At 46.2% G+C, this 144,179-nt stretch overlaps 1 protein-coding gene across 1 annotated transcript; it reads left to right on the top strand.

Moving 5' to 3' along the window:
* The first annotated feature begins 38,577 nt into the window (after positions 1-38,577).
* Positions 38,578-96,153, top strand: SLC25A37 (solute carrier family 25 member 37). The gene is made up of 5 exons (XM_084803960.1): positions 38,578-43,357; positions 43,584-43,870; positions 77,597-77,825; positions 85,914-85,970; positions 88,727-96,153. The coding sequence occupies exons 1-5, from the start codon at positions 42,967-42,969 to the stop codon at positions 89,245-89,247; spliced, it is 1,485 nt and encodes a 494-aa protein (XP_084660086.1). The 5' UTR covers positions 38,578-42,966; the 3' UTR covers positions 89,248-96,153.
* The last annotated feature ends 48,026 nt before the right edge of the window (positions 96,154-144,179 follow it).

Genomic DNA, 144,179 nt, shown 5'->3' with positions numbered 1-144,179 from the left:
AGTGTGGTGTGTGTCTTGCCTGGAGAGTGTGTGTGTGTGTGTGTGTGAGAGAGAGAGAGAGAGAGAGAGAGAGAGAGAGAGTTGCCTGGGTTTTGGTTTTTGTGGCAGGCAACGTCCACCATGGCAGCCATTTTGTGAATGGGAAGCAACCCCCTGTGGCAGCCATTTTGTGAGAGTGCTCATAATGCTCAGAATTCCTAATGTGCCCACCAACCCCAAAATGTTGGGGACCCCTGATCTGACTAAGAAGGATACTACCGGGAGGGGGTGTAGAGTGACAAATTTCACTCCACTTGGGATGAATCTTGCAGTTTATAAGCTCTCTTTACACACATGGTACCTGGCACCAGGACAGGAATTTTGCTGCTACAGGCATACCAAGGGATTGATTCTCATATCTTGAAAGTGCTGAGAGCAACACAAATGCCTACACAGAGACTCTTGTCTCAGCAGCCAAACTGCAATGGAATCTTGTCTTTTGGAACTGTCATATGTCAAAAGGTGATTTTTGATGCTGGGGGTTAATATCCATTCACTTCCCTCCCCCTGAAATAAACTGGTTCTGTTGCATCCTGGGATCTTTGTTCTTCAATCAGGATGTCAAGGAGGGGCATCGGAATAATGAAAGGAGGCTTGAAATAGTTAATCTGATGAGCTTTTTACTTTATTCTGGCGTTGCTGATTGCTGGAAAAATGGCTTGAGATGCAGTTTTTGCCTCGCGTGCTCGGAAAGGATCTTTTAATAGGTTGGGCTGAAGTTGCTTTGGAATTAGCAGTATCTGAGCTTGTTGCATTGCCTCTTAAATTCCTGCTTGGCATTGGACTTCATGCATTTGTAAATAGATATATTTATCACAAGCCCTTGCATAAATCTCCACTGTTTTCTTTGCCAAAGGACGCACGCCCAGCAAAAGCTGCCTTGAACTTCTTGCCAGTCAGGGAAAGCGGAGGAAAATAGTATTTTTACTGGCAAACAGCCCAATCCTATACTCAGGGTTAAGTTGTATTGAATTCAATGGGAACTATTCCCCAATGAGTACACTTAGGTTGCAATCTGGGGGTGAAGATGGACATAACGTCAAGACTGGCCCTACCATTAGGCAGAGCAAGGCAACCACCTCAGGCAGCAAATACTGGGGGGCAGCAACAGCAATACCCCAGTCTATTCCTCCTCAGCAGCTGTCCATTCCTCTCTGTTGGAAGACAGAGCTATGAATGTCACGCAGGCCTGCTCTAGCCCCAGAACAGGCCTGTGTGGCATACATAGCTTGCTCTCAGGGTGGAAACTGAGCCAATAGAGCCCCAGAGCAGTTCTGATTCTGAGGAGGAACAGCAATCTGTGGGACAGGAGCTCGCTCTTCTCTCACAAGCACAGCAGCTGGCAGAGATTCCTCCTGCCAGCATTCCTGGGATAGATAGTGGCCCTGGCAGTGAGAGAGCGCCAGAGGGGGGCTTGCTGGACGCTCGGCGCAGATGCAGGGAGCGATGACAGATGGAGGGCGCCAAAAGGAGGCGTTCCACTCGTTTGGCACGCAAACAACAGTCGCATCCCAAGGACCCAACGGAAAGAGGGAGGATCTCTCCATAGCCCATAAGTTCAGGGTCTTCCTGTGATTCTCCTTCAAACGGGGTCCAACTGCCTTACCTGGAGCTTAGGCTACTCAGCTATCTTTCCCCGGTGCTGTTCCTTGCTTTGGCGCTAGCTACTAGTATTCTGAAAGAGTCATAAAGTAATAAAGGAATAAAGTCTTGGAAAGAATCCTCGTCGTCTGTGTCCTGAGTTGGCTATTGGTGGGGACTGCAAGAGGCAGCTAGGGCGCTCCTGACACTTGCTGTCTCTGGTTCAGTGGAGGACAGTATCTCAGCACCAGTGTTGAAGTGAGATTCAACCGCCAGTCTAGTTGGCTTCTGTACATGGAATACAGAGCGGGCACCATTTTGTTGCACTGGGCCCTTTACCCATGGGGTAATCCTGGCTTCCTCACAGCTTTGCAATTTAGATGACATATGTACCAACAAAGTGAACACTGGTTCAGGTCTTAAGTCTTCTTCTTCCTGCCACCCTTAAGGCAGACTACAATGCCTTAATTTTTGTTGTTGTGTATGCGCTTTATTTATTTATTTAAAATATTTCTTGGCTGCCTTTCAGGGCAGAAGCCCTCCCAAGGCAGTTTACAACAATAAAATACATAAAAACAGTTAAAATATTAAAAGTGATACAAACATAAAAACAATACAAACAGCAATAAAAGCCAACAATAAAACCAGCAACAATGTTAACGGCAGTAACGGCAAAAATAGCAGTCATATCAAGAGATGGCCACAGTAAAATAATATGTTTTCATGGCCTTCTTAAAAGTCTGCAATGATGGAGTGTGGCGAACCTCCAGTGGCAGCTTGTTCCAAAGGTGTGGGGCCACTGCAGAGAAGGCCCTCTCATGTGTGATCACTGACCTGACTGCTCTCACAGGTAGGCAAAGGAGAAGGGCTTCTCTTTCTGATCTTTAAGTGCAGGCAGGGGTGCACCTGTAAATACATTATTATTGTGGAATGATTTATTGCAGACCTGAGGGTTTGTTTGTTTTTAAAGTGAAGTTTTCCACCATTTATTCATGGAGGCTGCAATCCTATACCCACTTACCTAGGAGTAAGCCCCACTGAATGCAATGAGACTTACTTCTGAGGAGATGTGTATGGGATTACAGTTCATTCATCCATTTATTATTAATATTTATTTAAAGCACAAACAATTGAAAGAGAGTTCCGCAAGTGCTGTGGGGACTGGGGTGTGTGTTTCATCACAGTCACTTGTGAGTCAGTGCTGCCTATAGTTGGCTTTCCCGGATTCAGAGGAATCACTCCAGGAAAAAGCTACAAAACAAGGTTAGGTATGTTTGAACTGAATATGATAAGACTCCTTCCAAACAGGCCCCACCACACTCTATAAATGTTATGTCTGTCTTCAATCTTAGGCTGTGTATTAAACAATTATGGCTGTATAATTGTTGTTGTTCAGTCCTTAAGTCGTGTTCAACTCTTCATGACCCCATGGACCATAGCACACCTGGCCTTCCTGTCCTCTGCTCTCTCCCGGAGTGTGCTCAAGTTCATATTCATGGCCGTATAATTATAATATAGTAATATAATATAATATAATAGTATAATATAAATATAATAATAACAAGAGCCTTGGGCAATGGGTAGCCATGGATCACATGCCCCCCCACTGAAGCCCCCACTGCGGCCCTTGATGCCCCCCATTGTTAAAAAAAACTTTAAAAAACCAAACAAAAACAAAATGGCATCTGGAACAGCTATTTTGAAGTCTTTTTGACCCTTTTAGTGCTCCCTAGCTATTTCGGAACATGAAATGGCCAAAATTAGCTTGAAAACAAACTAATTTTGACCCTTTTGAGTGTTCCACAGCTGCTTCAAACACCATTTTTAAAAGTATTAATGGCCCCAGGATCTCCTGACATTGCCCACCTTGCTGTAGAACAACTGTCTTGATTGTCCTTCCCCTCTCCTAGGATGGCACCAGCCGAGATTCATTCAGCTAGTGATATCTCGATCCTGCAAGCACCTGCCAAAAATTTGCATTCATCATCTGAGCTCTTTTATGTGTCCCACCTCCTAGAGAGGTGAAGCTAGTGGGTAGATGAGACAGGGCCTTTTGTGTAGCGGCACCCTGGTTGCAGAACTCTATGAGTGGCATGTAAGCAGCAGTACCAGCTGCTTCTGGATTATCAGGAAGTAGAAGAGGGTTTAGCTTCCTCTCCCTCCCAGCAATTCCAATGGACGCTCTTGCTTTCATGCTGCCATTAGTGGTGCGGAAGCAGCAATGCTGATCAATGGGTGGGGAAATGTGGTGGGGCAGCAGCATGGGGGGGGGGTGCTGGGGCAGGACCCGACCCATACAACCCATGTTCAGGAGCTGCATATGGCCTGCGGGTTGTGCGCTCTGGTCTAAACCCTGCCTGCCTCAGTCACATATAAAATGTGTCTGCGTGGGGCTTTTTAGAACAAAAGCAGTGCAAAGGGGAGGGGTGCTGAGTCCTCCCCATACCTGTGGCTGCTTACCTTCCCATAGCTTCTCACTTCTAATATAAGAGTTTGGATGAAGAAAAAAGCACCGAGCATCACTGACTACAGACAAATGAGCTATAGCTGAGGGGAATGGATTAGCATCCCCCTTAACTTACCTCACAGGTTTGTTGTGAAGTTAAAATGGAGAGTGGGGAGGATCATGTAAGCTACCGGGATCCTTAGAGGAAAAAAGGCAGGATATAAATGTAAATGTAATAATAAAAAAAAAATATTTTGAATGACTAACAAACACCCCTGTCTAATTGGTCAGCAGGTTGTTGTTGTTGTTGTTATTAATATTATTATTATTATATAGATAATACAAATCATTATAAAACCTGCAAATTACAAGCAACTGTCTCAGAAGAGGCATTCCCTCCTCTGTGAGAGAGAATGCCTCTTCTAAGATGACTGCTGTGACATGTTGTGCATTCTCTAAAAACAAAAGTTTGCCTTTCCCCCCTTTGGGACTATTACTTTTCTCATATGCAAATGTAAGCAAATTAACTACAACCCATTAATGAATCTGCTAAGATTTCCTTAATCAGTAGGGTGGCCAGGTCTCCCCTTTTATAGAGAACAGTGTTCTATTTAAAGGGCTGCCGGAGGACCATCCTCTATTTGAAGGTGTGCTGTATTTGAAGGGCGCTCCCGTACAATCCGGGTTTAAGGATCAAGGACCGTAACAACTGTTGTCCATCCACAGCGAGCACCTGGATAGCAGACTGAGCGGACAGGCACGCAGGTGACCTGGTTGCACTGTGCTGAGATGTACTGTATTTCTATTTAAATTATTGTAATTATTTCTAAATTTCCATCTATACATATCAATTAAAAACATGTTGAATGACTGACAGGTGCCCCTGGCTATTCAGTCAGCAGATTTTTAACCGTTGTTGTTGTTGTTGTTGTTGTTGTTATCATATGCAGATTTTATGCAACAACAGTGTCCTCTTTTTTGGTGATGCATCTCCTCTTTTTTGACTTTTCGTAACTTGACTTGACCCTATTAATTGGGTGACAACCCTAATTTGCATTGTAGCCAATTACTCAGCAGAAAGACCCAGCCACAAATTAAAACTGGCTTGCCTGTTCAGCTGGGTAACTGGCTGACTATTTAAAAATCATCATCATCATCATCATCTCAGACCATCTCCTGCTATGCTCAGGCTTCTCCCTAATCTCCATGCTCTGGCTGTATAGAATTCCAGCGAAGGATCACTTGCAGCAGTGAGAGGCAGGCTTGCTATCCACCTGGTAAAGAGCTAGGCCAATGTTTTCTGCTAGAGGAAAGAGAGAATAAAACTTTGCAGTCAGCAGCAGGGAATTCAAGCTGCCTCCCTTTGCCCTGAAGAAACTGGACGGGCATAAGTCCTTTGACCAGCGGCTGAAAGCATCTGCTAATGATCTCAAATGGTTGGCCTGTAAACAGCAAACAGAGGTGTTGTTTTAATTATTGGCATTTGCCGAATCACTGCCTGCTAAGTGGTTGAACGTGGCTTTGTTAAGGACTGTGGCGTTTTAAACCATGGTGATTGCTTAAGGTAATTACAGCCACAGTCGTATGCACACTTATTAATGAGTACATCCCATTGAACTCAGAGGACCTTATGTCCAAGTAAACTTGCATAGGGTTGTTGCTGTATGTTAACCTCTCACAGCGTTCCCCAACCCGGTGCCCTCCAAATGTGTTCGACTACAACTCCCAGCACCCCCTACCCAGCATGTGCTGGCTGGGGATACTGAGAGTTGTAGTCTGACACATCTGGATGGGAGCAGGTTGGGGAAAGCTCAACTATTGTATTCATTCCCCATCCCAAAGACAGAGCTGGATTATTGGATGATCCGGGCTGAATTTTTGAATTGCTATTGTCGGCACATACAGGCTGTTGATACACCATCCAATCTACTGTTAAGAACTCTGTTAAATGATTGAAAGCTGATTTATAGGTTTGAGGTAGGTTTTCATTTTCATTATTATTTGTATCTCAATTAGGTTTGCTGCTATGATTGTGTGCCAAACAGGGCAATTCTTGAGCTCGTTTACTGAGAAGTAAACTATACTGAGTTCAGTGGAACTTACTCTCTGGTAACACCTAGGGCCCCTACAGCAGCCTTCCCCAACACAGTGCCTGCCAGATGTTTTGGACTACCATTTTCATCAGTCCCAGCCAGCATGGCAAGGAGTTACGTATGATGGGAGTTGTAGTCCAAAACATCTGAAGGCACCTGGTTGGGGATGGTTGCTCTAGCAAATAGACATTTTCTATTACTGTTCCACTAGAACTGAAATGATGAGATAGGTACAGCACAGGGCAGGAGGAAGGGAGCAGGCTGCCGAGTTTACGGAAAAAGAAGGTTGACAGCTGATGTAGAGGGAGGGGGGGAGTCATGGCTGACAGAGAGAGTGGGTTTGCACATATTGAGAGGTCATTATGGGGGAATTTCCCTGCTGGGTTTCTTATTGCTGCCACGGCCACCATTTTGAATGTTTGAGCCACAGTGGGGGTGAGCCATAGTTTGTTGTTAGCACGAACCCAGTGAGGGTGGGTTGTTGGCGTGCTTGACAAGTCACCTGCAACCCTAAAATAGCCCATGGGTTCTGGGTGGCTTGTCAAGCACCCAAACAACCCACCCTCACCAAGGTTTCCATGTAGTGATAAGCTATGGTGTGCTTCCCCCACGACTTGAATATTCAAAATGGTGGCTGCCGGGGCAATGAAAAGCCCCACAGGGAAATTCCCACATGGTGGCTTCTTGTTACATGCGAACCCTGTCAGAAAGAAGCTAAAGAAATTCTTCATGAGACATGGAAGGAAGCAGTGAAAGAAGTTGAGAATAAGGACCTGAGAGAATAGAAGAGTGAGAGTAAAAGATTTGACAGAGAGAGAAGCAGTTACTATTAACAGAAGAAGTGTCTGTTCCTGAAAGAACCAGAGATCTGTGCTGTGTGTCAGGCCTGACTGAAGCTGAAGTAGTTACTTAGGGGTCTGTGTTTTCTGACAGGACCCCTCTAGCTAGATGTGCGGGAAAGGAAAGGCAAAACTGTAACAGACTCACTGGGCTGGTTCACATGATCAAGCAGCCCACCGTGGTTTATTTAAGCCACGGTGGGCTGCGGTGTGTCTGGACGGCCATCTTGAATATTCAAGCTGCGACCACAGCTTGTTGTGTCATCCAAACCCGGTGAGGGTGGGTTGTTGGTATGCTTAACAAACCACCCGCAACTCTAAAACAGCCCATGGGTTCTAAAACAGCCCACAAGATGAATATTCGAAAGCTACCCGACATGTGCCTGGCACACACCGCAACCCACCGTGGCTTAAAGAAACCATGATGGGCTGTGGTGATCATGTGAACTTGGTAACTGTGGTATAAATTTTACTGTTTGTTGAAACTGTATTTATTTAAATGTTGGAAGCACTTGTTTATTCTAGCATCATTATCGACTTCCCTTTCTTTATTATGTGAATTCTGTACTGAAATTATAACACAAATTTATAAATTTATAAATTTGTGTTAATCTTACCTTGTTGTTTAGATCTAGTTAGATTTCAAGGAACTTGGGGTCCCTTACAGTATCTTATGTTAGTTTTATTGTTAATTTTCACTTACTGTCAGTCACCTTAGGGAGCAGTTGTCAGGCCAAAAGATGGAATATAAATAAATACACTTAAAAAAACAAAACAAAAAAACTTCAAATCTTCTGGCATGAGGACATACATTGATCTGACTAAGCAAATTTCATTGTCTTTATATGGAACAAAAGTGACTCTAAACATCATAAGGGATGAATTAATTTACATAAAGAAACAATGCATTACCAGCCAAAAAGCCCAGGACAGTTAAACTAATTGTGGGCAAATGCAGACACAGTAATTGAGACATGTCTCGACATAGGGGTATTGAAATTGTTACACAAGAATCAAAGCAGATGTATTTCTAATATATATAGAGAGAATATATTCTACAGAATACAACAGAAGGTCATAATCTCTTACATTACTCCATTCCACAAATACATACGCACATACGCGCACACACAAATACAACCTTTTGTTGTATTTTATAGACCTGATCGTTCTTGTTTCTCTTCATCTTTATCTTGGGGACAGGCTAAGTGGCTGAGCACCTGCTTTGCATGCACAAGGTCCCAGTTTCAATCCCTGGCATCTCCAAGCAGGACTGGGAAAGACTCCTTCTGAAACCTTGGAGAGAGACCAGGATAGGGCAAAAGGTAGACTGCCGTAGATTAGCAAGGGTTTGTGGCTCCTGGTTGTGTAACAATATCAACAAACTGATTTTATCCCCACCTGAATTAGGCTGCTGAAATGAAGAAAGCTTGGGGTAACCAAGGGAGCTTCCAGACGGGGGGATCCTAGCACTACCAATCAAGAGACATTGGCCCTGTTCACGTGTAATGCTAAGCCATGATGTTTAGGGAATTTGTGCAAACCATGATGGCTTAGCGTTCCATGTGCGGAGAGAAAAATCCACTAGCCATGGTTCTGAATCAATCCCGCCTAACCACCCCCCCTGCAGCAGGGTTAAGGAGTCCCATGGTGGCTTAACATTCTGTGTGACGGGCTCCCCAGTGGTTAAAAAGGGCTCCGGGTGGTGTACAGGCAGCGATCATAGAGAAGACAGCCTAGAGCATCCCGCACTTGTGGCGACGCTCTAGCTCGTGTTTTCGGGCATGAGAGTTACTTGCAACACCACTGCTGGCAGATGGTTATGGTAACTATGGAGCGGGGGTGGTTATGGGAATTACGAGGCACCGTGTGGTTCCTGGTCATGTGATGGTTGCACATATTGTGGTTTTGCTACCCCCCCCCCCCGTAGTTACCCTAACCACCCTCTCCCCATGCGTGTCTGAACAGGGCCACTGACTGGGTTTGCACAACATGCTAACCTACACTCAGTGGTTGAGTATGGGTTGTTGAAACATGGGCTGTTTGTTGAACCATGGGTTAGAGTGTTGTCTGAACCCAGGACATTTTCCGCAGGGTGGCTTGTTAACCATGCAGTGTGACTTATTTTTCTTGAACAAGCTACCGTGAGAACCCATGGTTTGTTGTTGGATTGTTTAGGGTGGTTAACAAGCCACACCGCATGGTTAACAAGCCACCCTGCAGAAAATGTCCTGGGTTCAGACAACACGCTAACCATGGTTCAACAAACAACCCACAGTTCAACAACAACTCACACTCAACCACTGAGTGTGGGTTAGCATGTTGTGTGAACAGCCCCACTGTACAGCATTTCCATCTTTTCCTCCTTTTCCTCTTATCTTTGTGGAAAGAAAAAAGACAGAAGCAGCAGTGAGAAAACACAGGAGGGTTACAAGTGAAAGTTAAGGTTGGCATCTGAAGTCAGTGGGTAAACTTCATGGTGAGTCCTACTTAGAGTAGACCTGTTGAAATGAATGGAGCAGAAGTTATTCATGACTAACTTAAGTCCCATTTGTTTCAATGGATCTACTCTAAGTAGGACTTACCATGGATTTTGCCCTTTGTGTTTGAGACATAGCAACTGTACAATAAAAGGCTTCTCTGAAAACAGGAATGGGGTACGAAAAGACTGAGAGCTCAGTTCAGTTTGGGTACTAAAATTCTGAGGCTCAGAATATACTCAGAGCTATACACCCCAATATTTCATTGTATGTTCTTTGCATCTGACTTTGATGGTGGATCTTGGAGTTCTAATAAAAATCAAAGTGGATCTGACAACTCTGATGTCTGCCCAACTCTGCCGTAGATAATAGTGAAGTAGTGGTCTGGCTTAGTTTAAGGCAACTTCCCCACATTCCTTCCTTTCCCCGGTTTTATCCTATAACGCTTGGGATCAGCTTGCCAGAACTGTAGACATTACTCACATTTTGTCACTTGTCTGGTAGAATTGTGATAAGAATAATCTTCAGGAAGCTCAGGGAAGTTTTTGTAAACTGGAATTGTCCCCCCACCCCAATTAGGCCTATGATATTCTCATGTTACTTACGTAAGAATGGGTGGGCTTGCACAATGAAAGTCTCATCTGAAATCACCGTCTGTTCCTGATCTTAAGGTGGCTATTCCCGAACAAAGGAACATGGAAGGGAGAAACCAGTATGAAACTGCTTAATTAACACTGACCAAGAAATTCAATTCAATCACTTGTGGCTTGAATAAAGATCACAGGTTTTGATCATACTATAGGTAGTATCAATGCCAGGATGTTTTATCATCACTTTTGTGAATTTATTTATTTAAAACATTTCTTTCCTGCCCTATATTGTTAAGATCTCAGGGCGGTGTACAGATCAAATAAATTTAAACAGTATAAAAAAATAAATAATTTAAACACCTAAAAACATATTAAACTATTAAACAAACTAAAACAATTAAAATCTAAAACAATAAAACAGTTAAAACAATGTGCTAGGGAATGCATTTAGACCTCAAAGACTTTGGTAAAAAGCCATGTTTTTACTTGGCACTGATCGAGACCAATGTCCGCGCCAATCGGGCCTCCAAGGGGAGGGCATTCCACAACCGGGGTGCCACAGCAGAGAACGCCCTCTCCCATATCCCATTATAGTGTATGTCTTGTACTGGTGGGACACAGAGGAGGGCCCCTCCAACAAACAACAGTTCTTGGGCAGGCATATATAGGGAATTGTCACTGTAATTATTTTACATAAGCTTTGATGTAATTATCAGTGTCTATATGTCTGGCATTTCATTCCCCACTGACTTCACCTCTGTGTGTGTGTGTGTGTGTGTGTGTGCATCACAAGACTCTCTTGTTTTAACTGCCACAGACTTACATGGTTACTGTTCTGGAATTCCATGACACATGCATCCAATGCTAGAGCAAACGTTGCTCCTTCCCGAGTCACTGTGATTTGCTAGTAGGAAATCTGTTTTGGAGATCAGGCGAATGATTACGGTTCTTTAGCAGCAGAGGGAGAAATGTAGTCCTCACCCACTTACCTAGGTAATATGAGATGTCTGTTTCCTAGGAATGAATTGACACAGTGCTCTCTTTCTCAGCAAAAACCGCACACATATTGCTTTGAGTCCCCCCTCTTTATCTGGTATTCCCCATGCACTGAGAAATTCTGGGTAGACTTCACAGGTTCAGTTTTCTTTGGAGGCAAGAGCACTGGGCACTTTATGGTGTCTTTGTTCTAATCTGTTTGATTACAGGCATCTGGGTAGGGCAAGGTTAAGGTTGCCAAGTAATTGCCCAGACGGTGCCAAAACCTTTGAAGTGTTCCAAGGGGTTAAGACAGGATGCAGCCAGCCATCCTGTTTCTCCTCCAGCCACCTTGTCTTCTCCAGTTCTTAGCAGGCGGAAGGAGGATGAATGGGTGGGAAGAGGAGTCAGAGAATGGGGCAGTAGGTCCACTGGCTCCACTGTCTTGGAATATATTTTTTCATGGTTGAGTATGAACCAACCTAATTCGCGCTTCCTGAACTAACACACAAATCGGAACACAATTATCCTTTGGCTTTCACACTTCGCTGAACATTATGATACTGTTCTCTGATCCAAAAACATGCATACAAAAATGTGTGCTTTAGGGAAGAATGCGTACAAAAATGTGCATGTTAGGAGGAAATGCGTACAAAGGTGTTTGCCAAAAATGCCTCTGTTAGGGAAAATCGCATTTAGAAATGCATACAAATTTTGGTGCAGACTTAAAAAAAGAAGAGGCAAACAGATGTGGAAACAGGAGGGATCACAGTTGTGCTTGAAAAATGTGAGCGTTATAGAAAGTGAAACAGGCAGATTGGTCCATTCCTATTTAAAGATATACCGACCAAAGGGCTGTTGTAAAGCAAAATAAAAGCACTTTCAGCTTTTAAAAGCATGCTATTTTTCCTTGCTGCTGCCACACCACCCAATTTCAGTGGCACGGTGGCAGCAGGGGTGTGGCATCTGGTGTGAGTTTGGGGCACTGGAGATCCCTGACCCCTCATCTAGTCCAACCCCCTGCTGAATGCAGGCTCTGCAATGCAGGAAGCAATTAGAGCAACCCGGACAGTTGGCCATCCAGCCTCTGCTTAAATACCTCCAGCAAAGGAGAACCTCCCACCTCCCAAGGCACTCTGTTCTATTGCCAAACAGCCCGGCACCACATGTACAATGGGAGCATGCCCTTTATCTTTCAGAGGCGAGCCCTGGTTCATATGAGCTCCTGCCTGAACAGTTTTGGCCGCCCTATTTTGTACATTCGTCCTTTGCTAGGATGCTATTTGTTTGCATAGTAAGTTTTGTCTGACCACACTTGAGGCTGAAGACAACAGCAAGCTTTAAACTGCAAGACCTTTACTTAATTTTAATAGGCATCTTCTTGTTACAATTAAAACAGGCAAATTAAGAGGCAAAAGTGAAAACCAGAACCAGTACCCCAACAACATACATGCATAAAACCATTTTGTGGCTTTTCAGCCAGTTATTTCCCCCTCCATACAGTGGGTTTGAACTAATAGCCGTAGCTTATTCCAGTACTTTTAGAAATGTGGTAACCAGTCCAGCAGCAGTGTTCAGCTCAAACCTCCCTCTGTAGAACAGATCTTGGAACCTGAATTCTGCAGATCAACAGAATGGCTTGGCCTCTTTATCGTCAAACAGTCCTGGACTCTTTCTGTTCCTATTGCAGGGAAGATCTTGCAGCCTGGACTATCGCCAATGGCCAAGTGTCAGGAGCAGAGACTGCCACACACACATAGTGCAACTGATCCCTAATTATACAGTATGATGATGTGGATTTTTAATTGCAATTATGTCACGATGAGCCAGTCTTGGCTGAAAAGTGGGTCATAAATCCGGTATACCAATAATGAACTCTTTCTTCAAAAGGCAATCCTTATATAATCAAAACAGTGCCATCCATGAAAAACAGGGAGGTATCACCAGGCTGGAAGGAACCACACGCTCTGTAAAGGAAGTAGAAAAATATCTTTAGGAAAAAACAAGTCCTAATGTGGGACCCCCTCTCCCAAAGTAGTCCAATGAAGACTGAACGTGCTGAGTAGGCACAGAATGATGACTGGGTGTTTGGGTGGGGCTGGAAAACTCCTGGGGAGAAATGGAATGGAGTATCCTGGAAAAGGCCATGGCTGACTGGGACCCTGTTGCAGCATCCTTCCTAGGGGAAATGGCAGCTTTGGGGTTTGGGGTTTGGGTGATTCTGATCAGGACCATAGTGCAGGGGGAAGCTGAACTTCCCTTCCCACATGCGGTGGCCTTGATCCTAATTGGGCCCCTCCGTGCCTGCTATTTCTTTTCTTTTAAAGAAATGTGAAATGTGATCACACATTTCTTGCAATGTCTAGCATGTGCCAACCACTGCAACAGGAGAGCTGTCATTTCCTCATTTGGTGTGGAATCTTCAGCTGCCACCAGAGGATCTAGTAGAGCATTCATTCATTCCATTTATATCTGCCTTTTTTCCTCTTGCAAGGAACCCAAGGTGGCTTACATTATCCTCCTCCTCTCCATTTTATCCTCACAACACCAACCCTGTGAGGTAGGTTGGACTGAGAGTCTGTGACTGGCCCAAAGTCACCCAGTGAGCTTCCATGGCTGAGTGGGGACTAGAACCCAAATCTCCCAGCTCGCAGTCCAACACTCTCACCACTATACAACACTGGCTGTTTTCCCCAGCAATGTCTTTGTAAAGGGCCCAGAGTGAACTACCTTTTATTTGCTGTTCTGCTTTCAGTGCACTCCAGCCCCAGTTCTAAGATCCCAATGAAGTCTCAGTCATGTGGTGTGGGTGGCTCTCAAAAGAGTTGAAGGCCTATGGTCTTTATTACTAGTGCAAATCCTATGTTGCTATGGGGGCTAGTAGTTTGAGAATGATTAGATAAAAATATGTTTGCCCGTTTCCCTTGTAACTGGAACAACTTTACCATTTCTTGCAGTTTGAGGTCAAAAACATGTGATGTAAGATTTTTCTGTCTTTTCCCTCTGGTGTCCTTTTAGCTCTTTTTCCTCAGCTTCAATTCCTCCTCCTCCTCCTCTATCACCAACTGACTTTTCTTCAGCCCCTTTCCCAACATTCTGTGCCTGTCCTTTCATTGGCCCAGCACTCTAAGACCTCCCAGAAGTAAGCATTATTACACGTGCATACACAAACTGTGTCACATGTTAAATTACATGCAGAGTGTGGGGCATATGCATTAACCTCTCCTTTGCCTCATCCCTCTCCCTTCTCAAGCTCCCCAAAGCTTGTGCTTTCAACTTTTTCAAGGTTTCAAAATTTTCTGCACATCTATACTGCTCAAGCTTCAGTTTTTAAAAAAAGATGAGCAAAATTGGTCTGGCAGATCTCTAGTTCTAAGCCTTACACTACCGTGTCCTTATATAAAATGTTCAGTACACACACACAAAATGGCTCCTGCTGCAAGCTCTCCTCCCTGAGCTCCAACACTCCCTCCTCAGCTATAAGAAATAGGTCATCTGTTGGAGTGGTATAACTAGTCTTCAAAGGACAGTATCACTATATACTACAGTCCCCCAGGCTGTAACTTCTTCTTCCATCTGGTTCCTTTGCTGCTTTTTTAACTTTGAAAATTACCATCGTCCCAGATTATAGAGCTGTAGTAACCATGTGACCAAGCCTAGCAAGTGCCTTGTATGCCAATCAGTTTTGTACCACAAGTTAGGCTGATCCCACCATAACACTTACCATGGTGGGTATATCATAGAATCATAGAATAGTATGGTTGGAAGGGGCCTACAAGACCATTGAGTCCAACTTCCTGCTCAGCGCAGGAATCCAAGATATATGTGTCTTGACTGGGGTATTTGTGAAAATGTCTTCTAAAAATCTGTCTGGGGCTCAGAACAGAAAACATAATGCACAGCCACAGAGCTAGAGCCAGTTGCAGAAAGATGCAGGCAGAATGAAGAAGTTCCTCCAGCCTTCTGAAGCAGTGGGTTCTTCATGCAGTGATAGTGTGAATGTGGGAGTGGGAGTGCTCAATGTCGACAATGTAGATGATCCAGTTTCCATTCATGTAGCTCAGCTCAGCACCCTGGGCAACTGCCAAGCTCACCCACCCCTAAGGCTGGCCCTGATGAATAACTAGACTCCACCAAGTAACCCCTCCTCTTTTGTGCTTGAAATGATGGCACGTTTTGAAAATGCATTTTGGGACACACGGCGGCTCCTCTGAGTCAAGAAGCCGATGATCAAGAGAGAGAAAAGGTGGCATTCTGAATGGGCGAGTTCCTATCTGTTCAAAACACATCTGCAGCTTCTCCTGTCTCCTCCCAAGTATCTGCTCACAGCATGGAGCGACTGGAATGAGCAGATACACATTTCACGGCTGAAGGCAGGCAGCGTGGTTCAGGCTAGATTTTGGGTGGTATTCATCATCAGTGCCACCCCTGGGTTTTGGAGGGCCCTTGGCCAAGACATCTTCAGTGGGCCCCGGTCTGTGTGTAAGTCTACCTTCCTACCTGCACTGTCACCAGCTCCTTCTCCTCGTCATTGCTACCACTTGCCTGCTTACCAAGCAGAGAGCCAATGAGCAAATAGGCAGTAGCATCTACTGCTCCTCTTTCTCAACACTACCATTGCTGGGCTAGAGCAAGAGGAGGGCGAACAGGCAGGTTGCCATGGTGAAGAAGAGGAGCAGGTCCAGGGGGCAACTTGTCAGTAGGTGCGCTGCTGACATGCAGGCCCTCAGCAGGTGATCCTTGCTGATCCTTGACGTTGGCTCTGCTCATACTTTCCTTCATTTAACTCCTGCTCATTTGTAAAAGGGTTGCCAGCGCATCTGTCCCTTTGATATCAGTTTAATCTTCAGCATGTGCTCATGTTTTAGGGTGGCCCAATTTTAAAAAGGGCAGGACTGCTGCATCTTTAACAGTTGTTCTTTCCTGTTAGCATTATTCCCCTGCAGCCACTAGGTAAAACTACCCAATTTGGCTTCCATTGATTTTTTTTATATATATGTATAGACCTAGTATGCCTTCTGAAATGATCTCCAGCTTTGTCAATTTAAAAACTGTCTGGTTTTTCTCTACATCTTCTTCTACCTACCAAAGAACCTGTGTGTTTTGCCTAAAGATGGAGACAGTTCTGAGTAACTGCTGGATTTTATATTTTCAAAAATGCGGGAGCAACCATGGTTTGTTTCTTCTTCCCAACATCTCTTGGGGAGCGTCCCAGGTGTAAGTTGAAACCGTCTCTTTACTTGGTAGAGCCTAATTTGTGTATCTGCGGCCACCTCCCATTTTCCATCTTAACCAAATTTAGACTCCAGGGCTTGAACATCAGTCACTTCCCCCACCCACACCCTTCACTTTGTTTACCATTTTGCCTGATGGTTTTCTGGAGAACTCGAAAGCTTGCACAATGTTTTGTGACCTTTGAGTTGGTGGGAGCACTGCACGTGGGTATGGGAAGGGGTTTTAAACTTTCCAAGCTGCTTTCCTTTCTAAATTCACCCCCACCCCAGCGTGGTACTAAAGAAAGGGGCAAAACCTCCATTGGTGCCAATGGAGTTTTCTTTTACTCACTGTGTGTGTGTGAGGGGCAAATTTGGAGTTGGGAAAGCAGCTGGGAAGATTTAATCCCCTCCCAGCGTTATGTGTGGCGGTCCCTATCCAAATTATGGGCTCTTGTGCTCACACTAAAGTGTTTTTTTTTTTTAAGTTAGGATCAGTGAAATGCTATGCATTTAATGTAGTGTGTGGTTAGCCCTGAGTGTTCCTACTCCTTTTTGGAGTACAATTCAGGGGGTTAAGCTGTTTATTGAATCAGCAAATATGAATGCAGCTTCCCTACATCTGCCAGCTTTGGGGAGACCTTTAGGCTGAAATAGCTTGCAATGCATTACACAACATGAACTGGACAACGTGTTCCCCCGTGTTGGATCATTCAGTATAAGGCCAATAATCAAATGAAATAACTTAAATTTATTGTTGTCTGATGTATTTACCTATTTATTGTTTATTACAAATAAAAACATTATAATAGAAATAATGAAAGTATTGAAAATACAATCGGGGGTGGGGTTACAAGGAGGATATGCAATTCATCAAGGCTACATCGCTCTTCTTTCCACCTCCCTGCTTTTTCTGTGCCTGACAACATTCACCACCGAATCACTGAGTTTTCAAAGCTGCAGCTTCCCCTGTGTTACCTGAGGCCCTCTAAACCAGAAAGACGAGTTGCAGAAGAGACTGGGTCAAGGAAGAAATACAAAAGGTGGTGTAATTCCTCTGCTAAGCACAGCCAGCCTCTCCCTGCCCTACCAAAGCTCCACACTTACAGGAGAGAGCTAAATCACTGACCTTCTGCATTCATTCCAAATTTATGTCCTCTTGGAACTCCGGGGATGAAACCTACAGGAAGTTCATAAAGTTGGTGCGCGGATATAAAATGGCCAGGGGATCTGATGCGGTAGCACATCACAGGGGCCTCAGTGTGTGAATGGTTTGTTTGGCAGGCTAGTTGTGGTTGGGAAATGGTCAATCCAGAACAGAGGCAAGCCCAGAAGTGTTTCTTGAACAGGGCCGGCCCTCCCATTAGGCAGAAAGAGGCAGTTGGCTTAGGCGGCACATGCTGGGGGGGAAGGTGCTGGAGGACAGCATTGTGGGTCAAGCAACCTGCCCTGTGCCCCCTAAGCTAGCATGCTGCCTCTAGGTGCAGTAGATTTTATTACAAACAAACAAACAAATAATGCAGTCCCATTGCCAGTGTTGAAGGAAGAGTCAACATTGTCATCTTTTCGGTGCCAGGTCAAAACTGCCCTCTTCTTTCAGGCATTTGGCAGCATATAAGGAGTCTCTTTGTCTCTTTGGGCTCCTTCACACGGAGCTTTTATCCTGCGATTGAGATTGCTCCTTCACGGAAGTTTGCAGGTGCTTTACGTGATGCCCTCCCCCTGCCGTGATGCTCCAGGGTGTCTCTTGCACTAAATGCCCTTTGTTCCGTTTTTAAATAGATTGCAGATAATGAGCTATCAAATTACCCCTTTGTGTTCCACTTCAGTTTCCTCTGGGGAAAGAGTTAAAGTGGCAAGAAGAGGAGCAAGATCAATGATAGATAATGGAAGATTCAGATGGGGGGGGGAGCAGGGGGGAAGGGAAGGGGAGGGGGGAAAGGAAGCACGTGTAAAGGGAGTCAGTTGTGATCTTGCATTTAAAACAAAAGCAGAAAGCCCCATTTTAAACGCAGGATTTTAGGCTGGCATAGAGATGCCCTTTGACAATCTTCTTTTATTGTTTTAAATTGGTTTAGATATATGTTGTTGTATGTGCTATTTGTTCTGTGTCGTTACATGAATGGTTTTATACTTTACATAATGTATTTTAATGGTTTTTAAATTTTTGTGAACTGCCCTCAGAGCTTCAGGTATGGGGCGGTATAGAAATATAAGAAATGAAATGAAACTGCAACTCCAGTCAGAGTTTGTACATGGAATGGGAGGAGGCACCATCTTGTTCTTTGCCTCAGGCAGCAAAATGTCTTGGGCTGGCCCTGTTCCTGAACATCAGTGGAACCCTTGATCCAGTCCAGTGACCGCTTCTCCTGTCCAGTGACTGACTCAAGTTTAACTTCAATCAGTTCATTCTGCTTGTGCCCATCCAAAGGTCTTCCACATTCCAGACGCTTGAGAAACTGGTTGTTTCTCAATGACTAGGGATGTCAAAGAAATCCAAAATGGAATGAGATGAGTTCAGATTTCTTGTGATTTGGTCCGTGGATTCTGTGTCGGTATCTGCAGGTCAGGCGGAATCTGTGAACATGTGGGTTTGTTTTTTAAACTACAAAATGTATGTAAATAAACTTGTAGACAAAACCACAAGTAAGAGTTTCACAAAGCTCAGAAATTAGAAGACCAATAAAGGACCATTAGAAATTAGAAGACCAATAAAGTCATAAACTTGAGAAGTAACCAGAATTTAGTAAAATGACATTCTTTGCACAGCCCCTGTCAGAGAAAATGTGGCAGCAGCACGCATAAAAAGTGGCAAAAAGTAGTGCCAAGAAAAATATGCAAAATATTATGAAAAACCCGTATATTGTTACGTAAATTCCGTACTTCTGTAATTTGCCACAGAATTTGCGTTCTTTGGTACGGGTTTGTTCACGTAATTTTGACAGCGGGGAAAACACACGCTTGCATGATTTTGTGAATGACAAAGCGGAAAACTATGTACTATCCATGGAACTCACACAGAACGGATTAAATAACATCCCTATCAACAACTTCCACAGTCCACATGCGTGAGAAACAGACATTTGAGAAGCACTTCTCCGAGTGGCAAGAGGAGCAACCCTTAGCTGGGTTTGGTTACTTTGGAAGCAGGTCACTCACTGGAAGCTCATTGGCGTTTTGTAATATTTGTGTTTATTTACAAATGTACATACTATGCAAAGGTGGAAACACAGTTTGGGGGATTTTTCCCCTATATATTTTTGGTACTTCTGCAAACCTTGGAGTTCTCCTGAGTCTGCTAATACGTCTCTCTTGGGATTGGGTAGTGCTTTTTTGGCTACAGAAGGATCAGGTCTCAGAGAATGTGTTTGCTACTGGTGTACTGCATTTGAGATTTTTAACAGGATATGCCGCAAATCCTGCATAGAGCAGTTTTTCACAATCCTCCTTCTGAAGGGACTCCTTCATTCTGTAGACGGAGCTTGTGTTGGTTTCTTCTTATTAACAGATACCTAAGAAGCTGTACCCAATCCTATGGGTTGTGCTCCTGACAGAGGGCTGGAGATTGGAGCTCTCCACCAAGTCCTATGCCTTGCTGGCATTGGCAAGAGCCAGGCAGGGCAAGAGGAAGTCAGAAGCAATTTTGCTTCCGTTCTCCTGTTTAAAATGCAAAAAGATTTACCTTTCGGTGGGTGGAGAGAGGACTGTGGAGCCTATAGGATGTGACTTATTGAGGCCTCCCCTCCAGCATGCCCCCTTTCCCCACTCTCCAACTTCTCTTCTGAGGTCACAGTTGTGACCTCATAACAGAAGCATTCCATGGGAAGGGAAGGGGCAGGGAAGATCCACAGCATCCTATGATGCCCAGTCACTGTCCAGGAGCCATAGGATTGCTCTCTTAATTTACCTGATAATGATATAATGACCCCTAAAGACTGATTCTTTTACAGCGAGGTGAACCGCATTTAAACAGGAATGAGTCAGATATTTTCCTCCGGTTCTGTTTTCACTAGAACTTTGCTTGTCTGGTTTTGTACTCCAAACCTTTGGGCTTACACTGAGTCAGTGTGGGCTGTAGGTTTTCGAGGGCTCTTGGGCAAGACACCCTCAATGGGTCCCCTCCTCCCTCAGTGCGTCTACCTTCTGTAAATATCACCTGCTGTTCTTGCTCCTCCTCCTCTTCCTCATCATTGCTACCATTTGCTTACTGGATAGGCAGAGAGAGAGAGAGCGCACGCGTGCTAGTGAGCAGTAGGTAGCAGCATCTCCTCCTCCTCCTCCTCCTTATTACCGGGCAGAGCGAGAGGCAGGCGAACAAGTGGATTGCAATGATGAAGAGGAGGAACAACTCCAAGGGGCTGTTGTCAGTGGGCCCCTGCTGGGGTGTAGGCCCTTGGCAGGTGCCCAACCATACCTACCCTTGATGCCAGCCCTGCACTGAGTCAGACCATTGGTCCAGCTAACTCAGTATTGTCTACGCTGACTGCAGCAGCTCTCCAGGGTTTCAGACAGAGGTCTTTCCCAGCCCTGGGTGGAGATGTTACGGATCACACCTGGGTCCTACTGCATGCAATACCTGTGGTCTACTACTGAGCTACAGCCCTTCCCCTGTGATTAGGAATACAGGAAGCTGACTCGCACTGGAGTCAGGCCATTGGTCCATCTAACTAGCCTTCCCCAGCCTGTTTTGGTCCCCATCACCCCTGACCTTTGGTCATGCTGCCTGGGGCTGATAGGATTTGTAATCCAAACATCTGGAGGGTTTCAGGTTGAGAAAGGCTGCTCCTGACTGGCAGCAGCTCTCTAGGGTTTCAGACTGGCATCTTTCCCAGCCCTCTCTGGCAGGGCCAGCCCAGTCAAGAGGCGGGGTGAAGCGGCAAATTGCACGCTCCCCTTGCACCCGCCAGGGGGGCCTGCTGCTGCTACCAGTGGGTGCTCTGGAAAGCCCTGCCAGCAACTCTCCTGCTGTGACAAATGCCAACAGAGTGGTCTGCAGGGCCCAGAGAACAGCCAGCTGGGCTCTGGGGTAGCCACCACCTGTCCGCTGTTTTGCTCTGAGGGGATCCTCAGAGAAAAACAGAGGATAGGTAGCTGCTCTCAGCCAGTCCTCTGGCTCATGTTGAGAGCCCTCTCAGTGTGAAGCCGAGGGTGGGAGGGTTCTCTGGAGAGCTGCGTTGGCCAGAAAAAGCAGCCGACATGGCTCTTCAGAGAGCCAGCCAAGCCGAAATGCCTGGCTCTGAGGGGGTTCTTCCTCAGAGCCAGGCATTGCCTGGTTGGAGAGGTGTCCCAGGAAATCGCCAGACATAACAAGGGATGGGTGTCTGCTTTGAAGGAGAGGTGTCCTGGAGATTGCCTGCAGCAGAGGCCTGCGCTGACAACAGGGTAGGGGGGTGCATGTGTGGGGGACATGACAGGATGGGGGGCATGCGTGCCCCACATCGGCAGGATGGTGGTGATGGTGGGAGAACTTGTAACAGCGCTACTACCTGGAGATGCTAAAGACTGAACCTGGATCCTTCTGCTTGCAAAGAACGTGCTCCACTGCTGAATGATGGCCCCTCTCAAAACCACTGCCAGCACCCATTGCAGCCTCCTTCCCAGGGCAAAGAGCAGCTTTGGATGGGGTGATTTTGATCAGGACCACAGTGTGTGTGTGGGGGAGCTGAACTTCCCTTCCCACATGCGGAGGCCTTGATCATAGTTGGGCCCCTCCGTGCCTGCTCTTTCTTTTCTTTTAAAGAAATGTGAAATGTGATCCCACATTTCTTGCGTTATCTAGTGTGGCCTGACCACTGGAACAGCAGCACTGTCATTTCCTCATTTGGTGTGGAATCTTCAGCTGCCACCAGAAGATCTAACATAGCTGGTGAGAAAGTGTTCAAGGAACAGTCTGGAAGGTTCTGGAATCTGGGGGAACAATCTTCAGTCTTTCTCTGAAGCAGCAGTAGCTGGCCTACAGGTGGTGGATCATGCCCCAAACCAGGTGAGGCACCTTCTTTTTCTTTCTTTGGTTTAGGGATTGCAAAGTTTGCACAGTGGTGTAGTTTGGTAATTTTTTACTCTGGACTTAATGGTCTTATCTTTCCCTCTCCCATTCTTTTAGATCAGGAGTCTGCAACGTGGTGCCCAAGGGCGCCATATAACACCTACGGGGACCTCCAACAGTTCCCACAAAGCTCTTCACTCCCTGCCCCCTTCAAAAATATTTTTTTTAAATAAAAACCTTGGCAAATATTAGGGTAGTCTTTCTCTCCCTTTCTAGCCTCTAGCCTTGCTCTTTCTCTCCCCTCTCCCTCTTTACCTTGCTGTTTCCTCCTCCCTCCCAGCCTCTAAGCGTTGCTATTTCTCTTCCCACCTTTTTATCTTGCTCTTTCTCTCCCCTCTACCCCTTTCCTTGTTATTTCTCTCCCTTCCCCATCCTTCTTTCTCTCCCTTTCTAGCCTCAAGCCTTGCTCTTTATCTTCCCTCTATCTCTTTATCTTGCTGTTTCCTCCTCCCTCCCAGCCTCTAGCTTGGCTGTCTCTCTCCCCACCTCTTTATCTTGCTCTTTCTCTCCCCTCCCAGCCTTGCTCTTTCTCCTCTACCCCTTTGCATTGCTGTTTCCTCCTCCCTCCCAGCATCTAGCCTCACTATTTCTCCCCCCCGCCCCAATACAACTCTCTAGTTCACTTTTGACTAGCCAGGCCCCTATGGCAGCCATTATGTGACTAGCCACATCCTCCACGGGAACCATTTTGTGGTGGTCCCCATAGGAGTTTCTCAAACTGCAAAATGTGCCCACGGGTCCAAAAAAGTTGGGGACCCCTGTTTTAGATGGTAATGTGTATTACTTCACTTACTTCAAAATGTGGTAAGCCAGCTCTACTGTGTTTAGCGGCCCTCCTGATCAATCTGCTGAGTGGGGGTCTTTGACTTCTTCCCCAAAGTCCTTCCCTGATGGCACCACTGATATCTGTTTAAAAGAAAGAGAAAACCAGGGATGGTGTGTGTGTGTGTGTGAAAAACACACATAGAGAGGGACAGAGCTGGATCATGGCCATGATGGGCAGTGCCAGCTCCAGGTTTTTGTGGCCCTTTGGGCAAGACACCCTTAATAGGGCCCCTCCCTCAGGGAGTCTACTTTCTCACCACCATTGTCACTAGCTGCCATGCCCCTGCTGGAGTAATCCTCTTCAGAAGAGGGGCTAGAGCTCCTAGAAAAAAAGAGCATCAGAGGACCAGGAGGAACCTGGGCCTTTGGGGGAAAGGGCCATGGGCCCATCCCTGCAAGAGGCTGAGGGACCACCTAGCTCCCAAGAGCATCGGTGCTTCAAGAGGCAGACCAGAACAGCCCCTGTGAGGAGTGCGGTTTGCAAAAGAAGGCTTCTCATGAGTAAAAGGCTGGTGAGGAGGGCCCTCTTCACAAGGACGACTTCTTCCAGTAGCCTCTGAGGTGCTGCAGCTGAGTTCTGGGTGGGGCTCTGGAAGCTCTAGCTTATAAGCTCTCAGTTGGGGTCTCCTGGTTGCTGGAACGATACCTTATTTTCATTTCTCAGTACTTTAAAATCTTGTTTCTTCTGGCTTCTTGTGTTGCTGACTCTGGGCTCCTGATATGACTCCTGCTTTTGGGCTGCCTCTTTTTTCTTGGACTGGTAATACTGTGCTTTGAACTTTTGCTTGCTTATGGAATTTGCTCAGTGGAATTGCCCCTAGTTTGCTACAGGGTTGAGCCGAACTCAGCCATAGCAGGACACGAGCTGCTCTTGCTCTTGCCCCTCTTTCTCAACATTGCTACCACTTCCTTGCTTGACAGGCAGAGAGAGCCAGTGAAGAAGCAGGTGACCCGTTGCCTGGGTCAGGGTGAGAGGGAGGTTGAACAAGCAGGTTGCAGTGGTGAGTGGGAGGAGCAACTCCAAGGGGTCCTTGTCACTGGGCCCCTGCTGGGGCTTGGACTCTCGGCAAGAGTCCAACCATGCCTACCTTTGGTGCTGGCCCTGGTCTAGTGGGCCTCCTACCCTGCCCCCAACTCTGAAAGTTGCACATACCGAGAGTGGCAAAGGAAACAATGTTATGTACAACAGTGCAGAAAAAAACACATGCTACATATCTTAGCGGAACATCATATTCTGCGCTTTCCTGGAAGCAAATGTCTCTAAGGGTGCAATCCTATGCATGCTTAAACAGAAAAATGTCCTACAACTTGCAGCATTCCCCAGCCAGTCAAGCTGGCTGGGGAATGCTGGGAGCTGTAGGACTTTTTTCTGTCTAAACATGCATAGGATTGTGCCCTAAATAACCTTAGTTGTGTGAATGGGTCTTCTTGAGTACCAAGGGGCTGTGCTGCTAGCTCTGCACGACCCCCACCCCATTCACTCACTCACTCACTCATCTGGCCGGTCACCCAGCCACTCTGGGCAATGTACAAAGTGTATAATAAAACAGTTTAAAACAATAAAATTCTGCAGTAAAAACACCATATTTCTAAAAATACCCTAACTCACCCTAAATGCCTGCCTGAACAACCACGTTTTTAATGTGCTGCAGAAGCTCATTAAAGAGGGGGCATGACAGAGTTCCCTAGGGAGGGAGTGTCAGGGTGGACACTGAGCCCATAGAATCCCAGAGTAGTTCTGATTCTGAGGAAGAGCAGTCGCTCCTGGGAGAGGAGTGCGCTCCTTTTTCCCAGGGCCAACAGCTGACGGAGATTCCTCCCACCAGCATTCCTAGCTTAGATAGCAGTCCTGGGAGTGACAGAGCGCGGGAAGCAGACTTGATGGATGCGTGACGCTGACGCAGAGAGTGGCGCCAAATGGAGGGCGCAGAAAGGAGGCGTAGTGCCCGGTTGGCGCGCAAATGACGGCTGCGCCCAGAGGATCCAAGGGAAAAGGGGAGGGACTCTCCCTAGCCCTTGAGTTCAGGGGTCTGCCAGTAATTCCCTTTCAAACGGGGACCAACTGTTCCAACTTAGGGCATAGCTACTCTGCTGCTCATATCTAGTTGCTAACGGTAGAGTTGTCAAGTTGTAAAAGAGGAATAAAGCTTTGAAAAGAATCCCTTTGTCTGTTTCTGGAATTGGCTACTGGATTAGACTGAGAGAGGCCTCCAAGGAGCCCTTGACAGGGAGTTCCACAGAGTGGGGGCCACCACAGAGAAGGCCCAATGTCATGTTGCCTCTCTGGTCCTGTTCCCGATATCCATATATTGAGTGTGGACAGCTGCATAGGAGAAGCCTGCATGAGTAAAGGGGTGGCAGGGGTCGGGGGGAGTTTCTTGAGCAGCAATAGGGATGGGGGCTCTAGTTAGCAGGCAAGGGGTGAAATGGTTTTCTGAACATAGCTATCCCTGTTCAAGAAGGTTATCCACTGTGTCGGTGGAACTAGGTATTGCACAATTATTGTCACTTAACAGGGTTTGTGCTAGTATACAAGGGAAAGTTCCCCTCCCCAACACCAACACATTATTGTAGTCTGTCAGCGCTCTGCTTCAAAAACCTGCAAAACCTGTTTGATCGGAAGTGATAAAAGAATGTGTGTGCACCATAGAAAACAACACCTCTCACAGGCCAGTTTGAATTCTCTTAAAACCACTGTCTATTTCCAGGCTTCTACTGTAAATTATTTCTAAACACACACACACACACACTTTAAAAAATGGTTCCTGTATATTACAGGCGGGGTTTAAAGACGGACCTCAGGTTTGAAGCTGCTAAGTAAGAATTAATTTGTAGTGCCTTCCGTGCTCCCTTTGCCCCACAGGGGGTTATTATGGGATATCTATTCCCAGTGAGAAGGTGGTGCATATGACAAATAACAACAGCAGGTGATAATGTAGTAGGAACATGAAAAGTAGAAACAAAATGAATGGAATCTGCAACAGAATAATAAAATAGTAGGGTTGTAAGGGGCCTACAAGGCCACTGAGTCCAACCCCTGCTGAATGTTGCAGTGTGGTGGAGTGTTCATGTTCACTAGTCAGGTCAGTCAGCCGTGCCTCCCTCCAGGGTATGTCATTCCATTTCTTGTCTTTGTTGGGTTATTTTGTTTTGGGGTGGTGTTTTTTTGTTTTTGTTTTGCCTCAGTCTATTTTTCCTAAATGTTTTTTGTACACTGAGTTTCCTAGAGTTTGCTGGTGCCTCCCTCTTGAGCATGAGTGGTGCCATTTTGGCTACGTAAGCAATGGCCCTCCCACCTGAACATCAGAAATAGAGGGAAAGGACAGGCCTTTTTGTGTTAAAGAACTAGGTGAAGAATACAGGTGGCGAACTGTGTCTGGGCTGTACCAATTCAGGTAGTAATTCACATAACTGAATACAACTCTATTGAAAAACATTAAAATCCCGACAGACACAGAAAGCATTGATGTGAGGGGAAAGAGTTTAGCATAGCCTTCTCCCTGACATGCTAGTTCTATGAACGGGTATTTTTTTCACATGGAAACATTCAATCATTTAGGCCTGCCCCTGCAGTCTGAAATGGTACTGCCCAGACCTGGGCAAAAACTACAGCGAACATCCTAGTGTTCACTGCACTTACTACTACAGTGGACACTAGGTTGTAGTTACAACTGAACAGGGCTTGTGTGAAGGCATAGTTGGGCACTTGCCAAGGGCCAGCATCCCAGCAGGGGCCCACTGACAAGAGCCCCCTGGAGTGGCTGCTCCTCTTCACCATGGCAACCTGCTTGTTCATTTCCATTTTGCTCTGGCCCAGACAATGGTGGCAGTGAGAAGGAGGAGCAGTTGATGGCGCTGTCTGCTTGCCCACTGGCTCTCTACCTGTCAAGCAAACAGTGGTAGCCATGATGAGGAAAGGGGAGCAAGGGGCGCTGGTGGACAATGGCAGTGAGAGGACAGATGCACTGAGGGAAGGGGCCTCTTGAGGGTGCCTTGGCCAAGGGCCCTCAAAAACATGGATGTTCACTGTAGTTTTTGCCTGGGTCTGGGCAGTACCATTTGTCAGGAATGCCCCTGTTGTTTTCTGAGCCCTCCAATAGCCAGAATCAACAGTCAGACAAAAGGGCTGCTTTCCAAAGCTTTATTTCCATTCAACCTAATGAGGCTTACAGATGCTAATTGCCTGAGACTCAGAGGAAATACAAAGGAACAGCCTACCAGGGGTTTCTAAGAGTTAAGATGTCAGTTGGTCTCCGTTTGGAGAAAAGCACGGCAACTCTCTGAACTTAAGGAGTAGGAGGGAAAATTCTCCCCCTTTCCTATGGGGCCTCGGGCGCAGCTGCTGACGTCGAGCCAACCAGCCTGAGTGCCTCAGCTCGGTTCCCGCGACCTCTCGCTTGTGCCTGTGCCTCGTGTCTAAAAGCTCAAGTTGTCCCTCCCTTTCCATGCCAGGGTCAGTATCGCTCCCAGGAATGTGAGCGGGGGGGGGGCCTCCCCCTCCAGCTGTGCCTCTGAAACCTGAGAGGGTTCCTCTCCCACGGATTGTATCTTCTCCTCAGACTCAGAGCTACTTTGGGACTCTATGGGCTCAGATCTAACCCTGACACCATTTCAGACTGCAGGTGCAGGCCTAAATGATTGAATGTTTCCATGTGAAGTGGACAGAGATGTAGACTCAGTTGCAGTTGCTTGTTGAAGTGAAAAGTAGCGTGAACGCTCCAGTTACATGTCATTATCTCTGGGGAGGTGGCTGCTGCCATTGCGTCGTTGATCGGGAATTACGAAAATGGCCTCCCACAGCTCCCATCTGGGGAGTGTGCATTTTGCCAAGAACGGGACCCTACTGGATCTGCTAGATAAAGAGGGCCGGCCTCTCTTCTCTGAAAAGTTTCCTCCCACTTGGGTGCTTCAAACCAGCTGCGCCTTTGTTATCAGACCCATATGCATAGCCTACGCTGAGAGCTGGAGAAAGCCCAGCCCACACATCTTCCTGCCCTTAGCTTAGAAAGCCAGTTCAGATAAGCTCAGCTCAGTGTTCCTAATCAGTTGAGAAGTAACAAACGGACATTTTGGGATTGCCAAAAAAGAGTGCCCCACTCCACTAGCAGGCTGAACGAAGCCAGAGAGAGCCATAGGAGTATCCATTGAGTTCAGTGAGAGACTTACTCCATGGTAAATGGGTTTAGGGTCGCAGCTTAAGACACAGGTGGGCAGATGGTAGGTCAGGTGGCCACTTGTGAATCACCCCCAAAAGAGGACCCCTATTTGCATAAATGTTACATATGCTAATTTATATGTATAGATGCGAATTTAGAAATAATTATTGTAAATTAAGTAGAACAGCAGTACATCTCAACATTGTGTGGAAGCCTGTGACCAGTCTGCTGTCCAGGCCCCTGCTTTCCCTTCTAAGGGTTATTTTTCTGTATTGGACCGACTTGGACCGGACAACTCTTCAGACAGAGGACACCTTCAGATAAAGGACAGTCCTCTGGCAGCCCTTCAAATAGAAGACTGTCTACTGTAAAAGAGGACACTCGGCCATCCTAAGATCTGGACAGGCCCGGCATCAAGGGTAGGTATGGTCGGGCATCTGCTGAGGGCCCACGGACAAGAGCCCCCTGGAGTTGCTCCACCTCTTCACCATTGCAACCTACTTGTTCACCTGCCTCTAGCTCTGGCCCAGACAGTGATGGTGGTGGGAAGGAGGAGCAGGAGGTGCTACTGTCTACTCGCTCACTGGCTCTCTGCCTGTCAAGCAAACAAGTGGTAGCAATGATGAGAAAGAGGATGAGGAGCAAGAGCAGCTGGTGACAATGGCGGTGAGAAGGTCAACTCATGGAGAAAGAGGGGGACATTGAATCTGTCTTGCCCAAGGGCCCTCAAAAACATACAGCTGGCACAGGATCTGGATCTATTGGTGTAGATCTGGTGATTTGCAGTAGATCAGCAAGGGTTTCTCACTACGAGTTGTTTAACAATAGCAGCAACAAAACAACTTCGACCTGCCTTAAATTATACTGCTGAAATGAGGAAAGCTTTGGGGTAACCAGAAGTGGGTGGGGTGGGGGTTGTCTGGAAGGACTGGGAGCTCCATTCAGTTGTGCTTCCTTCTCCCTTTCCTCCCTCCCTGCCCAATAGGCTGCCATTGGGGGACTGATCACTCTTGCCATAGGTCTGAACTGATGTTAGGGTGGCCATGTGTTCTCCTTTACAGAGGACCATCCTCCATTTGAAGGTGCCCTTTATTTGAAGGGCTATCCGGTCTCAGTCCAGTTTAAAGATAAAGAACCATCAGAACTGTTGCCCATCAACAGCAGCTAGACAACAGAGTGAATAGGCAAGCACACAGGTCATTTGGTCACAGTCTTCCATGCTATGGTGAGATGGACTGTATTTCTATTTAAATTGTAATTGTTTCTAAATGTTTATCTTTTCATGCAATTCAGCATATGCAAACTTTATGCAAATCACTCTTCTTTGGTGATGCATTTCCGCTTTTTTGGTGATTTGTTAAGTGGCTACCCTATTTTCCGAGGGTTTTTGGAATTAGGCTGAGGCCTGTATGCAGCTTGAGGCCTGCAGGTTGCACACCCCTGATATAAACAAATGAAACTGCTTTATTCTGGGTCAAACTATTGGTCCATCTAGGCCAGTATTGTCAGTCAAGGCTGGTACCAACTTTTCAAGGTCTCATGTTAACTGGGGCCTTTCCTGGCTCTGCTTAGAAAATGCCTTGTTCATGTGGAGACACAGGCCAAGTACACGGCTTCTTTGAGCAGCTGTGAAGGCCTCAGCACTCTGGCAGAGCCCACCACCTGCACTGAGGGAAAATTTATGCCAGTGTCGGCAGACGCGGCCTGTGCTGGGCAGCTTCGAGCCACTGTTTTAAATTTCCCACAGTGTCTGCAATATAATGTTGCTCTAGGGGATTGTGGGAAATTAGTGGGTTCTCCAAGCCACCTGGCTTTGACTACAGCACTGCTCCCACCAGACAGGCGCAGTGTAGGCTCTAGGATTTTGAGGGCCCTTGGGCAAGACACCCTCAATGGGCCCCCTCCCTCGGGGAGGACACCTTCTCAACGCCATTGTCACCAGCTGCTGTTGCTGCTCCCCTTCCTCTTACCAGCGCTTGCTTGCTTGCCAGGCAGAGAGCCAGTGAACAAGTAGACAGTGGCATCTACTGATCCTCCTTCTCACCACCACTGTTGCCTGGGCCAGGGCAAGAGGCAGATGAACAAGCAGGTTGCAATGGTGAGTAGGAGAAGCAAGACCGGGGGACTCTTGTCAGTGGGCCCCTGCTGGGGTGCGGGTCCTCAGCAGGTGCCCAACCATGCCTACCTTTGACACCAGCCCTGGGTAGGAGCGCCATCCCTCAAAGCTGGAGCTCATCCTGGCAGGAGATGTTAGAGATTGAACTTGGGGGGCCTTCTATGTGCAAAGCATGTGCTCTCCCACAGAGCTATGGGCTCTTTCCCAACCAGTTTAAGGCTGTAGTGGAGATAGCACCCTTTCTTATCAGTTTCCTTCTGCTTGCTGCTGATGGGTTTCATTGGGTGGGGTACAGTTATTGCCTAGTGAGAGAGACCAAAAAATAAAGTCCTAACCCATTCATTTTCTTAGGGACTTCATTATATTCAATAACTTTGCACCATCAACAAGTTTGATCAATTTGATTAGATTCTCCCAGGTCTTTAATGAATCTGTTGAACAGTCATAGCATAAACTGGCTTCTTTGGGCAGTGATGCAAGCTCAATATGGGCTTCTAGCTTCTTGGAATAGTATAGTCTGTGCAACCAAAAAGAAAAGGATGAATTTCTGTGAGTGTCCACAGACGCTGAAGTTCTATGACAACTAGAGGTAAAACTACATGTTAAACTTGGAGATCCATGATCGAACTTCTGACTTAGCTGTCGTAGAAAACGTCTGTAAGGCACCAGGTTGGGAGGAGGCTGCTATAGGGCAATTTAAAACCTACCCTAAATTTGGCTGCTGAAAGCAAGAAAGCTTGTTATCAGGAGTGGACTTTTGTGTGAAAGGACTGGGAGCTCAGTTCAGCTTTGGTGATGAAAACAAATCCCTAGGCTCAGAATATGTTCAGAGGCACTCTGTTCTTTCATTCTAGGTGTATGTCTTTTACACCTGGCCCTGGGTGGTGGATTTTGGGGTTCTAGTAAAAAAAACAAAAACAAAACCCAAGTAGATTTGACAACCCTGGAGTCCTTCCATTCCTGAGCTATAGCATATGTTCTGAAGGCTCTGGTTGTTTCCTGATAGGGTACCCTCCCCCAACCTCTAGATGTTGGGGAGATATGATAACGGTCTTCAAGTACTTGAAAGGTTGTCACAGAGAGGAAGGCCAGGATCTCTTCTCGATCATCCCAGAGTGCAGGACACGGAATAATGGGCTCAAGTTACAGGAAGCCAAATTCCGGCTGAACATCAGGAAAAACGTCCTGACTGTTAGAGCAATACAACAATGAAACCAATTACCTAGGGAGGTGGTGGGCTCTCCCACACTGCAGGCATTCAAGACGAGGCTGGACGGGGATTCTCTGACTTGGATTCCTGGATTGAGCAGGAGGTTGGACTCGATGTCCTTGTAGGCCCGTTCCAGCCCTACTATTCTATGATTCTATGTTTTGGACTTCAACTTCCATGAGCCCCAGGCAGCATGGCCAATGGTTGGGAATGCTGGGAGTCGTAGTCCAAAACATCTGGAGGACATCAGGTTGGGGAAAGGTGCTATAGTGCAATTTAAAATCAATTTATTTATCCTGTGCCTCGCCTCTAATAAATACATTTTTCAAAAGTGCCCAAGGCCACGTACAATATAAATATTTTAGCAGAGGGAGGATCCAATAAGTGCTTTTGGGCAACCTGTGCCACCACATTCCACAGGGCAATCGCAACAGTAACACATGTACTGTTTGAGAAATTACCACGTTTTCCCAAGCGTGCAAGCTTGGCTCAGGTCCAGCTCTAGTTACACTTCATTGGGGGTAGCTAACTAACCCAGGAAATGTACATCACTGTTGGCTTCAGACTGGCCCATTCAGTTCTGTGGGGACTGAAGGAGCATCACAGTACACAAAACACGTTTGCAAGCACATCCACATCAGTGGACAGAAATGGTAACGTACACATAAAAGAGACATAAAAATGATGTACAGTAAAATGTGCATGTATGTACATGGTTGATATATAACTAAGAGTCTTCTTTTTTCTTTTTTATAAACAAAACAAAACACAACAACAACATAAACACACAATACACATACACTAAAATATCTTTTAAGATTGTAAGATATCTACCTTTGGCTCCTCTTACACAACAAATGCTTATTATTATTATTCTCTAGTTCTTATCTTAGTTGTATATCACACATTGAGTTCACAGACATTATCTCATTTCTCTCCTAATTTTAAAAACAACAACAAAAAGAGAACGATCTCAAAGTTCCAAATCCCCATACATAGATATTTTTCTGTATTTCTTGTACAAATTCTATAAAAGGTTTCCAATCTAACATAAATTTAGTTGTTGATCCTTCTTTAATTATAATAGTAAGTTTTGCCATCTCTGCCGGCTCTATCATTTTCATGATCCACTCGCTCACAGTTGGTATTATAACAAAGAGTCTTATAGCAAGTTGAGGATGTGAAGACCTGGGTAAAAAGAACAAAAACACCCCAGAAAAATTGGGTGGGGCGGGGGGAGAAACAGGGAAAAACCCTGGTATTCTTCCATTTTTTGTCTAGTGTTGGAAAATTTGAGAAAGCCTTCGTCCCCCCAATTTTCCATCTCTCTCCCCTTGTCCTTTTTTAAAAAAAAAATCCCACCTCTACTTAGAGTCTAACAAATCTATTATGGCATAAGTGTTCGTGGACTAGAGTCCACTTCATCAGATGCATGGAATTTCATCCTCAGTTGACAGGTATATATCCAAATAAGTGTGGGTTATGGGGGTATGTGGGAATGTAAATAGCCTGCAGGTTTCCCGCCCTTGGTATATAGGTTGAGCAATGCTAATTTTATGTACGAGCTTTATATACGGCTCATCATTCATAGTAATCCCAGGGCGGCTTACGAGGAGTACCTACTGAACTTAATAAAAGTGTCTGATGCAAACAAGGAGCTGAACATCCTCAGGACTCTTAGTTGCACACAATGAAGCATAATTAGAGTGGAAGCTGGGCCATTCTTTTGTGCCTGGGAAACTCGAATACTATACCCATTGCTATTGCTATTGCCCTATGGAATGTGGTTCCACAGGTGCCATTAAGTACCTTTTGAATATTCCCCCTCTGCTGCTCTCCAGTGCAACTATCCTCTCCCCCCCGTTCCTGCACTGCTTTATGAATTCCCTTTATTTTACATTGCTAACTCCTTGGTTGTCCATCCCTCTGTTATGCAACAGCAGTACTGGACAGCATGATCTCTAACCAGTGGGACCCGCCACAACAAGTTGCAGTGTAGAGTGTAGCTTTTCAGAACTCTAGCCACTCCGTTCTGTTCCCCCTTCTGGTTCTGCAGTTCTCTGCCCTCAAGTCCCCTGTCCCTGCAATAGTTAGTCTGTATTTTGTGGCCACTGAACATGCTGAATCCTCACTGGATTGTTTTTGTGAACGCCTCTCCTTAGGTTTCCTCCCCTAAGATTGTTTGTACTTTTGCAAACCATCAGGTTCTTCCAAGATAGCCGATGCCTCCCTTTTGTATGGGGGTGGTGTGGGTGGTGTGGGTGGTGGGTGGGTAGTGGTGGTGGTGCTGTTTCGGCTACAAAAGGACCAGCGCTGGGACCAGACTTGAGATCACTGTTGGTATATGTGTGTGTGCATGTGTGTGATATATGCTATATCAAAGAACAGGAAAGCACCCTCGCCCCTTGTCCACTGCTGCATTACTTTATTTTATTTATTTATTGCATTTATATCCCGCCTTTTTTCCTATTGCAAGGAACCCAAGGCAGCTTACATTATCCTCCTCCTCTCCATTTTATCCTCACAACGACAATCCTGTGAGGTAGGTTGGGCTGAAAGTCTGTGACTGGCTCAAAGTCACCCAGTGAGCTTCCGTGGCCGAGTGGGGACTAGAACCCGGATCTTCTGGTTCCCAGTCCAACACTCTCACCACTACACCACACTTGCTAATTAGGGTGCAATGCTATGCAGGCTGGGGAATGCCGGGAGCTGTAGGACATTTTTGTCTAAGCATGTATAGCATTGCACCCTTAATGGATCATTTTTATTTCATTCTTTGGAGTCTGGATCCAGGGCTGGCGTCAAGGGTGGGCATAGCTGGGCACTTGCCCAAGGCCCACACTCCAGCAGGGGCCCACTCCTCCTGCTGTTCGCCATTGCCACCTGCTTGTTCACCTGCCTCTTGCTCTGGCCCAGACAACAGCAGGGGTGAGAAGGAGGAGCGGTAGATGCCACGGCCTACTTGCCCACTGGTTCTCTGCCTGTCAGGCAAGCAAATGGAAACAATGATGAGAAAGAGGATGAGGAGCAAGAGCAGCTGGTGACAATGGTGGTGAAAAGGCAGACTCATGGAGAGGGGGGCACCGCATCTGTCTTGCCCAAGGGCCCTTAAAACCCGGAGCTGGCACTGTCTGGATCAAACTGAACATGACATGAAATGGTTTGTTGGGCGATATATGCTTTTGAAAAAATTAGATAGCAGCCATAGGGGTGGGGATTTAGGATCAAAACCATAGGATGCAGCGGGGAGGTTAACTCTTTCACCCTAAGTTGCAAAGCTCCCCCGACACCGGCTAGTTGGCATTCATGGCATTTTCACTCCTGGGCCAAATAGCCTCGATGGAGGTAGATTTTAGCTGGGAGCACAGCAGGAGTGGGGGAGGGTTAAGCTCTTTCCTTCCACCTCCTTTGGTGCCCCCACCATGACAGATATGGCAGGTCGCAACTCAGAAGAAGACCTTCTTGGCGGTGGCACCCTGATTGTAGACTATGTCCTTTTTGTGCAGGTGAAGACTTTTTATTCTCCCAGGCATTTTAACTATGTGCTTTATCTCCAGTGTTGGGTTTAATGCTTCTCGTTTACTTGCTGTGTTGATTTTCATTGTTGTTGCTGTTTTTCATTGTGTCTGTTTGATTATTGTATCTTATATCTTCATTGTCAGCCCCTCTGTGAATGTTTTAGCAGGACAGGACAAGGCAGGACTTTGGGGCAGGTGTCTAGGGCACCATTAAGCAGAATGGTCAGGAGGGTCCCCAGATGCAGTAGGACTGGCGTACCACATTTTGAAGTTAAGTGAGTTAATGCACATTACCATCTAAAGAGGCCCTCTCAAAAATTGCATAAGCACTACAGGGCCGTGTTTCCACAACAACGGAAGAAGCAGCTAATGGAGCACTTTTTTTTTTTTAAGGAATCAGCTTTGCTGCAAGCAGGCCTCCACAAGTAGGTTCTCCGGGGCAGTAAAAATTGCTTCACAGAACATATTACCTGGTGGGGATGGGGGTTGGAGTAAATGTCATCTGATGGGCAGAGGCTGCTCAACCAATAAGAGAGGCTTCCCCCCTCTCCCCCCACTTTCTCTTTTCCCCTGAAAGTCCAGATGCACCTGCATTTCAGGAGCAAGCCTCATTGAGCACAATGCGAGTCACTTCCGAGTAGACACACATATGTTTGTGCTGGGAAAGGGGCAGGGGAGAACACAAAGAGGGAAACCAGCCCTCATTTTAACCCACAGCATCTCTATAAGTAAGGGTGGTAGTAGTTTCTTCCTAAGGCAATAAACCAAACAAAGGAGAATCAGAGCCTTGAGAATGCGCTGTGCCATGTCAGTTGAGGGGGATCTCTGTAAATTCTGTAGGCATTTGGAGGGCAAGTCTCATTCAGCACAATGAGAGGAAACATCCCTTGACTGGGGTCACGGTGAAAGGCAGACCCCTGGGCAGGGCTAGCATACCCAAGGTCAATGCGGGGGTTGAGGCACACAGCAACTAAACCGGGGAGAACCCGACTTGAGGAAAAGAATCGGGACTTTAAGCAGTCTCAGGAAATCTGGTTTTTCCCTGATAAGCCCCGGGGTGGCTGCTGGATGGCCATGACGTCATGTATCCCTAACACCCTCAACACGCAGCTGGCTTGGAATAAATTGCTGGTGAAATACCCCCGTTTTTTTTAAGGCTGTGTGTTGTGCAAATAAATAAATAAATAAATAAGTAAGTAAGTAAGTAAGTAAGCAAGCAAGCAAGCAAGCAAGCAAGCCTGCTGGAAAGAAACCAGCCTGTGGTCTATGAAAAGCATTATCAGATTTCAGGCATCTGAGAGGACTATTTTGAAACCTCCCGCTGGACAAGAGCCATGGAGTTGTGGACTTTATGTAATATCTGTCTTGATAATTCAGCAAGTCATGCTGAATTTCCTCTATGATCCCAGGCAAGGCGGAGCACGGGATGAATGCTAAGAATGCCCCTTCCCTGTGCTCTGTGGCTGGTTAAAATCCAGCACACACAGAGAGAGAGAGAGAGAGAGAACAAGAGTGCACCATGGTGAAAAGCCCTAAAATAGAAGCAAGCAGGAAAAGATTCTCTCAAGCCCTTTCTCTTAATCCTAATTGGAATTTGCTTGCAAAAAATATAATGCATATACTGATAAATTATGATCCCCCTTGCAGCATTCCCAATAATGGATGATGTTGTTGGGTTAAGAAGTTTAAGGTGCAATTCTATGCATGTTTAGACAAAAAGCAGTCCTAGCTGGCTGGGGAATGCTGGAAGTTGTAGGACTCTTTTTTCTGTCTGAACATGCATAGAATTCTGCCCTGAGGGCAGGCAGGCCTTGAAGGTGAAAAATGTACTACATTTGAGAGGATGCTACCTGTTATTTTAAAATTTACTATATGAATTATATCAAAGTTGATTCTTCACAATAGCACCTTCTGAAAATGGTTGAAATTCAAAACGTTGATTTTGAACCCTGAAGTTTTGTTGAAGTTTGCATCTGTGTTTCATCTGTAGAAAATTCATTTACAGTGCTACAGAATCTTGCAGAAAAGGGCAACAAAAGTGATCAAGGGCTCGGACCACCTTCCCTTTGAGGAAAGGCTAAACTTTTGGCCCTTTTTAGTTTAGGGGGAAAGAAGACTATCGTATGCAAGTCTTCTCAGAAGGAAGTCCCATTGTGTTCAATGGGGCTTACTCCCAAGAAAGTATGGATTGCAGCCTTTAGGGCAGCATGGGGAACCCGTGATCTTCCAGATATTGCTGGACAAACCCCTCTATCATTCCTCACCATTGGCCATGCTGGCTTAGGCTGATGGGAGTTAGAGTCCAAGCACATCTGGTGGGCCGCCAGTTTGACAACCCTGCTTTACGGGGATATCATAGGTTTATGAAATTATGCATGGCACGAAGAAAGTGGATCAAGAGTTTTTTTCCTTCCTCTGTCTCTCATTGTACTAGAGCTCCATGTGAGGATGGTGGGGGAATCTAATAAAATTGATTGGCAGTTAATTGAGTCCAGACAGGAGAGTGAACATTTTCACACATAATTAAGATTAATCATTAATAATTAACATTCAACATAATTAACATTATAAATATGTTAACATAATGATGTTATAATTTATATAGTATAAATAATATAAGGATATTATAATATAACAATTATAATATATAATTTATAAGCATTAACATAATTAAAATTTTCACACAATTAATTGAGAGTAGTTTTTCTTCCTCTGTTTCTCATTGCACTAGAGCTCGGGGGCGGGGGGAATCTAATAAAATTGATTGTCAGTCGATTCAGGCTAGACAAGAGAGAACATTTTCACACACAGCACAATTAATTAATGGAATTCCCTACCACAGTAGTTCTAAGGGGGAATGAGATAAATTGATACCTCCAGTGGGCTCTCCCACACTGGAGGCATTCAAGATGAAGCTGGACAGCCATCTATCAGGGATGCTTTGACTTAGATTCCTGCACTGAGCAGGGGGTTGGACTCGATGGTCTTATAAGCCCCTTTCAACCCTACTATTCTATGATTCTATGAGTGAGGATAGGGTATCCACGTTCTTAGCTATGGTGGCTGTATGGCAGCTAACACCAGTTCCAGAACTTTGAGGGCCCTTGGGTAAGACACACTCAGGGGGCCCCGTCCCTCAGTGAGGGTACAATCCTATGCATGTTTAGACAGAGAAAAGGCCTACAACTCCCAGCATGGCTGGCTGGGGCATGCTCGGAGTTGTAGGCTTTTTCTCTGTCTAAACATGCATAGGATTGCGCCCTGAGTCGACTTTTTCACGGCCATTGTCACCAGCTGCTCTCCTTCTCATCCTTGCTTCCACTTGCTTGCTTCACAGGTAAAGAGTCAGTGAGCAGTGAGAGGCAGGTGAACAAACGGGTTGCAATTGTGAACAGGAGGAACAATTCCAGGGGGCTCTTGTCAGTGGGCCCGTGGCAGGCTGTGGATCATTCCTTCCACAAAGTTATTGATTTATTTACAACATTTATATACTGCTCCACGTCTAAACAAGATACTGGAGTGGGTGAACATTAAAAAAGAATAGAACACCATATTAAACGTTTGTTATTTTAAAAAACAGAATACCAGTAAAAACCATGACTGGTCAGTCAAGGAAGGCTTCCTGAAAATAATGTTTCCAGGAGGTACAGAAAACAACGCAATGTTGGCTCCTGCCTCACCTCCAGCGGCGTGGAGTTCCATAGGAAGGGGGCCACCACACTGAAGGTTCTTCTCTGTGTAGACTCCAATTGGGCCATAGGTCCATGTGGAACCACCAGGAGCATGCCCTCTGATGACCCCAGTGACGGGGCAGGTTGGTAAGGGAGAAGGCGCTCTCTCAGGTATCCTGGTCCCGAGTTGTTTAGGGCTTTATACACTAGTACTAAAACCTTAAAACTTGGCCTGGTAGTGAATAGGCAGCCAGTGCAGTTCCCTCAGCAAAGGAGTTGCATGCTGAAAAGGAGCAGCTCTTGATAACAGCTGAGCTGCTGCATTCTGCACTAGCTCCAGCTTCTGGAGCAGCCTTAAGGGCAGCCCCACATAGAGTGCATTGCAGCAATCCAGTATTACTGCCTACCCCCGCTCGCTCACATAGGATTAAGGAGCAGGTCTTCCAGGGCAAATGGTCCTTCTTTGGTTTCCAGCAGCTCTTCTTTTACAAAGAAATTGCCCGTAGTCTTTGTTTTCATAAATAATTACTTAAATTGAAGAAACATTTATGTATGTATTGAATAATTAAGATATGTAATGCTGCTTTCCCAAAGTTTCAAAGTATTTTTAAAGGATAAAATGCAGTTAACTGCCCCCTCCTCATACTCACCCACACTTATAACAATATCAGACACAAAAGCAGCCACAAAAACAGGACTACAGTCGAAAGCTTTACAAAAAAGGCAGGTCTTACAATCCTTTGAATAGACTGCAAAGAGAAAACCAGCAGCTTGAATTAGGCCTAGAAGGTAACTGGCACCCAATGTAACTGACGCAGAATGGATTAACTATGTGTCCATTTTTGAGCACCAGTTAGAAGGCACAAAACGGTTTTCTGCACATCAAGAAGCTTCTGAGTCATCTTCAGGGGCAGCCCCATGTAAAGCACAGTGCAGAAGTCAAGCCCAACCCTTTCAGCAGTATGGATCAAGGTAACAAGATCTGACCTGGCTGAGGGGAGGGGTGGTGGAAGCCTCATTAGCCAAAAATACAAGGAGGCATTTTGAGAAACAACTCTGACCTGCTTCTTAAAAAGCAGTAGTTGGTCCAGGAGTACCCCCCACCCTCAGGTTCTTCACCTGGTTGGACAGTGTTACAGGCAGACTACTCCTCTCTAGTCATGCCACACACTCTAGTTCCTGTTCTGTGCTTTAACTGGAAAGAGTTAAAGTGTGGAGAAAACAGGTGCATGTACTGTTTAAAGAGATGTGTGTGACCTCTTGCTGAATGGCATACATTGTTCGTCAGAAGTCTTCTCTATTCCCATCGGGTCTCTGTTTCCACCACAGAGGGGATAATTCCTTCCTGACTTAAGGGTTGGTGTATATATACATACTGATCCCTTAACAAAATGCCTTCACACAACGTAAAATTTATTTATGGGATTTGCTGTCACAAGGTGTGGCAACAGCGATGGATGGCTATTGTCTTAATGAGCCGTTTGTGAGCTTCCAGGCAATGGTTCACTTACGTAATTGTAGACTCTGGACTTAAATGGTCTTTTGCCTTCCCTTGCCTTTAAATGGTAGTGTGCATTGCTTCACTTACTTCAAATGGTCTTACACCCTCCTCCCGTTTTGTGTAAGAACATAAGAAGAGCCACAGTGAATCAGATCAAAGGCCAATCTAGTCCAGCATTGTATTTGTACTGTGGCCAACCAGATGCCCCAATAGGAAGCCTACAAGTAGGACATGAGTAAAATAGCACTGTCCTGGTTGTGCTCAACAACTGGCTTAGAGAAGCATACTGACTCTGATACTGGAGGCGGCCTATACCCATCAGGGCTAGTAGCCTTTGATAGCCTTATTCTCCTCCATGAATTTGTCCAATCGCCTTTTAACACCATCCAAATTGGTGCCCATCATTATGTCTTGTGATAGCGAATTCCATACTTTATGTGCGGTGTGAAGAAGTCCTTCCTTTTAGCTGTCCTGAATCTCCCACCAATCATGGGATGACCCCACTGGATTCTAGTATTATGAGACAGGGCAGGAGGGAAAAGAAGGTCTTCCTAACCATTTTCTCCACATCATGCATAATCTTGTAAACCTGTGTCATGTTCCTGCTTTTTTTCCTAAGCTAACCAGTCCCAGATATTGTAACCTTTCCCAAGATGAGTTTCTCCAGTTCCTTTGGTTGCCTCTTTTCTGCTCTGTCTCCAAAGCTACAACATATCATTTTTGAGATGCGGTGGCCAGAACGGTGCAAAGTATTCTAATTGTGGTTGCATCAAACATTTGCAGAAGGGCAGTATGATATTGGCAGTTTTATTTTCAGTTACTTTTCTAATTATGTCCAACATAGAATTTGCTTTTTTCACAGCAGCCCCACACTGGGTTGACATTTTCATTGAGTTTTCCGTCACATCCCCAAGATCTCTTTCTTGGTCAGTCACCGCTAGCTTAGAACCCATCACTGTATATCTCAAGTTGGGATTTTTTGCCCCAATGTGCATCACTTTTCATTTGCTTACATTGGATCACATTTGCTAATTTTAATACCCATTCTCTCAGTTTGGAGAACGGGCATTAAAATGGCAAATGTGGGTCAATCTTAGGCCTGACATGGTGCCCTCCAGAAGTTTTGGACCACAACTCCCAGCATTCCTGATCATTGGCCATGCTGGCTGGGGCTGATGGGAGTTGAAATCCAAAACATCTAGAGGGCACCAAGTTGGGAAAGGCTGTCCTCAGGGTCTTTTTTTTAGGTCAGGCCTAAGATCCACCTGGAGTTCTTTGCAAGAATCCCAGCAACTAGCAGATAGTCTGATTGAGAGTGGTGTGGTGTGGTGAAACCACTGCTCGCAGGGATGCAGCACCAGCAGGTTTTTTAATTTTATTAGCAGCAGGGATGCTAAAGTCATCTACCACCCCCCTCGGACTTTGTTCCCCCTGAGTTTAGCTGCAATCCCTTACTGTAGCTGAGGGTGGGGGTCATGAATTTTCCCAGCAACCTTATATTGTTCCCTGTTGTAATGCAAAGTATTTTGGGCATGGCTTGGTCTTGAATGAGCAATTGAGACCAAATAGCTTTATAAAAGACCTGCTCCTGGGAGAGATGAAAACTGCTGGAACTGGCTTGTTGATATGGATCCACATAGCCCCCTGCAATTTTTGGACTGTCCTTGGAGATGTGGCTATGGGGATTGTCATGCTGAGCACCTGCATGTCTGAATTTTACCACTACACCACTGCCGATGGCCATGTTCTCCCTTCCCCTGATTCCTGCATGCACAGTAGATCATGTCTAGAGAAATCTAGTGATGGGCATGCATGTATAAAGAAGGCTTATGCAGTCTTTCCCCAGGTAGCCATGGCATTCTCCACCTGTGCTGCGTGCCCATCTGTGACTCTGCAGGCCAGGCATGACGGGCAGGGCTTTTTTCAGTGGTGGCACCGAGATGACGGAACTCTCTGCCACTGGATTTTTGCTGTTTTTAGCCGATGACTGGAGACCTCCTCCTTCCAGTCAGGTTTTTAAGCAGAGGTGAGCAACTTGCAGCCCACCAGATGCTGAGCTTGAACTTCCATCATCCCTGACCAGTGGCCATACTGCATGGGGCTGATGAGAATGGAGTCCAGCACCACTGAGTAAGGGGAGTGCAGGTCGCCCTGTTTGCAAGTATAGTAGCTGCTGGTTTTGAGTGCGATGTTACCTTCTGTGTGCGATCTTGTCTTTGTGCCTTTACTGCTTTCATGTCTTGATTTGTCCTTTCCTTTCCTCTTATTTCTTCTTATATTATTATTACAGCGGCGGCTGGTGCTCACTGGGGCTGGTGGGGCAGAGGGCAGGGCGGATACTCAGTATTCATTGTCAGAGGAAGGAAGGAGACGATCCCACGTGGCAACTGGCAGCCGCACGCCGTGCATTGGAGCGAATGCCCTTGGTTGCGGGAGGGCTTCTCTTCCACAAGCGGGTGGGGGGGAGAGGCCGAGGGTCACCACCCCATACGCCCCCAGTGCAGAGCCACCTCCGCGTTTTCACGGCGCATTTCTTGACTCGCATCTCGCTGTACGCCGCTCTGAGTAGCCTTCGTAAAAAAGAAGGAGAAAGGGGTGTGCGCGCGCGCGGGCAGAAATAACAAAGGCAACCAAACCGAGCGAATTCGCAGCACGCCCCTGCCCGCGATGGCAACTTCTCCCAATGGAGTCATCGGGGGGCACGTTCCTTCTCTTGCCCACGCCGTGCCAAATGCAGCCTTCACGCGCCCCGTTCCCGCAGCGTTGTTTCCATCCTGCGGAAGTCTGCCGGCGATGGTCTTCCGACGAGCCTGGAGCCGTCTTCCGCAAGCAAGCCCGCGGCCGCGTTTGGCGAGCGGCGCTCCTGCCCCGAGTGCCTCCTGTGCGCGCCCCGGCGCGCGCGCTCTCTCGCTGGCTGGCTGCGGCTGCTTCTCCTTTTCCCCCGCGGCTGCCTGGCGAGCGAGCGAGCGGGAGGGAAGCGCCGAGCCTCGCCGCGCCGCGCCCGCCTCGTGGGCGAGGGCGCGGCGCCGCGCTTCCCCTGGGATTTGCCGACGGCCCTGTAAGTCAGCGCGGCGTCTCCCCGCGATTTGCGGCGAGCGGCCGCCAGCGGGCCGCGGCGCGGGGCGGCTCTTGCCAATCGCCGGCCGGGCGCCGCGCCCCGCAGCCGCGCCATTGGCCGGCCCCGGCTCGACGGGGGGCGTGCCGGGGGGGGCGGAGGGGGTGTTACTTTAAGAAGTGAACTTTCTCCCCCCCCTTCTCCTCCCCCTCTTTCTCCCCTGCCGCAGCCGCCGCCGCTGTCCTTGTCGGCGCGCGGATGGAGCTGAGCTGCGGCGTCGGGGGAAGAAGTAGCAGCAGCAGGCAGGCGGCGGCGGCGGCGGGTGCTGCTGCTGCAGCGGGCGGCCCCGCATCGTCAGCCGCTCCCGGGCTCCTGATGGACGGCGAGAGTCCCGGCACCCGCGAGGAGGACTACGAGAGCCTGCCCACCAGCGCCTCCCTTTGCACCCACATGACCGCCGGGGCGGTGGCCGGCATCCTGGAGCATACAGTCATGTACCCCGTGGACTCCGTCAAGGTGAGGAAGGAGAGGGTCCGGGGGCGCGCGAGGGGGGGGGGGCTGGCTGGCGTTGGGGGGCGGGGAGCGACCCGGCCCGTCGCAAAGCAGCCCCAGCGCGCGATCGGGGTGGCTCGCCGTCTCTGCCCCGTGGCGACGTGAATTCTGCCCCCCCCCCCGCTCGACTCTCCGGGGAGCATTGCGCGAAGGGACCCCCCCTTTTGTGTGTGTGTGTGTGTGGGGGGTGCGAATCACTTTGTCAGGAGTCAGGCTGTTGCCCTCGCCTGAGCGTAACCAGCTACACGTGTCGTCTGAAATACAACCGGCAGAACATGCCCTCTCTCCAAGAACACGCACAAGCCCATGGTTTCGTGAATCGAGGGAAACGTTGCTCGTGGTTTCCCTTCCGTAGGAGCGCAAGAACTCCCGGATTGCAAACCCCCCCAGGCGTCGTAGCCTTGACTGAGGTGCTGGGCTCGCTTGGGCGATTGCAAAACCCCGAGGGTAGCTTTCCTTTCCGAGGTGTGACAACTTTGAAGTAATGCCTGACCCTCCCCTGTTAAGAGAGGACATGATCTGTTTGCGTATTTGTTTATAACATTTCTGTCCTGCCTAATAGCTGAAGTTGGCTGGGTGGTTCCTTTGCCAGCCTCCTGTTGCCATCTCTTGTCTTTATTATCACTACCCCCCCAACACGATTGCCTCCATATTTATATGTGCTTTATTCATTCACAATCAGTTCTATTTATTTATTTATTTATTGCATTTCTATCCCACCTTTTTTCCTCTTGCAAGGAACCCAAGGCAGCTTACATTATCCTCCTCCTCTCCATTTTATCCTCACAACAACAACCCTGTCAGGTAGGCTGGGCTGAGAGTCTGAGTGGCCCAAAGTCACCCAGTGAGCTTCCATGACCGAGTGGGGACCATAACCCAGATCTCCCAGCCCAACACTCTCACCACTACACCACGCTGGCTCTTCTATTTGTATTCATTTTTTATTTTTTGCAAAAGGGGCATGCTTTGATATAGTGGCTTGAAACAGTGCTGCTATTGCTGATTGTGGGGTGGGGTTTGAGACTCAGGACGCAATCCTATATATGTTTAGACATAAAAAAGATCTACAACTCCCACCATTCCCCAGCTAGCATAGGTATCCTGGCTGGGGAATGCTGGGAGTTGTAGGACTCTTTTCTGTCTAAACATATATAGGATTGCGTTCTTAGTGACTGGCCTCACAATGAATCCTTGGCAGTGGAGGCAGCTTTCAGCCTACGTATTCCAGCACCCAGCTCAATTCATTGGGTGCTTTGATCCCCTTGAATGATGTTGCTCTCATGATTGGGATAGCAAAAATAAAAGTGTGTGACAGCCTCCCGAACCTGTTGCCCACCAGGTGTATTGGACTTTAGCTCCCATCAGCCCTAGCCAGCATGGCCAGGAATGCTGGGAGTTGTAGTCTGAAACATCTGGAGGGCATCCTGTTGGGGAAGCCTGGAATATGGTCTTCCGTTTCTTCTCCTTCCCTATAATAGGTGCCCTTGTCCTATATTCCGGTAGTTGGCAATGACTGTACATTCTTTCTATTTCAGCCAACGTGGCACCCTCCAGATGTGTTGGACTACAACTTCCACCATTCTCGATTGGCATGCTAGCTGGGGCTGATGGGAGTTGTAGTCCATCACGTTGGGTTGGGGAGGGGTTGTAAATTGAGGTCAGGGCTGGGCAACATGGTGCCTTCCAGATATTTTGGACGACAGCTGCCATCAGGTCCAGCCAGCATGGCCAATGTTCAAGGATGATGGGAGCTGTAGTCCAAAACGTCTGGAGGTCCCTGGGTTGCCTGTCCCTAATCTAGTTGTAGCAAAGAACAATAAGCACTACATTGTCATTTCAAGCAGTGGCATTTGTTACCATACTGAGTTTCTCTCTTCCTAGGAGTATTCCAAACAGGCTGTTGTATCCATCCAATACTAGACCTTGTCCCTTATTATTGCTGAAGAGGTAGCCTTCACTCCCCATCCATATTATTGCACAAAGGTGTGTTGTCCCATTTCTTCACATACATGCTTACTTATGTTTTAATATGACGTTTGGTGCAATCCTGAGTATGTTTACTCAGAATCAAGTCCTGCTATGTTCAGTGGGTCTTATTTCCAGGTCAATATGCATAGGATTACAACCTAAAACACCCCCCCAAACTTGTTCACATTCATGCAGCATCTAATGAGAGCCAATACAGTTAAAAACTCACAAAGTAATAAGAAAATACCAAGCAGGGGGAGAGAGAGAGAGAGAGAGAGAGAGATGCACAGAGCAAATGATCACATTGGATAAATCTCCGTATTGCTCGAGTTTGGTGTTGCTTCCCGGTATCAAATGAATCGGACTCCATGTTGCAGAAAAATCGCTTTGGATTTAGTCTCGCTTGCACATATATTTGCATGTTCTAACTTCACCAATATTTAGCGTGAGAAGCTGCTTGCTTTCTGCGACTTAGCTTGATTGCAAAAGCTGTCGGGCAGCAGGGTTACGTCAAGTCTGGTTACGTCATAGGTGTGTTTGGTGCTACAACTTTCGTTATAAGAAATGTGGCAATCAGCTCCCTGCTTTCATTGGGAGGTACGCTCTGCTATGCAGCAGGAATGCACATGCTACTTAGGACATGTGCAGGAGCTCGCGAGAGGGAAGAAAGCAATGGAGGGCAGGTGTTCCTTCCCCCTCAATGGTTGTCCCTAGTGGCTGGGACCCCAGTTTTGTTAGCTTTGAACCTGACTTTCAAGGGTCCTTTCATAGTGCTGCTGAACTTCGAAGTAGTCATGTGTACCTCCCCTTGCACTGTCATCTTCTGCAGCAGTATGAATACCGTATACTGTCAGCATTTCCCAACTTCCTGCCCTCCAGAGGTATTGAACTACAACTCCCAGCATGCCCCAGCCAGGTTGGGGAAGGCTGATACATGCGCTCAGGGATTATGGGAGTTGTAGTCCACAGTGTCTGGAGGGCACTGATCCTGGTCAAGGGGATGTGGCCCTAGGAATTTGTTTGATCCTGCTCCCAACTGAGAGGGAGGTGGTATTTCTGGGGTGGTGGCGTAAGTCTGGGCTGTGGGCAGAGCCGGGAAAAATAAGGGGAAGCCTTCAGTGGTGATGCTGTGCCAGTGGGGCAGGTGGCATAATGAACGTGCGACCTTGGTGGTTCAGAGGTCAAAGTCTATCTTGCGTTGTCCCACTGCAGTTTCCCCTGTTACAAGCACGAGGCTGTTTGCCTCTTCAAGTGTCAAGTTAATAACCAAGCTTGCGCAACCAGGTAATGAACCTGTTGGACCCCTTGGCAGGGTGAATTAAACATGTTAAAACCCTCCTGTGGTGAGAGAGACCTTGGCGAAGAAGCAGTAATGCTGGTTAAGTGGATGTCGAACCTGTGTCTGTGCAATCCTTCGAGGGCGACAGGATTCACTGGGCACAGGGGAGCCCCAAAAGGAGGAGCCTGTTGAAAATTGGGGGCGGAGGTGTAAGTAGGAAAGAGGCTCTTTTACATGTCCTCTGGGGTAATAAAGAGTCCCTGTGAGCATGTGCGGAATGCCTTTCCGTTAACATTGAACAAATGCAGCCTTGAGTGAATTAGCAGAGCGCAGATAGCAAGGTTCCCGTAGAGACCTGAGCATCATGCTTTGGAAAAATGAGCTCTGTATCCACTTCTGCTAGTGTTCTTGGAGCAGTCAGGAGTTTGAAACTTGTGGTTTATGGTGGTTCCCTCTCCTGAACCACCACTAAAACTTGTGGCAAAATTCTGTATGTGTTCTTTCTCTCTCTCAGACACACGCCACTGAATGGGATCAACAAGTGTACTTGTTTCTTCTTAGCTTGAGCAGTGTAAGTTTTAAATATCTAAATACAATTCATTAAAATACTTCCAACAGTGAATCCTTTTGAGTGATGGAGAACTTTACCAAACATGCAGGATCTGGGTGACTTGTCTCCCCCCGCCCCCCAAAAGCCAGAGTTTCAGGTTCAGACATCGGGATAAACAACTCAGAGATGGAAGTAATCGAGCAGCGGTGACTAGCAGGCTGGCTCATTCATAACAATGGAGGTGTGGGTTGTCGTTGTGTGCAAACCAGGCCAGCATAGGCACCATGTGAATTTCATTGTGTGGAGTCTATTCCACAGGCTGAGGTCTGCAAGCAAACGGGCAGGTCTCTGTCTCCAAGGAGCTTACACCTCTAGTTTTTATTGTCTAGTGGAAGGAGAAAACAGGGAGATACTATCTTTTTCCATGTTGTACCATTTCAAGCTGTAGGTTGGAGGTTTGAATGATCCTTTTGGATTTGGGGGGTGGGAGGAGAAGGCCTTACTGCCTACGTATAAAAAGTATCATGTTGGAGAAACAAGCTGAATTCGTCTCTTGGCATGCTAGTTTCCCATGTGTGGGAAGTTTTTCTTAGATGGTGGAGGGAAATGTTCAGTATGCATCTCTTTTCTCCTCCCCCCCTCCCCGCCCCCTGAGTAGTAGAGCCCAGGAAAATCATGATTACTCTTATCTGCTATATGTTGGAGTTGTCAGCATTGGCACTGTGAACTGGGGCTCAGACTATCGTGCTGTCATCACTGATAACCTCCATAAGAGAGGGGGCGGTTCTGTTAAAATGAAATGGTGTTAAGGCTGCTTGTTTTTGTTTTTCCTTTGTTTTCACTGCAACTTTTCCTCTTTGGGCCAGCGTGTTCCTTTATGCCTCTGTTTCCTCACGTGTCAAATGAGTGCATTTTGATGTTAGGATGTGGGCAAGAGTTGAGAATCTTGAATCTTTACCAGGGCTGTGTCATGCGATGCATTTCTTGCATGGGTATCACTTCTAAGCAGTATTTTAAATCACATGCAGAGTTGCAGAGTTCTCCCACATTTTATCCTCACAGACACCCTGTGAGGTAGGTTAGGCTGAGAGAGGGAGAGTGATTGGCCCATAGTTCACCCAGTGAGCTTTGGGGGCTGAGTGAGGGTTCCCCCCCCCCATTTTTTTTTTTAGTTTTTAAAATATACATAGATGAATACATATGAAATGCATATATATGAAAATACAACTTACAATGCTGCAATGGACTGAAGACCTTACAATGCTTTCAGTATTTGAATGGGTGGCATATAGATGCTACCTTCAAACATATTTATTTAGATATATGGTCTGCTTTTGTTGAAGCCTATGTATAATTTCTAGAGAGTGAGGATTTGGACTGGAGTCTCCTTGCTCCTATGCTAGGGATGGTTCATGCAGCGCCTCTTTTATCAGATAATTGTAATCTTTATATAAATACTTTGCTTATGTGAAATGGCTGTTTCAGCCAAAGCGCAATTTTTATTGTGCAAATGCAGTGCCTGTCAATGGAAGGCAAACTATGGTAATCTGACCAAGATATGGTTTGGTAACTACTTTGTGGATTGGCTGATTGGCCTGATCTTAAACAGGGTGCTGTTCTCTGTTTTTTTTACTAGAACCCTGCAGCCAGACATAGAATAGTAACTTTGGGGATTATGTATGCTTAGAAATAAGGAACACGATAGCTTTTTGCACATGCCCAACCCAGGAATTTTGTTTTCAGCGCCAGAACTGGGCCCAAGCTCCTTTGATGCAAAAACCCACTCCGAGTTTTTTTCTAACCTTTTTCATTTCAGCACTCGAATTGAGAAGACTTTAAAAACAAGTATGTTTTTGTTGTTGCTGTTGTTTTCTTTTAAATCTTTTTATTTGGAACACAGTGGTAACAACAGACGAATAAGAAAAGTAAAAAAGAGAAAAATTTGTATCATGAAACATATCAATACATAATAATCATTAACATCTTGATAGAGGAAAAAAAAAAACAAGGAGGGGGAAAAAAGGATTTCCATTTCAAATATATATGTTAATATAAGCTGTCCATATATCTAAATAAGCGTCCATATGACTTTGATGGTTGTAGGAGATATGCTGAAATGTAGCAGGAGCAGTATGATCTTTAGTCTATTGAGTGATAGGTTGTGGATGTTTTTCCTTACAAGTTTGGAGCATAAATCCCTTTGCAACTATAACGGCTATCAGTATCTATCTACTTTTGCTGTCCATCTATTAATCCCCACATCACAGGGATGTAATTTAAAAGTGCAGGTACATTCATTATTGTCACAGTTTTTTCAAGAGCAAAATATATACGAGCAACGACTTCCAACCAAAAAGAAGCCACTACGGGACGTGCCCACATTGTATGCCTCGTGAGTCATTGTTCTTATTATGTCACCAGCATCTATAATGTTTTTGTTGTTGCCATTAAATGATTTGGTGTCACTGTCCTTTGCAGATCTACTGGGAATGGACAAACCCGTTGATTTCAGTTTCTCATTCTTCCTCTCTTAGGTTGGGTTTGTCTCGAACATTGAGAATTATTATTTTTTGTTAAAAGTTTGTGTTCATCAGCATTTTTGTGCACGTTTCTTTGGCTGCACCCACTTTTGTACGAATGTTTTGCCTGATATACATATTTTTTGCAAGCCGTTTTCCTAATATATTGCACATCTGAACATTATTTTCACAAACGCGCGCATTTTTTTATTGAAGAACTCCATTGCAAAAGTGCAGATTTCAAAGGACAACTGAGTTTTGGTTGACATAGTGGTTCGAAAGTACGGAAATTAGGTAGGTTTGCATTAAAATGTGAACTGAATGAATTGCTCCCTCATCCCTCCCCAGAGATCTTACCAGTAGATCCCAATCTACCTCTAGCCCATCCCTTGCATAAAAAGATAATTAACCTGTTTGGCATGTGGCTTCAGTCAGGTCATTGGTGTGGGAGGCATTAACTTGCCAGAGACCTGTGACTCGGATGGGCATTGTGCTGGTGGTGCCCTAACATTGCAGGCGTAGCACCTGAGAGCCTGGTCTAAAAGATGTGCTAGGTACATAGAATGCTGTCCCAGTAGGTTTTCTTGCTTGTTTGGCCGTCCTCTTTAAATGAGACTTGGTGTTTCCTTTGCCTGATGAAAGTAGAGCTGTGCGCAAATGGTCTCTTGAAATTCTCCACCTCGTCAGCAGAGAAATATAGAAGACACTTTCACTGTGTTTCTTCAGGCGGAGAAATTCTCAACAGTTTCTCACAGGGAAGGCTCCCCTTTGGCAGGGCTTATAACACAGCTTTTTTTCTTTGTTTGGTAAGGGTTTTTCGTGTTGCAACAGCATCAACTGTGTTGGCAGGCTGGCCCCCATTTTGCATCACCACAATGCAGGTGTGTGTGTGTGTGGGGGGCAGTGTTGTGTCTAGCTCCAGGTATGAGGTGGAGTCAGTGCTCTGCAAAAACCTGTCTTCCAATTTCCTGAAAGCTTTCTTCCCCCATGAAAGGGGCTTCCGTTGTTCTGCCTCCTTCTCAGGGTGTTCTATAATTTATTTTTGTGGTGTTTTTGAGTGTACTGAATCACAGCTAGCCTCCCGCGCTACCTGCACTTCCTGATCTGAAAAAGGCCCATGGGAGGAATTACCTCATGGTGCCTTAAACTGGGCTTTAATTGAAGTGAAGGAAGCTGAGGAGGCTGCGGGAGAGATGATTCTACAACGAAAAACAGGACACCTGTGCTCACGCCTCGGCCATCCCCTAAGTAAGGTAAGCCCAAGAAACCCAAACCCAACCCATGAGAATTTCTCCGAAATACTGTTGAATTTCTTCTCAAAGGCCATTTCTCTTCTATCAAGCTGGATGAGAATGGTCGAAAAAAACACGGGAGAAATGTTTGGCACAATGCTAGCTTAAAAGGTGGATGAGACCATTGAAAGACTGCAGGGTGAAATGCACTGGATCTTCCTCTAATACAGGACACATGCATGGCCTTCTGTTAAGTGGGGAAGATGTTCTTCTGTTCCTTTTCCTGCTCTCCTTCCAGTAAGATTTGCTTCATGCTGACTCGTGAAGGGGAGGAGCCAACCCCGGCCTTCTCTGGCTATGCTGCTTTAATCTAGCATATAGTTACAGAATGTCTTGGCGTGCTTTCCCAGAGTGCCTTGCCAGAGCTTGGCAAAATTATGTCTCCACAGAGTTGCTTCATGTTGTTTGCTAGCATTTCCTGCAGTTTTGGGTGAAAACAGGCATGCTTATCTTGCATAATGCGAAGGAAGCCCGTGGTCTGGATAAAGTCCATTCTGTTGGTTCCCCCCAAAGAATTTTGGGAAACTGAAATGTCATTTTCATGCTGTAGGGGACAGTGACTTTTGCACTGTTTTCCTAGGAACGAAGTACCAAGCTTGGTACAGAATAGGGAGGATGGATGAACTTTGTTCAGTGTGCAAGTTGATACGACCTTGCCAGATTTGCACATCCTGAATGTGCAAATTGGCACATTCGAACCAGAAAGTTGACTGAAGAAGGGAGAAATGGACAACCCGGTGGTATGGAGAATGGAATAGTGTCCTGGTGGACAGCGTGGCTTGAACACTAATCAGGAGCACTCCACACTGCAAGGTATTGTCCCAGGTCCCACTTTTTTCCACAGGCTGGTGGTGAGTTCCCATCAGACCTTCATGAACTGTGCATGCATTCTAGAACCTTCTACAGCATCTGCTGTGGTGCACAGGTGTTTTGTGGCAGATATGTGTGAAACAGTAGGATCAACAGTCTTTGAATTGCTCTGTGTTGCAAAAGCATGCTGTTTTCTTTTAAAAATAAATAAATATTGTGCATTTGGAAGCTAGGAACCTGTTCACTTTAGCCTCTGTAATCCTTCTGTGATTGGATAAATAGATTATTGTAAGCCTGGGGCATATTGTTAAGACACTGTTTGGAGTGTGTTGAATCTCTTGGAACTTCCCTGGTGTATTTAAGAGGGTTTTCCCCTGGCTTGGGAAATCTGGGAGGAATAGCGAGAAACTGAAAGCAGTGTGTCTGTTTTCTCTGCCGTCTTCCCCTCCCCTACTTTGAATTAAATAACTTCACAACTGTAAGGGAAAAAATCCTAAATTGCATCAGAGCCTTGCCTTGGCAGTGAGAATGGTAACTGTGCTTTAAAGTAACTGCAGCCAAGCAAGACCATTCATTCATTCATTCATTCATTCATTCCAGGCAACAGCTGACATGGAAGCTTGTCTTGTTGCATAATCAGTGTAACTCGAGGAGGATTGAAAGTCCACCATCCCGAAAGCTGATCTGGGGTTGTATGCAAAAACAAATCTGTCTGTTTTTGTTCTGTGTCAGTTTCGCATGTATTCAGTCATAAGCCCATGCAGTTCTGTTTCGGCATCATTTTGCAATTAAAAAAAAAAAAACCTGCATGAAAAATGGCATGTACCTTCATACATAATGGTGCCTAAAAATCACATTTTTTTTGTATGCAGTCTTCCTTACCATATGGATTTTTGTATGTCATTTGTGAGCTGAGAGCTGCACCACAGAATTCGGAGGAGTGCAAAATTGAAGAATAACGTGTGTTCCGATCCCTATACTAGTCCAGAAAGTGCGAATTAGCTTGGTTTGCTTAAACATGTGGACCAGACAAAATTTTCCAGCATTCTTGCCTGCAGATAGAAATTATGAAATTCCCCCATCCAAATTTCACCTAGATGTGAGGGTTTCAACTTGGCTGATTTTTGCTGCACCTTTCAGTTTACTCTTTCTTCCCCCTTGCAAGTTACTGATGAGCAGAAATGTGACCCCCCCGCATGCAGATTATGTAAGAACATAAACAGAGCCCTGCTGGATCAGACCAGGGGTCCATCTAGTCCAGCATTCTGTTCACACTGTGGCCAACCAGCCATCGACCAGGAACCCACTGATGTCTACAAACATGCATTGGTAGAGAAAAAAATACTGCATCATAAAATCTAAGCTGATTCCCTGGCTTCTGTATTTGAACTTTTATTTTCTCTCTTCTCCCTCCTCCCTTCCTTTTTATCTAGAGTGTCAGGAACTCCTGGGCAAGGCTGGGATTTGTGGCATGCAGGGAGTATTTTTGGGGGGTGACCTGGAGAATCGGTTTGCTGCAGTTTTGGTTTGGGACAGAACTTGCTCCCAAGTCAGCCTGACGAGTAATACTGGATATATATTTGGCCTTTCCCTGCACTGTGTGGCATAATGCACTCGGTTTGCAGATCAGTTCAGCCCTTGATGACTCCAAAGACCTCTTTTGCTTGTGTGCTTCTCCAAACAGAGGCGAGGTGGTTCTCAACCAGAGAGAGGGCCTCTTTGGCTGTGGCACCCCAGTTATGAAATATCCTTCCTAGTGAGGCCCACCTGGTACCAACATTATTTTTTTTTTAAGTGCCAGGCATAAACTTTTTATTCGTCCAGGCCCTTAACATTCTATCAGTGATACGTTCTTAGTACTGTTTTAACTGTTTTTATCTGCCACTTTTGTCTTGATTTGTTTTACATTGTACTGTTTTTATGTTGTCACAAATCAACCTTGCATTTAACCACTCTCCTGGTAGCCAGAGGCATTCCTCCACTGCTAGTCCACTTGGATTCTGTGCTGGCTCTGGAGTAGAGATGTCGGAGAAATCCGCAGTGGAACCAAATGAGTTTGGATTTTCATGAATCTGACCCACAGATTCTGCAGGGGACGGGCTTTTCCCCTGTCAGGCGGATTCCAAAGACTTGTGGACTGGTTTTCTAACTTTCCCGAATTTTGTGCAAATTTAGTTGTAGAAAAATACGCAAAAAGCCCGGCCAAAATGTGCATTTCCCCCATTGTCTGAGGCATAAAAATGTGCATTTGGGGGGAATTTGCACATTTTTGCACATGTGAAAATATGCACTTGTGCATTTGTGCAAATTCAGAAAAAAATCCAATTCCAGTGCTAGGGGGACTGTGGAATGTAAAGCACCTGACAATCTTTGAAATACAGACAGAACGGATTTTACACAATCTGCACTTCCCTATGTTGGAGGAAGGGAAGTCCACCCTCAGCTCCATCCCTCTTCCGGACAGACTGCTTGGCAGAAGGAAATGCATTTTACTAGCCTGTGGGAAATGTGTTTTATTTGCCCTACTCCACAGCCAGTATAGAAATCTGGGCTACTACCAGCCCGTCAGCGGTTTCTAACTATTGTGGGCTCATATACAAGGCTGTCATAAACCACCCTGGAATTCAGATGGTCAGGGCTTACAAAACATTTTATTTCTTTAAGGGCGCAATCCTGTGGGGATAGTTGGCCGCCTCCGAACTCGGAGGCTGCCGACTATCCAATGCAGGGTGGGTGGAGCGCAGAGGGGATCCTCTCCTCCGTGCTCCACCCACCTGCATTTGCAGTTAGATGGCCGATTTGGGCTGTCTAGCCAGAGCGTGTTGGAGATGGGGGGGGGGGAATGCTAGATGGCGCATAGGAAGCGTCATAACGGCGCTTCCGCACTCCCTGCCCCCAGGAATGCCCCCTTTTCAGCCACTCTCTGCTGCTCTTCCGGGGTGGTGGGGAGTTGGGTTTCTGGGAACTGAAATATTCTATGGCTGTCTACATGCTGTCTAGTAGCCATAGGATTGCGCTCTAAAATACATACCAGTGGATTGAACGGAAAGGAAGAATGGTGGCTGGCTAGTTCGGCCTACTTGGGCTTCCTGGTGTGACTTTTTACCCTGCAAACTGAGCTGTGGCTAGAGCGCAAGTGGCCTAACGGACCTCACTGTACCACCACGGACCTTGGCTGTGTTGATGCTGTGCTGCTTTTTGCAGAAGAAGGGAGAATATCATAATTTAAACTTTGATTGATAGAGCGTTAACTGATAGACGTGGCATTTCACGGAGTAAAAGCAAGTGTCCAAGCAAGTGTCCCTGCCCTGTGGAGCTTGAAATCTAGATTTCAACAGCTGGCGAAGAGGGGCGCAAATTGTGTTCATCTTGCTCAGAATGGAGGACTTTCAGTTTCTGTTCCAAGAGCTCATTGGAGCCAAATGTTTCCTGAATGGGGCTACCTTAAACTGTGCAGTTTAAGAGACGGTTGCGTTTTCAGGCCCAATCACTCCTTCCCCTGCCCTTTCAAAATTCTGTGTAACTTTGCTTCCCTGCCGGGAAGACTTACGCTGCAGCACGGCTGAGTGTAATGTGCTGACTAACCTTTACCGGTAGGCCTCTTAACCCTGACTGTGCGCAATTGCCATGGCTGCTTGCTTGGAAAGGGGAAAGCGGAAGATTAGTGACAGTCAGCATGAGCTTTGCCAAGGTAAACTCCAGCTGGAATTGCCTGGAGTCTGCTTTCAGTTTGGTTTTCCTTCTTGTGGAGTGGCGGCTCTGAAGAGGATCGCTCCAAAGCTTTTGCTGTTCTGCGCTTCGCTTCTGAGAAGCTTTGTTCTGATCCAGCTCGATCGCTTTTGCAGTGGCCGCAGTTCCCACTGGGCTTGTTTATATAATGCAGCCTTCCCCAACCTGGTGCTGCCCTGTTTTGGACTACAACTCTCAGCATCCTCCAGCCAGCCAGGTTGAGGAAAGCTGATAATGTGTGTGTGTTTTTTTTTAATCTATTGTGACAGCAGATAGATTTGCACTTTAAATTTTTGTAAACCACCCAGAGAATTTTGGCTATGGGGTGGTATAGAAATGTAATTAATAATAATAATAATAATAAAAAATAAATGTTGAGAATTTCTGCGGTCTGGAAAACATATAATAGATGATCTTCCATTTTAGGATTTTTCCGGGGGCGGGGGGAGGTGGCCCTTGAGCAAGGTGCATCATATGCTGTGTGTTTCCCTTTCCCCCAAAGCAGCGGACAGTGATATGGGGCAGTGAGATGCCTATGTCCCAATATTGTCGCACTCTAAATTTCGTTGCACCTTGTGCAAGGGGGCAAACATGACACCAGGTTGCTGTTCTTAAAGGCAGCCCTGGGCTTATCGTAACACGTAATTCTTCCTTTGGAATACCTACCGAAGGGAAGGAAACCTTTGGATTGGTGCTTTACAGATTAAGCCCAGCAACTCTGGATTGCTGCACCATAACGTTTGTGTAGCAAAAATGCTCAAGTGCATGATTTAACATGTGTTTCTGTCCCCCCCTGCAAGATATTCTTCAACGACAATGTCTTGAGGTTTTTTTTTTTTTTAAGGCTTTCTGTCAAACCAATGAACGTCTTATGATCCTGGTGGTGAGAAAAAGGGTTTCATAAGGACAGTGCATGATATATTGCCAATGTTGCTTGAGTACTTCCTTGCTTCTAACTGAATATACTGAAAATTGCTTGGCCTCTAGTTGCTACGACTAGGCCTCTTGTTTGTTTGTTTATTTATTTAATTTATTTATGTCATTTCTATACCACACAGTGGCCGAAGCTCTCTGGGTTTAAAGCCTTGTTCCCCCCCAACTCCCTGCATAAAATCTCTCTTTCTCTGCTAGGCTGGGATGGGGTCAGGCTGTTGTATGGTGGTGTGTTATAGCACTAAAACTAATTAAGGGTAGAGTCCTGTGCATGTTTAGACAGAAAAATGTCCAACAACTCCCAGCATTCCTCAACCAGCATGCTTGCTGGGCCTGATAGGAGTTGAAGTCCAGTACAACTAGAGTGCTCCAGGTTAGGGTAGGCAGCCCTACAGAGTGATCTAACTTTGCATACAAGTTTATTTTACTTGTATTTAGTAAATAACAAAAGTAAAGAAAAAGTACCCCTTGTTAGTGGGGTGGTGAATCCACTCTAGGTTTCAGTCAGAAACAGTCAGAACTCTAAAGGAGTACGACGCACCAGCCGCCACTGCCCCTTATTCTTTTTTCTTTGTCCCAATATACCATAAGTATGCACTCTATGCGGGGCTGCCCTTAAGGCTGCTCCGGAAGCTGGAGGTAGTGCAGAATGCAGCAGCTCAGCTGTTATCAGGAGCTGCCCCTTTTCAGCATGCACCTCCTTTGCTGAGGGAACTGCACTGGCTGCCTATTCACTACCGGGCCAGGTTTAAGGTTTTGATACTGGTGTACAATGCCCTAAACAACTTGAGACCAGGACACCTGAGAGAGCGCCTTCTGCCTTACCACCTACTCGATCACTGAGGTCATCAGAGGGCATGCTCCTGGTGGTTCCACATGGACCAATGGCCCGACTGGAGTCCACCCAGAGAAGAGCCTTCAGTGTGGTGGCCCCCTCCCTGTGGAACTCCCTGCCTCTGGAGGTGAGGCAGGCACCAACACTGGGTTGTTTTCGGTGCCTCCTGAAAAAAGTTCTTTTCCAGGAAGACTTCCTTGGTTAACCAACCTCGGTTTTATTGGCACTTCGTTTTTTAAATAATAATTTTAATATCATGTTTCATTCTTTTGTTCATTTTATCTCTTGTTGTTCACTGCTCCAGAGTCTGTTTAGATCTGGAGCGGTATACCAATGTTGTAAGTAAATAAGTATTTGACCAGAAATATATGAGGGGGGGAAATTAAAGCACGCTTTATGCAATGTAAACATTCTACTATGTAGAAGTTTTTTATTGGAATACTTGTAAAATAAATAAAGACAATAGCATGTACTTCCCTTGCACTGTTTAAATGTAAGGGAAAAAATCACAAATGTATTGATACACTAATACATTTTAGCAACCCAGTGAACTGTTCTTGATATGCTGACAACCACTCACCTGTGTCAACAGAGTTCAACTCTGTTCCTCTGAGGTTGTTGTAGCACCTTCAGTTTCACTGACACTACCTATTAGTTCTATTTCACACTGAGATGTAAATGACATAGATGTATTCTTTTGCATATTTGCTAAGGATAATCACCTGAAAAACATTAATTACAAACTTTGAAATTGCCAAGCTTGCTTAATATTGTATTTCCAACTGGCATCCATTCATTGTTACTCATGAAATGGAAAATTTTCTACTCCCCCCCCCTCCCCCGGTACAAAGGAAGAAAAACCTCCATTGATACAGGGTGTGTGTGTGTGTGTGTGTGTGTGTGTAATTTAGGGAGGGGGAAAGCAGCAGGGTGGGAAAGTTTCACACACTCTGCCTGAGTCTGGTGGCCCTGATCTGGATTGGGGCCATGCTGCTTGCACTGAAGTAAAAAAAACAAGCAGGGATCAGCTACCCACTACACATTTAACATAGCACATAGTTTAGCCCTGGGAGTCTGAAGATAGGGTACATTGCTTCAGCTTGCAGCATTATCCACTGGCTTAACTTCAGGAATGGAACATCTCCTTGTATTTCTAGGTGCCAAGATATATAGCGGTCTGCATCGAAGATTTTGGGTGCCAGCCCCACAAAGGGCTCATTAAATGTTTAAAATGTGCAGTCAACTTGAAAACTTGGATTCTGTTTACTTTTTGCTAGCCATGGCTTGTCTTGGCTGCTTTGAACCTTTTAATAGTTGGCTGCAGGGAGAAATCTGGTAGGTGTGGCTACTCCTTCCAAGGTGGCGCAGTGATGGGAGCAGTCATGCCTGCTGAACAGCTTCCTGCTGTAGCAAAGTTTTAAAGATGCAGCAGCACTGTGAATATCTGAAGGACCGTCCCATAGAAGAGGACAAGCTGACTAGCTTCTGCTGCCCTAGGGGGTGGTGGGAGAAGATCTAGGGCTTCTTCACATGGAGCTTTTATTCTGCTATTGAGATTGGTTACTCACGGACATTTGCAGGCCCTTTAGATGACATTGTGAACCTCCAGGGTGTCTCCCGTGCTAAATGACCTTTATTCCATTTTTAAAGAGATCGGAAATAATGAGCTATCAAATTCCTGCGCTTGAGTTCCCTCTGTGGAAAAGGAAAAGCCGCAGTAAGAGGAGCTAGACCACAGCACTGTCTAGAGGCTGTATAATGGAACATATGGAAGACTCAGATAAGGGGGAAAAGGAGGGGGGCAGTGGGGGAAGGAAGCATGTGTGAAGGGAGTCTGTCGTGATCCTGCATTTAAAACTGAAGCAGAAAGCCCCGTTTTAAATGCAGGATTTTAGGGTGGTGTAGACATATTCCTAATGAGTGTTAGGGCAGGGTTGATTTCAGTTGAATGTTACGAGAACAGTAACAGTAACAGCAGTTTGACAGTGAAACCAAATACCTAGAGTGGGGGGTCCCAAACCTTTTTGGACCTGTGAGTGCATTTGGGAATTTGGGAAGCTGCTGTGAGCACCACCACAAAATGTCTAATCAGTGGATCACCACTTTGGCATCTACCTCTCTCGTCTATGGATCTTAAACGACGTCATATTTTGCAAAAACATTTGCTTCATGTCTGTTGGACATCTCAACTCCTCTTTAATAAGGGATTGTCTTAATTTGGCTAGTTGCTGGTGGTACAATACAGTGAAATCTTCTTTGTATGTTTTGGCAATGTACAGTAGCTGCTTCTTTTGGGGAAAAGATTATTATATGGATAAATTTTGTACTGGAACAGTCTTATACTTGTATATTCGTATACACGCTCTTAAATTATGTACCTGCTTCATGGAAATGAACAAATGGTCAGTATAAATGGATTCTCCATGCCCCTTTGACAGCGAAAGACTGGTATGCAACATTGGGAGGATAAACACTCACCACCTATAATGCAATCAACTGAGGACCTTACAACATTTTCAGTATTTGAACGGGAGGCATATAGATGCCACCTTCAAGGATAGTTGGTTCGCTTTTGTTGGAGCTTATGTATAATTGCTAGAAAGTTGTATGCATGTCATATGTATTCATTGCTATGGATATATACAAATCCATGCCACGTTGAGGACATCTGGCCTGGAGTGTTGCTTGGCCCCACTGGTGGCCCTTCTAACAGAAAGTAGACAGCCATCTGTTGGGGATGTTCCAACTCTAGATTTCCTTCACTGATCAGGTGGCCAAACCAGGTGACCTACACAGCCCCTGTCAGCTCTGGTTCTCACTGGTATAAAAGTGGGGCCTCCAAAGGTTTTGGAGTTTTTTATACTGTAGTTTCAAGTTTTTAAATTTTATACTGCTGTACTTTGTGGTTTTAATTTTTGTGAACCGCCCAGAGAGCTTTGGCTATTGGGTGGTATAGAAATGTAATAAATAAAGTGGTGCCTATAGGCACCAATGTGGCCACAGGCACTTCTCTTGGGGTACACCATGCTCCCCGCCCCTTCTGGTTTTTATTTTATTTCTTAAGATTTTTAAAAATTTCCACCAACAAAAAATTAACTGGGAGGTTCGCTTGCTACAAAGCAAAGTGGTGCCCCCCAGCACTATCTTTCTTTGGTTTCAAAAGAGCAGTTTTGTGTTTTGGAGCTCAGACCCCATCTCTGTGTTCTACTTAGGTTCTTGGGCAAGTTCCTTTTTTTTAGTCTCACCAGTTGGCCTTCTCGAAAATGCGTGTTTGTGACCAGCCATGCCCACGGTGGCAGCCATTTTATGAATGGGCAAGCTGCCCAGTGGCAGCCATTTTGTGAGAGTGCCCATGATATACTCTCAAAATTCCAAATGTGCTCACCAACCCAAAATGGTTGGGGGCCTCCTGGTATAATCAGTGTGGTAACTAGGCTGCTAGTAATCAGCATTTGAGACAAGGCAGTTTTTCACTGAGGGGTGGATTTGCTTGTTGGCAGGATCTTTTTGTTGATTGCAAAGGGAAGCAGAATCTTCTTGGTGAATTCCCCCCTTTAAAGCAACAAACACAGAAAAGCCACTAGCTGTCTAGCATTAGCACTAATCCTGGCTCCCTCAGAAAATAGTCCTAAATGGCTTTTGCCACAGTGTGGTATGTATGCTTGATTGCATTTCTCGTGCTCTTCCTGGACATTCTAAACAAGCACATGGGAGAGCATAAATGCAAATTTAGAACATCACTCCTTATTATCAGCCTTGTAAATAAGCCCACAAAACTTGCTAGCCTGCAGATTTTTTTTTTAATCAGCCTGTTGGGGGCTGAAGGAGGAGGGAAGCAAAGCTGTATTTCTTTGGTGTGTGCAGACAGTTGGGTCTTCTTTCCCCTAGCAACTTGCTTGGTTTCTATCCTGGTCCAGAGGAGGGAGAGAGTGATCCATTCTTCATCTGTCAGCCTACTAGGGGTGTACGAAACCCCGCTTACCTGGCTCCGCCGGGTTCCGCTGGGGGGGGGAGGTGCTCCATCCCTCCCCCCGGAATCCTCACCGGGGGGGGGAGGCGATCCTGTCCTCCCCCCTTGAATCCTCGAAAGCCGGCTGTGCTCCGTGGCAGCTCTGCGGAGCAGCCGGCCAGGCCTAGGCCAGGGCCGTCCGCAACCGGATTTCCGGCCATGGAGGGCTCTGGGTAAGGGGGAGGAAAAAAAATGCGTACACAAATGGCGGTGGCTATGGCCACCGCCATTTGCATTCCTTATTTTTCTTCGTCTTAGTTAAATATTTACGTAGACTAAGACGAAGAAAAATAAGGAACGCCCATTTGCGTACGCCTTTTTATTATTTTTTACCCAGACGTTTTAGGCTACGTAAAAACTTATGTAGGCTATCATGTCTGGGTAATAAACAACAACACACATACGCAAATGGCAGCGGCTACGGCCGCTGCCATTTGTGTTCCTTATTTTTCTTCATCTTTTTTTTTTTTTACAGAGACGTGATGGGCTACGTAAAAACTTAAGTAGCCTATCATGTATCTGTTAAAAGAAAAAAGAGAAGACTGCAAATTGCGGCGGTGGCAGCCGGTCGGAAGACCAGCTGCTGGAGCTGCCGCCGCCCGGAACATTCGCCCCAGTTAAGTCTCGTCCCGGGGGGGATCCGTGGGGTGGCAGGGGGGTGGCAGGCCATTCCGCCACGGACTTCGGGGGCCGAATGCACTGGCATTCGGCCTCACCGAGATCCGTGGCGGAATTCTCTGAGATCCCTACAGCCTACCCACTTGCCTGTATGGAATTCCTGGTTGCCAGTGGTGCTTAAATACAAGCCTAATTTAGGATGGCTGAAGCTGAGCCTGTGCATTGCCCTATGCTGGAAGTTTTGCATACTTGGACACCCTAGCGGTGGAAAACAGCATGTTCCTGTCCCTGCACAGGGAGCTTCATGGGTTTCTTTAGCTTCATTCTAAATAAAATAATAAGAAATCTTTTATTTAGTTTTTATTGACAGAGCAAGATCTTCATGTTTTGCCTTGGCTTTTGAGACATTAAACTCTGTTTTGTTTTCCAATGCAGCTTTGTGGTAGGTGCAAAATCTCAAAATGCAAGGTCTTGAAACAGTCCACAGGCAGACAGGTGGAATCTAGAGACTGTTTAAAATGGCATTGGCTTGTAGGTAGGGCTGACTTAAATATCTTTGAGTGGCATCCCTGCATAGACAGGACACACCAGAGCCAGCTCTCATGACTAACCTTGGTTCTTTATGCTTTGCTTATGCAATGTGAATTGTTGATTTTTATTGCTGTTATGTAACCTCTGGGTTGCCCTTAAAGGCAGACCAGCATTTTCTGATCAGAAGGATTTTGGGGGGAGGTGTCAAATGTCTGATGCTAAGTTCTGCAGCTCTCCTGGTAAATCTGAAATGTAGCGTACAAATCTCTTCATAACACAAAGAGCTCTTAGCTGCTCAAACGTATAGCGATGTCGCTTCTAATCTAAACAGAGACATAAAATGGCAAAGCTGCTGTACATAAATATACCACAGCTGTCACTTAGTATGTGTCCAGAGCTGGAGTAGGCAACCTGCTGCCCTCCAGGCATTTTGGACTACAGCTCACATAATCCATGACCATTGGCCATGCCAGCTTGGGTTGATGGGAGCTGCACTCCAAAATATCTGCAAGGCACTAGGTTTCCCACCACTGGTCCAGAAGGTGAGTTCCTACATAGTGGATTTGCAGTTGAAGTGTAGGAAGCCATGGACTGGATGCCTTGGAGGGATATAAAGAAGGTACCTTTAATGGGGCCAGCACGATACAGTGTCAGATGACACTAGAATGTTGGAGTAGGACCAGGGAGACGCAGGTTCAAGCCCAACCTTGGGCCAGTCACTACCTCTACTGACATGGTAGTTGTAAGGATAAAATAAAGTGTGTGGGGTGAGTGTGTGTGTGTGTGTGTGTGTGTGGCAGTGCTGGGTCTAGATTTTTGAAGGCCTTTGGGCAAGGCACCCTCAGTGGGCCCCCTTCTTTCTGTGAGTCAACCTTCTCACCACCAGTGTCACCAGCTGCTCTTGCCCCTCATCCTCTTGCTCATCTTTGCTTCCACTCGCTTGCTTGACAGGCAGAGAGCCAGTGAGCAAGCAGGCAATGGCATCTACTCCTCCGCCTTCTCACCGCCTGCATTGCCCGGGCCAGAGCGAAAGAGGCAGGAAAACAAGTAAGTTGCAAAGGTGAAGAGGAGGAGCGGCTCCAGGGGGCTCTTGTGGGCTCCCAGCAGGTGCCCAACCATGCCTACCCTTGATGCTGGCCCTGGGTTGAGGGTATCATGCACTGAGCTTCTTGGAAGAGGAATAAGATCGTGATGATCTTATATTTGTCATCATGTCTTTTTTGTGCTCAACTGTACGGTAGTTACTGTGCCAAAGCGGAGTAGTTCTTGTGCTTCAGCAGATTTGTGCAAATCACCCTGAAAGTTAAAATCAAGGTGATTTGGGCAAATCTCCCAGGAGATGGAAAAAAAATCTAGAAAAAAAAACATGTTTACTCTGCTAACGAACACAAATGCTCTTTAGGCTTTTGAGGTTGTGTTGCAAAGGCTGATGGGATATGTGCCCGGAGCGGGCAGTAAGACTAAGGTGGAAACAAGCCAGGGTAAGCTGCAGAGCACATGATCGTCTGTCAGGAGTAACGTGGGTTAGCAAGTGAACAACCAGCCCACATAGATGATTTTTAACGCGGCTTACCGTGATGTGCAGACCAGCCTGTGGTACAGATGCGGTTCCGAGCTGCAGAGTATGACTTGCTCATAGCAGTCATGTGAGTGTGTGGCTGAGAATCCGTTTCCCAAGCCTAAGGCTGCTCTCTAGCAAAAGTTCTTTTTTAAACTTGAGGCCTCTTAATGTATATTTGCTTGTTTTTTGTTCACAAACCGGATCCTCTGCATACAGAGGTACAGTACAGGCTGGTGGCTCCTGCATCAGTAGGGTGGTGAATCCGCTCCGGGTTTCAGTCAGAACCAGTCAGAATCACCTTGGAAAGCTCCTTTACAGCTCTGACTGGTTCTGACTGAAACCCGAAGCGGATTCCCCGCCCCACTGACATCGGAGCCACCAGCCTCACCTGCAGAGGTAGGCACTTGCATTCTATTTCTGTTCTTCAGGGAGAGTGCCTGCCCTTCTGTAGCCCCAATGGCAACATACGGAGCAGGTACACAGAGATTTACAGAAGCGCAAAAAACATATAGCAAACCCCTGCCGCCCCCGCCCCCCCTCCGCCGCCTGCCCAGCAGGCTCAGAAGCCATAGAATGCTGTCAGACCCGGCTGGGGGGTGGGGGGGAGGAATGGACTGGACTGGACTTTCCTGGAAGAGGGCATGTCTGTCTGGCTGGAACCCTGAACAGGAGCACTCCACACCCAGTGGTCTAGTGGAGCCTGGGTTTGCAGAGTCGAAGCGCTGGGATGTTTTGATGAGCAGGGACAATGATGTCGTCTGCCACCCTCCGGTTTCCCTGTTCCCTCTGAGTTTAGCTGCAGTGCTCACAGTAGCGGGGAGAAGGGGGATGGATTTTCCCAGCAGTGGTATATAATTGTGAGTTGCCCCTGCTGTAATGCAAAGTATTTTGGGGTGGCTTGGTCTTGAATGGGCAGTTAAGACCCATTAGCTTTGATAAAAGACCTGCTCCTGGTGGAGATGAAAATGGCTGGGCCGTGTTTGTTGATATGGATCGACACTGCTGCCTGCAATTTTTGGCCTCTGCTTGGCTGTGGGGATTGTTGTGATGAGCGCCTGCACCTCAGGATTTACCCCTACACCGCTGTGCAAACCACAACACATAACTTGTAATAAATGGGAACAAAATGTTGGGCTACGTAGATGAAGGGACCCCAACCTTTTTGGACCCATGGGCACATTTGGGAATTTGCAGAGCTGCTGTGGGCACTACTACAAAATGGCTGCTATGGAGGATGTGGCTAGTCACGTAATGGCTGCTGTGGGGGCCTGGCTAGTCAGAAGAGGTGGGGGAGAGAAATAGTGAGGCTAGAGCCTGGGAGGAAGGGGGAAATAGCTCAGGCAAAGGGGTAGAAGGATGAGAAAGAGCGAGGCTAGAAGCTAAGAGGAGGATAAACAATGAGGAAAAGAGGTGTGGGAGAGAGAGAGAGCGAGTCCAAGGGCTAGGAAGGGAGAGAAAGAAGAATGCTAGGAAAGGGAGAGAAATAGCAAGGAAAGGGGATGGGGGGAGAGAAATAGCAAGGCTATGTATAATTGCTAGAAAGTCGTATTTTCATATATAGGCGTTTCGTATGTATTCATTGCTATGGATATTTATAAATCCATGTATGTGTATTAAAAAAGGGGATCTTAAAAAAAAAAAAAGGTTGTGGGTGCCAGTGGGGGCCACATTGGGGACCCCATCACAGGCACCATTGGAGGGGTTGCGGGCGCCGTGTTGGAGACCCCTGAGATAGACTTTAGTCTGGTTTATCAAGGCAGTTGTATTGGTGATAAGAGAGAGGGAAGTTTCATACCAAAGAAGACAGCCTGTCTGTCCTCACTCTTGATGCTGTTAGCTTAAACTTTTAAATCCGTCTTGCAGACAGGATAATTTTTCCTAACAGCATAAACAAGCTGAAGGACTCACTTTACGCAAACCTCCTTGTGACTAAACTGGGCGTGGTGCTCAGATATTTCAGAAACGTCCCCATTCCATTTCCCCCTTTGCATTTATCCCTGTAATCCAACTGTCCCTGCTAACTGAGCTGCCTTTGTGTTCCTAGCTTACTCACGGATTGTCTTTGTTTTGAGTAAAATAAAAAATAATAAGGCACAACACCCGAGACTCCTGAAAATAATCCACTTGAACTTGATTCTCCAATTTGGGGGAAAAAAGCAAACAAAACCGAACCACCTTACATAATGCATTTTTTTTTTTTTTTGCATGTGTCTGATCACGATAACCTAGAAATTGTATTTTTGCTGCCTCTTATCTAAAGCTGCAGTCCCCAGATGGACATTTTGGAACTTTTCACAAGATGAGTGGACAGCATGTGACCCCTGCAAAATGGGCATTCCCTGGTGATCTTTTTACTTTTTTAAAAGAAGCTTGTACTTCTTCTTTCATCTGGTCCCTTGGCAAAGTGACCTCTGATGGGCTCCTTTCTAGACACTATTAAAGGTGATGATCTCCGGGTTCGCACAACATGCTGTCCCACCCTCAGTGATTGAGTGTGGGTTATTTGTTGAACCGTGGGTTGTTTGTTGTACCATGGGTTAGCGTGTTGTCTGAGCCCAGGACATTTTCCGCAGGATGGCTTGTTAACCATGCAGTGTGGCTTATTTTAAAATAAAATTTTTAATAATGTATAAATAAAATAATTAAAATAAAATAAAAATTTTAATTATATTTTTATTTTTAAAGAAGCATGTACTTTTTGTTTCATCTGGGCCCTTGGCAAAATAACCTCTGATGGGCTCTTTTCTAGACACTGTTACAGGTAATGATCTCTGGGTTCGCACAACACACTAACCCACACTCAGTGGTTGAGTGTCAGTTGTTCGTTGAACCATGGGTTGTTTGCTGAACCGTGGGTTAATGTGTTGTCTGAACCCAGGACACTTTCCACAGGGTGGCTTGTTAACCATGCAGTGTGATTTATTTTTCTCAGGCAAGCCACCTTGAGAACCCATAGTTTGTTGTTGAGTTGTTCAGGGTGGTTAACAAGCCACACTGCATGGTTAACAAGCCACCCTGTGGAAAATGTCCCGGGTCCAGACAACACACTAATCCACGGTTCAACAAACAACCCATGGTTGAATGACCCACACTCAACCACTGGAACGGTCCCAGTGCCTCCTCTGGCTGTCACGCAGAGGGAACTGATCATCGGCCTGAGTGCTGGCGGCCATGAGCAGCAGCAGGCAACTGAGTAGCGGCAGCTGCTCCTAGATGCCATTGCCGCTTCCCTGCCTACGTGGCTGCGCCATTGGTGGCAGTGGAAGGAACTGCAATGGCTGCCACCACCTGCTCTCTGTTGTGCAGCAGATGGGGCAAGAGGAGGGGCTGGGTGGGGGGTTGGAAGGGACCCAGTCTGCCAAGTTGGGCTGAGCAGGCATGTGGCGATGGAGCCACCTCTCACCCATCTGGGTCTGGAGCTGGCAACGAGGCCTCAGCAGCTGCCTGACAATGACAACCGATGATGTCATGTCTCCAGAACCCTGGCTCTGGAGAAGAACCCGGGTCTGGAGAAGCACGATGGAGCATCCTGACAACCAAAATGAGCAAGATAGTGTTGTGTATATGTGTGTGCGTGCATGTGTACATATGTGTATATTAAGTGTGTGTGTGTGTGTTTATATGCTAATTGTGGACTAATTTTAAGATCTGCGTATCTGCTTCTTAAAACTACTTGGGGTTATCTGCTGTGGGGTCTGTTAACGACAGCTGGGTTTGCTTGGAGTTGGGTGTGGGCAGCCCTAGCCCTGGGGGCCAAGTCTGGCCCCCTGGGGACCCCAGATGGCCTCACCCCTTTTTCTTGTACAGATCCCCTGTTACCTGATCATTGGGTGGTTTTTCCAGCTTTTCATGCTTTTCCCCCCATTCTGAAAGGTCGAAATGGCTCTCCTAAAGCTTCATTACAGACAGTAAGAGCTTTAAGCTGAAATATGTGGATATTTCACCCTTGCCCCTTTTGTCTTCCCGCCTCCCCCCGGGAGGGGTGGGGAACGCAGCCCTGGAGAGCTGCTTTGCAATTGAATGCAACCCTCTGGCAGAATGAGGTTCCCCACTCCTGCTTTAAGAATTAGGCTGCTTCAGGAAATCCCTTCTGGATAAGAGCCAGTTGATTTTTAATGTGAGATATTGCAAAGGGTTTTGGTCAAGCATGTTCTAATGGAAGATGGAGTTTTGTTGTACTTTAGGTTTTGGAGTCCTTGTTCTCCTCTTTCTGGATTGCTTGTGGGAGGGAATGCTAGTGTCCATTTTCTTCCTGTTTCCTTTAAACGTGGTGTTGAAAGACTTTCCCTCAGCCACCCCTGCTCTGGCATTCATCTAGACGTTTGTAAGCTTTGCTTCAGCCTTCCTCAACCTGGTGCCTCCAGATCTTTTGGACTACAGCTCCCGGGATTCCTGACTATCTGCCATGTCGGCTGGGGCTGATGGGAGTTGAAGTCCAAGATATCTGAAGGGGCACCAGGTTGGGAAAAGCTGCTTTCCCTTGCCATGTCTTGTAATTTACATCCCCCGGTGCCTACTTCACCCCAGGGACAGGGTACAAGTAAGTATTGCAGACAGAGGGGTATTCCTGGTTTTTTTTTTTAAGTCTATATAGAAGAGGAAAAAGTTCATACTGGTCATCAACAAGTTGGTTGGGACCCATACATGCGTTATGACCTGTAGAAAGCTGGGTTGAACCAGTGGCATCATTTTCTTTCCTCTTTTTAATTTTTTTTCTTCTTTTAGTTCTTCTTTTTTTCTGTTGTGAGAAAACAGCTGCTAGCTGGCTGCTGTTGGAAAAACGATAATGGGCTGCACCAGTCTTCCCCAGCCTTGTGCCCTGCAGATGTGTTGGACTACAACTCCCAGCATCCCCCAGCCAGCATGGACTCAGTCTGATCAAGCCAGGCAATTGGCTGGATTGTCTCCTTCCATATATACCTGCCTGGACACTAAGATTGTCGTCAGAGGCCCTTCTCTGCATGCCCCTGTCAAATAAGTTGAGGAGGGTGATTACTAAGAGAGGGCCTTTTTAGTGGTGGCTCCCTGGTTGTGGAACAGCCTCCCCAGATAAGCTTGTCTGGCACCTACATTGTGGTCTTTTTGTGCCAGGTGAAAATCCTTTTATTCTTCCAAGCTTTTTAGTCCTTCAGTTTTAAAAATTGTGTTAATGCGTTCTAAGATCTTTTCCCCTACTGCTCGCTTTTATCTTTGTTTTACTTTGGTTTTATTCTGTTTTAAAGTTATGGTTGTAATATTACGTTTGACTGTGTCACTGCATTTTATGGTTTTAAGGGTTTTTTGGGGAACCACCCTGAGAGGTATGGCTAATAGGTAGTATAGAAGTGCAATAAATAGAGAAAATAGGTATATATTTTTAGGAGAGACTGAGAGAAAAAAAAAATTCATTCCTTACATTTCTGTACCACCCAATAGCCAAAGCTTTGGGGCAGTATAACCCAAACTTTTTAACATACAAAAATTTAAAATAGTTTGAAATGGTTAAAAACAATAAACAATAAAACTACCAGGACTACCAGATTGGGGGTGGGAGATGTGGAGAGGACATGTACAAGTAGATCCCAGGTTGCCAGAAGAGGTTAAAGGTACTGGTTGTTTTAAAAAGTTGAAGACTACTTGGTGTAGAAACTGGGAGGTCTTGGGTTCAAATCTTAGCTCGAAGATGACGTTGCTGAGTTTGAGCAATTTGTCAACCTCTCTTTATTCCCATATCAGTGGGGAATGGAGAAGAGCTGAAACCTTCTAAGCAGGGGAGTTGAGAGGGGCAAGCAATATACAGACTGTAAAGAACTTTGTACATTAAACATTGTACGTTAGTACTGTACTTAAACAATAAAAGCGCACCAGTTAATACTTAACATTGGTCTCCTCGGGAGCACAGGAGCCTCACCCCCAGTTCTTACTGTCAGTTCTTACTGAGCATTTTCTATACATGGCCTCTGTGTGTTCAAACTGCCCCCCCAAAAAAAAACTTAAGTAAGGGAGTGTGGTCATTTCTATTCAGCTTGTGGCCCTCCAGATGTCTTGGCTTGCAACTCCCATGCTCCCTCAGCATTGGCTATGCTGGCTAGGACTGATGGAAGTTGTAGGCCAGAACATCTGGAGGGCCATGGGTTACCCTCCTCTGCTTTACAGATATGGTTTCAAAACAACACCCATACACTGTTTTCGAATTGTTTTTGATGGCACCAGCTAATCGCAAGATGGGGTGGGGGTTTTTTTGGCATCTGGCAAATTGGTGTTTATCCGCCATAATTCCTCTGCTGCGTTTTCTGGGGATTTGCAGCAAATGAGGCAATCTTTTGGGATTAGATGTGTGTGCCTTTTCATCTTTTAAAATAGGTGGTTATGTTGGAAGTGGGATTTGCTGTTCTCGAGTTGGTTAGCGGCCCTGGATTTGCACCTTGCTGTTCTCACTTAGCGAAGCATTAAGAGTGCCGGGGGGGGGGGGGCGGTGGAGGAGAGTTCCCCTTGCTTGGGCAGGGCTCTGAGATCGCATGGTGAGATACCCTGCTCCGAAGTCAATTTGCCCTATAAACTGGAATGTCACTCTTGAAAGGAGAGGCGTAAGTCGCTTCATTTGGGCTTGAGTCAACTTGCTGGGCCCGTACTTGGATTTCATGGCAGGTTAAACAGCCCAAGCATGAACCAGTAGAAGCAATCTGGATGGCTGTTAGGCATCGGCCTAAGGAAGTATCATCTGCTGATTGGAGCAGAAAGTGGAGGTTTGGGGAACTTGGTTACTCAAGGGTGACGGCGAGGTGCCTGGGCTGTACCGTGTGACCCCAGAAAAGCCACTGGATCTTTATTAGTGCTCATAAGAGTCAAGAGTGGACATTTCCAAAGTAGTGCATTTTAAGACATGTATAATGCAAAGGGAAGCAGAAGTTAATGAGAGTTTGTGCAGAATTATAGGCCTCTGCATTATGCAGGTCGACCTTAGGCTGTTGGGGCATGTCCTGTCTCACTGACAAGGCAGAGTTTTCCAGTTTGAATTTGGATCCCAGAGAGTACTAGTCCCCAAGATATTCCACACAACTCCCTTCACCCGATGGCTGTGCTGGCTGGGGATGCTAGGAGTGGGAGTCTGAAACACACTTGGAGGGCACCAGGTTTGGGAAGGCCGTTTGACACAGTAGTCATAACCATGGACATAGAGATTTAAAAACAATCTCAAGCACATATCCATTGGTAGCATTTTGAATCCTCGAAGTTGGAGGGGAGTTCGTTAGGTCATCTAGTCCAGCCCCCTGCTCCCCTGCAGGAGATCTGAGGCATTCCTGATAGATGGTTGTTCTGCCTCTGTTTGAAGAACCCCTGCAAGGGAGAGCCAGTCTCTTCCCCCCTCCCGAATAATTGATTCTGTTGTCAAACTGTTCTTACCATTAAAAAGTTTTCCCTAATGTTCAACTGAAATCTACCCTCCTGTAACTTCAGCCCCTGAGATGTAGTCCTACCCTTTGGGGAAGCCAAGAGCAAGCCTTTCTCCCCTCTTCTATGTGCAGCCCTTCAGGTATTTATTTGAAGAGTGCTACGCCCATCTCCAGGCTAAACCTACCCAGGTCCTTCCACCTTTCCCCATAGGGAACGTACCCAGATCCTTCCACCTTTCCCCACTTAGTTTCCATATCTCTAACCATCTTTCTTGTTTTCCTCCCAACCCATTCTAATTTGCCTGCAACGTAAGCTTTCCTTCAGCCTTTCCCAACCTGGTGCCCTCCAGATGTTTTGGATCACAATTCTCAGCATTGCTGAACACTGGCCATATTGGCTATTGCCGATGAGAGTTGAAAACCAAAACATCTGGGCCACACCACGTTATAGGGAAGGCTGATCTAAGTCACTGACAAAAAAATGTTGAAGAGTACTAGGCCTGGGACAGAGCTCTTGCAGGATCCCACTGAAAACCTCCCTCCTGTTAGAGGAGGAGGAGCCATTGATGAGCACGCTTCGAGAACACTTTTCCGAGAAGTCATGAATCCATCTGACATAATTATCATCATCTAATCTGCATTTCACTAGTTTGCATTCCCCGAACATAACTTTTTCTTTTTGCACTCGCTTCATGTTTTACAGCCAATCTTGGTGGCAATGAGGAATCATAGAAGAGTAGGGTTGGAACGGGCCTGTAAGACCATCGAGTCCAACCCCCTGCTTAGTGCAGGAATCTTAAGTCAAAGCATCCTTGGCAGACGGCGGGACTAGAAGTTTAAATTATTGTGTTTACAATTGTCAGCATCTTGAGGCGTGTGTAAGTGGGTGCTAAATAGATGCCTCCCACTAACGGTCCTCTTTTGCTATCAGCTAAAGCAGGGGTGTTGAACCTGTTTCAACCCAAGGACTTGAGTTCAGTTTTGGAAAAGCTTTCGGGAGCAGCATGGGCTTTCTTTAGTTGGTCACTTAGCCCTGGGACTCCGTCTCCTCTCGCTTCTATGGGACATTGTTCTTCAGACACCCTCTCTGTTTGACAGAAATTCAAAAGTGGGCCCAGATGGCTCGTTCAGGTTAAAGGTGGCTCTGAATATGTTGATGGCTATTGCTATGTCATACTAAGTGCAGTTCTACCCTTGCTTAAAGTGGGCACTCATTGCTGAGACATGCCAGAGAGGCATGCACAGTTCTCCTTTGTGGCTTCTGTTGTGAATTCTGTTGTGGCTGTTCACAACAGTTCACAATTCACAGTTCACAACAGTTCTGTTGTGAATTCTGTTGTGAATTCTGTTGTGAATTCTGTTGTGAATGAATGAATGAATTCATTGATTACGGTCACAGATTACGGTCACAGAAACAGCAAGATTCTGTTGTGAATTCTGTGGCTTCTGTTGCATAATGCCTGTGAAGTGCCCAGTTCTACCCTTGCTTAAAGTGGGCACTCATTGCTGAGACATGCCAGAGAGGCATGCACAGTTCTCCTTTGTGGCTTCTGTTGTGAATTGTGTTGTGGCTGTTCACAACAGTTCACAATTCACAGTTCACAACAGTTCTGTTGTGAATTCTGTTGTGAATTCTGTTGTGAATTCTGTTGTGAATGAATGAATTCATTGATTACGGTCACAGATCAGCAAGATTCTGTTGTGAATTCTGTGGCTTCTGTTGCATAATGCCTGTGAAGTGCCCAGTTCTACCCTTGCTTAAAGTGGGCACTCATTGCTGAGACATGCCAGAGAGGCATGCACAGTTCTCCTTTGTGGCTTCTGTTGTGAATTCTGTTGTGGCTGTTCACAACAGTTCACAATTCACAGTTCACAACAGTTCTGTTGTGAATTCTGTTGTGAATGAATGAATGAATTCATTGATTACGGTCACAGATCAGCAAGATTCTGTTGTGAATTCTGTGGCTTCTGTTGCATAATGCCTGTGAAGTGCCCAGTTCTACCCTTGCGTAAAGTGGGCACTCATTGCTGAGACATGCCAGAGAGGCATGCACAGTTCTTCTTTGTGGCTTCTGTTGTGAATTCTGTTGTGGCTGTTCACAACAGTTCACAATTCACAGTTCACAACAGTTCTGTTGTGAATTCTGTTGTGAATGAATGAATGAATTCATTTATTACGGTCACAGACCAGCAAGATTCTGTTGTGAATTCTGTGGCTTCTGTTGCATAATGCCTGTGAAGTGCCCAGGAACCGGTTTTCAGTGGCTTTGGCTGGGAAGAGCATGCCGTCGCCTTTGGCTAACTTGTGGCACCCTCTGCTGGCATGCTGTTGGAAGGATGTGCCCAGAGCCTGGCTTATTTTATTTTTTAGAATTGGCTCTCGATTGCCCATGTTTTCTGGTGTGTGTGTGTGTGTGTGTGTAGGTAGGTAGGTTTGCAGGGAAGGAGCAAGCGGGTTTATCGCACCATGAACATACCCTGGTCCATCTACTCTGAATGGCAGCGGCTTAGCCCAGGGGTGAGGAACCTCTTTCAGCCTGAGGACCAAATTCCATTTTGGAGAACCTTGGGGCGGGGTGTGTGTGTCCATTCCAGTGGTGGGCGGGGCAAAAGGGGTGGGACCAGAAATATCAAAAATACCAGCAGATTTTAGCTTAACGCTCTTCCTACCAGTCACTACACCTTCAGAGAGGCATTTCCGTCTTTTAAAATGGGGGGGGGGCGGAATTGCACAAAACTTGGGGAGCCACCAAACGATTGGTGGTTTGGGGAAGGGGGTGAGGCCGGGAGAAAGGGGTGAGGCCAGGGGAAAGGGGCCTGGCTATCTGGAGAACCCAGGTGGCCCGGATTTGGCCAAAGTCAAAGAAGAAACCTCTGCGCCAATTGAATTCCCAATGCGTTTCTTTGGAAGAAGCAAGGGAGAGGGAAACCTCCAAAAGAATCTCCGAGTGTTTTTCCTTTGATGAAGAGCAAGTGTCGAAATGCGTTGGGAATTCAGTGGGTGCTGCTGTTTATTCTTTGACTTTGGTTTCCAGAGTTTTAGAGCTGTTATTTCTGGTCCCTATTGGCACTGTTGCTTGTCCAGATTCGGCCCCCAGGCGATCCGGATGTGGCCTCCATGCCCAAGTTTCCCCACATCTGTCTTAGACAGAGGTCTTCCTCAGCTGCTATCTGGGATTTGCTCTAACTAGAGCTGCCAGGGAGGCATGCCAGCCATGTTCTTTGCCATTGAGTTAAGGCTTTAGCAGCACATGCCTTGCATCTAAAAGCTTCCAGATATGCCGTAAAACTAAAGGCCAGGGAAGGACCTTAGAGATTCACGTTAGGGGCCAAATGGATCAATGATCTGACTGTGTACGAGAGCTGTGCAGGGACCACCTGATCTGCCTCACTGTTTCAGGGCTTCTGAGGCAGGCGTGATTAGCTTCGGGGTGATCCCCCCCCAACCTGCTTTAGCCTCCAGAGCCAAAGCAGGATTCAGATGGCCAAATTCCTCTTCACCCCCCACCCACTGTGCTGTGTGAACCCCCAGTTCCTTATCTGAGTCCTGAGGACACATGCTGGAGGCTGTCTTCCTGTTCCAGGAGGAGTAATTGTTGCTGCTGCCAGCTCCTGGGCTCTTGGGACATGCGCTGGCAGCCATCTTCGTGTTCTCCCTGGAGTTGCCATTTTTAAAATGGTGACTCCCTGGAACAGGAAGATGGCCGCCGGTGCCCATCCTGAGGGCCCAGGTAAGGAGTTGGGGGCTGGGCGGCGGCAGCAGTGCAGCTGGGCTTGAAGATCACTCTGAAGTGCCGCTGAAGCACTTTGGAGCGACCTGACCTGCTTCGTGCTGCATCGTATCCCCTCCACCTTGCCTCGGAAGCAGCCTGAAGTGCCCCGCTTCTGCTAGGAATTCGGCCATACTCTGTATAATGCAGATTGGTACTGGGATAGCTCAGCGGTAGAGCATGTGCTTTCCTTGAAGAAAGTCCTTGGTTCGATCCCCAGTCTCTCCAGTTAGAACAAAGAATAGGGCTGAGGAAGACCTAGAAAGTTGTTCTAGCCCAGCATTGTCTACACTAGGGATGTATGGATTTCGTAAAATCCATCCCGTCTGCATTTCATGGGTTGTCAAGGTGCCTCTCGTTCCATCGACCACTCATTGACGGAATCGATTTTTTTCCAATTTTGTGAATTTTTGCAAAATTGCACCTGCGCAAAATCGCACTTGTGCAAATTTGCACTTGCGCAAATGTGCAGCATCTCACCCCAATACACACATTCCCCCCAAATGCGCATTTTCATACTTTAGTCAATCAGGGATACCCACATTTTCAGCCAGTATTTTGTATTTTACGTATTTTTCTATGACTAAATTTGCATAAAATTCCAGAAATTTAAAAAAAAAAATGGCCCTCAAGTCCATGGAATCTGCGCGACTTAGGAAAAGCCAGTCTGCTGCAGAATCTGTGGGTTGGATTCATGGAAATCCAGACTCATTTGATTCCGTTGCGGATTCTCCCCCCCCCCCCCCAGCTTACACCAACTTTTCCCCAACCTGGTGCCCTCCGGATGTTTTGGACAACAACTCCCAGGACTCCTGATCATTGGTGATGCTGGATGCGGCTGATGGGTGTTGAAGTCCACAATATCTGGAGAGCACCAGGGTGGGGAAGCCTCCTCTAGGGTCTCTGGAAGAGATCTGTCTCCTCTTCTGCTCCCCGTTCCATTTTAATTGGAAATTCTGGGGATTGAACCTGGCATCTTCGGCATGCAGAGCAAGTGATCTGCTACAAAGCTATGGCTGAGGCCTTCTCTGACCTCTCCCTGGGATCTTGGGGAACTCCTGCTACTCAGAGTAGGGGCTCGATGGACCAGTGGCCTGACTCGGTAAAAGGCAGCTTGATATTGGGCGAGGGGCTTGTAGGTGAGTGGTAGGACCTTCCGCAAGCAAGGCAGGTGGCCCAGTGCTCAACCCTGGGAGTTTGACGAATGGGCCAGGCCAGTCCAGAACATTGTGCTGCCTGAGGCAGAGCAGCGAATGGCACCCGTCCCACTCCTTCCCTCAGCCCAAGACAAGGTGCATAGTAGCCAAGGCCAGCCGAGATATTTTCGCACCGGAGACAGAAACCCCACAAGTACTTCTCCCCCTCCCTGGCGGTAAAGAGGCAACAATCATAAATGAACTAGCTAACAATTTGTTGCCCTTTCACGACATCCTGAGTCTGCTATCTGAGGTGGCCATCTCGCTCTGCTAAGGCAGTGATAGTGAACCTCTGGCCCACAGGTGAAATCCAGTCTTCCGGGGGTCCAGGTCCCGCCCTCTGGGGTTCCTCAGATGGCTGCCCCCCTTTTCCTGGTCACGTCCCCTGCCCCTGACTGCTGATCATTTGGTGATTTTCCAGCTTTTGCATGGGTTTTCCTCCATTCTAAAAGGTTGAAATGCCTTTCCTAAGGCTTCATTGCTGGCGGTAAGAGCATTCAGCTTAAATATACTGCTATGTTTGGTATTTTAACCCTTTTGCCTTTGGCACCACTCACCACTGGAATGTGGTCCCCAAGAATGTCTCTGCAATTGAATTTGACCCGGCTTTCAGGCTGAAAGAGGTTCTCCATCCCTGGCCTAATGGTAGGGCCAGCCCTGAGAATGTGGCTTCGTTGGAGCTCTCCTCCTCACGCTTCTTCGCTTCTTTCGTTACAGACCCGGATGCAGAGTTTGCAGCCTGATCCCAAAGCCCAGTACAGGAGCGTGTTTGAGGCCTTGAGGAAGATTGTCCGCACCGAAGGCTTCTGGCGCCCTTTACGAGGGATCAATGTGACTGTGATTGGAGCGGGCCCAGCCCATGCGCTGTACTTTGCCTGCTACGAAAAAATGAAACGCACTTTAAGTGACATTATCCAGCACGGAGGGAACAGCCACCTGGCCAACGGTATATTGACATAGCCTCCCAGGGTGCCTTCCTGGCCCCTTGGCTCAAGTCCTGTACTTTTCTCTCTCTCTCTGTTACTGGTCTGGCGTTTTCCGCCTACATTTCTGCTCCTGGAGAGGAAGACGCTGAGAAGACTTCACCCATGGCAGCCTAGGCTCTCTCGCTACACTCAACCTGTTGTCTATTTCCCACAGGCACCTGCAGTGTTTAGAAGTGCATGTACGAAGAATGCAGAAGACATGTAGCATTCCGGATCCTCTCAAAGTTAGATGTTGAAAAGCACTAGATTATAAGTGCTTTTGATGTGGGGGGTGCAGATGTTTTGAAACTGCTCTACAGTCTAGCACAGGCAAAATTTGGCTCTTAGATTTAGTGTTTTGCTTCCAAAAATCTGTTGGATTTCCTAGTGCTAAATCTTAGCAAATTTGGCCATTATCTTAAGAATTTAAGTACGAGCTGGCTGGATCATTCCTCGGTCCATCTCATCAGCTTTTCGTTTCCAATAACAGCCAGCCAGATGCCTCTGGAAGCTTACAAGCCTTTGTTACTGGTATCTGGCATTTCAAGGTATACTGCTTCTAGACTTGGAGGTTCTATTCAGCGCCCCTGAATAGTCTTGAATTGCAAAATGTAATTCAAATGCAGTGGAGGCTGATGGCTCCCATGTCAGTGGGTGGTGAATCTGCTCTGGGTTTTAGTCAGAATCGGTGAAAACTCTGAAGGAGTTGTAGAATTTCCCAAGGTTGGATATCTCCTTTAGAGTTCTGACTGGTTGTGACTGAAACTTGGAGTGGATTCACCACTCACTGACATCGGAGCTACCAGCCTCCGCTGTTCAATTGAGGTACTATAGTGATCTGTATTGGAATAAATTCTCCCATTTCCAAATCACCAATTTAAGACACTTTGTACCTTTCCATAATCCGTAATTAAATGCAAAATGAACTTGCAGCTGAAATGGATTCATTAGCTCAAGTTAGATGTTCTAAGGTACAAGCCTTTGAAATGTATGATGGCAGCATGTGGTATGTGGAATTTCCTTTTTTTGAAAAATGTGTGCCTCTAAAATAATTAGTTTATTATGCAGATGTTAACGCATAGGTCATGTAGTTGGCGGAGCAGGTACAGATGTAAGGTTTATTTGGAGATAAAAATTGTGCAGGGAAATCTAGGCAAAAACCAAGTTTGGTGCTGTATCACTTTGTATTCTGGGACTTCTCTCAGCCCCCTAAGGACAAGGCCACAAACCTCAAAACATGATGAAGAAAGTTATATTTGTGCTCCAGTTTTTTATAGAGGGCTAACTCTTTCTGCTTTATGAACCCTGTTAACACTTTTAGGGCGCAATCCTATGCATGTTTAGACAGAAAAAAGTCCTACAACTCCCAGCATGCCCCAGCCAGCATAGCTGGCTGGGTCATGCTGGGAATTGTAGGACTTTTTTCTGTCTAAACATGTATAGGATTGCGTCCTTACTTACTCTTAAAGAAAATAAACCCTTTTAATTTCCTGTAAGGATTGTTAGGGAACCACAGTTGGCCTATCTGTTGTTCACAATAACAAAATTGGAGCAACATTTTAAAGACTTTTGTTTCTGAAAGATAATTGTTCAGTATATACACTTACACTGATGATATCCTGCGGGTATTCTTAGTTTTTTAGAAAAGCTTCTCCTTTTATTTATTAAAAAGCTCCCAGAGCAGCTGACGTATAATAAGTAAAGCAAGACAGTTCTTGCCGGCAGGCTTATAATCTAAAAACACATGACACTCTAAAAAGACATGACACACAAGGAAAAAGGAACGGGGAGGGAAGAGGAAAAATAAGTCAGCAGGGCTGGTGCAATGGCTCCGCTTCTCCGCTCATCTCCCTCTGTCCAGCCTGCTGGAGAATTCTGAAATAGCATATCATAGCTGTACATAACCTTACTGGAGGGTATCCAGAGTAGCACTTAGCAGAGATCTGCTTACACTGGAAGAAGGGAGTGGGGAGGTGAAGTTCGTCTTATGTCCTTCCCCTGGAGAGAGCCCCCATGCCTCTTGGAAAGCTGCTCTAGACGGCTAGGGGGCCTCCGGAGCAGTATGGTGATGGTCTGAAGGGAAGTTGGAAAAGATTACCTTCCTGCTCCTTTCCTTCACTGGATCCTGGTGCCCTTCACAGTTGGGACTCAACCCAATGAGTTGGATCCAGGTGAACAATAGATAGATAAGTAGATAGATAGATTTCAGTTATGTTTTCTGCATCTGTTTAGCCACCTCTGAAGATTATACTTGACATAAGTTAGAAATTGTAAGACATTGGAGCACAAATAAAGAATGCAGCTTTCTTCGGCACTTTTTCAGGTTCACCTCCTTGTGTTTTGGTCTGAAGGTGAAGGAGGCCACTCCCCTTATTTCTTCTTCTGCCCCGAGTTTTTGCAGCCACTGCTTTAAGCTCAAATATATTGATATTTGGGGGCCCTGCCCCCTTTGCCTTTGGCTCCACCCACCACTGGAATGCAGTCCCCGGGAGATTCCCTGAAATTTAATTTGGCCCTTGGGTTGAAAGAATTGTATTATTATTATTATTATTATTATTATTATTATTATTATTATTTCTATACCACCCCATAGTCGAAGCTCTCTGGCCACTTTACAACAATTCATAAAAATACGACAGCAATACAAAATACTACATAATAAAAACAGACTAAAATTTTAATACAGAAAAATTAAAACAGTGGAAACAGCTAAAAGCAATTTAAATACACAATAAAGTTTTGAAATCCCCCCCTTTAATGTTTAAGGTGGATTCAGGTAACCCATTTTTGTTCGTTTGATAGTGGTGACTAGTGATGTTAAAGAAATCTGCCGCGGACTCAAATGAGGCCGGATTCCAAAGAATCCGGCCTCCAGAATCTGTGGTGGAATGGCTGCACTTACCTCCACGTCTGGAGGATTGTGTGCGGAACGGCACTCAGCTGCTTCCTTAACCAGAGCCGTTCTCCTCCACGCCGATCGCCATTTTTTAAAAAATGGCGATCGGCAGGATGTGCCCATAGACTTATATGCAAAATAGAGCCGTGAATCTTGCGTATAAGTCTATGTGTCCATAGGCTTATATGCAAGATTCATGGCTCTATTTTGCATACAAGTCTAAGGGCACATCCTGTCGATCACCTTAAAAAAAATGGCGATCTGCGCGGAAGAGAACGGCTCCAGGTAAGCGGCCCTCAAGCTGGGCGGCTCCACAGAATCCTTGCAGAGTGGAGCCGCTCCGGAGGATTCCGGGGCGGGGGGAGGAACAGATCGCCTCCCCCCCCGGGTGGATTTTCCACCAGAACCAGACGGTGGGGAATCCATACATCCCTGGTGGTGACTATCTCACCATAACCTGGCAATCCTGAAGCTTTCATCAGACAATGACTTGCCACAATGAGTCTCTGGCTTTCAGATTGTCTGCTGTGTTCTGTCTGCGAAATGCACCATATCATGTAAATCCCATGTCAGATTACCCATTAGAATGAGCATGAGTTCATCTGTTGAAACTGGAGTTCCAGTAGGAATCTGTAATCTTTGCGGAGTTCATGCATTGCAAGAGAAGGTTGTACGTACTTTACACATCTGCAATTATTCGTCTCGTGCCTGTAGTTAACAGCACATGGTGGTTTGTCTTCCTCCCCCTTCTTTATATTTTGAAGCAGCTCCCTTGTAGGGGGGGCCTTCCTTCTTTTGAACAGCTTGACCCCTTTTTCCTAGCACATGTGAAACAGTGATAGTGAAACGTAGGGATGTTGGAGAAATCTGCAACAGACTGAAATGAGTTTGGATTTCTGTGAACCCGACCTGTGGATTTTGCAGTGGATAAGCTTTTTCCAAGTTGAGCAGATTCCATGGACTTGCAGACCGTTTTTTTTTTAACTTTTGGAGGGGATTTGGGTAAATTCGCACTTGCACTACTGCATGTTAGCACCAATCTGCCCTTGTGCAAATGGAACAGAATTCTCTTACATCTGTAAAAAAAAACATATTCCATCAATAAGCGGATGACAGAGCGAAAGGTGCTTGATGACGCGCAAAGCGGAGATGGAAAGAATATTCCGAAATCCGTACATCCCTGGTCCAACTCTCTGCATGGTGGGGAAGGGTTGAGATTGCCCCCCACCCTGGCTTGCCCTTCATGTGTTGGGCTTGACAGTATGGAGCTGCCTTCAGTGAGTCGGGCTGTTGGTCTGCATAGCTCAGTATTGTCTTCCCTGTCTAGCAGAGGCTCTCCATAGCCTCAGGCTGAGGTCTTTGACAGCCCTGCTACCTTAGCTTGAGATACCAGACATTGAAGCTGGGACATTTGGCTCGCAAAACATGAACTCTGCCAGTGACTTTTGGCTCTTCCCCAGCAGCTCAGGTCCCAACTGTGCTGTGTGGGAGACTGAAGACCCAACCCTTGCCTGGCCTTCGTAGGATGCTGGCCTTTTTACGTTTGATTGCAACCTGCCTGTGTGCATCTCGATGTATGTAGATCTCAGTAGAACGCTCTGTGCAACGTGATTTTTTGGCAGGAGGGAAATCATTCGAATGAAGTCTTATGTACAATAGGCTCTCTCTGTAGTTGTGATCTCGAGCATGTGAGGGGAAGGGTGGGATAGGGATGTCTGGATGAGCCATTGCCACTGCACATAGAGCTGGCCTAGGGCAGCTGTCCCCGGCTTGGTATCCTCTAGATCAGGGTGTTGAACCTTTTTCAGCCTGAGGGCCAAATTCCATTTTGGAGAAGCTCTCAGGGGCCTCATTCCAGTGGTAGGCAAAAGGGACGGGGGCAAAAATGCCAAAAATACCAGCATGTTTTAGCTTAAAGCTCTTGACTGCCAAAAACTAATCCTTATGAGAGGCATTTCAACCTTTTAGAATGGGGAAAAAATTCAAAATGCCTTACGAGAGGCATTCTTTATGCGAATAATAAAAGGCATTCTAAATAATAATGTAAGGCATTCAAAATAATAATTCAAAATGCCTTATGAGAGGCATTCAAAATAAGAGACATTCAAAATAATAAGAGGCATTCTTCATGTGAATAATGAGAGGCATTGAAAATAATTCAAAAAGCCTTACGAGAGGCATTCAGTGTTTCAGAATGGGGTAAAAACTGGCACAAAAACTGGGAAACTGCCACATGATGGTCTGGGGAAAGGGTGTGGGGCCAAGGGAAGGGGTGTGGCCATCTGGGGAACCCTGGAAGGCTAGATTTGGTCCCCAAGCTTGAGGTTCTGAACTCCTGCTCTCAATATTTTGGTCTACAACTCCCATCAGTCCCAGCCAGCATGGCTAATGGTCAAGGGTGATGAGAGTTCTAGTGCAAAACACCTGGAGGGCACCATGTTGGGGAAGGCTGATGTAGGGCTCCTGTAAGCACTTCATGGAAACTCTTTGCACACCCCCACGTGGCCACCTATGCCTGTGGAGTTTGAGTTACTCTGCTCACTGACGCTGCTGGAAGAGGTCAATTAGGTCTTCTGCAAGAATGGGGCTGTTCTTTAGCTGTGCCCCAGACAGTGCCAGTTTGAAGCTGTGTTCACAAAATTGGTTAGGGGTTGCAAACCTTGGGGTCCCTCAGATCAGCTGAGACTTTCCTCTTGTGTATGAATGGTGCTCTTCTGGTTACATAAGGAATGACACTCACCTTGGGACACTGGAATCGGAAAGAACAATGTGTCCCCTGGAGCTGGTTGCACTGTTTCCTGAGAAGGGTGCCGTCCGGTTTCTTCTGGCTGGGGTGGGGCACTTCTCAACCTGGTAACAGTCCCTTCTAACTGATGCACCAATGTAGTTTTTCATATAACAAAGCAGTTAATGATTTTAAGTTTACTGATTGCATTTTTAGTAATGCAGATTAACTGTGTTCTTGGAGCTGAACCTTATTCCCCGATCAACGGGATTTAAAGATGTACAGATGAGATTTTTTTTTAACGTGGCCAGGTGAAATATTGATTCTTCGGTCACTCAGTTTTTCCATTTATACATTGTTGAAGAGCTAGTGGGATGGTAGGTGACTGGTGCTGTGTAGCCTTGGAATAAATGTAAATTGATATCCTGGGTTAAATTGTTTTAAATTTTGTGTATGTTTTAACCCATATTGTAAGACGCCTTGAGTCTTTTACTGAGAAAGGCATCAAATAATGAGTAACAATCCCTGGCAAAGCATGTGAATGCTTTGAGCTTCAAACTGCCACTAGGTGGAATGTTATTCCCAGATTCTGCACTGTTCACACATTACATTTTTGTTTAGCGTATCCCTAACGATGTAACTTTCATGAAAGAAACAATTGCACTCATCACGGAGCCAGGATTGGTTGCAGCTCCTTGTTGATAGGGATGGGGGAGAAATTAATTAGTTTGCATTTTGATGCGAACTTACATGCTTTTGCACTTTCAAACTAATCTGTGAACCTGAACTCAGTCATCTTTCTAAATTCACACTTCTCTGAACTCTGCAATGGAATTCTGCAATTAAAAGATGTCTACAAAAACACGTATATTTGGGGAAAGTCCACACAGAAACAGATTCATGCAAATGTTCAAAGTGTATTATGTTAGGAAAAGTGCTTGCAACAGAATGTGCATATTAGGCAAAATGGTGTACAGAATTATGTACAAAAATGCACACAATAGGAGAAATATGCACAAAAATGTGTACACATTTTCGTGCATACAGTTTTTTAAAAAGTTCAGGATGAGCCAAATTTAAGGTTGGGAAAATGAGAGAAGCCAATAGATCCATCCATTCCAACTTGTTCAGTGGACACTTCATGGCAAAACTGGCTGTGCTTCCTTGTAATGCAGGCATTTCTAGTCAGTGTTGAAATGTATAACGTTGCCTTATTCAGGCCTGGAAAATTAGGTCCATTTAGCCTATTGTCTACTCATAGCTGCGCTCCAGGGGAATATGGATAGGGGCATTCTCCAGCTCTGCGGCTTTCAGTCTGTAAGTGGGGATGTTGGAGAGGGTTTGTGGCAGACCCTGGGACCTTTCACACCAAAGCCATCTGCTCTGACACTGCGTTGTAGGCTCCTGCCCTATCCTTGCTGTAGGTTTCTATTTCCCAGTTCGGGCAGTCGTTTGAGATTTCATAGCCATGGTTGGTTATATCCTGGCTTGTTTTCCTGGTTTATTAACCAACATTAAGCCAGAACTGAGAGCCAGTGTGATGTAGTGGCTAGAGTGTTGACAAGGAGTCGGGAGATCCAGGTTCTAGTCCCCACTCAGCTACGGAAGCTCACTGGGTGACTTTGGGCCAGTCACAGACCCTCAGCCCAATCTACCTCACAGGGTTGTTGTGAGGATAAAATGGAGGAGGAGGATTATGTACGCCGCCTTGAGTTCCTTAAGGAGGAAAAAAGGCGGGATATAAATGTAATAAATAAATAAGAACTCCCCAGTTCAGACATGATGGGGAAATCTGGGTTAAGACAAGCCGAGATCTTCATGCTGAAAAAAGGTGGAGGGGAAGGGCGTCACCCCCGACGCTTGTTCCTGGCTTCATAAAAAATGGTTTATGAAGCCTCAAATGGTCATCTGAGTCAGGCTGCTGATGCGTAGTTCTGTGCTATTTAAAACTTTGTGTGATTTTGCACTGGCAGAAGATTTAATTGTGTAGAAAAAAGAAGAAAAAAGGTTAGGTTCTTTTACATAAGCAGCAGCTTTTCGGTAAAGCCGCACATCCGCTTTTTGCTTACCAAGTACAATAAAAGACCTCAGCAGTGGTGAGCAAGCAACACTGTCATGGATGAATCGCCTGAGGCTGGACTGCCGGGAAGGGGGAAAGGAGGACGAAGAACTGCTCCCCCCTGCAATCCCTCCCACAGATGGTCCTTGTCTTGTACGGGATGCTGCACTTCCTTTTACAAACAAAAATGGGTGAATGGTGAATGTTTTCATACTTCTGGCGTGACTTTTTATCAAAAATGGTGACCGTTGGGCAGTGAGTCCTGATGATATAGTTTCAGGGAGGAGGGGCTGTATGTTGTGCATCAAGAGCTCAACTTTTTGAGCACATGATCTAAGGATAGTATGAGGATTGCTTTGTGAAAGGGGACTCTGTTTCCTTCTTTGCAGGAATGGCTGGGAGCCTGGCCACACTACTCCATGATGGTGTCATGAATCCTGCTGAAGGTAATGCTATTTGGGTTTGAATGGTCCAGGACAGGGGTCCCCAACCTTTTTTTGGCCAGTGGGCACATTTAGAATGTTGAGAATATTGTGGGTGTTCTCACAAAATGGCTGCCATGGTGGGTGGCTTGCCTGTTCCTAAAATGGCTGCCGTGGTGGGTGGCTTGCCTGTTCCTAAAATGGCTGCCATGGTGGGTGGCTTGCCTGTTCCTAAAATGGCTGCCGTGGTGGGTGGCTTGCCTGTTCCTAAAATGGCTGCCATGGTGGGAATGGCCAGACACACGCACGCACGCACACAAAATTATTCCCCAAAAGGCAAACTGGCAAGAATATAAGAAAAGTAACGTGCCCAAGAAACGAACGCTAATATGGAAGTGGGTTCTGAGCTCGAAAACGCAAAACCGCTCTTATGAACCCAAATAAAGATGGTGCTGGAGGGTGGCACTTTGGTTTGCAGCATGGCAACTTCCTGGTTAAATGTTTTTAATTAAAAAAAACACACCTTAAGAATTGAAATAAAAATCAGGAGGGGCAGGGAGCCTGGCAGGCACCAAGAGAGATCTCTGTGGGCACATTGGTGACACCTATAATAATCATAAGAACATAAGAAGAGCCATGCTGGATCAGACCAAGGGTCCATCTAGTCCAGCTGTCTGTTCACACAGTGGCCAACCAGCTGTCGACCAGGAACCCACAAGCAGGGCATGAGTGCAGCAGCACCCTCCCGCCCATGTTCCCCAGCAACCGGTGTACATAGGCTCACTGCCTCTGACACTGGAGGCAGCACATAGCTATCAGGATTAGTAGCCATTGATAGCCCTCTCCTACAGGAGAGGGCTATCAATGTCCAACCCCCTTTTAAAGCCATCCAAATTGGTGGCCATCACTACATCCCGTGGTAGTGAATTCCATAGTTTAATTCTGTGCTGTGGGGAAGTCTTTCCTTTTGTCTGTCCTGAACCTCCCACCAATCAGCTTCATAGGATGACCCCGGGGTCTAGTATTTTAAGAGGGGGGGGAAAATGTCTCTCTATCCACATTCTCCACCCCATGCAGAATTTTGTACACCTCTCTCATGTCTCCCCTTACCCTGCTTTTTTCCAAGCTGAACAATCCCAGCTGCTGCAACCTTCTCTCATGGGAGAGATGCTCAAGTGAGCGTGATCATTTTAGTTGCCCCTTTTCTGCCCTTTTTCCAGCTCTACAATGTCTTTTCTTAGCTGTGGTGACCAGAAATGTACACAGTATTTTTGCATAGCCCTTTCTGAGAGTTCTCGAAGCACTTTGCTCTGTGCTAACTTGACAATTTTTACAGAGCCTGTAAAGTAGGCTGTTATTGTCCACATAGAGCCGATGGGGGAACATAGGAAGCGTCCTTTATGCTGATTCAGACTGTTGATCCATCTAGCTCAGTATTATCTACACCAGGGCGGGGAACCTCTTTCAGCTCAAGGGCTGAATTCAGTTTTGGAGAAACCCTTGGGTGCCGCAGCTGAAGGCATAGGGGCATGGCCCTCTGCGGAAACCTGGAGGCCTGGATTGGGACCCCAGGAGACCCAGATTGGGTGCAGATCTCCAGGCCTGAGGTTCGGCACCCTTGGCTTACTTGGCCACACAGCAGCTCTGCAGGGTGCCAGGCAGGGGGTCTTTCCCAGCCTATGCAGAGATGCTGGCGATTGAATCTGGGACCCTCTCAGTGGAAGCTGGTGGCGCCAATTTTGGTGGGGCTGCAAATCCAGTCTGGGTTTCAGTCAGAACTAGCCAAAACTCTGAATGAGCTATCTGAAGTGCTGAACCTATTTTGAGGATAGGGTTCAGCACCCTGGATAGCTCCTTTAGAATTCTGGCTGGTTCTGACTGAAACCCAGAATGGATGCACAGCCCCACTGAAATCAGAGTCACCAGCCGCCACTGGACCTTCCACATGCAAAACCTGTGCCATAGTGCTGTACCATGGAGCTGTGATATGGTAGCACAGATCATGAGAGACTAATGGCCTGCTGAAGTCTGCCTGCCTTTGCAGGGTGATGAGGGTTCCTACGTGCCAAATGGAGTTTTGCCTTGTTTAAAATGGCGTCAGTCCTGTTAAGCTTCGTTCCATTACAGCATGTGGCAATCATGATGGTACATTAGTAGGGCTACAACATTTAATTGATCTGTTAGGTGAATTGATTGGAATGTTGTCCCCAACAACTGGGAAACAGGATTTTTAAAAATATGTTTTGATAACTAGTGCTTAGTGCTTACTATCTGCAGTTTTTCTCTCATAAGAGACATTCTCTGTTCTCTCATGCATAATGCCTCTTCTACGATGCTTGCTGTGACATGTGTGCATCATCTGAAAATATGTTTCTTGTTTCAGAAATACCATTTACCTATCTGGGAATTTAATGGATTGATCCATTTAATTGCCTAAAAAACACCCAAGAAAGTTTGATTAAAACTTCTTTAATCATGCTTCAGCCCCTATAATTGAGCAATGCAGTTTGCCATGTACTTGATGAGAACTGCAAATGCTCCCAAGTGAGCAGGCAAGAGATAAATTGCCCTGAACCTCCTCCCTTTTCCTCAGTCTTCCTGGCTGTCTCCCCCCCCCCCCAATTGCCTTTGTGGAATTGGTACACTCTACCAAAATGTGTTATTTGGATCTAATTTGGCTTTTTTGTTGTTACTGTTCTGTTTCCCTGCTCTGTGTTCCACCCTGGCTTGGGACACACCCATCGTCTGTGACCGCCTGCCACTCCCATGCTGGAACCCAGTGGTGAAACAGCGCATGCAGATGTACAACTCTCCATACAAGACTGTCTTGGAGTGCATCAGGACGGTGCGGCGGACTGAAGGCTTGGGGGCGTTCTACCGGAGTTATACCACCCAACTCACCATGAACATCCCTTTCCAGGCCATCCACTTCATCACCTACGAGTTCATGCAGGAACAGATCAACCCCCGGCGGCAATACAACCCCCGCACGCACATTGTTTCGGGTGCCGTGGCTGGGGCAGTGGCAGCAGCCGCCACAACTCCTCTGGATGTCTGCAAGACCCTCCTCAACACTCAAGAGAACATGGTCTTAAGTTCAGTGAACATTAGCGGGCACCTCTCTGGAATGGCCAATGCCTTTAGGACGGTGTACCAACTCGGGGGCATTGCTGGGTATTTTAAGGGGGTCCAGGCACGCGTGATATACCAGATGCCTTCGACTGCCATTGCCTGGTCTGTGTACGAATTCTTCAAGTATGTACTTACAAAGCGCGAGCTGGAGAAGGGAACTCCGTGCTGACAGCTCTGGGACTGCAGCCGTGGCCAACAAGCTCTGAGACATCTGTGTGTCTCTCTGTGTGTATGTGTGTGCATAAATTTTCTGTTGGATTTACAACTGGGTTTTCTGTGTGTGTGTGTGTGTGTGTGTGTGTGTGTGTGTGTGTTGACATGCTGGAGGCATTCATTGCCCTCCCTCCTACCGCTTTTTGCAAATTGTTTAAGGACTTTTACTTTAAACAAGTATTTATGGTTTGTTTGTTTTTCCTATGGAGTTGATAACTGTGATAGGAATTCTTAGACAAGGTTGTACTTGTTTCTTCACTGGAATCGCAGAGTGAGCTTACCTGGGTTTTGTTTTTATTTTGCATGGGGGAGTGGGGGAGAGAAGAATCCAATTCTAGTGGATTGGATTTCCCTCTCCTTGAAAATATAAAAGGTGTGACACCTTTTTTAGCTGAACAAAGTTTTATATTGAGAGAAATTGTGTGATTATAAATAGATGGATAATGTTTATCCTTTATTTTTCTATATAGGTGGATTGGGCAGGTTTTAAAAGACTTATAGCTAGGTGTGTGTCTGTGTGTTTTAAAGGGTTGAACTTTTTTTAGTTGTGAAAAACATCATTATTCTTCCTAAACCAGAATGACTATAATCATAGCTTCTTTCCCAGTGTCATATGGACTTCCAGACAAACGTCATCTAGTGCTACCAGTAGGAAGGCATTGTGCAGCTATTCCATCTTTTTCTCTCCCCCCCACCCCCAATTCTATGAATGAAGCAGGACAATGGTGTGAGAAAAAGCCTCGTCTGGCAGCACCCATAGAGGCAGAGAAGCCATTGTGTGTGTGTTTTTCTTTTCCCCAAAGTGCTTAGTAGCTCTTTGACTATCCAGCCTGAAGATAACTTCAAGGAACTTAAGGCTCTGAAATATGAGATTCTGCCTTACATGAGTCTTTTTCCTTTTAGTATGTCAAGATCAGTGGCCGTTTTTGGTAATATCAACCAGATTTTCACTGCTACCAAATACCTTAATGCTCTGAGCATATTTTAGCAAACACTTAAAACTTCTAAAGGTACTTAAAAGCAACAACACGCAGGCAGATAAACTGCATCTCAGTTTCTGTATATGGTTTGTGGCATTTTAACTTATTCCTGCTTCTCACTAGGCCCCCAGTCCTGCGCCTGACTTGCAGATATATGCAGGTCTGTTGCACTAATGTAATTAGTGCCTGCTTGTGTGCGTGCAGGAATGGGGCATCAAGTTTACATTTCCATAAAATAAATCGCCTTGAATTGCTTTTATTAAAAGAAAAGAAGGGAAAAAAAAAAGACTGACAAGGGAAGGCAGCTGTTCGTTGTGCTGCAGCGATGAAGCCTTGGAACCAAAAAGCCTTAGCGGAGGAGAATGTAAAGTTAAACGTCTCTCCAAAGCCAAATATGTATATGTATGTGTGTGTGTGAGCATGTATTCTCAGTTATCCGTCCTGTACAAATGAAGGTGTGTAGAATAGTTTCAGCACTTGTGATAGATTTGTGTGCATGCCGCTGTGAAATCCTGCGAATTCTGTGGTGTCCACAGAAATGTTTTGCTCGTCCAAAGAGTACAGTTTGCAAATTGGGGGTGCTGCTGGAGGTTCCCATGGTCTTCTTTTGCTCGCTGTAATCCATTTTCTGGAAAACGTAAAATTTTAAAATGTTTTTTAAAAGTGCCTTGGGACTAAGCTGAATAATGTATGATGGAAAATTGGAAATGGGTTGTCTCTTTTTGGGCTCATATGCTTATACACTTGCAAATCGTAGATTTAAAGAAAGGAGCCTACAGCTCTTTTGTAGTAGTCCTAATATGCTTGCTCTAGAGGCAGTTTGTGGCCCTCCAGATGTTTTCACCTACAGCTCCCATCAGCCCTCATCATTGGCTGTGGAGGCAAAGACTGATGGGAGTTGTAAGCCAAAATCTCCAGAGGGCCACAAGTCAACCACCCTTGCTCTAGAGTAAGTGTATTAGGACTACTACAAGGGAGTGTATGAATTGGTCGTAGCGGGTTGCCTCAGCACAGCCTTTCCCAGCTTGGTGCCCTTCAAATGTTTTTGGATTTCAGTTCCCATCAGCTGCAGCCTGTGTGGCTAATGGTCACGATTTTTTTGAGCCGTTGTTCAAAACGTCTGGAGGGCTCCCTGTTAGGGAAGGCTGCCTTAGCATTTGAAAAATGAAAGTTGAACCTAATGGCTTTAATTATAAATGCTGCCATTAATCGCTTAAAGTGCTTCCAGGCATCTACCGCCAGTGATGGAAGATGAAATGGGAAGGAACTTTTTGGCTGGTTATGGGGGTTTGGATCTACCATTGCGGGTTTTCACTGTGGTCGCTACTTGTGCTGAACCCCATTTTTTCCCTAGTATATTTGCAGTGGAATTACAGATTATACCTCACACATGCTGCTTCTTGAAACATCATCCCATGTTCCCTCATTTCACCCCACCCATCCTGCCCCAATTCATAGGGTCTATAACTACGGGATGTTGGAGAAATCCGCAATGGATTCAAATGAGTTTGGATTTCTATGAACCCAACTTGTGTGTGTATTCCCCAGCAGACTGGCTTTTTCCAAGTCGTGCAGATTCCTCAGACCTGAGGACCGGTTTTTAACTTTTGGGATTTGCGCAAATTTGCCATTCTGCTAATGCGCATTACAGCTACTGCGCATGTGCATGAGTGGAATGAAATTCTTGTACATCCCTAAAAACAATCCGATTCTGTCAGTGAGCTGACAACGGAACAAAAGATGTTTGACAATCCATGAAACACAGACAGAATGGATTTAACCAACCAAAACCCTTACATCCCTATCTCATACCGCGTGTGATGTCATGATGTACCCTTTCCCCACTCCACACATCATTGACTGCTGCTGCATGCTACACAATGACATCATGACATAGGGGAAGTGATCTTCCATGTTATGGGTGATCAGGGGAGTAATTAACATAAGGGTGCAGTGTTTGGAGTTGGGCATAACTCAAGAGATCTGCCCTTGGACTTAGAAAAGTGCTACTGTTGCTGGGGAAAACCCCCATATCTGGTATTGCCCCTTCCCTTGATAAGGCCATATAATTGGGCCAGTTAGCTGATGCTTTGGCATCCATTTAAAAGAGTTCTCATTTTTTAAAAACGTCATATTGAGGGATAATCAGTCTGAAAAATGGCTTCCTTACCTGAAAACTGTTTGCCATTTAATTGGCAACCACACACACACTATCAGGCAGCTTTTACAAACAACTTCCCGTGGCTTGTATTTTTCGTTAAAAGACTTGCATAGCTTATTTCCACCCTGTGTGCGTGTGCATGCACTTATTTATCTGGAGCAGACTTCTCTGAGTTGGGAGCCTCCAGATGTGTTGGACCGCATCTCCCACAAATGATGGCAGTTGTAATCCCAACGCATCTGGAGGGCCCTAGCTTGTGGGATGGCTGGTCTGGAGTACACTGGCTGGTCTGGAGTGGGATGGCTGGTCTGGAGCAAAGAGAAGATTCTGTTCCTGACAGTCCAGTGGGATTGTAGAGGCACCCACTTGAATTCAACATAATGCCTCGTGATTCTCCACTGTAGCATATTGGATGATGCATCTCTTGGTTCCTAGCTTTCTCAGATGTGGAACAGAAGGGTAGCATGTTGCCAAGCTTACACTAAAACGGAAACTTGTCGGACAGTACTTCTCAATGAATGATTTTTGAGAAACTGAAGGATTGAAGGCACTGCTGAGACCCGTGGTCGGATGAGTTCCACTGCAGTTTCTTCCATGCTGGCTTTCATGTAATGTTGCCTTCCTAACTGCAGGTGCTGATCATGTGGCTATAAATGCAGGCTACTGGACACAGGCAAACCACTCTAATAGTCCTACAGTTCCCCTGGCCTTGAAATAGGCTGTTGAATAGCTTCATATCATTGAGGAATAATCCTTTCTGTTTCCTTTTGAAGCATATGAGAGCCAAAGGTGTGTTGGCTAAAAGCAAATGGTGCTCTGACTTAAAATTGCATAATTTGGCTGGGGAAACAAAATTATTGTAGAGCAAGTGAATATGTATATGTATGTATCATGACTAGCTGCCTGTTCAAGTCAAAATAGAGATGGAGTTGCAAAGCCAATAAGATTGCTTTTCAATCTTATTTCTTTTCTTTTTTTAGACCAAACATCTTTAGCACTGTACTGATAGTATTTGCAGCCTTTGAAAGGTGGTGGTGGTGATGGGACGTTTGTGCTTCAGCTTCATATGAACAAGAGACATGGTTTGTCACTTCAAATCTACCTTGGTCTTGAAGACTAAATTGCAGGCAGTTGCTATACAAAATATTATTTGTCAAACATGCAAAAATGTCCCTGCACATAGAAAAGCCAGCATGTCAGAGAGAAAGCTGGGTTCCCTGACAACCTAGCTTTCTTTGTGCAGGGAAGCTTTTGAATGGAGTAATGTTTGATCGGTAAACTCCCACCTGCACTCTGAAGTGTGTAGAACCCAGACACAGGTGGACCGCTGGTGAGAAATAGACCTTGAATGCTAGAATACTCAGGACCAGAGCAGGGGTGCATTCAGGATCACGCCTAGCTGAATTTTTGCCTTGTTTCCCGCTTTGAACAGGAGAACAACCACCCTGCCTGCTTTTTATTACAAATTACTTTTAAACTTCTGCTTTCAAAAGCAGCTTGCTGGGAAGAGGGTGTTCAGATAGGTCTCTGACAGGCACAAGCCCAAATTTGCCTTGAATGCACCATGCATGGAACTAGATGTGAGCCGCCCAGAGATCTTCGGCTATTGGGCGGTATAGAAATGAAATAAATAAAATAAAAATAGATGCATAATTGTTTGGACTGAAGTCCAAGTTTCTTTGTTCAGCTCAAGAGTTGCTTCACCCAAGATATTGGCAGATAGCCATTAGTCTTCCACTACAGCTACATGCTGCAAGGGTCTGCAGCCAATCTGTAGCATGTTACCTATGCCATATCGCTGCACGTTTTCAATATCCTTGGCATCTACAAAACCCTGTAATGCAGTAATGTATGGAGCAGCCCTCCAATCTAGTTGGGAAACAGTCTCTGGGAAGAAAAAATTCTGTTTGGAGTAAGCCAATCGGGGATCCAAGCCCAGTAGTATATTTGATTGCTACAGTGTTCCAAAATGTATGCAGGAGATGACAGAAGTTGCTATGGGATGGAGAGTTCATGCTTCATGTTTCTTGTACCAATGACTGTGAGTGCAATCAGGAACCAAAAGCAACCAACATAACTGACCCACTGCAAAGCCTTGTTGGCTAGTATTTCTTAGGTCAAGCGATGTGTGGCTATGGGCAGACCTGTATCTTTAAACACAGCTCTTCCCCAACTGTGTAAAATTAGATGTGTGGTTTTAAAATGCAAAAGGGGTGTGTGTGTGTGTGTGTGTGTGTGTGTTACAGCACTACACCCCCACCTGCTGCTTTCCACCTTTATATGACCCCCACCCGGCAGTTTGACTGTTAAGATCACTTTCCCTAGCCGGGCTCTCATCCTATAAGTGAGCCTGTTGGAAAGAGAAGGATGTGAGGGTTGGTGGTGGATAGGGTGTGGAAATGGCAGGAAATAGAAATGTGCCTCCTTTTAATGCTTTAAATCTCACCCACCGCTTCATGTATGACCTTCATTTAAACACAGGTATAAGAACATAAGCCCTGCTGGATCAGACCAAAGGCCTATCTAGTCCAGTATTCTGTTCCTGCAGTGGCCAACTGGACTCCTATAGGAAGCCCACGAGCTGGGCATAAGTGCAAGATCACCTTCCCACTCATGTCCCCCAACAACTGTTACTGAGAGGCATGCTGCCTCTGAGATGGAAGATAATCTATAGTTGTCATGACTAGGAGCGCTTGATAGCCTTACCCTCCATGAGGAGGCTATGCCAGTTTGGGTGTAGTTCGAACCCAACAATGGAACCTTTGATATAGTTCTTGCTTAGAGCAACCTGAATTGAAATTTCTGTCTCCCTTGTACCTGTTTGAAAATGTTCATCTGCTAGTAAACGAGATGTGAATCTGGGATGTCACCATAAATATTAGGTTGGTTTCCCTGTAGCTTGTACATGAAGCATTGGCAGGGGATTCTGACAGTCCTAGGTGGCATATCCCAGGTTAACTCTGCTAAGTGTAGTGCTCATCTTTTAAAATAAAAATAAACCCTGCTGAATACACACTTAACACACACTTAACACTGGGTGGCTGATCTCAAGCACGTCCTCTAGAGCAGCCTTCCCTAATCTGATGCCCTCCAGATGTTTAGGACTTTCAACTCCCATCAGTCCCAGCCAGCATGGCTAATAGTCAAGAATGTTGGGAGTAGTAGTACAAAACATCTGGAGGACACCAGGTTTGGGAAGGCTGCCCCTAAGCAGGGGTAGGGCAATTTGTGGCCCTCTAGATGTTGTGGCCTACAACTCCCATCATCCCTCACCTTTGGCTGTGCTGGCTAGGGCTGATGGGAGTCGGAGGTTGAAATATCTGGAAGGTCACAAGTTGACCACTCCTGCTGTAAAGCCATGTTAAGTTCAATTGTGTGTCGGCCTAGAACTCTCGGCTGAGAAATGAAAATATCTAGCAGCTACAATGTTGTGCTGAAAGGTCTTTAAAAGTAAAATAAAACTTAAAACTTTGTATATGTGGAAATGCACACATTGCTGCTTTGTATGCTACAAACGCACTTTTTTTTTTAAAAGTGAATTTTTAAGTTTGTATTTGCTGTTCTAAAATTGCCTTTTTATGAATTTACCTATGTCGACTTTTAAAAAGAATGTTTGTACATATATGAAAACATGTATATTTAACAGGACAGAGAATTGTGTTTCAGAAATGCTGCTACAGTTAAACACTGGAGCTCAAGAAATAAAAGTATTTGATTTGTTTGCCAGATTCCTGAGGGTGCTCATTTGTTGTTGGTGCTGTTACTATTATTAGAGGTGGAGTCGAGTGGTAAAAGTATAGCTGGGAAGATGCATTTAAGTTGGCTGTGGGGTAGTAGTTCATCTCATCTAGAGATGTAAAATTTCCTGAAATGTTGAGGTCATGGAAAAATACTTTATTTTTCCGTTTTTTGTGTGTGTGGAAAAATTGGAAATTTTGGAAAAATTGAAAAATAAGCAATGCTCTTTTTTTTTAAGCGGTCTTTACAGATCTAAAGTCACTTTGTTGCTTTAAGACAGACTTCCCCAACCTGGTGCCCTCCAGATATTTTGGACTTCAGCTCCCATTAGCCTCAGGCAGCATGGCCAATAGTCAGGAATGCTGGACACTGTAGTCCAAAACATCCAGAGGGCATGAGGTTGGGAAGGGCTGCTTTAGGAACATCAAGTAGCCTTTCTGTTCCTAAAGTTATTTTATGTATGACTTTGTTTGCTCATAAAATTATCATTATATTTTAAAACTCTTAAAAGCAAACTCAGTAAATTTGTAATCATTGTCTGAATAGATAGAACTACATTAATTAAATGACTGCTACAGCATCAGAAATGCAGGACTCTCTAGAACAAAACCCAAGCTGTCAAGAATGTGCATTTACTTTCAGGAGTGCACAGTGGTGACTCTACTCACATGTGGGAAACTGAGCCTGAATGCCTATCAGTAAAATATACTTTAGATAATTTTTTCTAAAGAAGGAAAGACAGAACTAATTATGCTGGGAATCTTACAGAGAGGATTAAAAAAAACCATGGCTTTATTATTTCAGACATTTGACATTTTACATCTCTAGTCTTTCTATAAAAGTGTTCTTAGTTTTTCAAAACAATTTTTTTGGGGGGAGTAAAGGCTGGGTAACAATATATAAATAGTTTGTCTTAAATTCTAAAAGAAAATATTTCATAATCCAAAGGTGCTCAGTTTTTTGGGGAAAAAACAAAAATGGTCCTTGGACAATATCCGGGGAAAAACAGTTCCCCCCCCCAAATGTTTCTGTCCCCCCCCCCAATGTTTCCATTTTTTTTCTGGGCCTTCACATCTCTAATTTCATCATATATTTTATTTTATTACATTTTATCCCACCCTTCCTCCAGACAGCTCAAGGCAGTACGTGGTTCTTTCTCCATTATTTCACAGTCCAGTTGACTTCTGTATGAGGAGGGGTCATTGTCACCTTGTCCTTTGCCTCAGGCAGCAAAACGTCTCGGACCATCCCAGTAGGCCTTTGTCTTTGAAAAGGCCCAAAGGCTCTCCGTGTTGGGGTTCAGGTGGGATATTTTAAAATATCTAAAATACTCCGAAAGCCTGACAGAATGAAAAACGGTTTTGGCCAACACCCAATCAGAAGCAAAATTGTCACAAGGTGAGCCTCTCTTGGTAGGGTGCTCTATAGATGGGGAGGCACCACGAAAATCCCTTTGTGGTTGACCCCGATTCACCTTTAATAAGGACATAACACTGTGAATAAGGACAGAACAAAGAGAAGGTGGCGTGAAACTAATGTTGCACAGAATTTGGTTTGGTACAAACCTTTGGTACATTATTTTTCGAAAGCAAGTTTCCAGCCCCTAAGACTTGTGAAATAGATTTGGAAGTGTGTGGGTGATGCTGGCACAATCATGGAAATTTGGAATCAGAAGGCAGGATTTCTGGTTATAAGGGGCTGTGGAGGGGGCAGTTTCAGGGCTGCACATGGCTCTTTTCCAAAATTCAAACACGCGCACACGGCTGGTGTTGTGTTGACTGTTTCTTCTTGCATTCTGCCAAAAGGTGGCGGGGTACAATCATTCTTGTCATTTTTGTAGTTCCCTATGATCTGAAGCCGAAGACTTTGCCTTAATCAGAATGCAAAGTCAATGCTGACTCTGTTGACATGTATCTTTAACAAAACTTGATATATATACTTTTAAAATAAATAAAAAGTCTGTCTACATGTTGCAGTTTTGACCTTTGCCTCCTTAAACAGTAACATCCTTAACTAGGGAGCAGTGTTCTTTAAAAAAAACCAACTTGGACAGAATAAAAAGAGTCCTGTAGGGACTTAAAACTTAACAGATCTATTATGGCTTAAGCTTTTGTGAGTCAGAACTCATGTCATGTGCATGAAGTGGGCAGCTAAGTGGATATGGTGCATGTGTGCATGCCCTGGAGCATTGTGGGAAATTAAAATGGCAGCTAAACTCAATTGCCTGACATCGCTGCAAGTGCTGTGGACACCACTGATGCTAAGCCTGGTAGGGCCCACCGATGGAGGAGGCAGCCCATCAAAAAGCACCTTACCCGCGTCTCCCTTGTCCACATACATACATGCACACACTCCCCCATAGGTACAGCATGGAAAAATAATTGCAAACACCCCTTTTTTCTTCTCTCTCTTCTTGAAATACACACATGCATGTACATCTACTTGGCTGACCACTTGATCAGGCTTCAATATATCACAAGACTCAATGTGTTTTTAATTTTTTTTAAAAAAAAAAACCTTGACTAACTGAAGTCCATTCATTTCAATGGGTCTACTCTATGTAGGACTTATGTTGGATTTTACCCCAGCTTGGGAAAGGCTGCGACACATCACTCACTATTTATTCATAGTATTTATATACCTCTTTTCAACAAAAAGTTATCAAAGCAGTTTACGTAGTAAGGGTGGTGTACATACGGGAGGGATGTTTTTATTGTACTTTGCCATGGGCGCCTGGTGGGTGGAGGGTGTGGTTTATAAATCTGATAAATAAACACATATCAAAGTTATTTACAGTCTTTTACCCTTGAACAAAGAAACAGACTCCTTCCTCTTAACGCCTGATTGCCTGCACAAGTTCTGGCAGTCTTCATATAGCATATAGTTAAACTACGACATTTGCTGTCACAAGATATGGTGATTGCCACTATCAAATACAAGCATTAAAAAACTGAGCCAGTTTGGTGTAACAGCTATAGCTTCAGTCTTTCCAGATACTGAATCCACCTTCAGTCCTATTCTGCGACATGGGAACACAGTTACTTGGGAACTAGCGGTCAACCTTGCTAGTATGACATTTTGAAATTCGTTGGGTTGGATCCAGACTTATTTGTTACATTTCTATCCTGCCTTTTCTCCAAGGAGTCCAAGGCAGTGTACATGATCCTCCTCCTCTCCATTTTAACCTCACAACAACCCTGTGAGGTAGGTTAGGCTGAGAGTCAGTGACTAGCCTAAAGTCACCCAGTGAGCTTCTTGGCTGAGTGGGGACTAGAACCCAGGTCCCCCACATCTCAGTCAACACTCTAATCACATGACTAACTTAATGTTATTGTGGGTTACATTAAGACCTGTTACTTACAAAGGGTCTACTCTAAGCACGACTAAGTATGGATCCAGCCCTGTATGTTTTAGTATTTGGGGGGGCAAGATGTGCTATGGGCAATTGTTCCTGGACTCTTCTTTTCCAAACTGCAGGTAGGGATATGCACAATAAAGGCTCCTTACACATAGAAATCCAACATGTCAAGGACAAGGGTTCAGCCTAGTCTTCTCCCTGACATACTTATTCTGATCTCTGTGGGTATGCAGTGTATGTGACGAGTCCTTTCTGACTGCCTTTTTTTCTTAGATCCTACACCCCTGTATTATCTAGTTCACAGAGTCAACAGAATCATGCAGTAAACTTCCCAGGGTCTGTGCCATTTCTAGCTGCAGGGGTAGGGGAGGATTGCATGTTTGAATCCTTCCCCATTGGGGGAGAGGGTCTCCCTGTGCTTCCAAAGCTAACCTGTCAGAAAAAAAGAGGTTTTGGCTAGTCTTCCCTGACCTCCTAGTTTTCTATGTGCAGGGAAAGGGTTTTTTGTGGGGGGGGGTTGGTGAGGGAGCATTCAAACACACAACTTCCTTACCCCTACCTACAGGGATACAGCCGGAAAAGCTCTACCACTGACTGTAAAAAAAAGAAACGAAAAAAGAACATGGTAGATCATGTGAGTAATTGCTTGAAGCGCTCTAAAGGCACTTTGCTTTTGCTAGCCAATTTCTTCCTTAATTCTTAAGTAGGCTTTTGGCTCTGGCTAACCTCTTCGTAGTGTGTTTATAGTGATTCCAAGAGTACACACTGGGGATGCTGCATGCGAAAATCTCCTGTTGATTCAGATTTGTATGTATAAAGATTACGGGTAAGCTGTAACAAAGAACATATAAATGAGCAGACCACGTTAACTCTCCTGGTGTATACAAATACAATAGCGTTGCCTTTTCCTTCCTGCATTGTACTTTGAAAGGGAAGCTGTGTGAGAGTGGAATGCAGCAATTTTCTTACTGGATTGGATTAATGTCTCATAAAACCATACTTCCCCTATACAAATCTATGGTGCAACCACACTTGGAATACCGCGTACGGTTCTGGTCACCACACCTAAAAGAAGATACTGTAGAGCTGGAAACAGTGCAGAAAAAGGGCAACTAAAATGACCAAGGTGCTGGAGCAGCTCCCCTGTGAGAGAAGATGGAATGGTTTAGCTTGGAAAAGAGTAGGGTCAGGGGAGACATGAGAGAGGACTATGAAATTATGCATGGGGTGGAGATAGGCAGACATTTTTCTCCCTCTCTCAAAATACTAGAACCCGGAGTCATCCTATGAAGCTGATTGGTGGGAGATTCAGGACAGATACAAGGAAGTCTTTCTTCACACAGTGCATAGTTATACTATGGAATTCGGTACCACAGGATGTAGTGATGGCCACCAATTTGGATGGCTTCAAAAGGGGGTTAGACAAATTCCTGGAGGAAAAGGCTACCAATGGCTACTACTCTTGATGGCTATGTGCTACCTCCAGTACCAGAGGCAGTGAGCCTGTGTGCACCATTTGCTGGGGAACATGGGTGGGAGGGTGCTGTCACGCTCATGTTCTGCTTGTGGGTTCCTGGTCGACAGCTGGTTGGCTACTGTGTGGACAGAATGGTGGACTACATGGACCCTTGGTCTGATCCAGCAGGGCTCTCCTAAAAGCTCTCTTCAGAAGAACCCCTCATGCACTAAGTGAGGGGTGGCACTGCACAGACTAGCCCCACCCCTGGGACAGTGCACCCTGACTTGCCCCATGCCTTGGTGCCCACATAGGTATCTGTAGCATGAAAGCCTAATGTTTGCACTGTATGTGGGGTGGGCCAAATTGGCACATGCGGTATTGGAGGCGGGGCTAGTTGGCACAGCCTGGCTCATGCCTTGTTTCAGTGTGTAAGCCAGGCATAGGGAAAGTGTGGCCTGCCAGACGTTGTTGGACCACAACTCCCATAATCCCTCGCCATTAGCTGTGCTGGCTAGGACTGATGGAAGCTGCAGTCAAACCACATCTGGAGGGCCACGCATTTGCCATCCCTGGCTTTAGTTCTTCTGAAGGGGACTAAAGTTGCAGACCCATTTTGTGAAAGGTTGGCCCTTTCCTTCCAACTGCTCCTACGTATGAGCCCACATCCCTTGTGACAGGTGTGGCGAATGCAAACCATAGTCCGAGTGTATAGTGATTTGGAATGAGAGTTTGAAACCCAAACAAACCCTTCAGATTTTAAATAGCTTTCCAAAATGTAAAGAGCTTCCCTTCAGTATATAGCAATTCCAGAATCCCACATCCCTTTCAATGTAACAGCCTAACACCTTCGTTCTCCATATTGAGCTGAGCCCTGCTCTGAGCCTTGTCCGAACACCATGGCGATATGATCGTCCTGCAATGTTGCTCTACGTGGCAGGCTGCACCAGTTCCCCTCCTGCTTTGCACAGCCATTTTGTCCCTTGCATCTCACGCTGTACTACCACTCGGTCTCGTCTAGGTCCAATTCTGCTTGCAGCATCTGACTTCCGGATTGGCTCAATACACCTCAAAAGCAGCCTTCGCCAACCTGGTTTCCTCCAGATGGTTGGGACTTCAACTCTGATCAGCCCCAGCCAGAATGACCAATGGGTCAGGAATTCTGGGAGATGCAGTCCAAAACATCTGGAGGTCACCAGTTTGGGGAAGCTAGCAGCCAGGGCCAGAGCCACACCACAGCAGGGCCTTGGGCAGGGCTCTGCTACTGGGTGCCAGGGATCCCAAGGCCTCCCGCTGAGTAATGAGGCAACTGAGACTCCTTGCTGTGCAATCCATAAACTCTTCATCCAGCTAACAGCATCTCTTCACCTCTGAAGCGACTACAAAAGCTAAGAGCTGTCCTCTAGGCCTAGTTAGCAACATAAACCTTTGGTAAGAAAGCTACTGAAGGCAGGGCAGTTGCCGTTCAACTCAAATGGACGGGGTTCCCGCCATGCTCGGCTGGCTCTTTCTGGTCTCCTTCCTTCAAGGAGGTCCCTCCCGGGCCAACTTCTGATGGACAGCCGATCGGGTGGAACACTTCCCACCTCCTCTCAGCTCTGCCCGCTCAACTCTGTGGTGGGCTCTGGCATCTGTCAATCCCGATGCTCCCTCCAGGGTTCCCACGAGGATGGTGGTGGTGGAAGAGGGTCTCTGAGCCTGGCCCTCCTCCCCAATAAGCCCCTGGGAAGGTTCTTTGCTGACACCGGGGGAGTCTTGGGGAATTTCCTTCCCCACAGCCTGTCTCTGCTGGGCTCCATCTAGCTCCGTCTCCAAATCTGAATGAGAGTCTGAAAGCAAACCAGAGGGCCTGGGTTCAATCCTGACACTGGCGCCTGAGAAACCTGTGCCGCCCGCCCCCCCAGCTCCTGTCCCTCCCAGCCTGCTTGCATCCACTGTCAAACTTCTGTCCTCCAACATCCTTCCATCACTCACCATTGGTCACTGACCTCACACTGAGTGACTTGGATGGGTTTTCCTGAGCGGACGGCAGTACTTCTGAATGGAAGCTGCACTAGGGTGACCACTTATGAATTGCCCCGAAAGAGGACACACATAACCAAAAAAGAGGCCAGTGGTCTGCATAAAACTTGCATATGCTAATTTATATGTACAGGGGCAAATGTAGAATTAATTACCCTAATTTGAATACAAAGGCAGTCCCATCTCACCATAGTGAGGAAGACTGTGACCAGGTGACCTGTGTGTCTGCCTGTTCGGTCTGCTGTCCAGCTGCTAAGTGTGGATGGACAACAGTTCTTACGGTTCGGCATCTTTAAACTGGGATTGGACAGGGCAACCCTTCAAACATAGGACACATTCAAACAGAGGACTGTCCCCTAGCAGGCCTTCCAATAAAGGCCTGTTCTCTGTAAAAGAGGAGATCTGGCCACCCTAGCTCCCCAGTCCATGACTGCTGCCCTCCAGGTGAGATTATCCCAAATGCAATGCCCAACAGCCCAGAAGTACATTTGGGGTAGCCTAACATGGTGGGAGGCCACCAGTGGTTGGACCCCAGCTCTGGCTCAGCTCCCGTTGAAAAGCATTGTGAGTGCTGGCCACTCAGAAAAACCGTGTCTTGTGGTGTGTCTGTGACTCCCCCCCGCAGAGCACTGATCTTTACTATTTTGCAACAGGAGCCACTTTTAGCTTCAGGCACCATCTCCACAGCCACTTGGGGGGGGTCTTTCCTGGGGCATGGGGGACCGCTCCTCTCTCCCCTCTCCCTGACCAAGTGGCGGCACTGTGCGCTGGGTTTGGCTGGAGGCCTTTTTAGGCCTCTCCTCCCCTATCCATGTCATTTAAGCAAGGTTTTATTAGTCATTCACCAGGCAGGTACGTTTTGCCAGGCTCACTTGTTTTTGGGACTGGAAAAGATGGCTTTCTCATCACTGAGAGAGTGCTCTGCTCCACTCAGTGCTGCAGAATCTCCCTGCGTTGCTCTCTCCATCACCTGCACATTCAATTTCCCCTCCCCTCCAGTGCTTGTACAGTACGCCTCTGCAGCTGGCCAATCACATTGCTCTTTGCCTCTTGTTCTCCTCCCCTATCATGGCTGATGGGCTGATTGCTCCTATGTTCTCCTCCTGCCCTCCCCAGCTACATTACAGGTGACAAGTGGCAGTCTCCTGACGCCCCACCCCTGAAGCCTCCTCCGGTAGCCCAGATCACAGCAGCCGGCCCACCTCCAAGGCAAGCAACAAGGAAAAGCTAGAGCACCCCTGCTAAGTGTGCAGAGAGAGAGAGAGGAGAGAGAGAGAGAAAGAGAGACACTGAGGTTGAATCTACACATAGCAGTTATACTGTTATCACACCGTTATCGTAACTATTGGTACACATGGCACCAATGGGCACCAATAGTTATGATAACAGTATGAGAACGGTATAACTGCTGTGTGTAGATTCAGCCTGAGACTGAGATTGGTGGTGACTAAGAGATGCCGATGGCCCTCAGGGCTTGCCGTGAAGACTGCTACCATAGAGCAGTCTCATTAGAAACACATTGGAAACCAGCTTGGCAATGAAATATTTCCTGCATCTGTTGCTTTTCTTTTTCACCTTTTTAAAGGTTGGTGCTTGGACAGAGACTGCCTGGACGTCATACCCGCCCAACCATAGGCAACCACGTAGTGTCGAAGTTCCCTGGGCACTTTGTATCACTTATGTAGACTTCTTGGAGAGAGAGCTACGGCTAACACTCTTGGTGGAGGCACTCAGAGGTAGCTCAGCAGCTTGTCGGCTGGGTTGAGATCCCCTCTGTTCCAGGGGGACACTGCTGAGGACTTTTTGATCTCCACCTTCTCCAAAGGTTTTGTGGTATGGGTTCCTGAATCAGTCAGTCTTGGAAGGACTTGCACACATTAATTACAGCCCACCTTATCTGTCACCATATATCTTGGCCTTGTTTTGCTGGGCTAGGCCTGCCCTTAGTACTTCTGCTCGAAAGCAACGGATGCCTTGCTGATGGACATCTTCTGACACACCATTGCCGAGAGAGGACAAGTCCTCTCGCTTGCTGGAACTGTGGTTGCCGAGATTTACCCAGCTAATAGAGTGATGCCTTTGACACATACTGCTTCAGTATGCTTGATTGCAAGATCTGTCGTTCTGCACACCCTTGGACAGTTCACAGTGTCAGGATTGATTCTGAGCGCAGGGAGAGAGTTAGCTGCTCAGATTCAGGAGAGGAGCGGCCAGAACCAGGGGAGGCTTTTTCACCAGCCAGTTCAGATAGGGGTAGGTGTGCTTCTCAGGTTACCAACTCCCAGATGGCCAGGCACGAAGCTTCCTCTTTACCCCCCTCTGTGAGAAACAGCGAGCAGGAGGAGGAGGGGCTTGAGGACTGTGACCTAAGAGACACAAGGTGGAGATGCAGAGCTAAGAGGGAAACGTCCGGGGCGGAGCTCAGACGGCCAACCTGGTTAGTGATGCGTGAGAGGCTAAGCAGGGAAGCAGCATGTGAGGGGCGGGACCTCCATCCCTAAGTTAGCCAAGCCAGATCACTGCCCTTTCAAACTGCAGGCAACTTTCGGTGATCCCATTTGAATCCCCTGGAGGCATTCCTTTGTAGCCAGAGAGTCTTCGAGGATTTGCATCTGTAATGAATCTGTTGATGATGAATTAAAGGCCTGACACTGCACAGTACACACAATATGCTTGAGTTCGCATGTGCAGTAGCTTGTAAGTGAGAGATCAGGGGCTGCTAACTATCTAGGTTGCTTGTTTTCTTGAAGAAGGCAAGCAGAACATAAAAGGGCCAGGGCGCTGGGCTCAGGGAACCGATATCAGAATGATCAGTGCTTGGATGGCAGACTGCCTGGGTGCCAGGATTAGCAATGCTGGCGAGTTTCGTTAACTGGTCGTCCCGTTGGTTGAAACGCATTAATTGATAATGATGTATTATGGATTCACAGTGGAGGCTGGTCAGTGGGGTGGTGAATCTGCTCCAGGTTTCAGTCAGTCAGAACTCTAAAGGAGCTCTCCAAGGGTCTGACTGGTTCTGGATGAAACCCGGAGCGGATTCACCACCCCATTGACATCAGAACCACCAGCCTCCATGGTGAATCCTCTATTAGGTTCGGAATTGATTCCAAACTTCTGTGCATGCATAGAGTTGGTTGGTTTAACCCATGAATGATCCAGCTCATCCCCTGTTGCTTCTCTCATTGTCGCTGCTGCAGCTCTGGCATCACGAGGAGCAGCATTCCACGGGTCAATTTTCTTCTCTCCTCCATATACCCACAACTGGCAAGTTAGCATCATATTGCCCATGTGAAAACATCCAACCAGAAAGGGGGTATGTGATGTGATGAGGCATAACATGAGCAAAGGGCTGGATGTGCCCGATCTCGGCTGATCTCGGAAGCTAAGCAGGGTCAGCCCTGGTTAGTACTTGGATGGGAGACCACCTGAGAATCAGGCTTCCTGCATTGAGGAGGTTGGACTCAATGGTCTTCTGGGCCCCTTCCAACCCTATGATTCTGTGTCTATGTCTATCATGCTACACTACGTGATTCCAAGCTACAGTTCCCAAGATGGATTTTAATACTGCACATGCACAAAAAGTCATACACATGGAATGAGATCTTGTATTAAAGGACAATTCTTGCCCAAGCTCACATGGATTAATTCCTTCCTTTCTGAGGAAACTCACTTGGGACACGTTTGCCCATCACTAGCCAGAATTGGTCCAATGATCGAAACAAACTAGGCCACCATTCACGTTTGCAAGGTGACCTGCCTCAGCTATGTCTTGGAGAGAGAGAATTGCTGCAGACACTCGTGGAGATATACAGAAGTAGATTAATTCTGTGTGAACAGAATCCTGGACTAGATGGACCCTTGGTCTGATCCAGCATGGCTCTCTTTATGTTCTTATGTTCTTCTTAATATCCTCTGTGCTCTTGGGGATGCAACGAAGGACCTCTCAATTTCCAGTGGTTGTCCAACATGGCATGAGCTCAGGTATAAATGGGAGGAAGTAAAGCAGTGATCAACATTACAGATGATTTGTTTTAAGTATCAAGATCTTTTGACCATTAAATGTTGATCTCCAGTATCTCAGGCAGATATAAAGGCAGAGGTGTACAAAATTTCATGCATAGTGTGGAGAATGTGGATAAGGAGACATTTTTCTCCCTCTCTCATAATATAGAACCCAATGGGGTCATCTCATGAAGATGACTGGAGTGAGATTCAGAACAGATAAAAGGAAGGGTGTCTATATGCAGCCCATAGGTAAGCTATGGAATTTGTTGTCACAAGACGTAGTGATGGCCACCACTTTGGATGGCTTTAAAAGGGGTTAGACACATTTCTGGAGGAGAAAGCTATCAATGGCTACTAGTCCTGATGGCTATATGCTGCCCACAGTATCAGAGGCAGTATACCTATGTACACCAGCTGCAGGGGAACATGGGTGGGAGGGTGCTGCTGCACTCGTGTCCTGCTTATGGGTTTCCCGTGGGCAGCTGGTTGGCCATTGTGTGAACTGAATGCTGGACTGAATGGACCCTTGGCCTGATCCAGCAGGGCTCTTCTTATGCTCTTATGTTCTTAAATATTTCATATCTTGTGCTACCTGGAGATGATAAGCCAGTCTCCCCAACTTGGTGCCCTCCAGAAGTTTTGGACTACAACTCCCAGCATCCCTGACCATTGGCTGTGCTGGCTGGGGCTCATGGAAGTTGAAGTCCAAAACATCTGGCAGGCACCAGGGTGGAGAAAGCTGCGCTAGGGATTAAACCTGGAACCGTCCGCATGCAAAGTATATGTTCTGCCACTGAGCTCTGGTCCCCAAAAGTCTAATCTGCTATAAGGCAGTTTTCTATATTCCTCTCCCTAACACCTCCATGCCCCCAGGGATGCAGGAGTAGCCCAGGCTGGGTCATGCTGCCTCATGTCTAGTTTGCCCTAAGTTGGCAACCCATAGTCCAACACTCTAACCACTTTGCCACAACAGACATAAATAATAAAGGTCACACATTCAGATTTATTTCCTAAAAACAAAACTTCTCACCCCTAAGCTCTTCAGATAAGTAGCTCTTATTCTTGCCTTTCCATACATCTCTCAGCTTTCAGAACTGCACACCCATTTATGACAAAGGGGAAGACAGGAGAGGGAGAAAAAAGTTTCAATATTTATTCGATGATGAAAACCAAAATAGAAACTTGTTCAGGACGTTTTAGCAAGCATAAATAACACTTTATTGTTCCATCTCCTCTAGGCAAACACATCAGTCAAGCAAACCAGTTTGCGTGTGACATCAAAACCCCACTGCATCCTTGTAGCTGGTGTGTGTATGTGTGTGTGCATGCACGTGTGTGTGCGTGTTTGCCAAGTACGTGCTCAAAGGGCCAGCAAAATTGGTCTCCTTTCACAATACTTACGTTCCTCTTAAAGTCTTAGGTCAAGGGTTAAGAACTGGCAGAGTGGCAAATCCAAATCGAGGCCTCCACCTCCATCCACGTTCTGTTTCCTTACTTGCGCTGGCCTCTTAGGTTGCAGTTTTGTCCTGCAGGAAAACCATTGCTAGATCTCCCTTTTTACCCCTTTACTGTGGCCTCAATCCACAGATACATCATACTATGCTGTATTAGGATATCTACCCATTCGTGCATATCCGATATTCGATACGTACCCATTTGTGCTCATGTAGATATGTCAAATAGATGATCAACAGTGTGATCATCTATGATCAGCCAGTGCAGACAAAGGTAGGGATGGTGGAGAAATTCATTCAGCTCACATTTTAATTTCGCACTTTTGAACCACTATGTGAACCGAAATGTGGTTATCTTTGAAATTCGCACTTCTCCAAATTTCCCAATAGTTTTCCAATTAAAAAATTGCAAACCAAAATGTGTATATTAGGGGAAATAATATTAAAAATGCATTCTGTTAGGAAAATTGCTTGCAAAAAATATGTATGTTAGGCAAAAATGCATGTATTAGGAGAAATATGCACAAACATGCTTATGAATGTTCATGCAAACATTAAAAACAAAAAACTCAAAGTTGAAAATGAACCAAATTTAAGATAGGAAGAACAAGGGACTAATAGAAACTGAATCTGACAAATTAATCCATCCCTAGTCAGTCAGAGGGAATGAAGTAATTTGATTCAGTCCCCCTTCCTCCACTCAGTAGGTGATAAGTATTCTCAGAGCAGATTATGCCCACCACAGATGCTAAGTGGTTCATCCATGGTGCAAGGAGCACTGCACATGCAGGGATGTCTTCTATCCACAACATCCTCTTACACATTAAAGACTTGATCCAGATAGACAATAAGTAATGGATGCTAATTTTTGTGGTGGCAGCCATCCATCCACTGCCATGCCCCAGAAGTTGAGTTGACTTCTGGGAAATTGCAGTGGTGGTAGGGAAAATGACTGCCATGTGGTGGGGAAAATGGTTGCCCAGCTCACATTCTCTATCAGTGGGTGAACAATCCAACACTTGGTGAATTCTGCCTCACAGTGATATGAAGAGCTGACATCAAAGGACCAAAAAGCGACAAAAAGCCAGTTATTCCTGTGATAACTTTTCTGACACCTCCTGCTTAAAACCCCCAAATTCAACAGGGTCTACTTTCCCCGCTGATTCTGCCAAGTCTGTTTTCTTCGTTTCTAGGAGATCTGTTTCTTTCCAAAGAAGACCCACTGGCAAGTGTCAGAGATGGTCCCTATTGGGGTGCAGTACCTCACCAGCTGGCCAACAATGCCACCTCTCTATTGAAAAATATCCAAACCAATCCACCACCACCTGCAAATAAAACCTCCAATAAGGTTTCCTGGAGCAATTTGACCAATTTAGGCTGCAACTGTATACATATTTACTTGGGGTGTACATCTATGGAGCTCAGTGGGGCTTACTTTGTAGACTTGCATAGGATTGTGCTGTTAATATAATGTAATATTCTTATGCATCCCTCAGGCAGCTAGCTGGCCACTGTGTGAACAGTACGCTGGGCAAGATGGACCCTTGGACTGATCCAGCAGGGCTCTTCTTTTGTGCTTAAGAGTACAACACAAGCTGCAATGGATTTTTCTCCTGTGGGGTGAGCCAACTTCTTTCTGACTTTGCAGCATAAAAGACAGATTTACACACCACAAATTTGATTGCCGATTTAGTCTTCAGTCTTGCTGCTCTTCCCATACTTCCACTGGGTTGTCCACCTTTAAAAATATTTTTTTTTTTAAGTGCTGCACATATATGTTTATTCTATGGCTGTCCCCTGATAAAAAAACTCAGTTGATTAACCATATGAGTTGTAATTGATTAAATCTACATCAATCTGTGGTTGAATAAAAATAACTGTAATCAGGGAAAAAATCTTTTTCTTTTTAGATAATGCACTTATGCATCACGGGAAGCACCATCTTAAAAGAGGCATTCCAAACTGTGTGATCGAAGAGAGGGAATATATCTTCTAAATGCACTTGACACCTGCAGTTATTAGTACTTGTATGATAAATAATAACCTTTAAAAATATGTGGTCCAATTGATGCAGGGGGTGGTGGTTAAATCAATTCATGAAATCAATTGATTGATTAAATCAGAGGCAGGCAGAAAGTAGATCTCCAGATGTTTTGGACTTCAGCTTCCAGCATTCCTGACCATTGGCCATGCTGTCAGGGGCTTCTGGAAGTTGAAGTCCAAAACTACTGAAGATCTGCTTTCTGCCCATGGCTGGATTAAACAATGTAGTCCTAGTTTAACTATTTTAAATGCTCATTTATCACTTTGCTTAAAACAACAATCAGTGTTTAAATAAGGGCTGCAAATGTGCTCTGGATTAGAAGGGTGGGTGGACTGGAGACATATCAGCACTAGCCAGTCAGTACTGTGCACAGTGATGCAGATTCACAGAAATGATTTTCCCTGAGCTCCACTCAGGAGAAAAAGTTGTCTGAACAAAATGTAGTGAGTGGCCCCAAATAACATCATATCTCTACACTGCCTCTTTAGTTGGCAAGTGCTATAACTTTCAGTGGAAGGCCTTTAGAAGTTAATGTGTAACCGACTGGTATATATTTCTTTAAGAATTCTGAGGGAAAATTCTGCACATGCTCAGTAAAGGAGTGAGATAGGGAGTGGCCACCATTTTAGGTAGTTACCAGAATTGCAGAGTAGAAGAAGCTTGTTTTCTCTTCCCTGTAAAGCCCTGAGCCTTAAGATAGGGCTGTTTAACAAAGTTCCTGTGTTGCTGGATCCTGATCCAATTTTTGAGAAGATTGCTGCAGAGCTGGAGTGAACTGAGTAAAGACTGATTTCCTTCTTTGGCCAGCAGAAAAATCAAGCTTCAGAGAAAAGTTTAATTATATTTTTGTTGTGGACTCAAGCTGAAAAAAAAAGACAGAACTTTGGGAGGGCTGTGCTCTGTTTTATTGTTTTGGTGATATGTGTATGGTTATGCATGTAAAACTATTACATGTGCATTATTGTTTTTAATTAAGATATTAAAATATATGTTAATTGTCCCTGTACAAAGCCTTTGCTGTGAGTCCCTTAGAGACCCTGAAGAAAAAGTGGTACAAATGCTCCTGGTTTTTACTTTGCAAAGACAGTATGTCCCAAAAAGCATTTGTTTACATAAATGGACAACAGCTCCTTTGGAAGGATAATATACATTTTGACAATATTTTAAAATGTTCCTGATTTGTCCAAGAGATAACGATTTCCTTTGACATGCTATTAAGCCATCCGTAGGATGTTTGTACTAGAGCCTTGAAACGTAACCAGAAAATAAACTACTTTACATGCTTCTATGTCAAGGATGGGGAACCTGTGGCCCTCTAGATGTTGCTGGACTACAACTCCCATTATCCCTGACCATTGGCCATACTGGCTTGGGGCTGATAGGCTTCAGAGTCCAACAACATTTGGAGGGCATCCCTGCTCTATGCACATGGACTTAGCTTCCTACTTCGTGTTTCTCTTGCAGCACAATCCTATGAGTGTTTGCTCAGAAGTCCTGCTGTGGTGAATGGGCTTACTGCCTAAGCATGTTCAGGACTGCAGCCTTAATGGCCACATCACAGGGCCCTGTGTCAAAACAATGACTACTGGAGTACTGGATAATTAAATACTTGGGTCTTGACCTTCCTTAAAGCAGCAGTTCTAAAATTCTAGATCAGCTTTCCTAACAATGCCCTGGAAGATTTGGGGGCCAACCTTGCGGCTCAAAGATAGCAACCTTTCATTGGCATGGATGAAAAACGTCTTTTAAAAACTAACACTAGGAAGCAGATGGTCCCACGTAGCAAAATGAAATGAAAGAAAAGACGAAGACAGGAGTGGAAAATTTAAAAGGTTATCTCATAGGTCACCTCACCAAATATGTCATGGAGTCATCCAGTAGAAGCTAATTAAGGATGTACAAGAATTTTGTTTCTGTTCACAAGTCATATGAATGTGTCCCATTCCCAAACCCAAATGTGTGCAGGAGTGCTTTTTCTCTCTCTCGAGAAATGATAGCAAATTCCTGAATTTTCTATAGCATTCTTAAAGCATTAAAAAAAAAAGTACACTTTGAAATTCAATTTCCAGAAAAATATACATTTCCATGCTTTAGATAATAGCGGGAAAGTGTGCACTTTTGAAGATACACGAAGATACACGCACTTTTGAAGATACACGGTAATACACGCAATTCAAATGAGCAAGAAACAAAACAAAATCCAGGTTGAAAATGAAAATGGGAGCAAAACGAAATGAGCTTCAAAGTGATTTTCAGAGAATTTAGGTGAACTCGAAAAACATTGGTTCTCCCATCCCTAACATTAATGCCTGCCAGCCCAGCCATGCTGTCTTCCATAATATTCCATTCCTCCCCCGCTCCCCTGAATCAGTGACTATGTTATGACTATTGAGCCCACTCGGTCCTCATTCAACTATTTTGGGGCTTTCTCCACCACCACGTTGAGTTCCCCCCCCCAAAAGTGGATTTGTATTTCTGTAAAGCTTGGTTTTCCCCCAAGCTAAGGCTGGCCTTACCATTAAGCAAAGGGAGGCAGTTGCATCAGGCAGCATGTGCTGGGAGGCAGCAAGCAGCAAGGTGTTAGGATACAACTTCGTGTCATGTGGCCGGATTTCTGTCCCCTATGCTAGCCTGCTGCCTGGAAGCACAGTGGAGGCCCCTTCATCAGTACTGCAGAAGGATTCAGTGGCCAATGTACTTGGCCTCTGTGTGTGGAATGGGAGGGGATGCTAACTTGTCCTTTGCCTCAGGCAGTAAAATGCCTTAGGCCAGCCCTGCCCCAAGCCTGCTGGTACCTTTCTCTTGTGAGTGGAAGGTGCTGCCTTGGCTGCATGAGGACCACCACCTGGAGAATGGAGTTGGGGGTGGGAATGGGGGGCTGTTACCAAAGATGGTGTCTGCCAGTGAGAACTGCCGTCCCCCCCTCCAGAATGCCCTAGAACAATGCTACTCCTGAGGCATTCTGGGAGGAAAATGGTGGCCACCAAGAGACAGCCAGTCAGAGAGCCTCTGCTGCTGACTGTTCTTTTTAAAAGAAAAGAAAACCTGCACTACTTCCACTGAAAATGGTAAGTCCTTTCCATATCCCCCCCCCCAGACTTCCTTTTCATGAAATGGCACCTGGTCGACATCCCTGCCCCCGTTCCCCCACATTTCTGCCCTCCGCTTATTTTGACCTGAAAGAGTTCAGTTGACAATGTTTAGTTCAGCCTTAATTTAAGTAAGGAAACTCCGTGATTAGGTACGAATTTGGAGCAAAGGAGAAAACAGCTCGCTGCCCGTTCTCTTGCTTGGATCCGATTCATTTCAACAGGATTTGCATGGGAGAGTTTTCCTCTGGATTGGGACCCCTGTGTGCAAAACGCTTGTCATCACCTCTTGACAGGTCAAATAAGTACATGCTGTACCAGTTTCCGAAAACACCGCTTCCCACCTCCCTGCTTTTTGTGTTCGACGCTTGCTGCCAAAGTTCTATCACTCGGCTTTTGATTACTTTTGTCATGTCATTTAATCCAGGATCCGGACAGTATTTGTTCACCGCGTGTGATTATGATCTAGTTTACTTGATTCTTTGTTTCTCATCAAATATTACCGCTGCTTTGGAGGGAACAGAACACAAAGGCAAACCTCTCACCTCTCTACCCTCACAATGTCATTAAAGCCTGTGTTTGATTTGGATGACAAGATACTGCGTAAAGAGTAGGAAAGGTTTTCCGGCTGCACCTACTGCCTTGTTCGGTGAACAACAAAAGAGTGGCAATATATTTCTTTGTCCACAAGGCCTATACAGCTTCCTGCTGGGAGGGAAAATGGTAGTATAGTGCTCATTAGACGAGGGTTGGGCAGATGTTTAGCTACAGTGGCCACTTATACATCGCCCCCCAAAAGAGGAAATGTATCACCAAAAGAGAGGACAAAAGAGTTTGTCCTCCAATTTGCAAAACGTTTGCACGTGCAAATGGATAGGTATAGGTGCAAATTTAGAAACAATAACTATAATTTAAATAAAAATACAATGCATCTCACGGTAGTGGAGAAAATGGACCAGGTCAGGGTTGGCAATCTTTTTGGTCTGTGGGCGCATCTGGCAATTTGATACGCTGTCTTGGGTGCCACCACAAAATGGCTGTGGTGGGAGGCATGACAGAGGAGGGGTAACTTTCCCAAAAGTCTGAGTACAAGACAGAGGTGGGGTCTGAGCCCCAACATACTTCATAACTCCTTTGAACCCACAGTTTTCAGCACCAACAAAAACCTATTTCACAGCAATCCCAATTGCTGGTAAGAAAAGGTGTTCACTAAAAAGAAAAAGTGGGAGGGGTATGGTTCCTTGGCAGGAGCCAAGAAATGTGTCTGGGGGCATATTGGTTACTGTGAGCCCCATGTTGCCATTCTCTGGACAAGGTGATCCATGTGCCTGCTCAGTCTGCAGTCCAGATGCTAATTGTGGATGGGCAGCTTCAAGACGCCTACTGTTCCTCCTGATAGTTCTTTGACTTTAAACCAGTCTCGGACTGGACACCTTTTCAAATAGATGACCCCTTCCAAGAGAGGACCCACCTCTGTTAAGTAGGACACCTGGCCACCCTACTTCTGCCTTGCAGGATCTACTTTGGTTTTTACTGGAACCACAAGATCCACCAACCAGAGCCTGGGGCAAAATTAGAGCTGTGCGCAAATGGCCTCTCAAAATTCTCCAGAGTATTTGTGGGCAGAGAAATTGGGAGGACAATTTCACCGAATTTCTCCAAGAGTAGGAGAAATTCTCCAACAGTTTCTCATAGGTAGGACTCACAATTGGCAGGGGTTGTAGCGCAGTTTCTTTCTTTTTTCCCCCCTAACATTTTGTTTTTGTTTTTTCTGCTGCCACTGTAAGTATTGAAGCTTCCACTTTTCTGCATCATTCTCAGGGCATTTTATAATTTATTTTGGTGGTGTTTTTGAGCTTACCTAATCACTGCAGTGTGGTGAAGGGTGCTGCATGTGTGTGTTTTCTTTCTATTACACATCTCCCAATTGCTCTGCAGCCTCCCAGGCTGCCTGTGCTTCCTGATCTGAAAAAGCCCCGTGGGAGGAATGATTTTATCATCTCTTCCCCTGGGCTTTAATTGAAGTGTGGGAAGCTGAGGAGGCTACAGGCTGCCACAGAGATGATTGTAAAATGAAAGTCAGGACACTTATGCACGCTCCTTGGCCACCTCCTAAACAAGATAAGCACAAGAACCGTGAACCCAATCCATGAGAATTTCTCCAAAATGTCTTCTCCTTTGAATTTATTTTCGAAAGCAATTTCTTGCAATTTCTATCAAACTGAATGAGAATGGTAATATATATATATATATGGGAGAAATTTTCAGCACAGCACTAGGCAAAATTCATATCCTTAGAATTCAAGGATTTTGAGCCCAGAGATTTGTTTTGAGTAGTAAAACTCATTCATCCATTTATTCATTTATTATATTTCTATACCGCCCCATAGCCAAAGCTCTCTGGGCAGTTCACAATTTTTTTAAAAAAATTAAAATACATTGTATAGAGTATTATTATTATTATTATTATTAAATTTATTAATCGCCCATCTGGCTGGTCACCCAGCCACTCTGGGCGATGTACAGCATACAATAAAACAGTTTAAAACGATAAAATTCTACAATAAAAACATTTTCTAAAATACCCTAGCCCACCCCAAATGCCTGCCTGAACAACCACATTTTTAATGCACGGCGGAAGCTCATTAAAGAGGGGGCATGGCGGAGTTCCCTAGGGAGGGAGTTCCACAGAGTGGGGGCCACCACAGAAAAGGCCCTCTCCCTCGTCCCCACCAGTCTAGCTGTCCTGGCTGATGGGACAGAGAGAAGGCCATCTGAGGCTGATCTTGTTAAGCGGCCTGTCTGGTGCTGCTGGAGGCGCTCCTTAAGATAAGCTGGGCCGGAACCATATAGGGTTTTAAAGGTCAAAACCAAGACCTTGAATTTGGCCCGGAAAACAACTGGTAACCAGTGCAACTCCTTCAGCACTGGAGTGATGTGATCTCGCCGGCGGCTGCCTTTAATCAGGCGAGCCGCCGCGTTCTGTACCAGCTGCAGCTTCCGAACCATCTTCAAGGGTAACCCCACGTAGAGCGCATTACAGTAGTCTAAACGAGAGGAGACCAGGACATGTACTACTGATGGGGGCAGATGGTCGGGAAGGAAGGGGCGCAGCTGCTGTATCAGATGGAGTTGATACAGTGCTGTCCGGCTCACAGCTGACACCTGAGCCTCCATGGACAGCTGGGAGTCCAAAATGACCCCCAGGCTGCGGACCTGGTCTTTCAAGGGTAGCTGTACCCCATTCAACACCAGGTCAACATCCCCCAGCCTCTTCTTGTCTCCCACCAAAAGTACCTCGATCTTGTCAGGGTTCAGCTTCAGCTTATTCCTCCCCATCCAGCCACTCACCGTCTCCAGACATTTGGACAGGGATTCTACGGCCAACCTTGGTGAAGATTTGAATGAGAGGTAGAGCTGCGTGTCATCCGCATATTGATGACACCGCACCCCAAACCTCCTGATGATAGCCCCCAGCGGCTTCACATAGATATTAAATAGCATCGGGGAGAGGATGGAACCCTGTGGCACCCCACAAGTGAGTGGCCACGGGTCCGAAACCTCCTCTCCCAGTGCTACCCTCTGGTACCTGCCGGAGAGGAAGGACCGGAACCACCGCAATACGGTGTCTCCAATGCCCAACCCCTCCAGGCGGTCCAGGAGGATACCGTGGTCAACAGTATCAAAAGCCGCTGAGTGGTCGAGGAGAACAAGGAAGGAGCATTCACCCCTATCCACAGCCCTCCTCATATCATCTACCAAGGTGACCAAGGCCGTTTCTGTCCCATGCCCAAGCCTGAAGCCTGACTGAAATGGGTCTAGATAATCAGTTTCTTCCAAGTGTGCCAACTGCACCACCACTACCCGCTCAACCACCTTGCCCAAAAATGGCAGATTTGAGACTGGGCGAAAGTTGTTCAGAACTTGAGGTTCCAAGGAGGGCTTCTTGGTATAAATGTATAAAACCATTCACATAATAGCATAAAACAAATAGCACACACAACAACAACATATATCTAAAACAATGTCAGGAGCATCCTAGCTGCCTCTTGCAGTCCCCTCCAATAGCCAACTCAGGACACAGATGACGAGGATTCTTTCCAAGGCTTTATTCCTTTATTACTTTATGACTCTTACAGATACTAATCACTAGCGACTAAGCAAGGAACTGCAGTGGGGATAGATAGCAGAGCAGCCTAAGCTCCAGGTAAGGCAGTTGGTCCCCGATTGAAGGAGAACCGCAGGAAGACTCTGAACTTATGGGCTATGGAGAGGTCCTCCCTCTTTCCCTTGGGTCCTTGGGACACGATAGTTGTTTTAGCACCAAACGAGCAGAGCACCTCCTTTCGGCGCCCTCCATCTGTTGTCGCTCCCTGAGTCTGCGCCGAGGGTCCAGCAATCCCCCTCCAGCGCTCTCTCACTGCCAGGGTCACTATCTCTCTCAGGAATGCTGGCAGGAGGAACCTCTGCCAGCTGCTGTGCTTGTGAGAGATGAGCAAGTTCCTCTCCCACAGATTGTTGTTCCTCCTTAGAATCAGAACTGCTCCGGGGCCCTATGGGCTCAGTTTCCACCCTGACAAACAATTTAAAACAATCATAGAATCATAGGGTTGGAAGGGGCCTACAAGACCATCGAGTCCAACCCCCTGCTCAGTGCAGGAAACCTGATTCCCAGGTGGTCTCCCATCCAACCAGGGCAGACCCTGCTTAGCTGACGAGATCAGACGAGATCGGGTGCATCCATAATTGGATCAGCCAGAGACAATCAAAGAGACTCCTTATATGCTGCCAAATGCCTGAGAGAAGAGGGCAGTTTTAACCTGGGGCCAAAAAGATGACAATGTGTGTGCCAGGCAGACCTCATCAGGGAGATTATTCATAAATGGGGAGCTACCACCGAGAAGGCCCTCTCCCTTGTTGCTGCTCTCTGAGCCTCCCTCAGAGGAGGCTCCTGGAGGAGGGCCTTAGATGCAGAGCATAGTGTATGGGTCAGTTCATGCTGGAAGTAAAACTGACTGGAGCTCACAGTTCTTCCTCATAAAAACTCACTCCTGGTTACCCTAAGCTTTTTGTATTTCAGCAGTATAATTTGGGGTCTGTGGAAGAGATATTTTGTTGCTGCTATTGTTAAACAGCTGGGAGTCAGAAATCTGTGCTGATGTACTGAAGATCACTTGGAGATCTACCACTGGATCTAGATTAACTTGCTGCCCACTCCTGCATTAGACTTCTGAATGATAGACTAAGTTCTTATCAGATATTTTGCCTTTGTTAACTGTGTGTTGTGTGTGAAGAGTTCATGCATACATTTTTAGCAGAGCTGTGCAGTTAGAATAAAGTGATTTTAATTTATTAATTGTATACATTTTAATTGATGACTCAATCAATTAAATTTGCATAAGGTAAAGACTGGGTCTGTGGGTTGCAACCTGGTCATGCTATTCCAAACTGGCCTCAGCATTTCACTTCAGACAAAACTGGGTGGTATGTAACCCTTATGAACTTGAGCACACTCCGAGAGAGAGCGCAGGACAGGAAGGCCTGGCGTGCTATGGTCCATGGGGTCACGAAGAGTCGGACACGACTGAACGACTGAACAACAACAACAACAACAACGTAACCCTTACTTTCAGAGAAAAGTTTATTCCATCTGGCTTGGAAGAAGTTGATCTTCAAGGATCTCTTCCTATTTCTTAAACCACACATGGGCAAATGTCTCAAGAGGTTCTTCCAGCCACAGCCTGATTGCTGATCAGTTGTGCCCTCACCAAACTTTCATCTCCCTTAAGTCTCAAGGTTAGATCGCCTTTTCTATGTATCATTTTTAACAAGGTGTGTGTGTAGAGGTGTTAAGACTGATCAGTGCCTCTGGGCTTGCTTTGCAAACAAGATGGTGAAAGAGATTTTATTAGCCAAATACTCCTGTTAATTCCTCTTTTCACTGGCCCAAATACAGGACAATACCCAGCCAAAGGCCATTCAAGAGGGAGGGGAAGAATCCTGTTAGCTTGTCAAATAAAGGCAGAGGTCCTGCAGTGATGTATGTGAATGGACAGAATCTGGCTACAGCTCAGGGATCAAAACTGTACCTCCCTCCAGGACAGCTTTGTGGACTGGGGACCACCAATGGGTTTCAGCTCACTTTCAGGAGGGCTTCAGTGCTGCAGTTCACCCAGAACCTCCAGCAGGAGGGAGGGAAGAAAGAAACCAGCAGCCTGTGGGAAGATACTAGAAGTTAAGGGTGCAATCCTAAGCATGTTAGGACAGAAAAAAGGTCCTACAACTCCCAGGATGCCCCAGCCAGCTGGGCATGCAGGGAGTTGTAGGGCCTTTTCTTCTCTAAACATGCCTAGGATTGCGCCGTAAGTGTGAGAAGCAATGGCAGGATATGAGCATAAGAATACTTTGAGAGCAGTGATGCTTCTCGAGTTGGATCTTGGGGCCAAACTGCAGGGGAGGCCCAAATGACCACCCAGAGAGCACCAGGCAATGGGGGCATCAGAAGCAAACTCCATTTTATATTTGTAGTCATGAAGGTGCTGTGATCTCGGTCAGTTTAAAATTCAAAACAGCAGATGTTCAGAGTATTATTATTATTATTATTTTAAAAATCAGAGTTGGCTAACCCATTTTGTTGTTGTTCTAACATATCAGGAACACAGAAGCGGTTGTAACGCATGGAATGGCAGTTCAGGTGCAAAGAGAAGCAGTATGCTTCACAGCGGAAGGCATATTCATGGCCATCTAAAGGTCCCCCCCCCATAAGACCATTAAATCCAGGGTATATCATTACCTCACTGTGCCACTGTTCGAGAGGCAGGTTGGGTGGGATTGGGGTGGGAGAGGGAGGTAAACAATATAAAATAAAGAGTCACCCACTTAGGGTCTCTGGGTCAGCAAATTCTGCCTGAAATGGGGAGGCTGAGTCATGACACCTTGTAAGACCCATGCTGGATCAGACCAAGGGCCCATCTAGTCCAGCATTCTGTTCACACAGTGGCCAGCCAGCTGCCACAGGAAACCCACAAGCAGGACATGAGAGCAACAGCCCCTTGCCCCCTGTCCATGTTCCCCACCACCTGGGGTACATAGGCTTACTGCCTCTGATACTGGTTGTAGCATATTGCCATCCTGACTAGTAGCCATCGATGGCCTTCTCTTGCAGGAAATTGTCAAGTCCCCTTTTAATGCCATCCAAAGTGGTGGTCAGTACATCTTGTGGAAGTGAATTCCATGGCTTAACTATGCACTGTGTGAAGAAGGACTTCCTTTTATCTATCCAGAATCTCCCACCAATCAGTTCCATGGGATGACCCCGAGTTCTTGTATTATGAGAGAGGGAGAAAAATGTCTTATCCATTGATAACCTTCTCCTCCAGGAATTTGTCCAATCCCCTTTTAAAGCCATCCAAATTAAGAACATCAGAAGAGCCCTGCTGGATCAGATCAAGCGTCCATCTAGTCCAGCATTCTGTTCACACAGTGGCCAACCAGCTGCCGACCAGGAAACCACAAGAAGGACACGAGTGCAAAACCTCCAGAGCCAATGCCTGTACTTGACTTGAGGAAAGCTGAATGACGGAACTCTCTGCTACAAGGAAATCGCTGTGGCAAAGAATTTAGCCAATGCCAATAAAGGATTAGGTATCAGCACGAAATGCCAGGCTCTGCCTCCATCGGCCACCATTCTGTGACTGGCTCCAGACCCCCTGCAGTTCCATTTTGTGACTGGTGGGCCTCCGTCACTTCCAGCTCTCTCAAGAGAGCTCTGAGGGTAGAACGTTTGAGGATCCCTGCTCTGGGAGACATGCTGAAGTGGAAGGCTGTGGACAGGCGTAGGCCTTGGAATCACTCCTTCTGTTAGTAAGGTGAGTGAATCTCGTAACATTCGTGCGCAACTACTGGGTCCCCAGGACCTGGTGTGGAAGCTGGAGCTAATGGATTCAAAGGGAACCATTAACCCAGCAAAACTTCAGAGGAGAGACTGAAGTCTTTATATACACACTCCCAGCAAGTTGTGATGGCCAGGTGTCCTACTGTACAAAGAGCAGTCCTCTGTTTTGGAGAGCTGACAAGAGGCATCCTCTGTTTGAAGGGCTGCCTAGTTCAAATCTGGTTTAATGTCAAAGAACCATGTGCAAAAGCTATGTAGCTTGGCATCCTCTTTTTTAGTGATGCAATTCCCCTTTTTTTGGCAATCTGTGTGTGTCTACCCTACAGCAACATCTCTTCCTGTTCGTCTGCTGGTTCATTGCTCACAGCGGGGTCTTTTCCCTCCTCCCAAGTAGACCCTTTCTCCCAGCTAGCTCTCTCCTCCCAAGTAGACCCTCATGACTGAGCCTTCTGATAGCCAGATGGGCACTCCTCTGGCAATTCTGAGTTTCCTACTGGGTCCACTGCTGTGTTTGCTCTGCAGACCTGGGGGGGACGAGGGAGGAGAGTTGGGGATCACAGCAGGTGGCTGGGAAGTTGCAATTTTGCATTTTCCACTACCGCCCCCAGAGTGCTCAACATAGCATCACTTCAGGGCATTCTGGGAATTGTAAAATGGTAGCTTTCTGCCCATCTCCTGCTGACATCAGGGAAGCCTGCAGTCAAGAGGTAGGAGGTGGGTGGGCACCAGATAGCGCTTTGGTAGGGGCCTGTTAATCCTGGAGCCAGCCATGAGTGAGTGTCCATGTGTGAACTTTATGGGTACCAAAATGGCTGGAAGCGTTTGCTACAAATAGGAGGAAGCCCCCAAATATGCAGAATAATCCTGCTTCCCCCCTCTTTTTCTTTTTAAGCAACCAGCAGGGACTGAAGGTTGTATATCTGCACTACCTTAATGCTACCATCTGGTTACTGCATTTTGGACCCACTGAAGTTTCTGAACTGTCTTTAAGGCAACTCCATGTAGAGAACATTGCAAGAATTCAGTCTGGAAGTAGGTTGGCCACTTATGAATGGCCAAAAAAGACAAAGTGCATCACCAAGAAGCTGGATCAGGGGTGTCTCCAGGTTTGAGAGGGCTCTTACATTGATGGGCCCCCTGATGCTTAGCTGGCAGCAGAGGCGGAAGCAGTGGTCCAAGGGTAGTTGGGAGCTGTCGTTTTAATTTCCCGTAATTCCCTGGAGCACCCAACAAAGTCATTGTGGGGAATTTAAATGGAGGCTCAGAGACCCAGCTGCCTAACGTGGAAGGCCTAGAGCAGGTGTTAGCACTGGAAGACTGGGCCCCCAGCACTTGCCCTAGGATGCCAGACGCTGAACCCAGGCCTGAACAGGAGCTTCAGAAATCAGCAAGTGGTGCTTTTCATGGCATGCAGAGAATCAGTATCAGCAGCTAAAGTCTGCACATCACGCTGCTACCAAAGGTACAGGAACAAGGGACAGTAAAAAAGTGAGCAACTCTAATGAGTACCGATCAGAGTTTTGAACGGGATTTTAATCATGTTGATATTTGGGAGAGGTGTTTTTTCTTTTTTTTTTAAGCTATCAGATAAACTTCATTCTTCCTGTTTGGGCCCGTGATGAATTCTCCCTGAGTGGATTTTTGTTTGTGCAGACTAAGTGAGCAGCCAGCTCTGGTGCTTGACAGGATACAGAAATACGTCTGTCTAAGAGAAAGGGAGGGATGAGTAATTTGCGGCCAGGTTACCACTGTTGCTATTAGCCCGGATCAGATGCTGATAACTGCTTTTCCCATAACAAAACACTCAAAACTGCCTTTCATCAAATCTGACTAGGTACTGATAAGGTGTCTGTCTCTTATACCACTGCAGTTTCCCAAGAATCATTACGCTTTGCCTCTACAGTTTAAATGAGAACATTTCCCTCTTATATCCACAAGCAACAAAATGTTGCAGTGTGAAGTGCTGCTTTTCAGGGTTCCAGCCAGCTAGCTATGTCCTTTTCCAAGATATGCCATTCCGCTCCCTCTCTCCCTGGTTTGCTATCTGGTCCCCAACGAGCCGGTCAGCATTCCGTGCCAACTGAGCATGCTCGGTCCTTACTGCCCGGACCCTGAGATCATCCTCAGAGGTCCTTCTCTGGGACCCACCACTGAAGGAAGTGGGCTACCAGGAAGAGGGCCTTTTCTGTTGTGGCACCCTGGCTGTGGAATGGGCTCCCTAGAGAGGTTTGCCCTATGTTGTACTCCTTCTGGCGCCAGGTGAAGAGCTTTTTATTCTCCCAGTATTTTAGCCTTTTAGCTTCCTAATCTTTTAGCTCTGCTGTTTTAAACCTGTGTTTTAAATCTCTGCATTGCTGCTAGGTTTTATCCTGGTTGTACTGTTATTTTGTGGTTTTAAGCTTTCATATTTTATATTGTTTTATGCTGCACTTTGTGGTTTTAGTTTTTGTGAACCACCCAGAGAGCTTTGGCTATTGCACGGTATAGAAATGAATTAAATAAATTAAATAAATAGGGTTGTTTGGGGGTTTCCCTGCCTCTTGGAGCTGGCCTTACAGTCAGGAAACGTGTTGACTTTGAGCAGCAGACACTAGAGCAGACCTTCTTTTCTTGCCTCCAATCTCTACTGTGTAAACGTGGTACCATTAAAAAAGAAATACCAATCACCAAAGCCAGTTTTGATATTTCAGGTGCAAATATCTTTTTCACCCCAACATTTATTTAGCATATAAGTCCCTTGTTTCTTTATTTTTGCTTTATGCAGAGAGCCTGGTTCCCTCCCTTCCTCCCTCTGTCCCTTCTGTCCTTATTTCCAACATTTGTAACCCGCCCTTCTCTGTAAGGTCTTCAAGGGCGTTTACAATTCAAGATACAACAATATTTAAAGATCAATATAGGGGGACAACAACAGTCAATCAAATAGCACACGATTCAAGTAAATGAATGAAGATCTGGCTTAGCTATGTGATCATCTAAGCTGGGGCATGTCTTTCTTTGAGAAATAGCAGCACCACTGGGCCGCCAAGCTGGATCAGGGCTGTGATGCATGGGAGGGGGGGGCTTAACCCTTCTTCCATGCTTTCCCCCACAATCCAAATACTGCCTTGGGTTGGGGGAAGTAGATGCTTGGGGTATGTGTGGATTTTCTTTCGGGGGGGGGGGATGGGATGTGTGGGGTCAACTCCCCTCTCTGCATCCCAGTCCTGATCCAGATCCCCCATCCCCCATGGCCCGAGACAGATCATTGCATGTAGTAGCTAGTCAAGGCCAAAGGCTAGTGGCAACAATAAGGTATGGGGGATTCAGAATTGTTGTTGTTCAGTCGTTCAGTCATGTCCGACTCTTCGTGACCCCATGGACCATAGCACGCCAGGCCTTCCTGTCCCCCGCTCTCTCCCGGAGTGTGCTCAAGTTCATATTCATTGCATCGGTGATGCTATCTAGCCATCTCATCCTCTGCCGTCCCCTTCTCCTTTTGCCTTCAATCTTTCCCAGCATCAGGGTCTTTTCCAGGGAGTTTTCTCTTCACATTAGGTGGCCAAAATATTTGAGCTTCAGCTTCAGCTTCCTTCCAATGAGCACTCAGGGTTGATTTCCTTTAGGATGGACTGATTTGACCTCCTTGCAGTCCAGGGGACTCGTAAGAGTCTTCTCCAGCACCACAGTTCGAAAGCATCAATTCTTCGGCACTCAACCTTCTTTATAGTCCAGCTCTCACAGCCATACGTTACTACTGGGAAAACCATAGCTTTGATTATACGAACCTTTGTCGGCAAGGTAATGTCTCTGCTTCTTACTATGCTGTCTAGGTGTGCCATAGCTTTCCTCCCAGGGAGCAAGCGTCTTTTAATTTCATGGCTACAGTCACCGTCTGCGGTGATCTTGGAGCCCAAGAAAGTAAAATCTGTCACTGCTTCCATTTCTTCCCCTTCTATATGCCAGGAAGTGATGGGGACGGATGCCATGATCTTCGTTTTTTTTAATGTTGAGTTTCAAACCAGCTTTTGCACTCTCCACTTTCACCCTCAACAAGAGGCTCTTTAGATCCTCTTTGCTTTCTGCCATTAGGGTGGTATCGTCTGCGTATCTGAGGTTGTTGATAATTCTCCTGGCAATCTTAATTCTGACCTGTGATTCATCCAACCCGGCGTTTCTCACGATGTACTCTGCATATAAATTAAATAATCAGGGCGACAATATACAGCCTTGTTGTACTCCTTTCCCAATTTTGAACCCATCGGTTGTTCCATGTCCGGTTCTTACTGTTGCTTCTTGACCCTCATACAGGTTTCTCAGGAGACAGGTAAGGTGGTCTGGTACTCCCATCGCTTTAAGAATTTGCCACAGTTTGTTGTGATCCACACAAACAAAGGCTTTAGCATAGTCAATGACGCAGAAATAGACGTTTTTCTGGAATTCTCTTGCTTTCTCCATGATCCAGCGAATGTTGGCGATTTGATCTCTAGTTCCTCTGCCTCTTTGAAACCCTGCTTGTACTTCCGGTAGTTCTTGGTTCACATGCTGCTGAAGCCTAGCTTGTAGGAAGATCCAGAATATCACACAGTAAAGGCTTGGGGACATGTAATAATTTTCACTTGGTTCCTAGAAGGAGAAAAAGTTGGGAGCCAAGTGAATATTTCTAGGGGAGATATATTTCTAGGGGAGTTCCTTCCATTACACAGGGAAGGTGCCACCACAGAGAAGGCTGTGTCTCTGGTCACTGCTAGGGATGGCAGAGAAATCCGCAATGGATTCAAATGAATTCAGATTTCTGTGAATCCGACCTGGAGATTCCACAGCGGACCGTTTTTTCCCAAGTCACGCAGATTAGAGCATTAGCGCTAATTTGCATTAACACATTTGCACAAGCATGTAAGTGCACATTAGCGCTAATGCGTATTAGCACAAGTGGTTACCCCTCCCCCCCAATAGCAACTTCAGTTCCTTGAGTGGCAGTCCTTATGTAGCCGAAATGGCACCTATGCACAAGATGGATGTATCAGCAAGCTTGCAGGGACACCATGGTTTAGAAGTACTAAAAATGTTAGAGAAAAACCCTAAGGGTGGGGGGACACCTGAAACAGCCCAGTGAGGACTAAACGTGCTCTCTGGCCATGACTGGCTGTTGTTGGTGGGGAGACGGGAAACAGAGGGTGGGAATGGAACAGAGTGGCTGGAATCCACAACAACAGTACTCCACAGTGCAACATTTTGTTGCAGTCTCTCCTCCCCCTCCCCCTCCTTGTTGTTACAACAGTTGATTGTTTCTTCTATCCTGAGTAGGAAAATCACATAAAATCACATTCTGCTACATATTCTGTATGGGTGAAAAGGACATTTGGCATGCGTTGGAAATTCTGTTTTCAATGTTTTAAAAAGTTATTTTTTTGGAACAAAGATTCAGTGTGAGGAACCCCTTCTGTGTATCAACACCTAGTAGGAACAAGTGAAGCTTTGGATGGGTAACGTCTGAGTCACTCCAAAAAAATTAGTGTTATCTCTCCTGCTTACAGATACTGATAAACTCACATTTGTTTATTCCATACCCCAAAGGGGAGGAAAGGAAACACTAACGGTGAGAGGTTTTGATATATGAGAGAGTCTGGAAGACATCCCATGTTTTCACCAAGCTGCTTGCAGTCTCTTTGTTTCCTGGTGTTTTGGGAAGGTGCCAGTATGCTAGCGAAGGGTATAGTCAGTGGTGGTGGTGAAGGAGAAGAAGAAATTAGAACGAGTTCAGAGAAGGGCAACAAAGATGATCAGGGAGTAGAAACAAAGTCCTACAAAGACAGATTGCAGGAACTGGGTTTGTTTAGCCTTGGGAAGAGAAGGCTGAGGGGAGATATGACAGCACTTTTCAAGTACCTAAAGGGTTGTCACACAGAAGAGGGCCACAACCTGTTCTCTGTCATCCAAGACTTTAGGACACGAAAGAACGGCCATAAGTTACAGAAAGGCAGATATCGGTTATAGGTCAGGAAAAACTTCTAATGGTGAGAGCAGTCAAACAATGGAACCAACTGCCTGGGGTGGGGTGGGGGTGGCTCTCTGTCCACAGAGGACAGATTGCCCAAGCAAAGCAAAGATTGGACAGCCATCTCTGAGGGATGCTTTCAACTGGATTTCTGCACTGGGCCCTAAATGGTCCATTCCAAATCTATGATTCCATGATTCTAAGAAGAAGACAATACTGGGCTAAATGGATGAATATTCTGACATGCTATAAGGCAGCTTGCTATGTTCCAAAATTTGGCTATATATTACTACTACTACTACTATTATTATTATTATTATTATTATTATTGCAATATTATTATTATTATTTTATTAATTACATTTATATCCCACCTTTTTTCCTCTTGCAAGGAACCCAAGGTGGCTTATATAGTCCTCTCCATTTTATCCTCACAACAACCTTGTGAAGTAGGTTAGGCTGAGAGCCAGCGGCTGGCCCAAAGTCACCCAGAGAGCTTCATGGACAAGCAAGGATTAGAACCCGGATCTCCCCGGTCTCAGGTTGGGGAAGGTGCAACTAGATCAGGGGTGGGCAACTTTGGGAGGTCCAGGGCCATTTTCATCCCTCTGCCCGCACCCCTGTGGACCACACTTCTGCTGGTAGCAGTGGCTGTGGCAACCCCCCCCTCACCATTGATTCACCATCAATTTTCAGTGGCACACCTCTACATAATGTTCCACTGGCCAGATTTAGCTTGGAAACAAGCAAATGGGTGGGTTTTTTTTTTTGTTGCCACTGCCCACTGCCATGAATTTCAGCATCATGATGGTGGCAGAGGGTTGTGGGGGTTGCACTGTGGGGGAAGTGAGGAGAACATGCGGGCCACGGGCTGCATGTCACTAGCCCTGCACTAGGTCTTCAGTGCTATGGCAGTGCTGCTCTTTAGGGCCAACTCTGCCGTCCTTCATGATGTCCCAAATCCAGCTTTTGAGGCAGTTGCTTCACCTCTCCTTACGGCTGGTAGGGCTGAGCGCCTTTGTTTTCCTGTTAATGACAGGAAGGGCCGTCTGCACTATCTGGAAACGGGGTGTCGAACTTCTTTCAGCCCAAGGGCTGAATTCCATTTTGGAGAAGCTCTCGGGGGCCACATTCCAGTGGTGGGTGAAGCTAAGGGCAAAAGGGGCTGGGCCCCAAATAACAAACATGCCTCCTCTACATGATAACTAGGGATGTTGGAGGAATCTGTCAGGGGTGGTAGAGTTCGCCAAGCTTTCAGCAACAGCCCTTGGACTTCGTCTCGCTTCTCCGTGAGCTGGCCGGACTTGATCTGCATCGAGTTGGGTTGGCTCACAGATTTTGCCCCACACACACACATCAAGAGAAAGCTGCTCAAATTGCAGGCACAATTTGCATAATTGGCACAAATTATGGCTGTAATTTGCTTAATTTATTCAAATTATCAAATTACGGCCAGAATTTGTGCAAATTATGCAAATTGCACTCGCAGCTTGCACAACTTTTTATTGCTGTGAAAAGAAACACCCCCAAAGCAAAACATTCCCGGATTTTGGGGAAAGCCTGCTTGCCTTGGTTCACGAATGCAAGCCGAGCTAGGGGGGCAGTGGGGATCCGTCAGGCCCCCAAAGGGCCGGAATTTCTAAGAATGGACATCCCTAGTGATAACTTATCAGATATTGGGAGAGTGCTATCATGTGCATACTTGAAAGGTTGTCACAGAGAGGAAGGCCAGGATCTTTGCTCGCTCATCCCAGAATGCAGGACACGGAAGAATGGGCTCAAGTTACAGGAAGCCAGATTCCGGCTGAACATCAGGAGAAACCTCCTGACTGTTAGAGCAAACAACAATGGAACCAATTGCCTAGGGAGCTGGTGGGCTCCCCCACACTGGAGGCATTCAAGATGAAGCTGGAGAGCCACTTATCAGGGATGCTTTGACCTGGATTCCTGCATGGATCAGGGGGTTGGACTCAATGGTCTTGTAGGCCCCTTCCAATCCTACTATTCTGTGATTCTATGATTCTATGTGTCCCTCCCCAGCCCATTTTCTTCTCCATCCTAAACACACCCAGTTCCTTCAACCTTTCTGCATAGGGCTTGTTTTCCACACCACTGACCATCTTCATTGCCCTCCCTTGAACCCATTCCAATTTGTCCCTGTCCTTCTTAAAACGTGGCGCCCAGAATTGGACACAGTTCTCTCTGTTGTGTGCTGGGGTTGCCTTTTGTTTTAAATTGGAGGACACAGCAGTATTGTAAGATACTGTACTGAAGGAGTGACCAGATAAGGTGATTATGCTATTTGACCCTAAGCTGAAACAAGAGCAAGTTACATAGTGCTGGCGTGCATTTTTTTTCATCCAGTGCAATTTTGTACTTTTGCAGCTCTTGGTTGTATCCGCCCTCAGGGCTTCTGCTATGCAGATAGCATTGTTGAAGGTTTGTAACTCTTCTCAATTTTTTTTTTTTGCTGATGCTTAAAGGCTGTTTTCTGAGACGGCAAAAGCAAGCTGCTTTCTCACCTTGGCAAGATGCACTGATCAAGTAGTCAGGGAAACATTAACACGGACAGCCATGACCGACCCTGAGTCAAGCGAGGTATTGCTCTTATCAAGGGGAAAATTCCATTTGAAGGCGGGATGACATCCCAGACTTCCCCGTCAGCAGTCTGTATCTAGATAACACGAAGATTAAATGCTGCAGGGGTGGGCAAATTGTTGGATTGCAGTTCCCATCAGCCCTAGCCAGCATAGCCTATGGTGAGGCATGATGGGAGTTCTATTTATTTATTTATTTATTTATTTAATTTCATTTCTATACCGCCCAATAGCCAAAGCTCTCTGGGTAGTTCACAAAAATTAAAACCAAATGGCACACAATAAAAGAATTTAAAATATATAGAACATTAAAACCACAATATAACAATACAACCACAATAAAACCTAGCAGCAGTGCAGGAATTTAAAATACAGATTTAAAACAGCAAAGCTAAAAGGCTAGAAAGCTAAAATGCTAAAATGCCTGGGAAAATAAAAAGGTCTTCAACTGGTGCCGAAAGGAATACAATGTAGGTGCCGGGCAAACCTCACTAGGGAGCTCATTCCACAGCTGGGGTGCCACAGCAGAAAAGGCCCTTCTCCTAGTAGCCACCCGCCTCACTTCCTTTGGCAGGGGCTCACGGAGAAGGGCCACTGAGGATGATCTTAAGGTCCGGGCAGGCACATAAGGGAGGAGGCGATCCTTCAGATAACAACTCCAGATAAGATGTAGTCCAATATCTGGAGAGCCACAAGTTGCCCACCTGAAATAGTGAGCAGGGAAATTATAATTCAAGATTTTCTCAGTGTAATTAGCTGGCATCACCAAACCTGACACAATCTTTGACCTTCTGCAGGTCAAAAGTATAAATGTAGGGTTGGATCCGGACTTGGTCATGCTTAGAGTAGGCCCAGGGTGCATCCAGATGAGGCTTTTGTTGTGCAATCACACTGCTTCAATCACGGAATTTTACGGAGGAGTAAAGATGTTGTTGCCTTCAAGGAACTGCCGCTTCTTGGTCCTGCTGTCTGCCCGCATGACCAAGAAGCGGCCGCTTGCTCACTTGTGCGCCTCTTGTCCACTCACTGGCCACGCCCACTGCTCATCTGCCCACTTACTTTTTCGGGGGCGCGTATGTGAGCCCACCACTCCCACCTATCTACTGCTTCCACCTTGTGCGAGAGGTTAGCCGAAGTATCGCGAGAGATCCTGCGTGCCAAAGAAAGTAAGTGGGTGGGCAGGCGAGTGAATGGGTGTGATCAGCTGGGTTAGCTGGGTGCCAAGCAGATTGGGTGGGAGGGGAGAGGCATAGCTGCCACCGCCAGAAGGAGAAGAAGTGGGGCAGCGGCAGCGGATGCTTGCTTCAGGCGGCAACCTGCCTTGGGCCGGGCCTGCTTCTGAAGAAGGCTTTTATTATGCCACCTTCCTGCTTCATTCATAAAATTTTACAAGGGGTTCAGGTATAGTTGCATCCATCTTTTAACACTCCCATGCTTCCTCATTGCTTCTTTTTTCTTTTTTTTTAAGAAAAAATCCAGTAGGAAGGAAAAGACGGAATAGCTGCGCAACGTGTTTTGACTGGTAGCGTTAGGAGCCCTCTGTCTGGAAGGGCTCCCGTTGGAGCGGACAGCCTTACAAATCGTGGGAACCCTCAAATAGAGGACTCTCCACTGTAAAGTAGGACACAGGGCCACCTTATTGTTAGCAGGGAATTCTCCTCACCTCAGAAAACTAGTTTTCAGGATTCTTCAGGGGAAACCATGACTGCTAAACTGTAGTGTAGAAATCCTTTTTGATTCTCCTCCCCAGTTTTTCTATTCACCCTCAATAAAATGAAAGAAACTTTGATCCTGGTTTGATCCAGAACATTTCCTGGTTTTTTGGAATTGTGTTGGTTTGGACTTCATTAATCCTCACACTAAAATGATTGGCGAGCATCCAATAATTTTATTTAGTAGTTTTATTTTAATCTCAGCTGAGAGACTGTCAGTAGAATGCTGTTCCCAATATTTTTCATGGTGATTTTTAGTGGGAAAAAATACCAACATCTAATAGTATAACACTGGCTCTTTCAAGAGCTTCTGATCTTAATAATTATGATATTTATAGAATACCCTCCTTGATCTATTCTTTTTTTTTTTTTTGGGTGGGGAGGGGGGTGTTGTCTGTATTCATTCTTTTATGGTCATTAATGATATTCAGGCACTTTTTCTGGTTGGTCTTCTCTCTCTCTCCCCCCCCCCCCAATTTCTTTGTAACAGAGAAAATAACTCAACAATACTTTTTTGGAATGATGGGAGAACACAAGAAATAGTTCTTTGGCAATCTCTGGGTGCTTCCAGACAAGGCTTTTATTGTGCAATTGCCCCATCTCATTCATGGCACCTTTGGGGTGTGTGTGTGTATGGTGTGTGTATTTCTTCTCCCCAGCACTGCCACCATCTTTAGGGAAACTACTCCTTCACTGGGCAATTCCACCTATGGGGTTTCTTATAGCAAATGCTATATCCAGAGGAGGGCAAGCGAAATGGCATGAATAAATACAGACTTACAGATCCTGGTGTGCAAATTCATTGCCTTATCTGATAAGTAAATCATGCAAATTGTGCATTAATATTGTGCAATGGATTGTGCATGCAATAACAACAATAATAATTAAAAAAGATTTTCAAAAGCTGAACAAATGGAGGAGGGCATCTAAGATGCTCCTGGTCTGGGTGGGCATTTAGTGCCCTGGGTGGCCCTGGGAAACCCCTTGATGTAAGCCTCCCCTATTTATCAATCAATCAATCAATCAATTATAGAACTTATAAAACTGCTCCACGTTGAGAGATAGTGGAGTGGTGTGCAACCAATTAAAATGCTAAAAGCAGAAACATCAACATCCATAAAACAGTGGGTGGAATTTAGTAATTAGACAGGACATGCTAGCCTAAAAAGACATGTCTTCAGCAAACACTGAAAACAAAGTAGTGTCAGTGCATGCCCAGTAGTGTAGTGGCAAATGCAGAAGTGCAGGGTCCCTTCGTGACAGTCACAGCCACGCCCCCTTCTAAGATTGTACAACCTTGTAAGATACACAGCCTTCAAATGGGATACAAAAACAGTGCAGCTGAAAGGAAGGCAGGGGTATTTCAATTGGACGTCTGAGAAAAAATGCAGCGGTGTTCAAATCTTTTTCACCCACCCACCCATGCACTCATTCACTCACACACAGACATTTTAGGTTTTCAAAATATGATACTCTGTGGAAGCTTCACCCTCTCAACTTATCCCTCATGGACAGATCCCTTCTCATTTAAACAGCCCCCTAGTACACTCCCTCAGCGCCCCAACATTACCCATTAGCCTTCCCTAAGCTCCTTCATTATATCTCCCCCCTCCCCCTCCAACAGAAACATCCACACACCCAGCTGGATTGAACTACACACACACACACACACACACAGAGAGTGGTGTAGTGGTAAATTTGGAAATGCAGGAGCTCATTGTGACAGTCTCCAAGGGCAGTCCAAAAATTTCATGCAGCTGTGTTGATCCAGATCAACCAACCAGTTCTAGGAGATTTCCTCTCCACCAGGAGCACACCTTTGGTAAAGTGAATAGGTCTTTATTGCCCATTCCAGACCAAGTCATCCCAAATACTTTGCATTCCAACATGGAGTAATATATAGTTGCTTGGAAAATTCACCCCCCACAGCTACAGTGAGGATCGCAGCTAAGCTCAGAGAGAACAGGGAATTCTGAGGGGGTGGCAGATGACATCAGAGTCCCTGCTAATGAAAAAGTGCTGGGGCTGCGTCCCTGCGAGCCCTGCCTCCATTACACCACTGTGCATGCCTGATCTCAGTTGGGAGAGCATTCCATAGAGGGAAGGCCCTATTCCTGGTGGTTTTGAAGCAGGTCTCTGACCTATGTGGGACCACCAGGAGTGCCTTTTCAGAAGGGTGGTTGGGCAGCATGATAAGGGAGAAGGTGTGTCCTCAGGTATCCTTTCCCAAGTTGTCCAGGGCTTCATGAACTAGTATCAGATCCTTAACCCTGGCCCGGTGGCAGCCGGGCAGCCAGTGCAGAGCCTTCAGCAGAAGCGTTACGAGCTGGTATAGGGGGGCACCTGGCAATGTATTTATTTAGGGTGCAGTCCTATTGATTGCATACTCATTCTTATGAGCTGCCGAACTTGGAGGCTCATGAGTTTGCAGTGCAGAGCGGGAGGTGGGGTAGAGGTGATCCTCACCTCCACCGTGCTTCCTTCTCTGCATTTCAGCTAGAGAGGTTTTCTTGCCCATCTAGCTGGGGCGTCTTGGAAGGGGAGGGTAAGAACCTGAAGAGGCCTCTGGATACCACCTCAGCCAGCCTCTCTGTTCCCCTCCTGACCCTACCCATCGGAAGGCCCCCTTTGCCTCTTCTCCGCAGTCGCTTTTGCAACCATGGAGAGGCAGCTGGCATGGTTACCTCCAAGCATACTATGAGGGGGAGGGGTGGTGAGTGTGGATTTCTGGGCCTGAGATTGGAGGGCTGTCCCCGACCTCGGATCCAGGAATCCAAGATATCCTGTGCCCCCCCCCCCCCGATGCTGCTCACTTATTTTTTAAAGATATTTATAGGCCACCTTTCAGGGCAGGAGTCCTCCCATGGCAGCGTACAACATTAAAATACATATATATTAAAATTCATAATACCCCCCCCGCCTGATGCGATAATAAAAGCAGCAAAAATTCCACAAAACAACAAACCTCAGGATAAGACAGAACCTACAACACAATTGCAGCTGTAACCCAAATCTGATAAAACGTAATCAGGGGAAGGCCAGAGTAAGGAAGTAAGTCTTCAAGGCCTTCTGAAAAGCTTGCGATGATGGGGTCTGGCAGACCCCTGATGGCAACTTAATCCAGAGGTGTGGGGCCACTGCAGAAAAGGCCCTCTCTTGTGTGCTTACCCACCTAACTGCCCTCACTGGTGGGCAAGGGAGAAGGGCCTCTCCTGCTGATCTTAAAGTGCAGGCAGGCTGATATGGGTGAAGGTGGTCTTTCAAATAATTTGGTCCCAAACTGTTTAAGGCTTTAAAGGTCAAAGCTGGCACTTTAAATTGGGTTCTGGAACACACTGGTAACAAGTGCAGCTGGCACAGTGTAGGCATTCTATGATCATATCCCCTTGCCCCACCAGCACTCGTGCAGCTCTGTTCTGCACCAGAGGAATTTGTGGACTGTCTTCAAGGGCAGCCCTATATACAATGCATTACAGTAGTCCAGCCTGGAGGTCACTAGTGCATGGATAACTGATGCAAGGTCTGTCCTCTCCAGATAGGGCTGCAGCTGGCATACCAGCCTAAGCTGGTAAAACACACCCCTGGACATTGTAGCCACTTGGGTTTCCCCAGTCAGCGCAGACTCCAGGAGGACTCCCAAACTATGCACTTGGTCTTTTAGGGGGAGTGCAACTCCATCTAAAACAAGTTGTAAATCTCTATCCAGAGTATTGGTTCACCAACCCACAGTACCTCCATCTTGTCTGGATTAAGTTTCAGCTTGTTCACCCTCATCCATCCCCAAACAGCCTCCAGACACTGGTCCAGAAGTTCCACAGCCTCCCTGGGATGTGCAGATGGAAACAAGAGGTAGAGCTGAGTATCATCCGCATCCTGATGACACTTCATCCCCCAGTGGTTTCATATAGACGTTAAAAAGCATGGGGGACAATATCCTTGTGGCACCCCAGAGTCTAATGGCCATGAGGTGGAGCAGAAGTCACCATGCACAACCTTCTGAGAGTGGTCCTCCAGGAAGGACCGGAACCATTTTGCCTCCTAAGCCCAACCCAGATAAATGATCCAGAAGGATACCATGGTTGATGGTACCGAAAGCTGCTGGGATGTACAGAATAACCCCTTTATTTTCCCAACATTTAAGCATTTTAGCATTGTAGTCTTTTAACTCCTGCTGTTTTAAATCGGTTACTGTATTTTAAATTTTGGTATTGCTGCTAGGTTTTATTCTGGTTGTATTTTATACTATTTTTGTGAACTTCCCAGAGACCTTCAGCTATTGGGTGGTATTGAAATGTAATAAATAAATAAATGTCCAGATGAACCAACAGGGTTGCGCTCCCCACATCCATTCCCCAGTGTAAGTCATCGACCAGGGTGACCAAGGCTGTTTCTGCTCCATAACTTGTTCTGAAACGTGATTGGAATGGATCTAACTAATGGATTTAAATAACCAGTATCATCCAACCCTGCTTGGAGTTGTGAGGCCACCACCCACACAGGGTGATACTTGACGCAGGGCAGACCTTATCCAAAACCATGGATCTGAATTTGGTTTCTTCAAGAAGCCTCCCCCCCTGCTTTTTTTCAAAGCTTCAGGAACCTCACCATCCCTCAAGAAGGCACCTTGAAAATGCAGGTACCCATCCCAGTTCTGGCAGATTTCACAAGCCAGGATGGACAAGGATCTAAAGAGCAAGTAGAGCAAGTAAGACAACAGCTGGGCAGCTTCTGGACCAGCTTCAAAGGCAGCCCCACATAGAGCTCACTGCAGTGATCCAGTCTTGAGGATACCAATGGCTGTATCACTGTGGCCAAGCTATCCCTGTCCATGAGCAGTCATAGCTGGCATATCAGACAAAGCTGGAAAAAGGTATGCTGCTGAGGTGACTTGGGCCCCCAAAGGACAACAATGGATCTAGGAGTAACCCCGAACTATGAAGGCGCTCCTTTAGGGGGGGTGGATGTGATACTTCCTTTAGAAAACTCAAAAGAGCATCCCCATTGATCTCCTGTTCGGGCACTGACCAGGGTCCACACACCTCACTTAGCTTCAGCTATTCATTTCACTTGGCTGTTGGCTGAACTACTGTGATGTCACAGAAAGAACTGAAATGCTCTTCACCACTGAGATCTGGGTGCAGGGGGTCAGTCCGGGAATATTGGCAATGAGTGTATTGTTGTGTACAAAGTGGAAGTTCTGTTTAGTTGGAAGAGAACCCCCACACAGACCCTAGACCTAGCGGCCAAAGGAAATTTAAAACAGTCAAGGAGTCAGCGCTGGGTCAGCACCGTTGGGCAGTGGCAAGGATCCCAGGGTTCGCTGGTGCTGATGTCTGCCCTGGATTTGGCCCAACTGCAGGATGGTTTCCCTTGGCAGCAACCTGCCATTTAAAATTTCCTGCAATGTCCCTGAATGCTGGTACAGCAGGGCATTGTGGGAAATTTAAAATGGTAGGCACCTCACAGCCGCTTGCTGGAGATTATGGCACTGCTATTCCCACCCAACAGTAATCCAAAGGGGTGGGGATGGGGCGCTAACACTGGGAGAGAGCCGGCGGCTGGGTTCACACAACATGCTAACCCACACTTAGTGGTTGAGTGTGGTTTGTTGTTGAACCATGGGTATTGTGTAGTTTGAACACAGTGGGTTTTCCGCAGGGTGCCTTGTTAACCATGCAGTGTGGCTTGTTAACCACCCTGAACAACCCAACAATAAACCATGTGTTCTCAAGGTGACTTGTTCAAGAAAAATAAGCCACACTGCTTGGTTAACAAGCCACCCTGTGGGAAATGTACTGCGTTCAGACAACACGATAACCCATGGTTCAACAACAACCTACACACCTACTGGGTTCACACACCTATTAGTGTGGGTTAGCCTGGTGTGTGAACCTAGTCGATGTCAGGAGGGAGCAACACTTGATCCTGGAGCTGGTCCTGAGACCAAGGAACCCTGTTAGCCCATTGCCGTTGATCGGTTGCCACATCCTTCCACTCTGCAAGTGTTCCTTGGATCAAGTAGCAGCTTTTCCTTGGCACTGACTGTGGACTGGTCTGCCTGCCAAGTATGTGGTTGATTGCATGCAAATGTTAGTCCAACGTTATCCAAAACCAGATCCTTTTTCTGTAGCTTGAAATAAAGAGATTTGGCAGGAACAAGTGTAAATGTTATGTCAGCCTTTGACACCATTTCATCTCGATAAGAGACGTTCGTGGTGGAGCGTGGCGCTCACTGACAGATGTTAAATGATGCCTCCTGTTTTCCGGTAGCACGCAAACAAGACCCAGCTCCGTGAAAGCCGGTGAAGGCTTTCATGTCTCCATTGCTGGGCTGGGTTTTCTCGTACCCATTTATCCAGAGGAAGTGTATAATTTCCATGCTTCATTATCATCATTTTAATGCTTTAATTAACACTTTGGGATGATTTGGTTATCAAAACAGAAAGCCCTTTTTGTTGTCTTCCCTTTTCCCTGCCCCAGCCAATTTGACCTTGATGAAAAGATTGTTTCACTGTCCCCCTACCACTTGGTGGGACATTCCAGGAAGAGCCATATATATGTCACAACCAGCGCTTTGAATGGTGCGGAGAAACAGACCTGTAGCCAGTGAAGCTGTTGTAACAAGGGAGTCGCATGATCCCTGTAACCTGCCTAGGAAGATGGTGCTGGGGTGTTGTGATCTCCTGAAGCTCTGGCTACTCAGGTTGGGATAATGAGTGGTGCAGCTAGGTCATTTTAGACCCTGGACTTAATGCTCTTATGGGGTGGGGGTGGCAGTTTTAGGGCACAATCCTATGCATGTTTAGACAGAAGCTGGGGAATGCTGGGAGTTGTAGGACTTTCTTCTGTCTAAACGTGCATAAGATTGCGCCCTTAGATGGCCATGACCAGCTGAAGTTCCCAAACACTTTCCAAAGGCAGGCCCATGTAGAGCGCATTGCAGTAATCCAAACAGGATGTAACTAAGGCATGTGTGAATGTGGCCAGATCTGACATCTCTAGGAATTGGTGCAGTTGGTGCGCTAGCCTCAGCTGTGCAAACGCATTCCTAGCCACCACTGCAACATGGGCATCCAGGTTCCGGGCTGAATCCAGGAGTACACCCAACCTGTGAGACTGAGTCTTCTGGGGGAGTGTCAGCCCATCCAGCTAGGGATGTACGAAAGTCACTTACCTTTCCACGGATTATGTTGATGGTGGGGGGAGGAGGTGTTCCGTCCCTCCCCCCGGAATCCTCCACGGCCGGCTGTGCTCTGCGGCAGCTCTGCGGAGCAGCCGGCCAGGCCCAGCCCAGGCCAGAGCCGTCCGCAGCCGGATTTCCGGCTGTGGAGGGCTCTGGGAAAAAACAACAACAACCGCGTATGCAAATGGCGGTGGCTACAGCCGCCGCCATTTGCGTTCCTTATTTTTGGCCGTCTTAATCTACGTAAATATTTACGTAGACTATGACGGCGAAAATAAAGGGGAACGCAAATAGCGTAGCGGGCACTATTTGCGTCCCTTTTTGATTCACCGTTTTAGCCTACGTAAATATTTACGTAGGCTAAAACGGCGAATCAAAAAGGGACGCAAATAGCGCCTGCTACGCTATTTGCGTTCCCCTTTATTTTTGCTGTCATAGTCTACGTAAATATTTACGTAGACTAAGACGGCCAAAAATAAGGAACGCAAATGGCGGCGGCTGTAGCTGCCGCCATTTGCGTACGCAGTTTTTTTTTTTTACCCAGCCATGATAGGCTACGTAAATCTTTACGTAGCCTATCACATCTTGTAAAAAAACCCCAAAAAACCACCAGACTGCAAATGGCGGTGGCAGCAGCCGGTCGGAAGACCAGCCGCCGCCGCCGCAGCCACTGCCGCAGCTGCCACCGGAGCCGCCACCGCCCGGAAGATCCGCCCCGGGTACGTCTCATCCCTGGGGGGATGCGTGGGGGGGCGGGGGGGTGGCAGACCGTTCCGCCACAGAGTTCAGGGGGCTGAATGCACTGGCATTCGGCCTCACTGAGATCTGTGGCGGAATTCTCTGACATCCCTACATCCAGCACAGGCTGAGTCCAGGTTGGCTAATGAAAGGTATTTTTCTTTAGGTCCACCTGTCTACCTTTGCTTTTTATGTGAGCTGGTGAATACCAAATAGAGCTATTCAACAGCCAGGATGTCTTGGAGAAAGATGATTTTATATCACATGAAGCTGAGACTTCAGCTACTAGGCAGATGCAGCTCTGCTCAGCGCAGTGGTTAGGCAACTGGGAGTACTCCCCAGGCTTATGTGCTCCTTCCCTTTCCTCCCCACTTGCCTTGGCTAGGGATGCCAGAGAAATTCGAGACAGACTGAAATGAGCTCAGATTTCCAAGAATCCAACCTGCAGAATCCACTATGGACCGACCTCCTCTGGCTGCACTGAGTCCGTGGATTTCTGGATTTTTTTTAACTTTCCCAAAATTTGCACATATTTATTAATAGGAAAAATACTCACGTTTCTGCTGAGACTGGTAAATATGCATGGGGAAAAGCTGAATGGAATGGGGGACAATACACTAAATGTTATGTACTAACGTAAATTACACAAATTGTTGAGAACCCTCTTATGGAATTATTTGCATATTTTTCCGCATAACGAAAAAAATCGAATTTGTCTGTGAACGGACGACGGAATAAAAGGCACCTGACAATCTGCAGACGGAGCACATTTTACAGAATCCATACATCCCTAGCCCAGGCATTCCCCCTTCTTTTCACTTTCAGAGCTAATGACGGTTAGCATAATCTCTGCACCCATGTTTCTGCTTAGCCCAAACCACCCATTTCTAACTGTAGTTGCATACTGAGTTTCGGGTTGACATGGTTACTGTGATTTTTGATACAGATGTACTTAGCTCTGAAGCGGAGAAGGGAATGCCCATGCAAGGAAGAGGAGAGAGGACCATATGGTCTACCAGCACTATGTCTGTCCTGGGCACATGGGTTGCTAGCGGGTGAGTGGAATCCAGCCAACACGAAAAGAGGGGTAGCACCGCAAATGGCAAAAAAGAGGGAGAAAACTCAAGATGCTACTAGCAAATTATCTTTCATTCTTGGCCCAACACGTTTCAGATTGTAAATCCTTCTTCAGGGGCACTATACGTAATATACAAAAGAAAATGGAATAATACATGTCAATATTCTAATCCAACAACTAGTTCAACTTAAAAGGCAAATTAGTTACAAATTGCAAGAGCGTGACTTTTTGTTATTATAAAAGAAGTGTTTTAACACTTAAGCTTTCTAAGTTTTACTAGATAAGTTTTTTTATATCCATTTTTTTCACATCTTGTATTTAACATTGTTGGAAATGAAATATTGTCGTTCTTTATTCAATTCTCTTTGGTATCCTGTCTATAATGCCCATGAAGAAGTGTTTGAAATGCTGGATGCGTCCAGTCTTGTCTGATCTTGGAAGCTAAGCAGGGTCAGCCCTGGTTAGTACTTGGATGGGAGACTGCCTGGGAATCAGGGTTCCTGCGTTGAACAGGGGGTTGAACTCGATGATCTTGTAGGCCCCTTCCAACCCTATGATTCTATGAAGGCTTTTAAGTTGCATTAGATAGTATGCTTTGTATATCAGTTTTTAGCATGTTGTTTTTAACATTGTTGGATTAGAATATTGACATTTATTATTCCATTTTCTTTTGTATATTACGTATAGTGCCCCTGAAGAAGGATTTACTGTCCAAAACGCGTTGGACCACGAATTAAAGATAATTTGCTAGTGGCATCTGGAGTTTTCTCCCTCTTTTTTTGCCAGTGGAATCTTGCCGCAATGTTCAGGAGGAAAGCATTCTCACCCTTGGTGAGTTGCATTCTACTGCCAACTTGAATGCTCATATGAACATTGATCCTGAGTTTGGCTATGCCTTTGGCACAAACCAGTTATAGACTGGTGAATTTTGCACACGATGGACCCAAAGCACATCATAGGGATGTTGCGGTAGTCCAAGAGGGGCGTGGAGTCCAGCAGACTCCCCCCACCCGCTTGGCCTCCTGGACCCTGCTCATCCAGCTGCCACACGCTTACCGAGTGCCGTGTGGCCCATGAGTGCCTGGTGGCCGCCTGTCCCCTTAGTGAGCTGCCATTTTGTGTAAAATTGCGGCTTGGGGTTTTCTGGAAATCTAATGTTGCATAAGCGGCGGCCATAAAGGGGCCATTTACGCAACATTACAGGTGTAAATAAACCAAAATGGCGGTTTGCTAAGGGGACACTGAGCGGGGGTGGGTGGCGGCAGCCGTTCAGCAAGCACCAGGTGAGGATGGACAGAGGGAGATCCATCCATCCGTAGCACATCATGCAGCTCTACTGATTAAATTAAGAGTGTTGATGAAATCTCCAGCATTTCACAGATTAAAACTGGAACATGTTAGCAACACCCCCATTCTGATTGCAAGGCAGGGTGTCCAGTTGTCCTACTTTACAGAGGACAGTCCTCTATTTGAAGGAGGGAGAACAGGGGCCTTGAAGTTGCCCATCTATACTTAGCACCTAGAGAGCACACTGAGCAGGCACACAGGTCATGTAGTCAGTCTTCTCCACTACAGCGAGATGCATTGCATTTTTTAATTTAGTTTATCGTTATTTCTAAATTTGCACCTATACATATAAATTTGCATTTGTAATGTTATGCAAATTGGTACCATCCGTTGTCCTCTTTTTCGGTGATGCATTTCCTCTTTTGGGACGATGTGTAGCTGGCCACCCTATTCCAAGGATCACAGCCAGAGCTTCCCCACCACGGACCGAAGTAGCTCTCAATTCAAACCGCTCTGACGCGGTGAAGTTTTGTCATGAGGTGGCTTCTGAGCACAGGGCTCAAGGGGCTGAATGCTCCTCCACACCTTGAAACTTTTTATACCAGATTTTCTGGGTGCTCCCAGGCGGAGGGCTCCTGGCGCTATCAATCTGAGGGCCTTGTGCAGCTATTCCGTCCTTGTCTCCTTGACGGATTTTGGGTGGTAAGAAAAAAGACGGAAACAGTGGTGAGAAAACAGGGGAGGAAGACTGTGATGTCTGGATGCCCCATGATAGCCTGATAAAAGCACCTCTAGCTTTCTATCTGCCAGAAGCTCCGCACAGTCTTCTCTTCCCAGAGTTTATTGTCCTACTGCTGAGGTCCCCAACACAGTGCCTGTGGGCTCCATTAACTTGCATAAGGCAAAAAAGCTGTGTGTGTGTGTGTTTACTCCCTTCTTGTTTATCTGTTTCTTCTACTCCCTCCCTTTTCCCCCTTCCCCCTCTTCTCTACCCTTCCTCTCCTTCCCCCTCCCCCTCTTCCTCACCCCCTCTCCCTTCCCCCTTCTCTCTCCCCCCTTCTCTCTCCCTTTCTCCCCTCCTCTCTCCCCTCCCCCTCTTGCTTCTCCCTCCTCTCCCCCCCTCTGTTGCCCTGCTCTCCTTCCAACTCTCCCTCTTACCTTCCATCTTCTCCCCTCTTCCTCTTCCCCTCTCTTCCCCCTCCCCTCCCCTCTTCTCTCTTTCCACCCCTCTTTTCATTCCCTTTGCCATTACTTACACACACAGTGTGTGGAGGCACTCCCAACATTTTGTGAGTAGCTCTCCCCCCACAGCAGCCATTTTGTGGTTGAGCACACAGGTTGTTTTTTTTAAATGCCAAATTTGCCCACATGCAGGGATGTCGGAGGAATCTGCAACGGATTCAGATTAGTTCAGATTTCTATAAATCTGACCTGTGAGCACCTTGGAGCGCTCCTTGAGAGTTCCGACTGAACCGTGGAGCGGATTCACTGCCCCACTGTCCTCGGCGCCACCAGCCTCCGCTGAACTATGTGGAAAGGAGCCCTCCAGGCTCCAGCCCTTTAAATTCATGCCGTAAGAGGCTGATCTGATCACTCCCCCTCATGTTTTCAAAGAGCTTCTTGTTCAGTGAAAGGCAGAGAGGCTGGAAAGAAGCCTGTGGCTCCATTTTGCACGATCGCATTTTCGAAAGTGGATAAGCAGCAGGCTTGGCTTTGAAACATTGTCCTAATGTTGTCAGTGATGACCTTCTGCTCTTAACTCTGGCGAAGAGCGCGGGATGCATCTTCCAGAATATATTGGCTCTAAACGCCAAGATAAAAGAGCTGGGAAAAAACTTATCGGAAGATAGGATACGCTACATTCTGGATTGCTCAGGAACAAGCAATTGTTATTCCTTAGACTTTGTTTGCACAAAGCGACTCCTCCTCTGCTCTTCGCACTGGGCCAGGCTCCAAACACGCCTCTTGTTTCAAGTATGTGCCGCAGTGGTGCTAAATGGCCGGTTGGGAGTATTCCAAGGTGTGTTGCCATAGTATGAAGCCAGGGCGGACAGTTCCACAGACGGACAATTGCACACCGGGCCGACATCAAGGGCAGGCATGGCTGGGCACCTGCGG

The sequence above is a fragment of the Heloderma suspectum genome, chromosome 6, assembly GCF_057233095.1.
Source record: "Heloderma suspectum isolate Gila_16-S chromosome 6, 16-S_ref, whole genome shotgun sequence".
Classification (NCBI taxonomy): domain Eukaryota; kingdom Metazoa; phylum Chordata; class Lepidosauria; order Squamata; family Helodermatidae; genus Heloderma; species Heloderma suspectum.
This window is presented reverse-complemented; position numbering and strand designations above follow the sequence as displayed.

Coding starts and splice junctions, on each gene's coding strand:
- SLC25A37 (XM_084803960.1), top strand. CDS start 42,967: ATGGCAACTTCTCCCAATGGAGTCATCGGGGGGCACGTTCCTTCTCTT. Junction 43,871..77,596: donor ACCCCGTGGACTCCGTCAAG/GTGAGGAAGGAG, acceptor CTTTCGTTACAG/ACCCGGATGCAGAGTTTGCA. Junction 85,971..88,726: donor TGTCATGAATCCTGCTGAAG/GTAATGCTATTT, acceptor GCTGGAACCCAG/TGGTGAAACAGCGCATGCAG.